Source organism: Mchenga conophoros, linkage group LG15 (assembly GCF_057382185.1).
Source record: "Mchenga conophoros isolate Kocher_MC1m ecotype Shallow Benthic linkage group LG15, M_conophoros_male_GT1.1, whole genome shotgun sequence".
Taxonomy (NCBI): Eukaryota; Metazoa; Chordata; class Actinopteri; order Cichliformes; family Cichlidae; genus Mchenga; species Mchenga conophoros.
In genome coordinates this window covers 10,550,741-10,652,228 of record NC_140540.1, presented here as the reverse complement: position 1 = coordinate 10,652,228, position 101,488 = coordinate 10,550,741, and the positions used below count along the sequence as shown (strand labels likewise).

Below are 101,488 nucleotides of genomic sequence, written 5' to 3'. Positions count from 1 at the left end.
TCCTTAAGGTTGAGATCAGGGCTCTATACTTGGACTAAAGGTCTGTTGCAGAACTGGTTGTTCTTACTGTCACTGAAGCAAAACTAATGCCACATATAACAGCAAATTCACTTCAATGAAGTTTACTGCCAGGAAAATTCTTCAATAGCAGTTATAGATGGCAATAAATGTTTTGCCATCTAACAAAAGGGTTTTTATATGGTGTAAGAAGTCATCCTTTTAACAGTCGTTTCTGCAGTTTCAGATTTTATTGACAGCTTTGTTTTGTTTTTGTTGTTGTTGGTTTTTAGGCTTTGGGATACTCTGGGATGCTGGCATGATGCAGAATAACCTGTATAAAGAGCCAGTCTTGTTGGGTATACATAATTATTAAATCATGCCCTGTTTTGAGTTAGATTAATAATAATAAAAACCTAATGCTTGCGCTTATATCTGTTTTCTCACAGCGTCCTGGTATAGTCCTTTGAACTCCTCCACCTTTTTTGGGAAATTGCCGTTTCCGTCTTTCTCCCTTTGAAGGCTGAGGGTCCATTATTGCTTCATCCATGCCAAAGCGGATAAATGTTTTCTCTGCCGATGTGTATTGAGCGTGCAGATTCCATTAAAACTCCTTTAAACAGACCTGCGGCCGGACCATCGTTCCAGGTGTGATTGCTTCACACCTCTGCTGGCCCGCAGACGTCTGAAGTCGCTGCACGGCCGCTGCAGTGCCGGTCGGCCCCGATGGCAGACCCATTCACACATCTAGACAGCTTTACCTTTGATCACAGGAGGATTTAAATCCGGCGAGCGCACGGATCTCAAGCTCAGTCAGTCAGTCACCGGGGATAAAGCGGAAAGGATGTCTGCAGTTCAGGGGAATATGCGCGTCGGGGAGGCGAACCAGTTCCACATGTATCACGAAGGGCCTCTGCAGATGAACAACGCCGTGAATCCAGGTTGGTGGCTCTGGGATCATTAACCCCAACAAAAAGTTAATTTTCAAATACCGGCCTAACAGCTGCCTCAGAGCTCAACTTACGCAATGATAACTAAATTGCGCCTGCGTCTTCTTTTCAGAATGTGGACCTCCGGACGGTGGAAACTACTTCAACCCCGCAAATCCTGTTCCCAGGGCGGACAAATGCGTGGCAATGCTGACCCACAGGAGAAAGAGGACCAATTTCACCCAACAGCAAATCAAGGTGCTGGAGAAAGTTTACAATGACACTAAATATCCCGACATCTTCCTACGGGAGAGACTGGAGGCTCTGACTGGGCTGCCGGAGTCCAGAATTCAGGTGAAGTCCGGTTTAAACGCCACACTTTGTTGAATTGGTTGATTTATTTTGCATGGTCAAAGGGCAAACAGTCACTTAAGATCACAGGAAACTCTCGCTACTCCACACTTGTGGTAAAATTGGATTTATGGAGTGGTAAGATGTGAATTAACGGATTTCCAAAATTGTAGGTGTGGTTTCAGAACAGAAGGGCCAAGTCTCGTCGCCAGGTTAGCTCATCAACGTCCACAAAGGTCAGCAGCACGCCAGCAGCTGGTCCCTTTATCCAAGTCCAGAACAGGATGGCTCCGGAAAAAGGTAGCTATTAGCTTTACTCACTAGTTTTGTGGTCACATCCTCACTCTAACATCAGGTCAAGCCTGCTCAGTGTCACTCATTGTAGTTTTAACTTCAAGTTTGTGGCTTCTTTTTTCTACATTCTAAAACATGTTGCTTAGTTTTGTTTTTTTTTTCCCCTCTCCATTGCAGTTTGTGACAATCTTCACAGTGCTGAAGTACATCAGATGGGTGGTTTTGGACTAGAGGAAAGTTTCAGGTCTACAGTGCACCTACAAGGCATCGAGGACACCCACAGGAACACTCTTCCAAGCAAACCCAGCAGCTACGCCCAAGCATCTGCCTCCCGCATCTATGACAAGGAGGGCGCCAGAATGAATCCAGAACACATGCAGCGACACAAGCAGAGTGCTGGCACTTCGAGCTGCAGCGTCCCTCTCTATCCCAGGAGAGAGCACCAGACAAACATGGACGCCAACATGACCAACAGCCAAGCTCCAAAGGTTTTGGTGGAGTATGACAATTTCCCACCAAACAAAACCATTGGACCAGAGATGAAAGTTGTGATTCCTCCCATCCCAATGCAGAACCCCTTCAGCACACCATCATCATCTAAGGACAACAGATGCCAAATGCAGTATCCGCAGGCGAGGGCCAGCGGGGACAGGTTCGATCACTTTTCCCAGATCCCCGCCAGAAAGATGCAGGACTTCTCCGACTCGGATTCTGATTGGGAAAATGAAGCAATGGCAAACTTCAGTGGCTTTATGTGATGCATTACAAAAGCTACATGTATCATAAGAGGTGTGAGAGTGTATTTATTTTAAAACTATATATAAAAAAAAAAAAAGACATTTGTTTTGTATGAATTTGTTTGTTTGTTAATAAATGAAACAAAGCCAAAACCTGCTTTTCAATATTATGTTTAATATAAAAAGAAACATTTATATACAACTGCCCGGGGGCACTCTCATATACAACTTTACAAAAACTGAAAAAAAGGAGAATCTCTAGGAAAGAACTGTTGATGGGGTTTAAAGGTCAGTGATGCAGACTTAGTGTGGGGGGTGTTCCAGCAACAGCCGATGTAAAATATGGAAACACTTAAGATCAAAACCCCAGAGTTCTCCTTTATAAAAAAATACTGAAAAAAAAAAAAAAAAAAAAAACTCTTTTCAGTGCGCACAAAATTACAAAAGCCATTTCAGAATACACAGCAGAAAGGCTGACAATATTCCTAATAATCAGATATTGTACAATTATCTACAATAACTTTTTAATTATAAAACATTCCTTCGCGTTCCCCTGTACTTATCATTAAAGGAGCAACAGAACACACAACTTAGAGGGAAACATCAGAAATAGCAAAATATTGTTGCATAACCATACACACCTACTCAAAAATAAATAAATACGGGCAATAAAAACTGTTAAAACCTTATGTTTGGCACGTGAAACCAAATAAATAACAGTTTTAATATTTTGGAAATGTGGAGCGTGGCAAAAAGCTTTAAGACTCTTTCGGGTTTGTGTTCATTCAGTTGGGTGCACAAACATTTTGATACTACAAAAGCTTGTGGGTAAAATATTCAGCATTCTTCTCTCCATTCCGATCAAAACTTGAGGAAATCTGGGAAGAACTCAAATTGAAGATCCACAGCATCGACATGAGCCTTCTTTGTAGTCTTTTAACAGTCCAGGTAAAAGCACCATTTCACAAGACAAACATGGATATACCGCACTTCCGTGTGTGTACATGCACCTGTGCGTGGGCGGGACGATGCAGGTACTCAGACTGCATTGGTGTTGTTGGCAGCGAATGCATGCAAATTGCCCAGCTGACTAAGGCCACTCTGGATGTGTGCCACATGGATCTCAACGTTATTCTGGAAGCAACTGGAAATGCAGAAAAATAACCAAAGTTATGAAGAACAGTTAACAACGGAACAACCAGGTGGTCCTGCAACATCAGCAACTTTTGCTTGTTCAGCAAATGTATGAACCACTAAACAGATTGCAGATAATTGTAATTTGTTATTTCATCATATATCTTAGAAAGGAAAAAAATATTTTAGCATCCACCAATAAGCAAATGATACAACAAACAACACCATAACACATCAAAATTATTTTGGAAATTTCAGAATACATGTTGTATTAGTTAAAATAAAGTGTGTATAAAAAGAATAGCCTCGCTTTGAAATTGACAGGTCACTGCCTACATTATAAACAAACTTTGCAGCTAGCTAAAACAAACCAATTTTAGTAAATTAATTATTGTAAAAGAACTGCAGCCCTCCTCAGTTCTGCTCTCTTACTCTGACTTTTACTTTGTAATTGCTCTGAATAGTCTCCACAGTCTAGACTCTGTGATCAGTTCAGCTAGGGTTCCCATGCTGCTCGGCACAGCCAACAACCTGCCCGGTTCTCCACATGTCCTGCCATACACTCAACATCCCACCCTGTTCAGCTCTGCTGTAAATATTTTGATCTAACCAAATGCCCTAAATAGTTATCTGTCAATCACATGCAGCTAGCTCTGGCTCATTTTACATTATCATTCACATCAAAGTGTGTAAATGTTGTGTGTTGCTCAGCAACATGCAGCAGTTTGCATAGACTTCAGTGGGAATCAAAATGACTCCAGTAAAACTAATGAGAAAGTTATTTATTTTTATACCACATAGCTGCACTATCCTATTTTAGGGAAAGCCATGAAATATGAGATTATACTGTTTTAACAGTTACACTATTTTGGGAGTTTTGAGATTCACAGATAATAAAGGAGAAAAATATTCAGTTTTGTCTTAAAAACAGTCATTCTTGCTCTTTTGTTAGAAATGGATGGAAACACTATTTGGTCCTTTACCTGAGGTTGGAGGGATCAATCGATGCTTTGATGTCATTGAGAGAGTCTGTTAGAGATTTAAACTCAAATGAATTCAGATCCCCACCATCTGCCAAACACTGAGACAAGCCAGGAGAATGAATGATTAACAGGTAATCAAATCAGAAGTCATGGATGTATTATATTATATTTACTGATTAATTGATAAAACATATATTGTATTATATACTTGAAGTTCAACATTTCTTAACAAATTACTGCTGCGAAGCTCTAAATTTTTGCATTGAATTTCAAACAAATTGTTTTCTTGCACACAGAGTGTGACATCCTAACATCCTCTCCTATCATCCTGACACACTTGTGATAAAAATACATCTTCTACCTTGATCTGTAGGAGCAGAGCAGTGAGACGGGAGATGAGGTGTGTGAGGCTGGGATTTGCCACACTCTGCTGCCCATCCTTCATGGCGTTGATGCGCATTTGCACCATCTGCTGGGCCTCTTCTTCACTACGCCTCCGCAGCTCTGTGGGATGGTCTGCTGGAACCATGCCCTGATCAGGAGCGAGCTGGAAAGATGTACACTGATGTTTAACACAAGGCTCTCTTACTCATTTGTTTCCTTACTCGTTCCTGACTAACAAGAAAAAAAAAAACATGCTAGAATTATCAGATACTGCAATAAAATATTTCAAGTTTAAGTGAAAGCGTGCCTTTTCACTTACTTCACAGCAGTACTGCTGAACTTCATGAAGAACCTTGTTCAGATCTTTATTTAGCTGCTCCAGCTCAAGCACGGTGGTAGCATATCGCTTCTGGAAGTCCAGATCAATAGGCATCGAGTATGACTTCTGAACACAAAACAAAAACATAGCTGAGGTAAGCTTGATGTGGATATTTCAGAAGCATTTAACATGTTTTAAAGTAACTTAACTATAATGACTTTACCAGCTTCTCAGCTTCTGTATTCATTTCTTTCAAGTGCTTGATGTGCTCTTTCTTGATCATGAGGATTTTGGACAGTCTTGTCTAATAATGGACAGAAAAACAAGACAAAGCATTAGAACTACATTGAAGGACGTCACCTTTTTAGTTTTCAATTTGACAGGAATTCCTTACCACTTGGACCAGGAAATTGACAGGAAATCCTCCCAGTGTATCTCCTTCAGCACCGGGCAGTTTGTTCCTCCATGGTGACTGGGTGATAAGAGGGTCATTGTCCTGTTGTTTAAAAAAAAGGCCAGTTAGATCAACAATCTTCATTTGAAATCTGTTTTTAGATGGGCAAACAGATACACAGCTGTGAAAAAGGTGTCCGGCAAAGGTTTCACTGGCTTTTTTACAGAGGAATCAGCTTCTAAGGGGGAATTAAGTGATTGCGCCACTAGCCCACCTTGGAATTCTTCAGTCTACCCACTGATTAGCATTAATGTATAAAACGTATAGTGTATAGTAGGCCAAACAAAGCAGTTATTTGAAAACAACAAAAAAAAAAGAAAAAAAAAAAGAAAAAACAAAACTCGAATATGGCCAAACGTGTCAGCAAATCAACAAATGGTAGTAAATGTAGTTTCAGAATACCATATGGACAGGAGTGGTAGCAGAGGGATAGGGCCCTCTAGGCGGAGTCATGAGGCTTTGCATATAGCGTGCTGACCGATGCTTCTGGGCAAAGGCTGAAATGGGCATGGTCTCATTAGGTTCATTGCTCTGGAAAAGAAAATTACAATAAGATGGTTAATAATATGACCTGTGAAATACAGCTATTGGCATTTCTTCTTCTCCTGTGTGGCAAAATCACACTGAGAGTGAAGCTTTTATGAGAGTTAAGTTAAAGTGTTTACCAGGACTTCATAATCAGGCACAGTGTGAGTTCCCAGGCCAGTGCGGTCAAAGGTGACACGATAGGTGGCGGCACTGGTGTCTACTGCATCAATCTGCCCTGTGAACAACCCATCATGGAGTCCTCGGAGACGAGCTGTAGAACAAAGATAAATGCACTTGATTTAAACCTGAATAAATAAATAACAAATAAATTAATTATTCACATATGGAGTCTGATACAGCCTACACCACACCATTAAAAGGATCTGACTTTTTACGAGTACAGATTCATTTGGTGTCTGAAATAGCCAAGTAGACGTTTTGCTATTTGTCCATCCAAAGATGTTATTGGCTTGATTTCTTGGTCCTTTAATTGTCCATAGTTTTGATCAAATTCAACTCCAGTACCATATTTTAAAATGATTGATTTGTTCACTGTCTTGTGCTCTTATTGTTCAACTTTCTCTTTTTTTTTTTTTTTTTTTGTGTCCCGTTTGGATCTTTAGCCATCAGAATTGTTGTTTTAAGGCCAAGAAAGATGCCAAGCGGATTTATTTTACCAAGTGGATCATCATGGCCTTGCCATATTGGTCCATTTGATTGACCTTTATTATAATTATGAATTTATTTTATTTTCAGTTGCTACAAACGGGACAGACATGACTGGGGGATAGGACAGGGAGAAAGAATGAAAGAAAGAGGGAGAGAAAGAAAACCAAAGGGGAGAAGAGACGGTGAGAAGGGGGGGGGTCACCTGTATGGAGAAAAAAAAACAGTATTTGTTAGGAAAGACTGCAGTCCTTCAACTTTGAAGGAATTTAGCAATTCCTTGTTTATGCTCGCCAATAAAGTCAACTGATAAAGCATCAGAGTGTAGACAATCCTTCAAATATGCGTTGCTATACTACAAAAGATCTGTACAATCACCACAATTTCAAGGTGGGCACCTCAAATTAGCATATGGACACACGTTTTGTTTCATAGAAAATAACGTTTCTATGAAACGTCATCTCATCACAGTCGAGCTAACCATTGATCTTTTGGATACAAAAATCATTCAACTTGACCTTTGAGGGATCCGTTTTCATTTGTGCCATAATTAGCATATTAATTCTTAAATCATGACCAAACCTGTGTTTTGTGAGGTAAATCACAGTAAAACTGCTCTAATTAGGTCATTCTTAAGTTCTCCCCAAAAATGGCTGATAGATCAGGGGACAGATAAAATAACTTCTCTATCTCTTAAGTTCAATTCCGTGAATATATCTTTTGAAAGTGCAAAGCAGAAAAATGTAAAATGCAACACTGCAGCTCATTTGAAAATCTTGCGCTCACTTCAGTCATCTTACCGGTGACTTTGGTTCCTATGATGAGAGGCAGAGGGATTTCATCAGGAAGATCTTTGCAGTTTGACACGTCAGTTAGTTTTCTTTGCTGCAGCAGCCGCATTTTCTGCCGTTTCTGCCTCAATGCTGTTCGCTCTTCAGCAAAGAATGCAGATGAACACCTTGAAGGGACAAAAGAGCACAGCAATGTAATGCCAGTTCTTTTTATCCTGACACATCAAGTCCATAAGGAAACTGTTCCATACACTTATGTAAAAATCACAGCGTACCGTCGAGGTTTCCCCATCAACCTCCTTATTGTACCCCACTCAACTCTGGTTAGCTTTCTTGTTTTCAGGTTGGGGAAAGTCTCCTTAAGACACAGGCAGAACTCATTGTCACCCTCGAAAAGAGGCCTGGAAGAAAGAGAAGCAACAGTAACAGTTTTATAATTACCAATTTGCTTTTGACTAACATGATAAGCTGAATTAAGACCAGTTATGCGTGGGTAACTTATTTTTTTATCTCATTTATTTATGTGTACTCATCAGGGAACAAAAATAAATAAATAAATAAAAATCAGACTTTACCTGTCAATATTGGAATAAAACCATTCATAGATGCACCATTTGTGAGCTTTGGGCAGTTTCAGCAGGTTTCTTAATCTCAGCCCTATTTTCTGGGAAGCCTTCTTATCTGGTGTCACGATGTTAGAAAATTTCTGTGAGGAAAACCATTAAAACAACAGTCATTTCATAAACAACAATATGGTAGGCATTTTAAAGAACTCCTTTGGAAAGGGTTACATTAGACAAATCATATTCTGTTATGCTGTAGAGATATGATGAACTTATTCAATCTCAGGCACACCAACTTGGTCAGAAAGCATAACCTTTGAAACTCACATTACCCCGCAAGGAGCCTTTTTAAAAAATTCTAGTTTAGATTTTATATATTTGTGTGTGTATATGCGTATGTTTATTCATATACACATATGGATATCCAAAGTTAAACTCTATCTTATTCTTTTGGCTATTGATTGATTTTTATGTTAAATTTAAGTTATTAGCTATAATTTGGACTCACATTTTATCTTATTTTAATGTTGACATGATGTTCAACTCTTTGAAGACACTCGTACCAAAAACAGGTCAGGTATAAACAGATAGCTTTTGGACCAAAACAAACCTCAAACAAAGTTGAACTTTTATACTACGAAAACTTTCAAACACCCAAGTGTAATATATCTCGTCACAAGTAATCCAAGTGGATGAGCACTTTTCAAAGTCAAAAGTCAAAGTCAAAGTCAACTTTATTTGTCAATTCTGCCACATGTACAGGACATACAGAGAATAGAAATTTCGTTACTCTCAAACCCTAGATGAAACAGCAAATGAACATTTAAATATAAGAGAGTGAATAAAAAATGCAAATAAAATAATTAAAAAGTAAAAATTTAAATAAATACAATACAATTTAACAAGAAAGCTATGCAATATACAATATACAATATTCAGGTAAGGGTAAATGACATTGAGTGTAAACCAGGCAGAGTAGTGCAAATAGGCAAATAGTGCACTATTTTCACACACAATTTACTTTACTTTTAATCTTGGGCCTCGTAAACTGCACAGGTGACACAATTATCTTAAAGTTTAATATGAACAGTGCTAACTGGAGCATTACCAGGAAAATGTATTAACTGCAATATATACGTGATCGTAAGGAAGAATGCAATCATTACCTGTGGTGTGGTGGTGACTCTCTGGCTCCTCCGTGGAGATCTGGACGGAAGACGCTGCTGCGGTGGCTCATCTTCATCTCGAAACAAACGGCTCCGCTTCGAGCTCCGTGTAGGCTGCAAGAACAATGTAAATTCAAAATATTACCAACAATCTATAAATAACATTGTGGCATTCTCCATATTAGGCGTCTATTAGCAGTAGAAATTCTGGCATGTTGCGTTATAAATAGCCTGGCTAACACAAATGTTACTCTGGGAACTCTCATGTATAATACACAGGTTCTGAAATAATATCTAAGTAAATGTAAAGACCCCCATTCATGCAAAATGAGATGAAATGCATTTTCCTTCCAGTTCCACATCACATTACACTGGCATGAAACAACTTAATGGAGGTAAGAAAATCAACTCCTGAGATGTAAACAGAACTGCAAAAGACTTAACTATGCTGCTAAGATGAGCAAAGGGCAGTAACTATGCATACACTAACGATATATCCATACATTACCATTTTCGGCCATAGCTCTCTCACATAAGATGAAGTGACTTTCTTTCTTTTCATTTTAAGAAGAAATAATTGTGATTTTTTTTTAAATATCAAACCCTGTATTACTGCATTGTAATAATTAACTTCTTGGTTGCTAAAAGGAAAGAAAAGATACACTGAACTGCTCCCTTATTTCCCAACGGGTCACCACAGTGGATAGTACTTGATCTGGTGCAGCTTTGACATGATTGGTATTCTTTCACTGAAAAATTCCAAAACCGTGGCAAAAAAGTAGCCGGAAATGCATCAGGAGGAATCAATGGTACTGAACAGGCCAATTACAATAGCTGCGGCTTACACTGACACCACATTTAGTTCCGTTTCAGTGGAGGTGTGCGTCATGTCATGCCTTAGGGTTTCATCATAGGGTTTTAGAGGGATTTCCTGTTATGACATAGTTATGGCACAAATTTCCCACTGAAGCATAATTATGGAGTAAGGTGACTATGTTAACCACTATACCATATTTTTCATATTAGTAATTAAAGCAACGTGTGTAACAGATTCTCTTTGTTTTCGAAGTTTTCATTGCTTTCATTGCATTAACTTACCGTGTCCATTGTGACAGAGGAATGCCGTCCCCTGGTGTTGTGAGCTCGAGGGAAGCTGTTTTTCTCATTCAGAGTGTTGGACAAACTGCCCTCTGTGAGAATACCAACATATTTATATACAAGAACACCAAAAACAGTTTTTAAATCAGTAATTATATCTTAACAACCCTATACCAACAGACAAAAATCACATGCAAACAATAACAGGACCATTATGCCATGTAAGCTTGCAATTAGAAACTATTACAGAGCTCTGACCAACGTGATCTGACACAGGTCTAATCGATATAGTGAGGAATTCGAGTCAACGTTTCAGAAGCACCCAGTATATTTGTAAACAGTAAAAAGCATAAATACAAGGGAATCCATACCTTTAAGACTGACGAGTGCCTCTGCTGAGGAACCTGAGGAAGAGAACAATTTAGGCTACATTACTGTAGAGCAGGGGTGCTCAATCCCAGTCCTCGAGAGCTACTGTCCTGCAGCTTTTAGATGCATCCTTGTTCCGACACAGCTGAATCAAATGAATGGCTTGTTATCAGGCCTTTTCCAAACTTGATGGCATGCTGAAGAGGTAATCAAACATTTGATTCAGCTGTGTTGGAGTAGGGATGCATCTAAAAGCTGCAGGACAGTAGCTCTCGAGGACTGGGATTGAGCACCCCTGCTGTAGAGCATTAAAAAGCATAAAAAAGCAACACCACATAGACGAAATCTAAAACGGTGCAACTTTGATAAATATTATTTGCCAGTGTTCTCCTTTTTAAGTTACGAAATGCTCATTTCACCTGTCGCAGAATCAGTAAGATGGTGCTTTAAACCCTGACAGCAGCCAGGCAGGTGAACAGGAATTAAAAATAAAGCTAGCGGACTCGGTTAGGCCTTTACCCCCAACTGGAGCTGTCAGACACGGGTGTAACATCAGCTGTGGGCAATTCGTATCTACACATGAGCCGGACAAGCTAAGCTATGAGCTGTAAAATAACGTTATTTACATTAGGTAAGTTCCCAGAGACCGTTTCAGGTGTAAACAGACAAATGAACTGGCAAGTTTCCCTTCACAAGATCAATAATGATACATAACGCATAACTATAACCAGGGTGAAGGAACGCTAAAAATGATGAAAGTGTCATGGAAAACTAAAATAAATCAATAAAATAGAAAATAAGTCCAGCAAAACAGATAGCTTGTTAGCAGCTAGTGGCGTAGCGGCAGCCTTTTTGTTCCTGCTATACGCGATCTAAGGTTAGCAGACGTTAGCTCGGGGCTAAGCTAACGGTATTTGTTCACCCAGTTGGGCTAGAGTAACTTGTTCAACTCCAACATTAGCCATGGTTAGCCTCTCGCGCTAACAAGCGTTAGCTGACTTAGACCCGGTGTCTGTTTGCGTCTAAAATGAGCTTATGAAGTCCGCGCAGAACCTATAATAGCCATTACATGGTCAGCGATATCGGGTTTTGGCCAGTTATTTATTTTACCACCGCGGGACTGCTGCTTGTTTACAATGCAAAACTCCTTGAATTTGTGTTGTTACTCACTCTCGTCTAACAGCTGGTCCATCTCCGCCATCTTGAATTAGCCGCGCCGCTTTTTCAAAGACCTTGTCAAAATGCATTCTGGGTCGGGACTCTCTCTGGAGGGCGATTTGAGAAATAAAAATCCCGTAATTTGCTTAAATGGTAGCTTAATAACTGCTTCCAGTAGTTTGTTTATCTAAACAAATACATCCACTTTCTACACATCCAACTTTTACATGTTAAATGTGAAGTTAAATCCTTGGGAAATCGTTTCGTATCAAAAACTTGACTCGGAATGGGAGCATAGCAACCAGCCATTGTTTCATACGCCACATCAGTTATCGTTCATTTCTCCTTTACGTTTTAGTCTTTGTTTGGAAAGTGTTGTGTTTGAAATGAAATGTTCTCTCTTGAGTAAATGTATTTATTTTTACCTGCAGTTATACCAAGAAAGATTTTGTTTATACTATACGCAACATAAAACAGCATATGGGGTACCATTTATCTATTAATTAGTAAATAACCAAATATACGTGAGATTTTTTTCTTAGCTGTGAGGAAAAAGCAGATGAAAAACTAAAAAAATAAATAAATCATTTGTGCAAATATGAGTTTCTAATCTCACAGAAAGTGTAAGTTTCTTCTTCCAATTTTTTCACTTTAGTAAGCTCATAAATTGTTACCATTAAATACAGAAAATCCTGTTGCTGGTTTTTTTTTGCATATTAACTCTTTATTTTGTTACCCTACAGTGCCAATGGGAAATGAGGCAAGACAGTTTCTACTGCTTAAATCTCCTACCAAAATGAAGCCAAAGCCTGCTTTTTCAGAATCAGAATACTTTTATTGATCCCTAGAGGAAAGTATTTGACAATGATTTTTCATCAAGGTTATACCATTCCCAGGAATGCTCCTTAGCAAATGACCTTGATTTTTGCCTTCTCCAACAAACTGAAAGAAACCCTTCTTCATGTCTAATGTTTTATTTGGGTTTGAGAGAAGCAAGAAAAAGACATTTAAAAAAAACACTTAGTATGGCCTTTTTTATCTTTTACAGGGCACCTTGCATAAACACTCATCACATTTTTTTTTCTTTTTAGTGAGGAAGACAGCTAGAGATGCGAACAAAACAAGTATATACATGTCAAAATGCTTACAGTATCTTAGTCTTCACTTTACTGTGGATTCACAGCAAATTATTGGTTTGTGTATGTTTGCAGACTGGCTCTTGAACACTCCTAAACTTGCAGGACTATACCTTATGAACTACAGGAAAATAAGATCTTTCTGCAGTGACAGATTACCAACACTTTCTGAAGTTGTCACCAGACCTCTCCAGGTACTGATGTACGCAATGTGAAGAAGCCAGTATTTAGGTACCTAATGTATTACTAAGGAAGCCTGCCACTTAATAAACCTGGTGAAAACACAATAAAGTGACAAGAGATTTCCAAGGATCCACCATGAAGGACGGTTTAGTATCACTCCTTTTTTAAACATCTTCGGTTGCAGAGAATGAAGCCCAAGCATTTTGGAGGCAACAGTGGTCTTTTTTTTCTTTCTTTATGAAGAAGCTTCGTGCGCAGCCCCTCTCACCACAGGGATGTCTGGTAGTTAAACTTGATCTTCAGAAGATACTTCAGATTTACCTGTGCTACATCATACACAATGTACCTGAGGGAGCACGGTTAAAGAAAACAGGTGGTACAGATACAAATTAAGCTGAAAACACAAATACCCTGACAATTTATTTTGTGGTGACTGCTGTTAGGACATAAACACAACCCTTCAACTGTCTCATCTTCATGTCTTCACTGCTATAAGCAGTGCAAATGAGTCGATTTATGCATGACAGCTGGGTGAGCTACACAATGAAAAGTGTAGTCCTGTATTAAAAGACAGAAAGCTATAAAACTGTTTCCATGGGTGAACTCACTGGTCTTTAATTTATTATACCTTACTTGTACTGCATGTTGAAAGTGACTTAACTTACCTTCCCTATTGTAAACCTCTCTTTGATCTTTGATGTGTAAATGCACCGAGTTGCTGCTATGTGACTGGATCATTAGATTTTGTATTAATGACAAATGAACAGATACACCTAATGAAATGGCCGGTGACTGTAAGATAGAAATGTAACAAATTTTACTCACCTTTTTAACTGCACAGGTTATGTACAGACAAGCAGGTAAAAAAAAAAATCATTACACATATAACCAAACAAACTAATATTAGAGGATACTCGTTGTACAGCAGACTTGTGTCATCAATATTAGTGTGGACTCCTTTTCCCAGAGGCACTTGCACTCCATTTAAAGTGACAGTGGCATTTGGATCGGGAGCTGTTCTACCCAAACCTGTAATAAAAAAAACCCAAAAGTGAATATTATTAAATGCACGCACATACACGCAGTTTTAAAAACTGACAGAGACAAAGGTAAATATTTCCTGCTGGGATGAATTTCATCGCGTTGTTAAGAACTACGCTGAAAAGCGTGGATCTAAATTACAGTTAGGGACACAGACTAAACAGAAATACAAAGCTTTAAGCACAATGTTTGCCATGTGAACCAAACACTTAGAAAAATAATACCAATTAAAATGCTGCAACCCATTATGTCTCTCACCTTTGACACTGTGCTTGCCCTTAGGTAATTTTGTAATATGAGAAGCCTTCTTCAGTTCATGCCTGCATTAGTTAAAAAGGAGGTTGCATTTATTTACACAGTCAGGCCAACATTTCAAAGGATGAAATATATATTTTTTTGCATTCAGACCGTCACTTACATGTTTCCTAGAGCAACCTCGCCGAGCAGAATGAGGCCCACAGGATCTGACTGGGAGGTATGGCAGTAGTTCGCACTCTTGGACACCATGTCAGCAAAGTACACACCTTTGCCAAACATGTAACCAGTCTGGAGAAAATTAAGCAGGACTGTAATGTTATGCAGGACTAAACACTAGAAACTATGGGTAAAGTTGGGGTATTTATTAGAAGGAGAGGTTTTTAATTCTTCACATCTTATCATCAACCTGGTTTCAAAACAACACTCACCACTGGGGCTTCTGGAGGGGCGATGCGGAGACCCTGAGACAGAATACCGGCGTAGTTGGTGGTTCGAGAGCCGTGCCACAATAGCTGGCGATTGTGCAGCTCCTCGAATGGACGGTATCGCTGGTGCTCTCCCTCTCTGACAATTTTAAATATCTAAAATACAGAAACACAATCAGAAGACAAACTAAGATTCCAAATCTATTAAAGCCATTAAAATGAAGCGGTTGTCCTGCTTAAACCCATTTTTACCAAGTTAATCAATCAATAAATTCAAAAAAAAAAAAAAAAAGACTTGCCTCTTGTACTTCCAGTGTGTACGTGTTGTGCGTAGCAGCGTGGGTGTTCTTAACGTATTGCACGATGATCTCAGCTTCACTTGTGGTCTTGTCAACAACCTGTAAAGCAACAGATGTGTCACATGCATTTTTTTGTTTTTACATTTCAAAACTTAAATCGATCATCAGGGCAAAAATGAAATCTTGCCCACCGTTGATGATTAAGAACAAAACTTTACTCTCTAAAGAGCTGTGCTCCTTACCTCAATCTTTGTCTTGAGTTTCTCATAGTTTATGTCGATGGGGTCTTTCTCATTGTCCTGGGCTCCTCCTCTCAGTAAGCTGTAAGCCACTTCAATATCCAACAGGTTGTCCAACATCTGAACTTTAGCCTAAAACAGTGATGCATTTACAGATCAACCTTTTTAAACTCTGCATTAGGCTTAGTGGTGACATGACAAAGAAAGGTCAAACTCTAGATTGGGCAGTTTATGAGTCCTTACTTGAATGTAGTCCAGGTTGTTGAGCAGTGGAGGCTTCTTCATGCCAAAGTCATGAGGTATTAGGGTATAAAAGCGATTGGAGAGATCCAGTATCTGCGCCTCAGACACACACTCTGACACAGCCTTTAACAAAAGTAAGTTAAAAATGTAAACGTTGCATGATCAGGAGCTGCACAGATCTCATCCAACCACTGGTACAGAAGGACTAGTTGTTATGTCCAAAATTCATTCCAAACGATAGTATTAAAATGGATTTCAAAGCATTACAGAGTTACCGTATTTTCACGACCATAAGGCGCACTTAAAAGTCTTAGATTTTCTTCAAAAAGTACGGCGCACCCTATAGCGCAGTGCGCCCTGTGTGTTGTAAGGAGGACGTAGTAGAGAACACCATGAGAACGCTAAAGGGTGAAGTGTGGGCGCAACCCTGAAAATGGCAAAGAGACACGCTTATGAAGCACAGTTTAAACTGAAGGCCATCAGCTACGCGGAGGAACATGGAAATCGAGCAGCGGCGAGAGAATTTAAGATTAACGAATCGATGGTTCGCAAATGGAGGAAGCTAGAAAACAAGCTCCGGCAGGTCAAGAAAACGCAGCTGAGTTTCCGCGGACATAAGGCGAGGTGGCCCGAGTTGGAGGAAAGACTCGAGCGGTGGATCATCGAGCAAAGAACGAGCGGGAGAAGCATTTCGACGGTCACCATTCGGCTAAAAGCAGTTTCACTTTCACTTTTTGTGAAACTGTGCCATTTTTCCATCCGGACCAGGACTACGGTAGCGCAGCAACTTCCAGCGGATTATAAGGAAAAGCTGGCCATCTTCCGCTCCTACTGCAGCAAACACATCGGCGACAAAAACATCCAGCCCAGCCACATCACAAACATGGACGAGGTCCCGCTCACTTTTGACATCCCGGTGAGTCACACTGTGGAGAAGCAGGGGACCAGCACGGTAGCGATATGCACAACGGGGCACGAAAAGTCTTCTTTTACTGTTGTGCTTGGCTGCCATGCTAATGGACAGAAACTGCCGCCTATGGTGATTTTTAAGAGAAAGACTTTGCCTAAAGAGAAGTTTCCAGCAGGAATCATCATTAAGGCAAATGAAAAGGGCTGGATGGATGAGGAAATGATGAAAGAGTGGCTGAGGGAGGTGTATGTAAGGAGACCAGGTGGTTTTTTCCACGCATCACCATCGCTCTTAATCTGTGACTCTATGCGTGCCCATCTCACAGCCGATGTGAAAAAACTAGTGAAACAAATGAACTGTGAGCTTGCTGTCATTCCGGGAGGCCTGACAAAGGAACTCCAACCGCTGGACATCGGTGTGAACCGCCCTTTCAAAGTAAGGCTGCGAGCGGCCTGGGAGCGATGGATGACCGATGGAGACCACAGTTTCACTAAGAGTAGAAGGCAGCGCCGGGCGAGTTACGCCACAATTTGCGAATGGATTGTAGATGCTTGGGCTAACATGTCTGCTGGCACTGTTGTTCGAGCTTTCGCAAAAGCCGGCATCATTTCCGAGGAGCCGCACGGCACGGAAAGTGACTCTGACGGTGAAGACAGTGAACCTGGCATGTTTGATGGAGATTTAGCGCAGCTGTTCAGTTCAGACACAGAGGATGAGGACTTCGATGGGTTTGATGATAAAAATGTGAGTACCAAACTTCGTTTTGCTCCTGCTTTATTTTTAAATACGCACACTTGTATGCTTGTGTGTTGTTGATGATGACGATTACTGGTAATAAAAATGTGAGTAAGGTACCGAACTCAGGTTTGCTCCCGCTTTATTTTTAAATACGCATACGGTACTTGTATGCGCCCTATGATCCAGTGCGCCTTATGTGTGTGTTAAATACAGTAATGGCACACATAACTGAGACTGCGCCTTTTAGTACAGTGCGTCTTATGGTCGTGAAAATACGGTATATAAAGAGGAATCCAACATAAATACCGATGCAACTCTCAGAGGAGCTGTTGACTGTCACTGACCTGCTGTACTTCAGTGAGGAGCGCATAGGCACTCTGGATTTGCCTCTTGCTCAGCTTACCGAGTGGCATCTTCTGGAGGTCAATCTGCAGACAGAAGAAGAATAAATCAGCCTGTCAAGTGCAAAAATACTGGTGGATGCCAGTGTTACCCCTCAGCATTCTAGTAGTTCCAGTATGGTATCATTTTCAAAATCCTCTGTTGCCTTGTTCTCAAGTTATGACATTCGCAACCTTGCGTTTCAAAGCCAGCTGCCCAACGCCCAGCAGGGTCAGCCTTTTACAGCTGAGGGGTAATAATAAGTAGTAATGCTCACAGAGCACTTTACATCATTATAAATTAACTTATTGTATTAGAAGAGTTATCTAATCTGCTGCTAAAATAAAAAGCACTTAAAATGTTCTTTGTGAATGAAGACGAGTATTTTCCTTAAATTGTTTAATCTCTTAAACATCAGTAAATTATTTTTATGTCTGTGACAACAGCCTAAAATGTCAAAAACTAAAGCACATTTACATTTATCCAGACGTCAATCTACAGCATCAGACACGATTTTTTGGGTTTTTTAATATACTTCTTAAAGTTGTACTTCTAAGTCAAAATATTACTGTATACTGCATATGTTTTATCCATCTGACTTGAATGAATGAACTTGCGAAAATGTGAAGTAAATACCACATCGGGCGAAATGGTAAAAATAACCCAAAGAACTGGAAGATCCTGATTTCAGTGTGTGGTAGGCAAGTCTTACCTCAAACTCGACCATGGCCTTCTTCATGCTTTCTACATCAAAGATCATCTTGATTAGCTCCTGGACAGGTTTGGCCAGCTTTGACTTGGTGCCAGCCGTGGCTGTCAGCCTCTTCACTGCCTCCTCATCCTGCACAGAAACACAAGGGGTCACTAAGAAATTAAAAATCCACAACATGTCAGACGAGATGTTGACTTATTACTGTGTATGTGTACCTGTCCGTAGTCAATCTCCAGCGGGTAGAACTTATTGGGATATTTGGTGAAGTTGGACGAGCCCCAGTCATTGCCCGTCTTCTCCTTGTACACACCCAGGAAATTATCCAGAGCAGAGTTCTTGTCATGGAATTTGTCCAACTTGTTTCCTCCGATAGTTGTACCCACTCTGCCCCATGACCTGAACACCCAGTACCTACACGCATGTCACAGAGGGAAGAGATACATGAGTTAGTGTCTGGATAGATAACATTTCCACGAATGGGGGGAAATGGTAAACGATAGGCAAAGCCTAACTGCAGCCAACACAAAGAGGTCCGATTACCGTTTCTGTACATCATCCTCAAGCAGCTGCAGTTTATAGTAAGAGTTAGTTCCTCTGACAATATCCACAAGACCGAGTGTAGCACTGTACATCTTCCCATTCTGCTCCAAGACATGGGCACTGTTCTCCAGACCTGGGAAAAAAATAATAATTAATTAAAATTGTGGGGGGAAAAAAAAAGAGAAATGAAGCATTTTCAGTCCATGGTACTAATGACTACCTGAGTCTGGATCCACAGCAGCTCCACCTTTGACTGTGAGTTTCATCTTCTTGGATTTGCTACCACCTGTAATGCCACAACTGTTTAATGTATGCACTAAATGTCACATTGTATACCGCCGCAATTGTTCTAATGCATTCATTCAGTATTTCCACATTAAGTGCCCTTTACCTTCCTCCTCTTTCACCCTCCCTGTGCTCTTAGTAGCCTGTGTTCCAGACTTGGAGGCCACAGATGGAGCCTGAGCTTCGACTTTAACCTCTGCCCCCCAGGGGGAGATGGCGTGCAGGGAGACCAGCTCCTGGAGGGCTTTGCCCGATGACTTGATGTCAGTGAGGAAATCCTCAGAGACCACACGCACGCCAGCGTCCCTTACTTCCTCCATCTTCTTACTCATCTTCTCCACCTCCTCTGTCAATACATGGCAAAGTTTGATGTTATATCATTCCTTTTCTTACTGAGAGTACTTGTGATAATTCTCTCTTTAACAAATCGTTACTCACTCTTGGTGCTTATACACAATGAGGCCTTGTTGACTGTGCCGGTAATCTTTCCACCGAGCTCTTCCACAGCAGCTTTCAGATCATCCTTGTTCTTAGTCAGCTTGCCCACAGTCAGCAGCTTCATGCCAGTAAGAGGCTTGTCTAAGGGACAAAACACACAGAATAAAACATTTTGTTAATAACAAGAAAAATGTTAAGAATTTTTTCATTGCATTTTGTCCGTGGTACCAAGAGGAAGGAAGATTTTTAATGTTTTACACAGTCTTTTAAGTTTTTCTCACCTGAAGGTGCTCCCTGTGGCAGTGGCTCGGTCGGAGCGCTGGATGCACTCGGTAGTGGTTCTGATTTGGCCGCTGTCAGGGTTTTTGTGGGAGCCTCTTTAGGGTAAACCCTGTCCTGCCGCTTGAATTTGAATTTTTTCAGAAAAGAAACTTCGTGGAATTCCTAAAATGGAAAGAGAATATTTCAGAGACACAGAGCAAACAGGTAACTACAAATTAGTTTTATATAGCAGTTAAATTTTTCTTCCTCAGTCCTGCTCATTGGCTAAGGCCACCTCATTTATTTACTTTTCATTTTCCCATTGGTGACAGTACGTATTCTAGAAAGTTTCACACGCTCCACCAGGAAAGACTGTTGTGGGTGTCAAAAAACTAAGACAGTACCACCACAGAAAACTTAGGATGATTCAGTGACTACGGGAGGGGCTACTGCAAGAAATATAATACAGACTGACACATGCAGCCCACAGATTTTGTCCAGGGCAGCTATCCAGCCATAGTAATTGCTCCAGCTTGTGCTGTGCTAACAGGAATGTGGACTAGTTCTTAAAAGGTAACAAAGACAAACTTGTTCTGCAACTGTGGAAAAGACGTCTACATATAGTTAGAGTGAGATGAGGTGACCAACCTTGGGAATGACCCAGTCTTTGCGTAAGGGTGTTGTGGTTTTGAACACACACTTTGTCCAGGCAGAAATGTTTCCTGTGCAGTAATAGGCGTCACCCTTAAACACCAGCTGGCCCTGGCACTCCTTACAGGCCTCGAGAGCACCAAAAGCCATACCATCGGCCAGGCTGTCAACTACCTGCAAGTCCAAAAACATTCGTCATCAAACAGAAGAACAGCAGCACTCCTCAGAAAATTTTAGCTTTAACTGTATTCATGAGCAGTAAATATAGAATCATCTCCTTTCCAATATGCTACGTTAGACACAAAATACAACAAGCTTCTCTTACATTGGTCTCTCCAGAGGGAACTTCCTGGCCATTTGCAATCAGCAGCTCCTTCATATCATTGGCTGAACAATATTTTCGCAGCTTGTCCTTAATTCCCCAAATAAGCTGGCTTTGATTCTGCAGAGAAGTGCAGCCAAGACACACGCACAAACAAATTAATGCAACATCGGAAAAGATCAAAGTTTAACACGTGAGAAGTAACATTAAAAAGTACCTTTAACTGTTCTTCTAGCTTTTTCTTCTCGTCGTCTTCTTCTCTCTTCTGTTTTTTTGACGCTCCATCAACATCATCAGTTTTCCGCTTTCTGTGAGGACAAACATAACATTTCTTTAAAACTTTTTTTTTCAGTTAGTTCAACAAGGACAAAAGGAAGGTGAAAAAACATCCAAATTAGCTTCCTAACTGAGCCTCAGAGGATCACAGGATAGCAGTCAAGATGAGGAACAACAAGCCTGATTCTGACACCTTCAGTCATTAAGCAGATCCAATTGGGCCTAATCAGTTAATGGACACACACAAACGCAAGTTGGTACATGTCTGCACAGCCCCAGGTGTCAGTGTTGATATCGTGCATTCTGCTCTGACGAGGAAAATGCTTTTAGCATCCTGGGAGACCAGACATGCACACGTGTTTCAGTTAATGACCATCCAAGTCTCAGACAAACCTCACTCATCAGACAACAGCTGAATCTATGGGGAGGAGGAGGATGGGGGTGGGGCTGCACATAAATCAATGTGGTAATGCGTTTCAGCAGAAGTCTGTTTGCTTTTTTTCTGAGTGAAGACGGCCAGTGAAAGAATAATACTGAAGAAGCTTTTAGATTCTCTGCTAAAATCATCGTAAACAGATGCGAGCTGCTGCAGACGGGTGAGTAATTTTCCTTCTTTAATGCATTTTATTACCACTCCAAGTTTGTTTTGCACCTTATTTCTCTTTTTAGGACAAACATGGAGGCCACCACAGCATTGTTCCAACTCTACACTTTCCAAAAAACAACAAGCAACTCCTCCCATCTGTTGCCCCCTTTTCTAAAAGCTTTCCAGAACTTTTCATCTGCTTCCATTTCTAATGCCTCCTATTCAGCGTCGCCTCCACCTGAAGACTTGGTGATTTCCCCCAACGTGACGTACATGGCGGCTGAGCTCGTCATCGCCTTTTTCTCCACTACAGGAAATCTACTGGTCTGTGTCGCTGTGGGCCTCAACCGCAAATTGCGCACCGTCACCAACTACTTCCTGGTCTCGCTCGCAGTTGCTGACATTTGTGTGGGCGCAATCGCCATTCCCTGTGCCATCCTGACCGACATTGGCATGCCGCACCACAATCTCTACCTGTGTCTTCTCATGCTCAGCGTTTTAATCATGTTCACCCAGAGCTCCATCTTCAGCTTGCTGGCAGTGGCTGTGGAGCGCTACATCGCCATCTTCATGCCTTTCCGATACCAGGTCCTGATGACGCCTCGCAACGCTGTGCTGGTGATCCTCGCCACATGGATTCTGGCGTTTCTCATCGGACTTGTGCCTCTGATGGGCTGGCACAAGACGCCGCCTGACACGGGCTACTGTTTCTTCGTCCTTGTGGTGGACATGACCTACATGGTCTATTTCAATTTCTTTGCTTGCGTGCTCACTCCTCTGGTGATCATGTTCCTCATCTACGCCCAAATCTTTGTCACAGTTAAGCAGCAAGTGCGGCGCATCACATCTGAGCAAAGCGGCAGAGGTGACGGACAAATCAGGACCGCGGCCAGCATGCGGCGAGAGATGAAGACAGCTACTTCTCTCTTTCTGGTTCTTTTCCTCTTTACGGTCTGCTGGATCCCACTTCACATAATCAACTGCTTCCTGCTTCTGTGTCCACGCTGCTATGTACCTCTTGAGCTTCTGCTCACAGCCATCATCTTGTCACACGCAAACTCTGCTGTCAACCCTTTCCTTTATGCCTACACCATGACGGCTTTCAGGGACACATTTAAAGCTATTTTTATGTGCTGCAGGACAGTGGTGGACAGAGAGGCTTTAAATGAGACCAACAGCAGGGATCAACGCTAGAGCTGATCATAACTTTAATCCCAGGCTTCAAACCGAATAAATGATTTTGGCTCACCCCTCAGATTTGACAGCAGGGAGCCTCTTCTTGAGCTCTTCTTTGTCCTCTGCCCGCAGTGCATTGAATCCCTTCAGCTGAGCGGCGCTATACTCGGGCTTGAAAACCAGCTCCTCCCTGCGGCTCACGAAACACGCCGTGTGGTACCAGCGGTCAATAAGACCCAGCTGTGGCTTCTCGGGGTCCACAGTTTTCTTGGACACACGAATCTGATCCTGGAGGTTCAAATGGATCAAATGGGAAAATGACAAAGTTAACCCACCAGATGATTAAATAATTAAATTTAAACAACAGTTTTCAGACAATAAAAGCAGTCCCAAACCTTTTCTATTTTCTGCTCACAGCCTTTGCATGTGCTGCGGTTTGACTTGGCGTATTCCACAGCAAAGTCATTCAGCGTCTTCTCGCCTTTAGCGCCACCCTTCTGGTCACCTTTCCCTACAAGATCAAAAATTGAACATGTATATCTTTTTATAGCTGGTTCAGTTATCAGTAATAAAACATATCATGATGAGTCTACAGATGTATAGATATATGTATAGGTTAAATCTGAGTTATGTCAGACCAACTACAATTGAAATAGCTGTCTGTTTTCATTCAAATGACTGACAGACTCAGTGTTCAGCTCTAAATAAGCCTACCAAAGCTTCACCTATAGTCTAGTCATCAGGAAACCATTTAAAATATATAATACAGTCTTTGATTTTCTTTCCAAAGTCAACAACTGCTATAAATCCTTGTGACTGAGCAGGTAATTATGTTCTCCTCTCATGATAAGGGCATTTACACTAAAGAGTGAAATTACTTTATGATTTGTCTTTGCTGTTGCACTGATTGATTCTTTGATATAGCAATGTTTAACCGCTGCTTAGTAACACTGTTACTCCTCCGATTGCCTATTATAACTAAAAGAAGCTTAAGATAACATTAATTAAGTCGTCCAACCATTTCCACGAGGGGTCACAGCCTAATAAAACTGAAGTACTGACCTCCTGCGGCGCCACCGCTTTCTATGGCCTTTTTCACCTTCTGTTGGTCATCCCAGCGGAGATCAGAAAACCCAGCGATATCAGCGGTGGACTGAGCTGATGCTCGCTGCCAGAAGCAGGAAAAGTGGTGCCAGTGGGGGACCTTCCCATCAAACATGGGAGACTGGAGAACAAAAAACACAGATGTTTAACTTTACAGTGTAAAGCGTCTCTAATTGCTTCTTCCAGCTCGATGGTTATATGATGCCTCAGAAGGGTAATATTTTCCTGCCAGACTTATTTAATCATCTCTTTTCTTTACCAATGCAATGTTATGTGTAGGGCATTCAATCCATTTATTACATGACACAAAGATACTTTGGAACTACTCTTAAGTTAAATCCAGGTTGTGCAAAATTTTGACAAACAGCCCATGGCTTTGAGACATTTTTATGGACATCAGTATAAAAAAATAAGATGTAAACATGCCGTTTTCTAGCATGTATAGCTATGAAAATTGAATAAATATTGTATATTTAGGACATAACACATTTTTTAAGGTTTATATACAAAGATTCAAAAACATATTTTTCTTATTTTACTAAGGCATACTTTATACAATGTGTAAACTAAAGTGGCTCAAGAATAGAGCCCTGTGTGACCCCTACATTCATAAAAAAGGTGCATGAAGTGCACAAAAAGTACTTTACACTTTGAGGATTTGTATGAATTACACAGACTGAATGTGGCAGGTCTTTAGAGAGAAAAGTTGAGTGACCTGAGAATCCTGAGCTGTTCCCATCAACCATGAGTAAACAGGCAGCCACATAAGCAGCTCTCCGACTCTTTAAGTGATTACCTCTCTGTGGGGCAGCAGCAGTTACCACGCAGTGGTATTTCTGCTTCTGTGTGCTGTGATTTTTTCCCCCCTATTATTTGTCTTCTGGGGTAGACAAACTCTGAATATCTGCAGCCTTCAAGCATAAATTAAATTAGCTCATGAAATGCAAGATGCATAATAGCCAGACAGAGACAAAAAGGCTCCGCGGCTCTTTGTGATGGACAGGAGTGCACAGACAATGTCAGCCATTTAAATGCTAACGAGGGCCTGATTCGGCGCAACTGAAACCACACCATAAGCTGTATTTTCCTACTCTCCAGTCTGCTCCTACCCATCCACTACACCCGTACAACAGCCCGCATGCTTTACTCAGATAGCAGCACCCAGATAGCAAGCCAGTTAACGGAGCGGCTTTGCCTCCACACGTCGCCACCTTACCTGCACCATGATAGCCATCCTCAGCGAGTCTTTAGCTATGTTTTCTTTGCATTTTTTGCACGACGCGCGGCCACTTTTGGCGTATTCTACCCTGTACAGCTTGTCCTCTTGTGAGTCTGCCATAGTTGATTTTTTTTTTTTTTTAAATAAAACAGAACTACACAAATTTACCACGAGCCGAACAACTTTCTTCGGGTGACGAGGAACCGCAACAATCAACGCACTGGCGGAGAGAAGCCCGCGTGCCTGCAGAGAGAAGAGTCACGTGGAGAGTTCTCACTCCGTCTCTGTTTCCCACCGCACCAGCGGCTCTCTCATCTGGGAAAACTACAGCTCTAAACTCGCAATCTCAATCCCATTCTTCCTGAGTGAGATATGAGCGAGTGAAGGTGACAGTATGCTGCACATGCATACATCTTAAAGTGTGATTTTTAAGATTTAGACATTGAAATTTGGAGTTTAGCCTCTGAAGTAGAGCCTGTGATGCATGGTGTGCTACATGTGCTGCAGATAATATCGGTAATAAAGAGGCTATATCATTTTTGTAATCACTGTGTATGCATACAAAATGTTTGCCCTGTGTCACATTAAGGCCTTCACTCCGGACCCGTGGTACCGGACCTGTGTGCTGTGGTACAATGATGTTTTCATTGTTTTCATACATGTTTTAAATCATTTATCCTGCAGTAATGTCCCTTTTGGCATTAATAAAGTACCTACCTACACTAAAGACCAGAACTGAATTAAGATCTAAAGGAAAATAATTCAAAACTTTATCAAAATGACACAAAATCCATTAACACATACCTTAAAAATTAAATGACTAAAATATGCAACTGAATTGTGTAAAACTAAAAAACAACAGCAACAACAAAAAACAACAACAACAAACCCTTTTCAGCTTTGCTTAGATTTGCATCTTGACTTAAGAAACACAGAAATTCTCTTCAGTACTATACAAAATCCAACAGATACATGAAAAACACTGTGACTATTAACATTATTATGATTAATGTATAGTATTATTATGTTTATTATATGATTATTATGATTATATTATTATTATATGATTATATTACTGTTATGCTTAAGGCTTTTATAAAGGCTTTTTATAGACCATATATTTATATTTGATTAATTTTAGAAAAAAATGTGAAAATAAATATATTTCTGTCCTATGACAACAGTGAAGCAGCATTCAGTGAGATAATGTTACAGAACCTTAATCGAAAAATTTAATGGAAAATAAAACCAGTATGTGATTGCAGTCTACAATGTTTGTCAGGAAACCTTTGTTTATGTCTAGGAAAGGAGTGTTAGATACTAGATAAGCTAACTTCTGTAGAGATTATGTTTTTTTTTTTTTTTTCTGTGAACCTTCCGGGTGAACCATCTTTCAAAATAGAGCATCAGTGAGCCGGCTGCAGAATACCCGCGCTGGCTGCAGACAAAACTAATGGAGTCACGAGCAATCGTCGTGACTATCAAAGAAAGGAAGACACACCTCCAAGAAGAATACACCTTGAAAAAAGAGTTTAATAAGAGTCTCATGTCATTAACAATTAATAATACAGAGTTAAAAAATTAAAAGCACCCAGCTTTATGGCAACAATTGATTTTATTAATAGAAACTGGACTGGTTTGAATGTTTTTGTAAAAATTATATTAAAAAATGAAGTAAAAAGTTTTGCTGATACAGACGTACTATTCGCCGTGAACATTTCTATACTGTAACAACAATTAAACGTGTCTTTGGTATCTATTTAAAAACTGCACAAAGTCCCATAGAGGAGCTTAACATTAATATTTAAAGTTAAAAGACAAACAAAATAAAGACTGGCGTGAATTTGTGTCAGTTTGAATCAGACCTACAATGTAAAACATTCCTACATCAAGAGAAACCAAGCATCTTTGTTTGATTTTGATTTTAATAAATGATCAAGGTAAAAAAGAAAAAAAAAGTACACCATTTTACATATCTGGACATAATCACTCTGGTTCTTAGTTAGGACCGAAACTTCAGCTGAACAACAAAATAACATCAACATATGACATATTACACAGTGTCGTCCACAAAAACTAAGCCAAAGTGCAGAAGCAGAGTGTGAAAAACTAAGTGCACTCTTACTGTTTCCATAGGAATTAACAGAGGAAGTAGCAGACAGGTCCTGCTAATTAAATGCACTTAATTAATTGATTGTCAGTGAGTATGAGCACCTATAAAGAAGTAGAACTTTTGGCAGTTTGATGGTCTGCTGCATTCAGGTGTGTGTTAATGCCAAGGAGCAAAGCAAAGGCTGCCTATCAGTCCGGAAAAGTTTATAAAGAAACTTCCAAACAATTTGATGTCCATCATTCTATAGTGAAAAATTCTCACTATTATATTATATATCTCACTATTATAATATCTTTTGCTATAATGCACAGCATCATATTTGGTGAAAACATAGCATATCAGCACATGCACCTCATACTAGCTCTCAAGCACGGTGGTGGAATTGTAATACTCTGGGCTTGTTTTGCAGCAACAGGAAGTTGCAGTCATTCCTCTGTATACCAAAGTATTCTAGAGTCACATGTGAATGGCCTGGTATGGTAAATGGCCTGTATTTATATAGCGCTTTTTACTAGTCCCTAAGGACCCCAAAGCGCTTTACATATCCAGTCATCCATCCACCCATTCACACACACATTCACACACTGGTGATGGCAAGCTACATTGTAGCCACAGCCACCCTGGGGCGCACTGACAGAGGCGAGGCTGCCGGACACTGGCGCCACCGGGCCCTCTGACCACCACCAGTAGGCAACGGGTGAAGTGTCTTGCCCAAGGACACAACGACCGAGACTGTCCGAGCCGGGGCTCGAACCGGCAACCTTCCAATTACAAGGCGAACTCCCAACTCTTGAGCCACGATCGCCCCGCCACCTTTGTGACAGGGAAAAATTGTAATTGACTCATTGAACAGTAAAATGATCCCAAGCACAGAAGCAAATCTGCAACAGAATGGTTGAAAAAAGAAACGAATCAAGAAGTTGCAATGGCTCGGTCAAAGACCAGACCTTAACTGACTGAAATGCTGAAAGAGAGCTGTTCATAAATGATTGGCTGCAAACAATATTACAAAATTCCTCCACAGGGATGTGAGATACTGATAACGTTTATCAGGGCTTAAACATGGGACTCTCCACCATTTGATCTTAGAAATGAAGAAGCTTCACGGATGACAGGTGAAACTTAGAGGAGTCCACTCGCTTTTCTTTCCCAGCCCCTTGGATTACCATGACCTGGATGACTGAGGACCTTCACATAGATAAAGTTTTACAGAAAACATTTACATCAATTTATTTTTGGTAAATGTGGTTCTACAAGTTACGGAGGTGGACTTAGTGTACTTTCACACACTGCTTCTACATGTGGTGTTCTACATCTGAGGTTGTATTTCAATGCATTTAAGATCTTGTAAGGATGAAATGATTTTTTTAGGTCCTAACACAAAGAACCTTAGTACTGACAGAGGTTTTGCTTTCTTTTTTACCATGACAGTAAGAGGAATACAGTGATATGTGAGGTGTTTTTGGCATTAAAACTGTTTCAGTGTTCCTCTTCTGAATCTCATAAATTCAGAACAACACTGACTCTGACAAGATAGAAAATAAGAAATAGTGGCTCAGTGGAAACTATGCAAATACAGTATTTACAAAAGTAAACCAAGCAGCAATCACTTTATAAATAAAGGGATTTTCTTTCTTTTTGGATTATGTTGCATGAGTGAAATATACTGACCAAAATCTCTTTAACACATGTGAAATTATTGGATATAAAGTAGAAATAATGCTTGACTTCACAACATAAATGTACTAATTAAGATAATACAAACAAACAAACAAACAACATTCTATATTGGCCATTTGTAGTCTATGAGAATTTGTACTAAGAGGTAGTGTTTTGCTTGGAGGTCTGGAGTCTTGCTGATGTGTTATCCCAGCAAACATAAAGACATGTTGGCTCTTTCTTTCTTTCTTTCTTTCTTTCTTTCTTTCTTTCTTTCTTTCTTTCTTTCTTTCTTTCTTTCTTTCTTTCTTTCTTTCTTTCTTTCTTTCTTTCTTTCTTTCTTTCTTTCTTTCTTTCTTTGGCTGTAGCTCAAGTGGTAGAGCAGGTCATCCACTGATCGGAAGGTTGGTGGTTCGATTCCTGGCTTCCCCTAGTCTACATGCCAAATATCCTTGGGCAAGATACTAACCCCAAAATTGCTCTCCGATGCATCCATCGGAGTATGAATGTGTGTGAGTGTTAGCTATAGCGCACTTAGAAAGATGTGCTTGTGCGAATGGGTGTGAATGGGTGAATGCACAAGTTGTGTAAAGCGCTTTGAGTGCTCAGATGAGTAGAAAAGCGCTATATAAGAACCAGTCCATTTACCATTTCTTTCTTTCTTTCTTTTTTTTACAAAAAACCTTAAAATCAGTGCTTATAGTGTATAGATATGGCAATAATAGTAATGAAAAAGCACTTTGCACTGCTTACAACATACTTGTGAAATGTAAGAGGCCAGAACTTTGATTACATAGCACAGTTAACTCCTAACCAACTAAAGTTCAGACCACATACCACTCGGTGTGTCATGCAAAGATGAACGTTTGGGTCCAGAAGTCAAGAAATATGAGCATGGATGATTTCCTATAAATTCCTCTTAACTTGTCCATTTTGCTTGAGATGCCAAAAAAGATGGGGATGATGCAGTATTGGAAGAAATAAGAATAAAGGCTTAAACAGGTTTGGGCTCCTGCCACGGGTAGCTCAGTATTTTGTCTGTGAAGCTAATTCAGTTATGGCAAAGCATTAAAGGAATATGGCTGCAGTGTGTCCTGGCCTACGTGCAGCCATTTGACCCTGACAGTCTCCTCAGCGCTGCAGTCTGGAGGGAGTCCGATTGAACCTCCTGTTGCCCTCTCTCATCTTCTCCTTGTGTCTGGCCTGGACGAGACTGAACACCACCTCTGCCAGCGTCATGCGTCCTCCTGTCTGCCCTGCCAGGTGGCCATCTGTCCCATCGTTGGCCATCTTACTGCGCATGGTCCTGATGAAATAGGTGCGGACTTTCCCCTGGTGCTCACTTACCTACAATGAAAAACATAGATTAAAAAGTGAAGATGTGTATATTGTCACAGTTAGGCTAAACACAGAGGTTATTCTACAAAATTTGTATGATAATGAAGACTTTCTGAACATAAATTTGCTGCTGGCAAGATGTTTTTATGCTTGCTGGATAACTGAGATGGTTTATCGAACAGAAACCTCTAGAGCAAGGATCCAGCCATAGCAACACATTATGAATCACCTTAAACTCTGAGGTTTTTGTATAAAATGTTTCTCCCACCCTTAAAAAATGCAACATAATAAAATCAAAGGAGATCAAATAATTCCCCCCCTTCTGGAAGTCAGAATAAAGTTCCTAATTCCGAAGATGTCATTCATTGATTTAAGAACCTTACCTTATAGACCACAATGCTGTGGCGTTTTAAAAATAAACAACACTTGTTTAAGCTTAACTACTCTTCATAGTCAGTCTCCACTCACCCCTTTGACAAATATTTCTCCACGCAGCTCCAGGACGAAGCCCCAATCTGTCAGGATCCTTCGGGTGGCTTCGGGTACTTGGATGCGTCCGCTCACACCTGTGCTGTCCATGCGGCTGGCTAAGTTCACTGTGGAGCCCCAGATATCGTACTGCGGTTTGGTGGCACCGATCACCCCAGCGACCACGGGCCCGTGAGCAATGCCTGCATGAGTCCAAACCCAGACAATAATTTCAGATATTTGCTACAACACTAGAAATCGTGCGTGTGTGCTTTTGTGGGGCTGTGGCAGGGCAGCTTCTTACCCACACGCAGCTGAAAGCGTTGAGTAGAGTTCCTAATAATCTCTTTCAAGGTCTCCTGCATCGCCAATGCAAACAAAACCAGCTCGCTCAGGTGGTTCCATTCATCCATTGATTTCTGGAGGAGACAAAGATAAACATACAGTTTCATGCAAGGAGATAATATCATAACAAGTACCACAAATCAAAGCAAAGCTAATAAGACAAAAGGAAATAAGACCACATACAGAAAAATCTCCCACCTGTTTATCTGGAGCTAAACCTGATGCCGCCATGTAGCAGCTCCCAATTGTCTTAATCTTCTCCACATGGTGAAAATACGGCTCCTCAAACAGCTTGTTAGAAGATAAGATTAAATTACACAACAAGTTTAGCAGCTGACTTATGCAATTAGAGGCTATCCTATTTATCAAAGCAGGACTTGTGTCAACCCACAGCCTGGATTGAACTACACTGTCTCTGTTTTATTTTAACCGATAAATAATTGGACCAAAAGGGATAATCCATAAATAAACCACTGTCATATGATCATTTTGAGTCCAACACTCACCTCATCAAAGCCGGAAATTATCTCATTGAGTAGCCGGAGGCATTCCACTCCTTCATGCTTGAACTCTTTCTCCTCGAAGTACTCATCGAACCCAGCGATGGAGGCAAACATGACGCCCACTTCATCATAGGATTGGGAGTAAAGATCCTAAAAGAAGAGTCATGATGGGTGATTTCTTCAAAATCCTCTTTGTTTGAGTCAGGTAAGGTACTGTGCAAAAGTCTTGAGCCGCCCAACGTTATAAAACCACATCATTTGTTCCAATTTGTTTAGTTGAATTGATGAAAAATGCAAAGTATAACACAGTTTGACAGTCATAAAATAGTATTTTTGCACCAAGAGCGCATGCATGTGCATGATGTGTCTTAAAACTGGACAAGTGGACGACAAAAGAAGAAACAGGACCTGAGAGATGCACCTGGCCCTCAGTTGATCCATCTACTGTTCACTGAAGCCTGATCAAAAATGGTGTCAGTGGAAGGGTGGCTGTCAAGAAGCCATTAATAAGTAAGGGAAACAGGGAGGAAAGTAACTGAATATCCATGGCAACGAGTCTTATAAAGTGGTGAATCCAAATGTGAAATTATGTTAAAATCACCGTCGCTATGTACTGAGGAGGTAAAGCGGTATAACATTGAGTGTCTACAGCCATGTGTAAAACATGGTGGAGGTTCTGTCATGGTTTGGGGCTGCATATCACCCAGTGGGGTTGGAGATCTTTTAAAAAATGATCGGATTATAAATAAAGGAAAGTGCCAGATTTTAAAAAGTACTACATAACGTTAATTTTAATTGTACAATTTCAATATAGGTTAAACCGTAGACAGAGGTTGCTATTCATTGGTCCAATCAGTATTTTCAAAGCACTGATGGTTACTCAGACTGATTCTGCTGTGGACCAGACTATGAGTCAAAAGAAGTGAGGCTAAAGGTTTTGGGGTGTTTCAGCTACCTCGTCATGCTTGCTCCGGTCCAAGAAATGTTGAGCTACATGAACTGGTAGGATGTTGTATAGCAAACACTCATTGTGTTCCCGCAACTCCCTCATGTCTGCCACCTCCTGCTGGGCCTGCAGACGCCACAGGAAGTCCAGTCTGGCAGTAGCCTCCCACTGGATAGAAAAGATACAGCGAGATAGAACATCATCTACCTGCAACACAGTCCTGTGTGACAGAAAACAGTTTTAGTTTCAATAACACAGACCAGAAAGTGTTGCTATAGTGACAGGATCATCTATAAGTTCAATCTGGGAAAATGAAGTGTATGAGCACCTGACGTCCATTATAGAAGACGGCAACAATAAACATGGCCATGAGAAGGAAGGAAATTCCATTTCTTCTGACATAGTGAGACCTGTAACAAAGTATATTAGGAAAATCGATACACTCTGTGGGCAAAAATATACCTACACATTACACTTAAAGGAGATGCTCAGCTTTGGAACACATGGCATGAAGCTCCCAGTGCACAGTTTTTGTGCTGATGTTAATGTAGGATGAGGTTGGCTCAATTAACTGGTGTGGCCCAAAACTTTTGATCATAAATTGTGTATAGAGGCGAATATTTAAATATAGCACTGTGTAGTAAAACTACAGCAGCTGTGCAGTTTGTATGCTGCTCGCTGCTCATACACTGACCTGTGCAGCGTATCGTGGCGCGTGAGTGAGACAAAGGCGAGGTGGCTGAGGTAGGAGTAGACAGCCACTGCTAGCAGCAGCGTTGCCAGCTTCAGCAGAGAGTTCAGACGCAGAAAAACCGCACACGTCACCATGGCAATCACCCCGCTCAACACAAAAATCTAAAGGGAACAAATTGGGAAAGCTGAAACAAGCAGTAATAACCTCATTTTACTGAAACCCAATGTGATTTATTGTTAGTATTTTTAATACAAGACAGACATTTGGATAAATCAACAGGAAATCACATAAAATCTCTATAATAATTGTCCCAAATTTAAACTACTGTTTGCTTGCCTCAGGGTAAGAGCAGACAGTGAGTGGACGTGAGCCTGTGCCAGTCTTCTCAGTTATGTCAGCCTCTCCTGTGTTCATGAGGATGCACCACACCTGCAAACAGCACAAAATGTTCCAACCTGATTCTGCATCATAGAGCATAACAAATATAAACCGGTAGTCAAACTTTCTTAAAACTGGTGATTTAAAACCTTTAATGAGGTTTTGCTTAATTTTGTGCTTTTTTCTAATAAAAAGAAGGTTTACTAAATAATTTTATCACTGCAAAAGAACCCCTTTACCTTCTTATATCTAAATGGGCTTTTTACATCACACGAAAGACCCCTGTGCTTACTTCATTTTTTACCTTCTTGCACTCCTCTGTCCTGTTTGCATGCCAAGTGTGCTATAAATATCAGCAGGGAAGTGCAACTTTCCTCTTTTTGCATATGCATTTCAGAGAGGATTATGCAAATTAATGTGCATTTGGTTTACAAGGGTCAGTTACCAGGTGCAATACTGCAGACATACAAAGGAAAAAGTCGTGTTGAAGAACATGGCAGTTTATGTAAATTACTCTTCTCTTGTGTTATTCAGACTCTCACCATGTCAGTAGAGGCCAACCCAAAGTTGATGAAGATCGCTATGAGAGTAAACAGGTTACGGGCACTGTTGTTTTCATGAATCCAGCAACAGAAGTGCTGCAGTGATGAAGGAGTCCACTTGAACTCTTCGGCAAGGGCAACAAGTAGCAGCAGCACGTGGGCAAGCAGAAAGACTGAAAACTGGAGGACAGCAGGGAACAGTCTACGATTGGGGAGGGAAGAGGGGGTTAAGAAGAAGAAGAAAGTGAGTGAAGTCATGAATGTTAATAATATTAATACAGTGTAGAACAGAAAAAAACAAGTTCAGGTGTCCAGTGTGACTGCACGGGTCAGTGCATTCTTTTAAATACCAGCAGGTGGCACCAAAGTAAAGAAAAACAAAAACTTAAGCACAGTAGCAATAAAGTCTGGTCAAAACACTACAGGGAGCTCTTTTTATAATACTGGTTATACCGATGTGGAATTGATATTTATTTAAAATGCTATAAGCTGGATTTAGGTACAAAATGACTTAATGGAATCATAATAAGTGGAATTAACAGTTGTAACATATTGGAGTTTCCTACCTGGGGGCAGGGATGAGAGCCTGGGCAGCCATGAGAAACAGAAGCAGGATGAAGGAGCAGACCAGATTGGAGTTGAACATTTCATCTCTCATCTGGGAGAACTGGATGGGCCAAAAGCGAGAAAAATAAATGTCACTTTTAGCTGCGTCTTTAAAAAACAGTTTGCATCTCTATCTTTTCTTCACAGTCTACCTTGTCCTCGATGTTTGTGTCCTTGAAGACAAGGGTCAGTGGTGTGATGTGCTCTCTGTGCATACGCTCACTACTTCGAAGCTCGATGGCATGCTTGATGCGTTTGTTAATCTCTCTCGAGTTGGACTGCCAAAGGGTGGGCATTGAGCCATTTGTAAAAGCAGCTAGAATCTAAAAGAAAAGAATAGAAATGACTGATTAGGTGAGTACAGGTGAGTCTCAGATGTGCCGAGCTCTTCAGATTCTTCAATTCAAATTCGTCACCACCTGACCAAAGGCACCAAATTCAGCACCTTCCTTTCTGTTTGGTATTTGCGCACTTACGCTGTTCATGTCAACGACAGTCTTAAAAGGTATGTCCGGACTCCAGGTTTGAATTGGTTTTTGAACTTTGGGGGGCTTGATGTGGTTAACTTTGTCTCTGTCCTGCTGAGGGCAGATGAGGAAGGTGTCAATATTGTATTTTCGTAGGAAAGCATTCCTATCACGACCATGGCCCTCTTCTGTCTTGTAAGTGCCTTCTAGACAATCGAGAGTTGCCCTTGAGATGTGGATGCGTCTGTTTCAGGGAGAAAGAAAAATTCATGCAGAAAGAAATTAAAAAATATTGTGGATGATGTAAGACAAGAGGTCATCATTAATGCATCACCAGATGAAAATATATACCCCCTCCAAATGTACCTATTACGAAATTAAATAGCACGTTTTTTATTCTTTTCTTAAATATTATCTTACAGAAAGCCTGGAAACCTGTCAGGCACATCTTTGTCAGGTAACATACTTGACAGGAGTTTCTCTAATGGTTGCTGGTGCTCACCCAGGTATGCCCCCCGCTTCCAGCATGTTGGCGATGCCCACGTCCCAGGACCAGACATCAAAGTGCCATTTCTGCAGACCCAATACCCCACAGAGGACAGAGCCCGAGTGGATGCCGATCCTCATGTCCATGTCGAAGTTCAGCTGCTTCTGTACATACCTGGTGATTTTGTGAGGTAAAGTGATCGTGTCTTACAAACAAAAATAGGATCTTACACTCTCATATGGATACCTATAGACCCATAAGAAGGTGGACCCTTTTTCAAGGTTGACGCAGAAGCATTGTGTTACACAATGTATTGATACACACCTGAATGCTGCACACCAGCAAACTGCCCAGACCTCTGCTTTTACTTAGGTGCTCACAGTTGTTGATCATCAATTAATCAAGTGCACTTAATTAGCAGGATCTGGATGCTACTTACCTGCTTAATTCATGTGGAAGCAGCAAAGGAGTACTTAAAATTTTCACACAGTGCTTCTGCATTTCAGCTTTGTTTTGTGTTAATCTTTTGTTACTTAGCTGAGGTTATATTTACATAATTTTAAAACCACGTGATTTTGGGTTTTTTTAATTAACTTGTGTTTGTGTCTTTAAATATGATGACTGACCGTATAGTGTTGATCATAGCCAGACCCATCTCAACACAATAACGGGCATGGGCACGCTGGGGCTCGGGAACCCCTGACACACAGTAGTAACAGTCTCCCAGTATCTTTATCCGCAAGCAGTGGTGTTCCTGTGATAAAAGAAGAAGAAGAAGGACATTAGAAGCTGGAAGATGTTTTACATCAACCAAAAAGGGCTCGCTCAGGCCCTCACCTCTGCCAGTCGGTCAAAACGTCCAAAGAGCTCATTGAGGGTTCGAACCAGATCCTGGGCTGACAGGTTCATAGACAACAAAGTGAAACCCTTGATGTCTGCAAAAAGGATGCTACAAGAAGGAGAGAAGGACTAAAAAGTCTGAAATGACATAGCAAACACTTACTATTGGCATTAGGTTGGCCTGCAACTTGATAATCAGAGTGAAACCCACTTGGCTTATAAATCTTACGAGTCAAGGTTACAAGGTTACAAATTTAACTACTAATATACTAACTCATGCATGTATACCTGACATCTTTGTACTGGTGGATATAGATCTTGTGAAACTCTTGAGGGTTTAGATCATCTTCCATAGCACTCATGTCAGCAATCATCTCCAAGGCAACAAAGCGAGGCAGGATCGACAAAACTAGGCGGTCCTGTGAAGAAGTGTAACAATGTGAGAGTCATGGAAGTGAGTTAATGCAACCAAAGCTTTCATCATAACACAGATAATTCTCTGGCTTTAAATTTCAGGACAGCTCCCATCTTCATTGTACCTGTCTTTGATTCTCTTGCTCTAATTTGAGGCGTCCTTCAATGCAACGACGGGTCTCCAGAAAAACCTGGCGCTGAGCGTGGTCTGTCAGGTAGTGGATGAACAAGCCAGCTGTGTTCATCCCCAGGTACAGCAGGCCTTTGGCAACCACCTGCATCGAAAAAGTGTGAATACTACATTAATTCATGGAAAAAAAGCTTTAAAAAAAGTTTGAAGGGGAAATTGGGGAAAGAGTATTGGACTGAAGCTTGGGGGGAGGGTTTCTAATTCCTTATTATTTGTTGATTAATATGTCAATAGAGACCCATGAGCTTTCAACAAGTACAATGAAATAGTTTTTTTCTCAAATTTTGTAGATTTGTGCCTAACACTGCTGTAAAGTCTAAGAAATCAAACTTTCCATAAGCCTTAACAGTGTATCACTGATTTATCGGCATGATACACATTTAAAAAATGTAACAGTAGGAAAGGAAATTCAAAGGGGACTTTTTTTTTCACCTTTCTCAGAAGCAAAGCATCAGTGTAGCAGCATACTATCTCTACCAGAATGTGCAGCATTGAGGACAGGGTGCCCGCACATATGGCCCACAGCAGAGGTAATGGCAGCAGTGTGTATGTTGCGAACAAAGTGAACAAAAGGTACCACGATGGGTCTTTTTCTAGTCCGTACACCAGACCCCCCAGCACCTGTGTGGTCTGTGACAACCAGCTGGCGAGGCCGGCGTAGTGAAGCCACTGTGGGGACACGGAGTCTTTGTGGGTTAACACTATGACGCACAGAACTGTTGCTAACACCATGAACATGCCCGTCAGGCAGCCACGCAAAGTGTCTGTGGAAGCTTCCGGCGCCAATGCCAGGTACAGAACCAACATGTGCAGCTTGGCCACCACGTCTATCACATTGGTGATGGCCAGAGAATTACGTCTTTGGGTGGAAGAGTGCTGCTGGTAGAGTTTCTCCAGGTCGTGGGACTTGAAGGTGTGCAATAGCGTGGGTATGTAGACACCACAGACAGTTCGACCCCAGTGGACGAAGAAGTCAGCGTCGCTGGAGTAGTTGTTAAAAGCACCCCCGGTGCTGGTGGAATCGCGAACCAAGGGATGGACTCTGAACGTGGAAGAACGGCGCTTTGTTACCCCACGTGAGGCTTTGCTGCGGATTTGCCTGTTGATCTCCTCTATGTAGGTATCTGTCACAAAGATTTTGCGTGCTGGTTCAACACCCAACTGTCAAAGGATAAAAACAGGATCCTTCATTCAAAAAAGTTACAAGGCTATTATATCTTATTTGGCAAATCAGGGTAGACAAGATTCAGCATGCAAAAATAACAATTACACTTACATGGATAGTCTAAAAACAGCCACATTCACACACAAAGAGGATTAATTAGTCAGCAGCCTTTAAAACCGAGGTCACTGGCATCAGGCCAATGCCAAGGTAAAGGCAGCGCTCACTTATTTAGCCAAGTCAACAAATCCTTTTGAAGCAGGAGGAACATTAATTCATCGTTGCATATCTTTCTAATACTCTTTTACTTTTACCCCTATTATGATGTAGAAATAATAATAAAACAGCAGTGCTGCTTCATGCCTTTGGGCCGCTGGTTACTAAAGTATCTGTCTGTGAAATTAAGAGGCACAGGGTTGAGACACTCCTTTCAAACCATGCACAGGTTAAAAAAAAAACAAGGCCTAAAAGGCAAAGCAAGGTTGAGTCAGAAAGCAAGGAAGCTGAATCATCCCCCACCTGGCAGCAGGACCCCGAGGTGCTTCAGCAAACAAAAAAGGCAAAAAATGCTAAAAACCTAAATCCAATCGTTTCTGAGTAGGTGTACAAAGCTGCTACACACCTGTCTCTTTTCACTTGTAACTTTCTTTATTTTGCTTTCGTCTCTTATTTGCCACATGGGGATAGAATGAGTCTGTGTGCTACCGGTTACCTTTATGGATGCTGAATGTTGAGACTTGCTTCTAGAAGGATCTTGTGAGGCTTGCTTTATTATCACATGTCTATTGTAAATGTGAATCATTTTTGAAATATAAATGCCAAAACCATTTCAACACACATTAGATATGCATAATGGTAAGAGCGCATTAGATTGTAATGGTAAGAGTAATAGCTTTATTTTGAAAAGAATCAAAAATTTCATGTGTGCTTGATAGCCATTAGTGAGGTACACTTTTGAATGCAGTATAAAAAGTGCGTCATAAGGCCAGAGCTCCACACAGACAGACACAGCCTCTTCCAGTACACAATACTAGTGTGCACAAAAAAAAAAATCAGAACACATTTACAACAATCTAAAACTCAATCACCTGGGTACTGAGATCCTGCTGCATAATGATGTGTTTTACTGCGTTCTGCCACAGCATCTTTTTCCGCCGCAGGCCAGGGGACATGGTGGGGGTTACACAGGGCAGCTCACGCAGCCCCATGGGGGAGACCTGCGTTGTGTTAGCGAAGGTCACCATGGTGGCGACCTCAGCTGACCTCAGCTGTTGGTATTGGATCAGGAGCAGGTAGGAGCCTGGAACGTGAAGGGAAAAGGGGAGTCAGTAAGGACCAGATTTGGTGTTATTGCTTAAAAAAACATTAGAGTTCATCAGTAAGTTTTATAATAATAATAATAATTACAACTTTATTTATATCACAGATTTGGAAGCTGTTTTGACAGACAAGTCAAAGTAGAATACTAAATTCAAAGAGATAACTGGACATTATGGCCAGTAATTAACATGTAAAGTAAACCCACTTTAATTCATTTCAACTTTCATCTTTCATCTACCTAATTTTGCCTAATATGAATTTGTCTTACAGAAATATTTCATTATGAATGACCTGCAGTGTGAGTATTTGTTTGAATAAATGAGGAAAAGGGAATTTGATTGATAGACTTTTATAAAGAGGAACTTTGGGTGGCTTTCTGTACCAAAGCCACTGATGCATCTACTATCATAAAATGCTAAATATAAAGGATTTTTGCAGTTTGATGCATCTGAATACCCCGCGTGAAGGATTTAATAATCAAAGGTCTTTATGCACTATATAAATTGAGTAACAAATCTGTCTGAGTTCCTTATTCTTTTAGATAAAATTTGTTATGCTGCACACGTTCAACCATGCCAGAAAGGGCCACCTGGTCGGCTCCACGTGTTTACGCAGTGTGTGCCAGAAGAAAGGCAGCTTTCCAACGAATTATCTGGCCAGATTTAGAGCTGAGCTGGTTAATGCTCAGAGTTAAACTCCTCCAGGTCCTTCTGGCTCTGGATGCTGTTGTCCCACCCACTCACAGTCTACTGCCACCGGGCTGATTCTCACCAAGATCATGTATCTGCACAGAACAGACTGGATATGCTAAAACACATCATATTAGATGAGTAATTAGGTATAGTATTAAGTGTGCATCTTTATTTGTTTTTGAACATTACAAACATTACAGTTTCTCGGATGTAGAAGAATCCCTTTGTCATTCCTCTTTCAGCAGTTTCAGCTGTCCCAAGCGGACAATAAGCTCCCCGTAACCTACAATGTGTCAAAGGACCCCCCCCCCCCCCCCCCCAAAAAAAAAAAGAAGCAAAAGGATTGTAAACCACACAACTGACCTGTAACGTTTCCCGTATAGTGCATCCACTGACAATACCTAGTTTCTGCCATTGTATACGTGCATCCAGCTCATCATAATCCATTTTTGTTGATTTCATCGGCTTTGATATTTAAGACACAACCTATAAAAGGAAAACTGAAACTTGAAGCAGCCCTCGTTGCAATGCCGTATCCAACACTGATGCGGACAGCGACATACAGGCCTGGCGAGACTCCTGGAGTCGTTCTTTCAGGACTGCAGGTCACCATCTGGACTGTTTTGAAATGATGTCAAGAACTGCCACAAAGCAGAGCTGCAGGAGTGAAGAGTGCAAAGAGGATTAATTAGTCAGCGGCCACTCTCACTGGCCTGTAAAACCGAGGTCACTGGCACCAGTATAACACCAAGGTAAAGGCAGTGTGCTCTCATTTGGTCAAGTCAACAAATCTTATTGAAGCAGGGGAAACATTAATGCATTGATACATAGCACTTTAATACACTCTTTGTTTTACTTCTGGTAATGTGCAAAAAAATAATAATAAAACAGCAGTGCTGCCTCATGCCTTTGGGCTTCTGGTTACTAAACTACCTGTCTGTGAAATTACAGACACGGGGGTGACAAATTCCTTTCATACAGTGCACAGGCAAAAACAATGCCTAAAAGGCAAAGCGAGGTTGAATGTGAGAGCAAGGAAACTGAATCATCTCCCACCTGGCAGCAGGAGCCCAAGGTGCTTCAGCAAACAAAAGGCAACGAAGCTGCCTTTGCTAAACATTTTAAAATCCAAGTGTTTCTGAGTAGGTGTACAAAGTCACTCCACATCTGTCTAAATACAAATTTCAAGGCTCTTCTTTATTTTTAACATTTTATTTGTAAGGTCCAGATTTTCATAACAAAACACAAACATACAAATTTCATGTTATTATCTTATGAATTACCAAAATTACCCATTTGAACTTAAAGAACAAGTTCTAGCTTTTAATACAAAATCATCAAATACTGTTTCCCACGATAACACAAATTCTGCTTGCTATGTGTGTGTCTGTGTGAAGAGAAGTCATTTCCACATTTAATGCCGAAGCTCAGTGTTGGAAATACAGAGCTCTCCAGTTACTGTTTGTCTTCTAACCCTGAATTACTGACAATGCTTCTATATAAATACAATATTTCTTACAAACACTCCATCTGGTAAGACTTCAGTCAGCAAATCTTCTGTTGTTTTTCTTTCTTATGAAGTAAATTGTTAAATTATATTCTGATGGATGAACACATTGCTCCAAGAGCAATACCAACATAATATTTTGCTTGGATTTCTTATATATTATCATACAGTATATGTGGTTGGTTATTGTTACACAATAGAAAGACTTGTTTTTTCACAATTCAATTCAGTTTTATTTATATAGCACCAATTCACAGCAACAGTTGCCTCAAGGTGCTTTATATTGTAAAACCTATAATATTAGAAAGAAAAAAGAAACAATTACACAACCACCTATGAAAAAGCAGTTGGCAACAGAGGGAAGGAAAAACACCTTCAGCAGAGTCAGCATTATGCCAAAAAGTGATCAACTGTCATAAGCTAATTTCCGGTATTTCTGAAAAATTGCCTGTATTTAAACTGTTGTAAATACTTGTTAGCTTATAAGTTGTCAAACATATGTCAAATGTATCTCTTATGAATAATATCGAGACATTTTGAGTCAGAAAGAACATCCCTATCGCAAATTAGAAGCTGCAAACAGTTTTTGGCAAAGTCAGTTGTAAATATCCTTTATTTACTTGGCTAAAAAGACATTAAACATGTGTTTTTTAAGAGAGAGATGCCCAAGAGGGCAGAAGAAACTGCAACATATACAACACAAAAGGACCGGATTGATAATAATGTCGATACAATAATGCAGAGTCGTATGGATATGGATGTATTTATTGCTTTTAACAGGTTTCATGGTAACATCCACACAAACTGTACAGGGTAATACTGAGTGTGCAATAGGTTAAAGAAGCAAAGAAAAGCACGAGATCTGCGATGATTGAATCCGTTACTGGGCTGATGTCTCCAGCTGGCTTATGGTCATTATTGTTGTAAGCTGGTTAAAGTTTTTCAGACTTGCTTTGCTAATTGTTTCCAGGCAACATGCAAACCCCCTAAGACTGATGTAATGAGTCTCCATCTGTCCCACTGTGACGCTGTAGCTCAGACCTTTCTTGCTGATTACGGTACAACTAAAAATAGCTGCCAGGTCTAAGGCAACTAGTACTGCTTTAACTGCTTCCTTATCAACAAAGCTCTCTGACACTTGAAATAAGGCACCTTTAAGTATGTTTACTCCTCAAATGGCACAACAAACAACAAGGGGGAAGGAGTAAAGTAAAGATGAGTGCAGATCACCTTGTAATGACCCAGCTTTTGATATTCTGTATATACAAATGTCTGTGATTGTTAATCTACTTTACCTGACAGTCTGTGGTTTTCTTTTGTGACTCTGATTGAATTGAACTGTAAACTTGTTTACACCTAACTAGGAGTTAGTCCACTATGGGCAAAACCTCAGAATATAATTAGCATTACGACTAATATTTCTGGCTACACACTAATGAGATAACTAAAGCCATACCAGCAACAGAACAGACCTAACAGCCTGACTGTGCCAAGGATCGCGCATATGTTGTACACTGAGCTATTTCTGTCCGTTGAAGTGTAGCTCTGACACGTGTGTGAAGTTCTGGCAGTTGTACAAACCTCTTTAACGTAAGGAAGTGTACAGGTCAGCAGGGGTCAAAGCATTACAGAGAGTACTCTAAAGTAGCATTTCACTGACATTTTACAATTTTCATCAACCACAGAAATCTGTTGAGAACGTAGCCTGCTTCTCAGAGTACTGTTTGTCTCCAACTAAGACGCCTCATATCCAGAAACTGAGGCATCATCATCCCAAGCCCTTAACTCAAGTCCTTCTATGGTGGTGAAAAGTTCAAATGTTTTAGTATTTTATTAGATATTTTATTTCTCAGCAGGCTGAGACCTATCCTTCACCCAATAGGCCTGGCTGCATTAGACTAATGTGATAACTATGTTGCTCTACTCTTGCATCAAAATACACTAATTACTATCAGTTACAAGTACTTACTGAAACGGCAACTTCATGAACCCATTTCGTTTTGGCATCAGGATAAGTATACCTACTGCTCACTCACAAACAGCAGCTTGAAAACAAACAGATGTTTAGCAATACTTTGAGAAGGCAGCCCCTTTTCTCAATGGATCTCCCCACCCCCAAAGATTGAGGGCCCATATGGCATAGCGAACCCAATTCCTTATTACAAGTACCTGAATGTTTCACCTATAAGGTGAAAACAGTTGTCATCAGCAGGCAGCATAGGACCTCAGCACACACACTGCTTCAGGTAAGCCACCAGTAATTGCATCGATTTCCCATGCTGTTTACAGAGGCTTCCATGCTCAGACCTCAAGGCTCGCTTCAAAAGCTGTACAAGCACCTAATCAAACTGTTTGGACTCACAACCTGCACTATGGCCATATCTTGCCGAGCATTTGAATAATTAAATGTAATTAAATTCATTTAAATGTTATTCAAAACTAACACCACATAAAACACTGATGGCACAGTAGGGCTAAAAGATCCCGAGGAGTGAATGGCAGCACCAAGTTTTGACAAGGTGCCAGATAAAGTAATGTGTTAAATGTTCACTTCCTAATATTTTTCATGCAATGTTAATCTTAAAGTGAAAGAGTGATTATGGACGATAACAAGCTTTAAAATGTCTAAAAAAATGATCTTGACTCAGTGCTTCCACCAACTGGTAGAATGAAAGACTATTGGAAAGCAGGATGCCCCATCCGCAGCTGGAAAATGCATCAAACACATAGCATCCACATTTCATTTCTTTAAAAGATTTTTCTATATGTAAACGGAAAAAAGGTAAGATTAGGGAGCCTTTATCAGTCCCACTGTTTGTAAATTGACAGAAATTTACAAGGGAATTGCACAAGAAATAAGAAAGGTAGTGTATCATCCAGTGGAGTCCAGCACTGAATAGAAAACCGTTTGAGGAGTTGATTTAAACACTGTATGGCGTTTGAATTTGTATTCAGATGATTTGTATTGGCATCTTCTCTGGAAACAAAAAGCCAATATTTGTCATGTATAATGACTACCAGTGTCCTCTTGACTTTTATAATCTTACCAGCTGCTTTGCAACATCAGTAACATCCACTAGACTAAATTAAATTAGGTTATTAGATTAAGTAACTTTACGCCTAGTACTGTATTTTTTTTTCTGTACTCCAATAAATCTGTATTATTTCTTATTATGTTTTCAGAATCTTACCCAATAAAGCTTTGTTTAAATTTATGTTTTTCCCTCTCAGTATTTATCCAGTGATTCAAAGACAGGGGCAGGTCCTGTGTGAATTGTACATGTTCTAACATGACTAAAGGCTCAATCGAGTGGTGGGCTGTCACCATATTTACGGCTAGCCAGGAGCAACTGCTCTGCTAGCCGTCTGGCTAAGTAAATGATGTCCCGGCGTAGCTAAACTTTAGTTAAGTTGTCCACCGTTACCTGTCCGCATGCCTCATACTTTTGGGATTTAACTGTTTTTTAATTCATGGTAAGCAAAAAATGTTTTCCGACATTAATAAATAACGGGGGGCTATAGATATAGTTAGCCACGTTAACGTTAGCATACTTCGCTAGGAGCTATGCCTACATTTGAATCGTAGGAGTTAGGCTTGTTACACCTAGTAGAGACAAGTTTGTGTCTAAACTTAAAAGAAATCAAGGAAATGTACTGGAGTGCTGTAGAAGAAAATGGTTGTTGAATGGGAATGCTAACGTGTTATTATTTAACCGGTAACTCTTGATTTCGCATTTCTGTCCAGATGCTGGAGGATAATTTCACCATATTCTTGTCACTGGCTAGGAAAACGATGAAGGAAAATGATCGGTTCGGATATACTCGGTGTTAGCAGTATATATTAGTGCTTCCGCTAATTTGGGCATTCCAACTTCAGCAGGCCGAAGACAATCCAGCAGCTTTCCTGATTTTCGAAGCAGTGGTGGAGACTCAGCTCAGGACTTAAGTACCACCCATCTGCCCTTCTCTTGGATCCTGGAAAAGCAACGCCTCCTTGTGACTGATATTCAGCATGTCAGGTGCGTTAACGGCAAGCTATTTTACACCTGCTCCATCACTGCCTAGAGTAATAAATCATGTCCTCCACATGAAGTTGAACCAAAAAAAGGAGCCCAAAATGCATACACCAATAAACATACACTCCACGATGAACCACTGCTATCAGATAGAAGGAAAGTTTTTGTTATAGAAGCTTCCCATTGTTGTTTCTCGGCTGGATGATCTATCTGGTCCTGCAGCCAAGTGTGTGAACTTGCACCAAAAATCCCCTGCAGACCTTTTGCCTGTGCTGGCATCCTTAGCTGACATCCATGGCTGCATTCCTTGAATCTCAAGCCCACTCACTGAATGGCTATCCCACAGTGCCCCTTTTGCCCTGCTTCTCTCCACCCTACTCTTTCTTTCTCCCTCTCTCGCCCAGCGAGCAGTCCCGGCTGGATAGTGGGGTCCATTGTGTCAGTGAGATGTTTATTAATGAGAGGGATGCACACGGAGCAGAGCTGCTATAGAAGGACTAATCACTAATCTCTTCGTTAATGCGGACAACCTGTGTATGCAGTGGCATACATTACAAGGAAGCTGTGTGACAAGGACATACAAGTTGGTGTTCAGTGGGGTGTCTTGGTGAAGTTTAGTTGTATTTTAAAGTTTTTGGAGAAGTTTTGTTTCTAGGTTTGAGTGTTTGTGTTGGGATGGAAGTTTAGCTTTTATGTGTAGGTGCAGAAACCAAGTTCTGTTAAACAAGAAACCAAGTTTTGTTTATATTATATACCTTTGGATTTAGGAAGAAAGGTTTTTGTATCTATGAAAGGAGTAGTGTTTGTCTGAGTGTGTGTGTGTGTGTGTGTGTCTGTTGCCTACCATGCCTTTGCCTCCGCCTGATGTCCCGGCCACTCAGAGGCTGGCACTGGACTGTCGTACCCTTCTGGACCATCGCGTTGGCAAGGGTAAGTGACAACATCACCTCCCCTGTGGTCTTTGGGACCCTGCTTAGTGTCACTGAATAGCTGGTTTTTACCATACTTCCCAAATTCACATTACTTAAAAATAAGTCATTGTGAAAATGGAAACTATTATTTGGGGTCTGCCTCTCTCAAAGTTGCTTGAGATTGTTCACAGTTAATAATACAAGGTGCTGCTAAACAGTGTTGCCCAGTTACCAAGGCAGATTTTATTTATTACTACAATCAATTTATTGCCAACCTCAATTAATTGTACAACTGCTGATTTCATTGGCAATCAATAGGCAATCAATAATGCACTTTTGGGAATTGCAGAACTGAGCTTGATTGATGGATCTTTGCATTCTAAAACCCTGTGAGCTGCTACTATTTCACATAAGAGAGAAACACCTAACATGTTGTTATTTTAGATGTTTAGTTCATTATAAGATCGTCTTAGAAGACTGAAAACTGTGAACCAGAGAGACTGAGCACTTAATACATAATAAGTGTGCATTTGAGTTTTTATGAGTGCACTGCAGTATTGTGAGGTTTCTGATCAAACCGCTGCAAATTTGTGCATTAGAACAAATGTGATGATCTTATCTCTTTTTAAAGGCTTTGTGGTAATAGTTATAAAAAGATAGGATTCATTTGAAAGTTCTGCTTTTGTGGCGCATTCATGTTGCTCTGGTGATGAGCTTTGCCATTCGTGAGATGGAAGCAAGCGCTGTTGCATAGAGCAGGGCGATATGACCAAAAATATTTATCACGACATACATTTGAAAATTTGCGATAACGATATAACTGACGATATAATTGACACTAGACAAATTACTTTACAACTCCACAACTTTATTAGTGCAAAAAAACCCCATCTATGTATTTTCACATAAACAAGCAGCTGTTTTTTATGTGCATTAAAGTTATATAAAAAATGTAACAGTGCAAATGCAAATTCCTTGCTGACAGTTTAATCAAAAGGCATTTCCAATGGAAATTGGCCGACATATCCTCAGCATAACCATGTATAATATCCACAAAACATTAAAAAGAGGTTATACACACACAATACGGTAATATTATGTTAAAGCACCGTACGCATCACTGCACGAGGCTCCTGCCTACGATAGCTGTAATGCTCCGACAATCCATCAAGCGGTGCAGGTTCGTAGCTTAGCAAAGTCATACTAAAACATTTGACAGATTTTCGAGCACCGTGTAACACATAAAATTGTTTTGAGGTCAGTAAACACAACCAGAATTCATACATAAGGCACACGGGATTATAAGGGGCACTGCTGATTTTCAGAAAAGGATTGATTTTAAGTGTGGCGTAGTTTCCAAAAAACACGGTAATAACGACGGCCCGCTAGCATGCTCTGCCAAAAATAGTGCTTTGGTGTGTATTTGACGGATGAAAGCTAAACCAGTTCCACACCACTGAAGTTGCAGCATTTTTACAAACCAATTCTGGTTCATCCGTTTCATTCAACGATCTGCTTTCGCCCTTCTCATTCTCTGTCGCCGCCGTGCTTTTTCCGCCATGTGCGTATGAAAACAAAGGCATTGCGCATGCGTGTTTTACCCATATTCAATATTTCATTTTCTCACCGTTGCCCAGCATGTATTACCATAAATGGTATGATATGGCCCAGCCCTACTGTTGAATTTATCTGCTGTTTTTTTTTTTTTTTTAGAAAATGAAACCTGGAAGAGAAAACGTAAACTGTCACTTCATTAAAAGGAATGGTTATTTGCTTTTGTTTATGCAAATATCAGTACACATGGTTATGTAATCGCACATTTCCTACTGTAAGGAAGTGTGGCAGAAGGTTGCATAAGTGCAGAAGGAAAAGCTGAATTTAAGTAAAGCAGAAAAGAGGGGAAGATTAATGATGAGAGGAGGGCAAGAGTGATGCTGGCAGGGGCTGGAGAGAGGGAGACGAGAGGGTTGTGTGGGAAGGAGGTATTCTCCCTTTTCATCTTTGTGGTGCACATTTCGCTCTTATTCTGTCAGTCCTTGCCTTTTTTTCCCTCTGTAATTGAAAGGTAGATTATAAGTGAGTTTGGTGTGCTTGTATGCACGCTTGCATGTCAAAATCTGCACTGCCCCCGTTAAGAAGGAGCACTGTTGCAGAAGAATGGGAAAATCCAAGGTCATCACGGCATGCTTTCCTCTGACGTTGCCTCTCAGCCCCTTTTTGTGCGCAAGTGTGTGAATGACTGTGTGTGTGCCTGCATGGCAAGGAGACTGTGCGTGTGTAACTCATAGCAGCGAGCCAGCCTCTGCACCAATCACGGTGCACATTCATATGCCTTTTAGCTCCAAGCACACGTGCAGGCATTTATCCCAGGCTGAGCGGTGCGTGTGTTTGTGTGCATTTTCAGTGCCTCTAGGCACAGCAGTGTGTCTGCATGAGGAACTGAAGCTGCATTAAGAAAACATAAACGGCCGTAGTGAGCGACTTCCACATCACGACTAATGTACGGTAAGGTTAACAATCCTTTTTCCATTGCATATTGGTCTGTGCATTCTGGGCTGTGTAAACATGTGAGTAATATCAGGCATCCGCCGTTTAGCCTGTTTTCCTACATTCTACAAAGATGTTTCCTTCTCGGCTTTCTTGCGATAAAAAGCAGTTCTGACTAGAGTGTAGCAGCTCCTGAAAGCGCCTTATGAGAACTTGGACACTTAAAAGGATACTCACTGTTACATTACAGTAATAGATTACTCGGGGACTCTGCTTTGAAGATGTTTATGTTTGGTAATAGACACTTATTTACTCCTAACTATCACTGATAATGTTTCTTTCTGTTATAGTTGGTGTTAACAGGGTGTGTTCTCTGTCAGTGTATTAAGTATTTGCTAACTCTGGTTAACTTTGGGTGTTTGCGTTATAACCTTGTGTTCATATATGTATGATTCTTCAGTATTTTAGATACTATGTGTTAAATTATGTTTCTTTAAAAACAGAAAAGCTCTGGTAAGATCATTTTTAGATTTGATGAAATCCCCCAGATGGTTTTTGACATTTATTTTGGCTCTGATGTTACTGAGGCATGTTGATATATGGTTAATTGATTAGTGTTAATTAAAAATGTAGCCAGCTTTGCTTTGAATTGCAGACTGTTGATGGAGTAAGGTTTTGGTTTGGAGTGGATTTTTAACACAGGCGCTTCAAACTGAAGGCTGTACAGTGTGCTCAGCTTATAGTGTCTGTGCAGGTTTAAGGGATTCATAGTGTGTTGGACCAGGCTTGTGTTATATAGATTTGTTGGCAGCGGGGTCTGGCCATCAGTGTGTTGGTCGGATTACACCAGCCATGTTTGCTTCCACCCACACTGATCGAATGTGTGCTGTGAATCTGGCTCTTGGCTTAATTGGCTGAAAAACTGATGTATATGATGTTTTCCTTATGAAATTCCATATTTTCCAGTACCTCAAACATACCTAAGCGATATGGTGGGCAGGTATGGTGGAGTGTTATGGTTATATATAAGCAGGACATTTGAGTAGTTTTTATGTCATCCCCAAATATTTTTATTCCCTGTCACACTTCCCAAAAGGCTGTCACCCTCTTCTCTATGATATGTACTCTGCTCCTCTCCTCATCTGCTGTACAGTATTCCCAAACTCAGTGACAGCGTCTGTGCATACTGGTTAGCTGTTGAAATGGGCTTGCTCATTATTTGTTATTTGCTTACGCGCTCCTCGTTTCTCGTTTGCTCTCCGTATTGCCAGATTCTGCTGTGTGCTTGCATTTCTTTGTGTGAGTACAACGTTTGAAGATGTTTGCTGATGTAAAAATAGCAGGACTTTGTCTCTCTCCCCCCTCCCTCTTATGTAATGACACCCCTGAAGGGCAGCTTGCTTTGTAACCCTTATGAGAAGTGATGTGTTTCTTGGGGAAGTATGTATATTTACAGCAAGGTCACTGTATGCCTGTGTGTCAGCGTTGGCCTTCAAAACCACCGCTTTGCATGACCCTAGGTGAAGGTGAGGTCTGAATGTGCACCTGCAGTTCTGTTTCCCAAGTATACGCACACCTCCATACACACAGGCAGATATTAAGTGTGTTAAATATTGTTGTTGCTGGGTGTCAGGACTGTATTTATTCTCTCTTATCCGCCATGTGACTTCAGGCACAACAGAGCAGATTTGGGACAGCAGGTGCAGATGACACTGCAAGATGCGTAAAGCGTCATGCACCACCTTGTGCATTCACATGTATGTTTTTGTAGCATCCTTTGAGATAATTTCTGTTATTTTTTTATTTTTTTATTTAGCACTAGTGTCTACAGCTGATATGTGGGAACCCACAGTGCAGTTATTAACACCTCATGGTGTTTGTGTAAGTGGGTGGAGGATTTTTTCTTTTTTTCTGTTTTTTTTTTTTCAAAAATTGTTATTATCATGCAAAAACATGTCTTCTGTAGCTATGTATTTTTGCTTGCCTTTATTTTTCTTACTTCCACGTGCAGTTTTGTCCTCCCTTCTCTCCATTTCTCTCTCACCCTAAAGTGGAAATGTTAAGCTGATATCCTGGGGGAAATGGAGAGTGTAATCTGTTAATGTACCGGCCCATTGTTAGGAGGATAAAAATAGATTGTGATTGGCTGGCTTCTTCCTGTGGCGATTTGAAGGATGGTGGCCCCCCCACCCTTACATGTGTGTATATATCCACTCATAACTTCATGCTGGAAGATTGTGTAGCTTAACATCCAATTAGTAGCGATAGATGTTCACCTTGTCGTTGTATTAGTGTTAGAGCTACAAGTGATTTATTGTTCCTGTGTTTCAAGCTCGTCAGTGTGTTGCTCACAGTGTTTGCTGTGTAGGTTTTATTCCTTATTTGAGTCTGTGTGGAGGAGCTCGGTGTCCAGCCCATAAATGTGTTGTCACCTTGCAGCACAGCGTGGGTGGATGTCGTGAGACCCCCTGCTTTGTGCTTTTCACCACTGTCGACCAAATCATTGTGCACCCACTTTGTTTTGCCTTCTAAGTTTTTTTTCTCCCTAACTAACCCATCATTAGCAGAAGCACAAAACAGCCCTCATTCCTTATAACAGAAACTGAACACAACTTTGAAACATCACAGGAATTTCTGTGCCAGCAAATCAGCTGGAGAAATTTCCTCAGAGAAGCGGCATTGCAGTACACACATTACAATTAGAGTGCAAGCAGAATATGTAAATGTTTTAAATGGCGGTAGTTTAATTTTATGTTATAAAGACCTGTGGGTGTAATCGGCCTCTTTGAGCCACTTTCATCAAGTTTGTTGAGTTGTAGAAACAAATATGCTGTTTGGTGTCAGTCAGTTGATCTAACACTGAAGTAAAGAGAACTGGTTACAATTTTTTAAAAAGGAGGGAAAAGGCAGGATATATCCAAATGCTGCACCACAGGTGTGTGAAATAAAATGCCAATATATTACATAATTTAGTTTATTTAGAAATGACTTTCCCCAAAAAATTTTATGTGCAGCTGACAGAGAGGACAGAACAGATTTGTCCTGGACAGAGCAGATGCAATAAGTAGCACTAATCTGTGACTCATTCAGCACATCTCATTTCACCTCCCCCATCACACTCCCATCTCTGTATATGTCTTTCTCTCATTCTCCTGCCCATTCTCTGTCTGTCCGGTACCCTTTCTTCTGGAGACTAGGGACCCACTGTATTTTTTTATTAATTCAGTGTTGACTCCTACACTCATGCCCTGAGCCAATACAACAAGGATGTGAACAGGAGGTGGATGGAGTTTAGGTGGGTGCAGGAAGGGAGGGAGAGTTGCAGAGGCCTCATTAGTGTTTGAAGTGATAGAGGAAAGAGAAGAAGTGCTACGAGTAGACTCACACTTCCCTGAGATGAGCACATGGATGACAACTCCTACCGAGTTCAACACAACTTAGAGAGCAGACATGAGTCTTGAAAAACGCGCTTTTAGTACTCAAAGTGATAACTTTATTAAAAGGTCTATTAGGGACATCTTATCTGTTCTTGCAGCTGCCTTGCCAGGCGTGGGTCACTGATAATGTAGCAGAAGGCTACTAAATGTTGATACACAGCCTTGTTGCTCAGTCTAAATGACGATCTCTATAGCAGCAGTGCTCAGAAGTCTAAATAGTCTCAACACTCATTTTCTTTCTTTCTTTCTTTCTTTTTTTTTTAATACTGGGAATTAATATAAAATGTTAAATGTGTTTGTTTTCAAAAGTTGGTTGGCCAAAAATGCAAGATAAGACAAAGTGTGTGAAAATATTTTGTTTTTAATTTTTCTGTTGTTATACTATGTGACTTTGATATGTTTGTGCTTTGAGAAAAAAAACCCCCTCATGCATGCACATCTCTTGGGAATAAATCATTTTCCACCCAAAGCTTTGCTTTTGTCTTGAGAAGGGACTCAGCGTTAGGGATAGCATCAGTGACTCAGGTGCATTGGCTGATGTTTGTTTCCTTGATTTTTACAGTTTGATTGTGCCAATTAAGTTCTAGATTGGATAGTCCTGTTTCTTTGGGAGTACAGGTGTCTCACATTTCAGGCTTGAAAAGTGTCCATTTATAATTAACTTTGGTAATGCATGACCTCTTCTCACACATATTTGACTTCCAACAACGTCTTGTGATGGGAAGTTTTTCAAGCAGCAACACATGTCCCAATGAAGATGATTGCTTACACAATTAGGTATAATTTCCTGTCATGATTGTACTAACAAAGACACTAGGGATGAGGGAAAGAATTGATGCAACATGGTATTGCGATATCTTGTGTGGTTATATCGTGGGTGTTACACACTCATGGTTTGATATCAGTGTTTGATATTTACCAAGTAATATTTTAATACGTTATTATACAGATATGACTCGTTATGAACAAATATTGAAGAGTGCATAAAATCTTTACATTTCCCGTCTTTGTCTTAATAGATACGTTGCTAACACCAAGGCATGGTGATTATAATCACTTATATTTATTTAACAAGGGGAAATGTTGTCACGTCCAAATAAATAGGCTTTTCTTATTTATTGGATTTCACAAAGTATTTTGCAAGTCATATTTGTCAGTTCTGGCATAGCGTGAGCAGTGTTGTTGATGGTGTTGTTTGAAGAACAGATAATAGCTTTTTTGGTAGTAGTTTAAAAAAAAATGTATTACCTTGGTGTTGAGTTGGGAGATGGTCTATAAATGGAATGGAAGCCATTATTGCAAAGGTGTAGCAAATAGACCGCTAATAATGTTGTCTTTGTGCTCAGAATGTTTTTTTTTTTTTTTTTACTGCCATTTCATGAGACGTTGCTCAGTCTGTGTAACAGCAGCAACAATAATGATTAATAAACCACTTTTTAATTTAAGTTAAGAAAAGGGAAGAAGATGACGTTGGGAGAAAGGAAGGGCAGATGAAAATCTTTCTTAGTGCACTGATTTTCTTTTCTTTTAATAAACGTTAAATACCTCCTGTCTCTATTTGTGTCAGAGAACCATTCATTACTTGCCTGCAATGCTGACTGCATTATGACCTACTTTTTTCGTCTAGCTTTATGACTCTAAAACTCACACGGTGAGTTTAAAGGAAGTAAGATGGGGGGAAAAATGCACGTATGCTTCAAAGGTAAAAGCGTAATTTGGGAATTTTGGAGGGTGTCCCTTTTTCATTTTCACAGGGTCTCCCTTATGACTCATCACTGCTGAATTCCCTCAACCAATCATGTCAGCTCTCTGCCTCTCTGCCTGGCTTGCTTTCTCCTCAGTGCAAAGTCAGAAAAAAATCACTGTTCACAGTTCGTACTTTGTGCTGCATCATTCTCTTTAAGGCTGTCTTGACTGAGAGAAAGCGAGGTGTGTGTGTGTGTGTGTGCGTGTGTGTGCCTGTTTCATCTCAGTGGCATTGCTGTCACTGTAATTGTCTGGTGACCACATTCCTTATATGTTGGTGTCCTGAAGTGTCTTTCCACAGAATCGCCTTGATTTGACATGTGTTTTGTGACATAAAGTTTCGGTTTGATAAATCTTTTTAACGCTAAAAACAAAAGTTCGAGTGATTATGTCATACCCGTACCGCATGAAGTAGGCGTATTGTGTGTATAGGAATTTCTTTAAAAGCTGACATGAAGTCACCTTCTACTGTACACATTTTTTTTTATTTGTCTCAGGCTATACGTATTTGTAAGTTCATGCGTTTATATTTATGTATGCTGCTAAATTAATGATATTACGTCCTGACTATTGTCAGTTGACAAATATGAACAAATCCATTTTGTCCATTTTCCTGGCTGCAGTTGTGTTTTTTTTTTTTTTCTTGCCGACAGGTCAGTATGACTTCTGTTAAAGTTAATGTTTATTTTCTGTAACTTATTTTTCTCCAGCTTTCAACCATTACTTCTGTTGTGAGAGCAATAATGTGAAGTCATTAGTTGCTGAACTGGAATGACTTTTTTATTGCCCATTTGTTGCAGTGTTCATTGAATCGGTACCGAAATGTGGCTGATTTGAGACTACCTCATTACTTTGGCTGACAGAGTGCAGACTAATACTACTACCAGAAAAAGAAAAAAGGAAAAAGACCTGATTTATTGTATTTCTATCAGTCATGCTGCACAAGCCTAATTGAGCACTTCTCTCTTGTTTTTGTTTTTCCTCTCCATTTTCTCCTTCCTCAGGGGTTTGTGGCTGTTGCGGGGCACTCAGGCCTCGGTACAAGAGACTGGTAGACAACATCTTCCCAGAAGATCCAGAGGTGAGAAGTGACTCTTTCTGTTTTTTTATTAATACCTCATGTTGTCAAAGTCAAATACCATTCGTCTACATAGTGTAGAGTTACATATAGAAATCATTTGGTGCTTTCGTATCTGTGGATAAAAAATAACTGGGGTCATTGTACGTTAAGGATAAAAATTGAGCTTTGCCAGGTTTAGCTGGTAGGATCCATCTGTGGTCGCTTTGCTTGCAAATATAAATAGTTATGGCAATTTATATTTAGGAGGATTTATATTGAGCTACATAACTGCCTTCTTCAAAGCTCATCTTTCCTACCATTTTTCTGATTTACTGAGATCTGATGCAGATGACTCATAAAGGGAATTAATCTGGGCTGAGATGAAGAAGCTGATTTGCTCTTCATTACTGCCTCAATGCTGCTGCAGTAACCCACTTTACCTTTTAGATCTATGGTCTGCAGTACAGCGGCATAGTTATACTTAACTCTTTTTCCCCCCCTGCTTTTTGTCTCTGTGCACCTGCTTATTGTGCTCCAAAATGAAACCTGCAGTGGCTGAGTCTGTAACTAATGGTGCTCCAGCAGATTAGGCATAATTAAGGAGTCTGATAATGTTGACTCGAAATTGTGTCACATCGTGTGAGCATGTGAATGTGTGTATATATGCATTTATTGAAATACTTGATGGTAAAGAAGTTAAATATAGCAATGTATTCTTAGGTTTGTATGTATTTGTTTTCTTTTTTACTTGTCTTTGCTAAAAAATAAATTTGGAAAAGAATTGAGGTCCTATTTAATTTGTAAATGTGCAGTGGCTGGGTAGTGAAACTGGAAAATTCTGAAATGTAGCGACCAAAAAAAGCTACTAATTTCACTGGTGCTTTTTCTGTCTTCTCTTAAAAATTGTGTTGATGGTTTGGATGAGAAGCCATGTTTGTAGGTAAACTTAACAGTCAAACTGGTTATTGCTCATTAAACTAATTTCAAGAAGATGGTAGTTGGTAGCGCATTCTTCGTACGCAGGTATGACAGCAGATGTGCTCTCTTAGATTGAATTCAGATATATAAAAACAATGACTGCATCCTGTTTTTGTGCATGCTGTGACATTACCACTTAGGCACTTACATTAAAAGGGGCATTGTTATTGTTCATCCTGCTAAAATGTGTCCCTTGGTTAGAGACACATCCCCAGCTAACATGAGTGAGTTGTTTTGAACATATTGTGATGTGCTATTTTTTTGTGCGTGTAAATGGCAAATTATATGCATAACTTATAACAATAAAAGGAACAATTATGTACAGGATGCTTGGGTTGTATAAGTAGTTCCACTGGTGCTCATGTCTTCATCACAAGATTTATCATTTTACAGAGAGTTACCCATTTTCATTTATACAGTGTCTATGAAAGTAACTTTTTTTTTCTGTTAATGTGGGTACAATATTGAGAAAAACAAATTACACCTTCTTCCAGTTCTAAGGTTTTATGTATCAAGACAATAAAAATCATGTTGTCTTAAGTTGTGGAAATTTGCTAACACAAAGCAAAGAAAGAAAGACACCAGCAATTACCTTGGAGAAGTAATGAGAATGAAGCCATTTGCCAACAGTTGGAACTTCATCATTGTACAGGAAGAAAGATTATTCGCAAGTGGAAAGCTTTCAGGGTGGTTTCCAAACTTCTCAGCAGTGGATATCGTATCATCTCAAAGTCAGACTGTCAGACACCCCTCCTGCAACCCCCCCCCCGCCATCTCAGACTCTAGCAAATTTAAATGTTAAAGTTCATGACAGCACAATTAGTAAAAGGTTGAACAAGTATGGCTTGTTTGGCAGGGTTACCAGGAAAACGCTTGGTAACCCTCTCTAAAAAGGACATGACAGAACAGCTTATGTTTGCGGAACTGAATCTGAACAAACCATGCGACTTCTGGGACATGACCTTTGGACAGATAAGACCAAAATCAAGCTCAAACACCTCATACCAACTATCAAGTGCAGTGGTGGAGGGGTGAAGATTTTGGCTTGTTTTGTGGCCAAAGGACCTCTGCAGCAGTCATTGAGTCAACCATGAACTATAGTATAGCAACTAAGTATTCTAGAGTCGAATATGAGGCCATATGTCTGACAGCTAAAGCTTGAATAAAACTGGGTCGTTCATCAGGACAATACTCTCAAGCACAGCAGCAAATCTGCAGCAGAATGGAGGAAAAGGAAAAGAATCAAGGTGTTGCAGTAGCCCAGTATAAGTTCAAAGCTCAACCTGATTGAAATGTTTTGATGGGACCATAACAGATCTGCGCTTTTATAAAGACAAGTGGGCCAAAGGTTGTCAGAGACTAAAAACAGTTGTGACTTTTAAAAGCTACAGAAATATGAGGTGTACTCTTTCTTTTTTGTAACACACCGCTCATGTCTTGTCCGGATGTGTAAAACCTTCAAATTTTATTTCATTCACTCCTTTCTTCTTTTTCTTTTTCTTTTCTTTGGTCTTGTCCGAATGTAAGTGAGATCTCAGAGGACTGTTGGTGTTTTTAGCTCTCTCTTCCCCCAGACCAAACTGAAGAGCAGTAAAGTAGGTCAAGGGGAAAAGTAGGAGTTAAAACCTGATGATCTAGTTATACTCATTGATTTGGGGTTTTTAGAAATGAATAGATTTATATTTGTCACTAAACACACACAGTTGCATTAGAGAAACATTTCTGGAACAACAATTTTATAAATTATTATCCCCATTGACACAAAAAAAGCTGTAAAAGTAAACCGAGCCAAAGCCTGTTAGTGAACATTAACCCATGTATGTAAATCCCATCGGACAATTTTTTTTTTTTTTTTTTTTTTTTTTTTTTTCTGGGTTAACTGATCCTTTGGATTATTGCAAAGTGTCCCACTTTTGCCGTCTCCCTCTGTCACCCACCTAGGATGGTCTGGTCAAGGCCAACATGGAAAAGCTGACATTCTACGCCTTGTCAGCTCCAGAGAAGCTGGACCGTATCGGAGCCTACCTGTCTGAGAGGCTGTCAAGGGATGTGGCTCGGCATAGATACGGGTGAGCTTCAACTGTAGTCTCTTAAACATTTGGTGTTTGTGCGTCTTTTGTGTTTATTCTTTGCCACATATCAGTTTATTTAAATCTAGCACAACTGAAGCTGTAACATAAAAATTCTGGGAAGATTTTGAGGTGGCTTGGCTGTTGGTAATAGGAAAAGTGGTGCTTGTAATATCCTTTCATCAAAGAGATTTGTTCTGATCTCTGCATAAGATCTGAGCTTATCTAAGCGCTTAAGACTGTGCTGTAAAAATCCTTCTTTGTATTCTGCGTGCGTGTTCTTGACCCTGTTTCCTCGTTACATTCGAAACTCACTGTCACTATCTTCGCAATATAACCAACAAGACATGGAGGAAAATGGGTCTGTTTTTAATAAAAAAGAACACGATTGGTTTGGGTTATGCGTTGTGATGTGTTTGTTCAGTCTGCACTTACTTTATATTCCAGTGAAGTTGTTTTTCTCTGAGCACCCTGCAATGATTCTCACAAATGCAAACAGCCTGTACAGATTATATTTACACTTGGCAGAGTCCAGCTGAATATGCTCAGTCTCCAGAGTTTGTCTGGGAAAGCTTATCTTATTTTGATTTCTTGCAGGCACAGACTACATTTATCTTCAGGGTTAAAGTGACTCTCTATTCTCTCTTTTGCCATTCCAGGTATGTGTGCATAGCCATGGAAGCCCTGGACCAGCTGCTGATGGCATGTCACTGCCAAAGCATCAACCTGTTTGTGGAGAGCTTTCTGAAGATGGTGCGCAAGCTTCTGGAGTCAGACAAACCCAGCCTGCAGATCCTAGGAACCAACTCAGTGAGTTTCCAGGATTTCACTATTGCATTATATCAGTTTGATGACTCCCATTGTTTATAATGAACCACCAAAAACAAACAAACAATCAAAAAAAGAAGACTGGTAGCTGCATTTCTCTGTCAATTTTGCTTTGTGGAAAAATAGGTTTGCATACTTGTCTTATATCTACAACAGAATTAAGTGCCTGTAGTATAAAATAGTAAAAGTATGGAAAACAAATCAAGGGGTGCAATGTTGCTGGATGTTAGTCCTTTCATTCAGATTATATTATTGGATTTTAAACATAGACACTTCTTTAGTTGATTTACAATTTAATAATCAAGAAAACTTGCCTAGCTATAATGTGTTCTATCTTTTCAGACACAAGTCAGCTGTTTTAGTGATATAAATTTACAGAAATGCTCTCACACCCAAGCTGTTGGATGTTAATGTGTCTTAGTTTCTAAGCTTTCCTGCTGCAGCAAATACTGCCCATTTGAGTGGATTTAGAGGTATTATCTGAAATTGACAGGGTGCATTTACTTTCCTGACGTGATGGTAAAAGGCGAGAGATGTTAACCTTGAGAGAATACTGTGTTGAGAAAGATCAGAGCTCAGGGACGGAGTGGTAGGCAGAGAGAAGTGATGAGTATCTTCTGATGTGGGAAGCAGCTATCAGCACTGTCTGCTGGGTCAGGAGAGGACACGTAAAGGAAATCAGATTAGCTTTAGACTATACGGCCGATGCTCTGCAGTCATCTGTGCAGGCTGATGAGACATGCTAGCTTGTCGCTGTCATTCTGTCTTGCACACTTTTATAAACCCAAAACACAAATACAAAGCCTGACACACTCAGCAAGTAGAAGAAATTTATATATACACACAAAATAAAATTATATAATGTGTGTGTGTGTATGTAGAGCACATGCCTATGGGACAAAATCAGGCCCTTCTTAAAATTTAATCTGGCTGCCAGGTTGTAGCTGTGACCTGCATAGCCTTGTGCACATGACAAACTAAACAGACCTCCTCCGCACCCGCAAGTTAAAAAGCTGCATATGATAGAATGCTTAATGAAATGGAAAATTGAATCTAAAGACAGTTTCAAGTGAGGCCAGAGACTGAGTAGCTTACCTCTTTACTGAGTTTAAAAAGGCCCGTGTATTAATTTACCGTGAGACAATTTCTGTTACCAAATAATATAATTTGCAATGTTATTTTATGTTTGAATTCACACACCAGCAAAGACATGAAGACACAGAACAGAACCTTCAAAAAGTCACTGAACTGAAAAGTGCTTTGAAACTCCTCCATGATATGTTTTGAGTGCAATCTCAAAGTGATGAGGCTTGAAAGGGAAGTCTAAACTGTATGGTGCAGGTAAACTGTGCAACAAAGATCTTTTCTTTGTTATTTTAATTAAACTTCCTATCCACCTGTCAAGCTGTGGTGTTCAGACCTGTGAACTAGGCTAGGTAAGACTTCCCGACATATGTGCAAAAACAAAATTAAAGTTTTATTGCATCAGGATGTATTTTGTTGTATTAAATGTGCTCAGTACTGCCAGTAGGTGTCAAATTCAGGCTTGTGAAACAGGTTGTTGTTAGTTGGCTGTATTGTACCGTTCTTATAGAGCCATAAAGCTACGTGCACACTCATCACACAAGGCTTTGTGACTAAAGGCTGGTCAATTGTGGACATTCCTGGTTCTGGTTGCCTAGGTAACTATAATTTATTTACTACGAGGTCATATGTCACTCATTGGTAGCTGCTTCAGTCACTCCTCTGGGAATAAAAATGTTTATCTCTGTGCCCCCTTCTTTTCTCACACACACGCACACACACACACACACACACACACGCTTTGCATCTCCAGAGGTTGTTTTACCTGTAGTTGCTTGAAGTCGCCAAATGCCCTTGGCTTTCTTTGACGCTCCCAGTGTGGACATTGCTTGAGATCTTCAGTTGTTCATTCAAGACTATATTTCAGTACATAAATGACGCTATACCTCTGCATGGTATACTAAGCATGAGGGCCCCGAGCATGTAAAAGTTCCTGCCCTAGTTCTGTGTGAATCACACAGAAGTGACACCATGTGTACAAACTGTAAACTACATTGAATTGACATAAATTACACAAATATTAAGACCAGCCAAAACCATGAGCAGCTGCCATACAGCTTCTGACTGTCTTTGTGTGCACAGTGTAGCTCATCAGAAGCAGGTCAGAGTCAGAGAGAAATGAATTAAAAGGAAGATTAAAGAGGTTATTACAACAGGACTCAAACTTGGCCAGATATTGTTGCACTCTGTTTCTCTGACTAAAACCTTCACTAAACCTTGTACTCCTGAGAAATCTCTAACACAGCCCTGAGCACCAGACCTATTGATTGTGTCAGCCTGCTTTTATTTCTTTGGAATCTGTGATTGAGATGATGGAGGTTTTCTCTGTTTTCTATTGCCTCTGGTTTTGGACACTATGCTAAAATTCTATAACTAACTGAAAGCAATAAGAAGAGTTTCAGCATAGTTGATACATTAATACCTGGAAGCTGCCCATCATTACTGCCAGTAACACTGGGCAGCTTCCAGGAATCAACTGTGGCAGTAAATTGCTGCAGCAGCTGAGCGGCTTCACAGGAACTGTTATCGGCTCGCTTCATTTAATTTGAAGCGAGGATACTTCAAGGATACTTCATTAAATTTCAAAAACCACTCCATGCACTCATTCTCTACACAGGAAATGATTCAGCAAGGACGTCATTAGATGCTAATTTTCTACACTTCTGTGTTACTTTGCATGGCATAATTATGATTTTCTGTATTGACTTTTTATGATGTAATTCTTGATTCACATAGTATCATGATCTGGCTTGATTCTAAAGAAATTCACTTCATAATCTATTAATTGGAGAGTCGTGTGAAGCTAAATGTCAGCCTGTTTACTTGGTGACATTTTCTTGCCCAGTGGGATAGCCTCCCTCTGCCCTGTGTTTTTCACTTTTAATCCTGTGTTAAGAGAGCTCTAGTTTGGCTTTAATTTAGCAGATATGCACCACTCAGATCTCAGGTTATTGGGCTTGGGCTTTTTAAGGAATGGGCATATTATTGTAAATCTTTTAGGCTGAAGTGTATCTGTATGCTATTAAAACTGGATGTCTTTTTTTCCCCTGTCTTACCTTCTTCTGTCGTTAGTTTGTAAAATTTGCCAACATAGAAGAAGATACGCCATCGTACCACCGCAGTTATGACTTTTTCGTGTCCCGCTTCAGTGAGATGTGCCATTCAGGCTATGAGGACCCAGACATCCGCACCAAGTACGTAACAGAGACGCTCGACTGCAGTAGAGATGGAGTTGTTAAATAAGTGCTATTCTGAGTCTACATGGGTAGTGTTTATTTTTAGTTTTTATTCCTTTTTTGGACATTTTCTTTTGTACACTTAAAAAAAAAGAAAAGAAATGTTAAGTCATTGCTTTCTATTGCTGAAAATAGACTGTAAAATCGTTTGACAAATCAAATATAGCTTTGACATGGAAAAAAAAGAAAAGAATAAAAAACAGAGCAATTCAAATAACAAAGCTAGGTGCAAATATAATTTCCTAAATATGGTTACCTATTTATAGGCCGAGTAACCAGTCAGATGGTTTCTGTGTGCGTGTGTGATTGTTGCTGTAAGGATCCGCATGGCAGGTATCAAGGGTCTTCAGGGTGTGGTGAGAAAGACAGTCAATGATGAACTGCAGGCCAATATCTGGGACCCTCAGCACATGGACAAGATTGTCCCCTCTCTGCTTTTCAACCTGCAGAGTGGAGAGCGTACCGAGAGGTGAGTGAGTGCAAACAATAAAATGCAAATGTGGATTACATATGCAGCAGAGTAGATGTGCTCCATTAGCTTTTCAGTGTAACGTATTATATTAAACATTAACCATTAACCTCCTAGTACCTGGCGTCCACACATGTGGACATCACATTTTGGGTTATTTAGACCAAAATACTCAATTTTGCTCTAAAGGGCCTGATATCCACTTACGACGACATTATACTGCTATTGTTCTATCAAAATTTTAAACGAATATGTGGCTCTCATTTTTCTTAGAAACAAAAATTAGGTAAAAAAAATATCTGATAATTCTTTGGGTCCTGATGAATGTAAAAACAATCAGCCCAAATATCAAAGAGAAATTAAAAATACATGCTGTGGTATAATAACTAAGATGAGGCTTTTCATAGTGCTTAACTGGACATGTGAACTTCAGTGTAAGCGTTTCATAAAAATCATCTGGTCCATACCACTTCTGAAAATTGAGTATATGCAACCTCAGATGAACAATAATATATGACATATTACAGTGTGCTATTGTTTATTTAATACAAATTAAGCCAAAATGCAGAAGCATTGTGTGAAAAGCACCCTTATTGCTTTCATAACAGTTAAGAGGGTAAGTAGCAACTAGCTCCTGCTAATAAATTTGATTATTTGCTCATCAGTGAATTTGAGAACCTCTATAAAGGCAGTGGTTTTGGCAGTCTGCAGGACTGAAGCGTTTGGCCGAGAGGGGAAGTTTTTAGCAGTGATCTTAGGTAAGTAATTGCTGCCACCCATCAATAAGGCCATATCCAATCAATTTGAAGTCCATCCTTCCACAGTGAGAAAGATTATTCACAAGTGGAAAACATTGAGGACAGTGGCCAATCGTCCCAGCAGTGGACCTCCCACCAATTTATTCAGCCAAGCTCAGAAAATCTGCAAAAAAACCTAAAGCTTAAATGTTGAAGTTTATGACAGTGCAAGGGTTACCAGGAGAAAGTCTTTTCTGTCTAAGTTGCTCACAAAGGAGCTTAAACACACCATTTAACGTGTGGAGAGAAATTTGTTGAGTTAACAGCAGCTAGTGTTGACCTGCCTGCCTTAGATAACACAATCCAGATACACGATAGCCAACTGGTGTTGTTTGTCTCACATTAGGCCATATTTGTCCTGGCTGTCTAGCCAGCGATCACCCATGTCATTCATCATCACTGTCATCACCGACAGCTCTGTTTCCCCTTTTGGACATCTGGTAACCCACCCAGAGCAGCCAAGAACAAGGAAACCAAGACACGTGGTTCAGATTCCAAAGAGAAAAGGAGTGAATGTGAAAGGAGGAAAAAGCATGCACAGAAATATTGCAATGGGTGAAGAATTAGAGCTCACAAACACAGAGGTAGAGGATGCCAGCAGCAGTCTGGAGTTTCTCTCTCTTGGCTGTATTACACATACTCAAATTCACTTTGACGTCAATGCCGAGATCTGAAAGTTAGGAAAGCAAAGAGGGAGGGCAGCAAAAAGAACATTGGGAGATCTGGTGAAGGATAGATAATGGAAATTAGAGTGATAGAAATGGGAGAGTTATTCAAAGACGGAGACAGACAGATTTATTGCAACAGGGAGTCACATTTCATTCTCAGCTTCTCTCTGCTCTGTGTGTTATCCCCCTGCTGTGCATCCTCATTTCCTCTCACTCTGGGTCTAGCTTGTCATTACCCACAGCAATCAGTACAGAGCCTAATTACCTTACAGATGGTGGATTTTCAAATCACGTAAAGATCAGCTTTAGTCAACCTTCTGACAGCTGGGACTGGGAAAGTTTATTGATGCAGATGACAGAAGCTCTCTGGACTTTGTTTTGTGTTTAAACTTCAAGAACACATGAGGATTGTTTGTAATGTATGTAGTTGCCTAAAAAAAACAGAAGCTTGTTGTTCATCTGAGGTATTTTTCACATAGACTCATAAACAGCACATCTGAGATCAGGTAGCTATAGCTAAGTTCGCTTTTTCAAATACTGGTGATGCAAATTTGTCCTCACAGCAGATGTTTACTTGAGAGAGATTGCGCGGGATGAAACAACCTTTTTCTGCCACAATGCTTTGTAACCACTGAACAAATAAAGAAACTTTAAACAGCATGATATTTTTTTTTCTGCAGCTGACAGAAAATATCACTGAAAAACCTCACTGACATCAGCTTGTGTGCTCTTGCTAGTTTAGTGTGTTTTACTTTATTTCATTTTTTTTAATTTTTGCGTATTTTAGTTTTGAATACAAAAGATGGGGCAGGAACTCACATTTGCTCCACGGAAACAGCAGGCAAGATGAAAGAGTTAGGCTTTGAATAAATAATGTCATCATTGGTGGACTACCCGAGGCTAGTCAAGACCAAGATGGAGCTATGGCGGATGTTTTTAACTATACATGAGAATGAAAAAGGGCTGGACACGAGAGCGAGAGACCACACGATTGACATGAAACGTTTGCGTGTACAAATTTGGACACAGTACGTAAATGCGTCAAACTGCAGACAAACTGCAGAGGGTAAAGTCAGCTCAGAAGCACAGCTGCAGAGATTCAGCCGTACAGACTGTGTTTGTGTAAGAAATAGAGCATTTGTTGAAATGTCATTATATTAAGTTAATTTCAGTGCCTTGCCTGTTCTCTGTTCTCTCTCTCTCTGTCTGCACCCTCCCAATTTGCCTTCCTCTGCCTCTCTCTGCTCGTCTCCTCCCTGTCCCCCCCCCCCCCCTCTCCTTTTCTGCTTCCTCACCCTCATCGCTCCCTGCCAGCCGCTCTCCCTCTCCGCTGCAGGCATCAGAGAAGGAGAAGGAAAGCCCGGTGGAGCTGACGGAGCGCTGCTTCAGGGAGCTGCTTGGACGAGCCGCCTATGGCAACATCAAGAATGCCGTCACGCCCGTGCTGATGTGAGACAACCAAACAGTCGTATTCATAAGAAATAGCCTCTGTTTGTGATGTGTTCCTGCATGCGGTCGTGTGGTTTGTTTGTTTTTTTGTTTTTTTTAAACATAGTGAGTAAACTTGAAGACAACGCTGCATGTCAGGCGCATCTTAATCTTTACACTAATGGGCACGTGGGGCTGTGACAAGGTCAATGCAAGGTTATGGAGTTGTTCTTGAATTGTGACTGCATGGTTTGCAGATGGGACATTTAAATTCTATATTACTGCATTTATTTTTGCAAGATGTGATCTTATTTAAGTTTTTCTTTTTTGTTCTACCAATACATTTCTGATTTTTTTTTTTTTTTGTATTTGAATTTATCCATCTTGGTTGTTCCTCCTGAAATTAAGTATTTTATCTGTCTTAGCCTTTTCCTGTCCCCACATTTGCCCATGTGCGGGGGCTGTGCAGGGGTGTTTTGGAAGTTGTGGCTGACCTTTTAGTTGGCAGGTACATAAGTTAATAGATTGGATATAACAGTATGAATATTTCAGGCCCTTGCAAATAGAGGTAAATGTTGACTACATTATGGGTTTTAAAAATGCCCAGTTTTAGGTACTTTGTAGTGCCTCAATGCCTTTTTCTTCATTTCTGTTCCCATGTCCTACACACATTTTCCTTGCACACTTATATTTTACATTTATATTGTTAAGCAAATCCGTTTTAAATTATCTGTCAATTTTAGTCTCAGCAGTCGTGTGCTCAGCTTAATTGCACATTTTCCACGTTCTATCAATGTCAGATTGAGAGAATGTTTTTAAGTATTTAATTACTTACTGTAAAGCAAACCGTATGTCATAGTAAGTATTTATCTGTGCACTACTAACTCCTATTTTCAGTTTTACATTCATTCTTAAACCCAGACATGATGTATGCTGTCTGGACTAAATGCGGTCTTTATGCCTTACTGCTCTCCATCATCCCTACTGCTGTGTTATTACATCCTGTGTATCCAACCTGTTTCTCTTCCTCTGTTCATAACCCCACAGGCACTTAGATAACCACTCTCTATGGGAGGGAAAGACCTTTGCAGTGCGTTGCTTCAAGATCATAATGTACTCCATTCAGGTGAGTGATACACTGCCATGATATCCTTCACAGCCTTACCCTTGCCTCTTTTCTCTGTCTCACACTCTGCTGACTTCATTACTAGGTTGAAATGGAATATGGAAAACTTTTGTATGAATTTTTGACCACCATGTTTTTTTTTTTTATCTTTGCAAGTGGTTATTGCACATTTTAGTGGTGCAAAGAAGAAATGTGCTTCAATATTCATGAAGTTCTCACTGATTTCAATTTGGGCTTCAGCCTATTTGCTCACAGCTGTGGTTCATTTTGGGCCTGAATGAAAAATGCAAAAGGAGTAATGCACTTTATCACCAATATCCAGTTTTTAGTTTGCCATTTAATTAAGCGTATTACTTCAATACAACAGTTTTCTGTCACTTTCTCTCTCACTCTTTTTTTCTTTTCTGTATTTTTCTTTTTTTCAAGACAGGTCAATAATTTCCTCGGTTTTTTGTTGTTTTTCTTTCAGTCCCAGCACTCACACTTGGTAATCCAGCAACTTCTCGGTCACCTGGATGCGAACAGCAAGAATTCAGCCACGGTGCGAGCTGGGATAGTGGAAGTCTTGCTGGAAGCAGCTGCCATTGCAGCCAGTGGTTCTGTAGGTAAGTTGCAATCCTCCAAGGTCATGTAAAGTCATAAACACATAGAGATGTGAATGTTTTTTTTTTTAACTATAAACTGTGTATTTGCAGGTCCCACAGTGCTAGAGGTGTTCAACACCCTGCTGCGGCAACTTCGTCTGAGTGTAGACTACGAGCTAACCGGCTCATATGACGGCAGCACCAACATCGGCACTAAGATCATCAAAGCTCATGAGGAGAGGCAGCTGCAGGAGGCTGTAATCAGGACCATTGGTGAGTCTGAGTGCTTTGTATTTGTTAGTGAGGGAGTGTTTAGTAGATGTATGTGCAAGTAGTAATTGTTATTACTAGGTATGTGTGTGACTATATGTGTGTGGATTGCTGCAGATGCTATTTGGCAACAGAATATTAGTTGGTTATATTATTATTCAACTAGTATGTTCCCATGCTCCAGCATGGTTTGGCCTGTTTTTGCTGTTAGTAAATGATAGGATGCTTTTATAATGCGTTGTGTGTAGGTGCATTAAAGCAAAAAAACAAAAAAATCACAGCTCATTTTAGCCTGTGGTTGCATGGTTGCCAGGCAACCTTATAGCGTCATAATATATCACGCATAGTTTCTGGATATAAACTACATGTTACTGCTGTAAAATAAAAATGATGTAATACTTTTAAAAGTTGTTACAGGAGCATAAATGCTAAGAATTGGTAGGTGGTTGGTTGGTAGGTAGAAAATATCTGGTACACATAAGAACCTTCAGGGGCCTGAAATATATCTGTAAGCTGACCCTAGCACTGCTGACATTAGCAAACAATCAATCAACAATCAAAATACTTTAATAATCCCTAAGAAAAGTATGTAAAGATATCCACATGATTGAAAAGAAAGCTATTAAAACAGGCGAACACTCTTAAGTACAAAGTAAAGGACAAAGAAATAAGTAAGAAAAAAATTAAAGTAAAGAGAACAAACAGGAGCAACTGAAACAGGCTGGTTGATGCATGCTCACTGAGTTTCAAATAATCTGATATTGTGTGCATGGATTGTTCTGGTTGGCTACCCGTTTCAGTGACATGTAGAGTGCTTCTCAATTATTGGAGTGACTAACAGTTTCAAATGGTGTTTAAATTACCTACGTAATATTTGTGTAGGCAGTGTTTAATGTCGCCTATTTAATTAAACTCACTTTGATCTCTTCTGAGTGTTTTCCTATATCCAGGCTACTCCACTAGTCTTGTTCTTTTTCTCCTGTTTAAACAAATAGTAAATGAGTCCCTTGGAGGATTCCTAATTACTAATATAGATTTTTTTCCTTTTCTTTTTTCTTTTGTTGAACATTTTATTTCATTTGGTACAAACTGTCTGGTTCTGTCCCTTTCAGGTTCATTTGCCAACACTCTACCAACTTACCAGAGATCAGAGGTCATGCTCTTCATTATGGGAAAGATCCCTGTTCCTGGACTTCACCTTACTTTGCCCTCCTCGGACTCTGGGTAAGTTGACTCAAACAGTATTCACCTGTATGTTGGTAAACTTAAGGGCACAGTCTTTATTTGCTGTTTGTAATTCCAGGCCTGAGGGTACCAGGATGATTCAGGTTATGTTACTCAAGTCCTTGGTCCAGGTAAGTTATCATTTCTCAATGATTTAATTTTTAAGAAACTTGTGGATCTTCATGAATTTATAAAGACTGACACGAAATGCGTATTCCTATCAAACCGCATGATTGTAAAATCAGTGGCCTTGTTAGGCTTTATGGGCAAGTTCTTGATCTTTGCTAATGAAAGTCTCAGAAGTGTCACTTAAACTAAGATAGTTTGCGACACTGTCGCAGCATAAGAGTCTCTCAAGTTATTGCTAACTTGGGAAATTATAACCACACTGCAGTTACCTTGATGTTCCAGTGCATGTTCAGTTTTGTAAACTATGTGTGGGATTTGATCATCCCCCTCGTAGGTAACTGCAGGTTTCCAGACTACCAACATGCTGACAGCGCTGCCCAGCTCTTTCTTGGAGCCCCTGCTGTCCTTCTCTCTAACCGAGGATCCAGAAGTCCGTCTGTTGGTGCTGCAAATCCTCCTCAGTCTCATTGACAGGCATGAAAACAGGCCCAAGTTTGCCAATATGAGGTGTGTGATTGTTTTTGCAGGAAGATTGAAGGGCTGAAGTGTTTTTATACTTCCCTTATAAACCCATACTTCAGTTACAGTTTGTGTCTCTTTGGTCTTCTTTCTGTGTAGCAGCATCTCGGACATCTCTGTGCTGAAGCTCAAAGTTGACAAGTGCTCCAGGCAGGACAATTTATTCATGAAGAAGGTAATTTTTTAAATTTATTTAGTTGACAACCTGTTCCGCCTGCTGAACAACATCCCTGTGAATTATGTAAATTCACATAAACATTAAATATTTATTTTAAAATAATTTTGACAATAAATCTTTACACCAATGTATCTGCACTAGACATTTCGAGTTCCATTTACCCTGCGCTTCATCCATTCACAGCATGCCCAGCAGCTATATCGCCACATCTACCTGGGCTGCAAGGAGGAGAGCAGTGGCCGGGAGCACTACGAGACCCTCTTTGCCCTGTTAGGTCTTCTCAGTGTAGAGCTGGCCAATGAAGAGGTGGTGGTGGACCTGATTCGCCTCGCACTTGCCTTGCAGGTATAAATGTAGAGTTTTAAGTAGCCTGTTTATTCCCCGAGCTGCATTTATCTACTACATTTGAACTACAAGATGAAAAATATCCTAATCGCAGCTTAGAAAGCGTCAGTTTCACATGTATCATTTCACAAATGACACTGACCATCAGCTGTAACACTGGGACAGTGTCATAGCTGATGGTTTAAAATCAAAAACAAATAAAACGACCAAACATTACAAGATGAGAACAAATCCTTCTGAGGTAGGGTGTTTCACAGTGCGGTGTCTCTGTTTCCTTTCCAGGATCTGGCTCTGTCCACCGACGAGGCTCTGCCTGTTTATAACCGCTGTGCTGTTCATGCCCTTGTCGCCGCCTACCTCAACCTCATTTGCCAGCTCACCACCGTCCCAGCCTTCTGCCAGCACATTCACGAGGTGTGTGTCTGAGCCTCTTTGCGTGTCTGTGTTTTAATGCTACTGTAACTGTTTGTTTATCCCCTGACTCTCTGCCTTTCAGGTAATTGAGGTGAGACAGAAAGAGAGTCCTTACCTTTTGCCCGAGGCCGTCTTTGTTGACAGTCCAAAGTATGTATCAGCTGCAACCCACAAGTGTTTAATTTGATATTCAGATACACAGTAATAATTTTAAATTCCTGCTTTTGAATGCAGTTTATTTTTCTTCCTAGATTGCATTCTTCACTGGACAAAGTAGAAGGAAGTGTTTTGTTCCTCCAGTCAAAGATCACAGAGAGCCTTGGAGGAAGTGGTTATAATACAGAGAGACTCGCCACACCTTATGTCCCTCAGTATACTGGTAAGGAGTCTAAAACTAGTCGTTCGGATGCAAAGGTCTTAATTTCTCTGGGGGTTTTTTTTGTTTATATTTCCTCTTTTTTTCATGTCACTGTGCCAGCAGCAGCTGAGATTGTGAGCATTTTGTTTTCAGGTTGATGATGAATTATCTTTCCATTTGTTCATCCCTTCTATTCTTGAGAAAATTGCTTTAAAATTTGGTTGTCAAAGTTATCCGCTTGGAGTTGAAGATGGACCCAATACATTCTGGTGGTTCCTGAGGATCACTGTGACCTCACAAAAAGAGGTTTTTAGCCATAACTCATGAATTCATATAACAATTATTAGAAACATTCACAAAGATGTCTTGTAGGAAAAGTGACATTTTTTATTCTAAAGGTCAGCCTTACTATAATATAATACTCTTCTATTATTTAAGAAAAGGGGAGATTGTTACCATATTTCATATTTGGTCAGATGGTCTGAGTTGGTGCCATCAATCCTTTGTACCCACCTTGAAGCTGTATTAACACTGTATGGACAGCATGACTCAGGTGGTTTGCAGAGGCATATGAACATGTGGTGAAAAAAGTTATTGAAAAAACTCAATAAATTTTCTGCACTCTGCTTCCAGATGAGGACCGTCTGTCCAAGAGAAAGAGCATCGGTGAGACCATCTCACTTCAGGTGGAGGTTGAGTCCCGAAATAGCCCAGAGAAGGAAGAGGTGAAAAAAAAGACTTCACAACCTTGTACCCTGTACCCTCAAATGTACCCTGTACAAAGATATTTAACATAGATTCTTGTTCTGGTCTGCAGAGGACTCCAGCAGAGGAGATCACATTTGAAACCCTGAAAAATGCCATTGGTAAATCCACTCTCTTCATTTGCAAAGCCCTTTTTATTAGTTTACAATGATGGATTGATGTTCTAAATGTTGACGTAATTTACCAAAGCATGACAGCAGGGAACAAATACAAACTACTTTTGTATAAAGTGTCCGTGAACTTTGTCTTGATGTTTTACACTTTGAGGCACACGCTACATTATATTGCTTTTTGTCTCCCTCTAGTGGACAGTGTGGGTATGGAGGAGCAGGAGAGGGAGCGGAGGAGACAAGTGGTGGAGAAGTTCCAGAAGGCCCCCTTTGAGGAGATAGCTGCCCACTGTGGTGCCAGGGTATAGACCCCCTACCCTGTTGAAAAATAAAAAAAAAACTGCTTATGTGTGTGTGTGTGTGGGGTGTTTTTTAGTTTTTTTTTTAAAGGTCTTAAATGTATTGTTTTTGATGTCTTCTGTCCCTTATAGGCCACACAACTGCAGAGCAAACTAAATCAAATCTTTGAGATCACAATCAGGTAAGGGACAGAGCTTTGGGATGGGAGTAGTCAATAATAATATGGATGGCAGTCATTCTGACTAACAGGAGAATACCTGCATTTTTATGTTTTGGAACTAACAGCTTTATTTTCTTCCTCTTTCTGTTCAGACCCCCTCCCAGCCCATCTGGAACCATTTCATCAGGTTACGGCCAAAGCCAGAGTCGATCTGTACCCATTTACGAGATGAAGTTTCCTGACCTATGTGTTTACTAAACCACAAAGTCTTCAGCAACGTAAGCGTACAGTAGAGCCTTCAAGGACAGAGAAAAGATTTGAAAGGGCAACCGATCCTCACTGTAAAATCGTCTTGACCGTGGAATCAAACAGCCACAGTGCACGTGGGACAAACTCAGCTGTAACTAAAGAACACCTCTTAGCTGTCTGAGATTTTATTTTAGCCTCTGATTGCAACAAAAACAAGCTCACCAGTGTCTATATTGAGCAGGAAAACAAACGTATTTCACTCACTTCTACTGCATCAGTTACTCATTCCTAGAGACTGGTTAGGGACCCCTGGCAGCCAGCGGCCTATTGGGAATGATATGCAATCCCCGATCAGTTGGCGAGTGGTTGCTGGAAATTGATGGCACTTGCCTGGTGAAATTGGTTGCAAAGTTCACCTTCAAATAAAAGTTGTGCCTAATTGCTGAAGCCAACATGTCTCAAAAGGTGCAGCTTTTACTTTGAAGACAATTTCATAGCTGCTCAGTAAGTAGTTGGCGAGTGTTTGCAGATAAGCTGGTGTCTTCTGTGCAAACTAAAGACAACCTCCTGCATCTGCCACCAACTACTTGCTGGCAGTTTGCTGGCATATTCATGTCTCCAGGTGGTCTCAAGATGGTCTCCAGGTGGTCTCCAACCAGTCTCTAGGCCTGTGTGACTGGGGACTGGGATGTCTGTAGAAACTCCACTGGTTGGATTTTCAAATTAGAAATTGTCAAGAACTGTGAGGGGAAAACTTGACCGACTGGATGTTATTTATTGTTTTGAGAATGAGTTGAGTAGTCGCATGCCTGCGACTGGAAACTTTTTGATAGCACTATTATTCTTGTGCATTTTTTTAAACTTGTTTGTCCCTTCCAGGGTGCCATACTACCTTTGATCACAAAATTAGATTGCTAGACTGCTTATTAATATTATTATTATTTTTTATTTTTTTTAATTGTTTTGATGACCAGAAAGAGTGTTTGTGGAAACTGAAACATTTTAATTTACTTGATTGTATTTGTGTGTATGTCTGATTGTTGTATAGACATAAAGGTAATTATCCTCATCTCCCATGCCACTTAGCTGCTGAGCATCCATCTTTTAGGCTTTATTGTAGCTTGGTTTTGCCTTCTTAGTGTTACCCAGAAGTGCTTTTTCGCCTCTTTCTGTTTCTTTTACCTAAATATTAATCTATTTAGTTAAAACACATTGCACCAGTCATGACCACACTAAAGGATTTACAGCAATGTTTACCAGATCAAATGCTAAAAAAACATTTATTTTTCTCCCCTTTCCATATAAATGTGTACATACAGAGGAATATATAAATCTTTAAGCTGATGTACAGCATAAGGATGTTAATGTGCGTGTGTATATATACTGTATATTCTAATTTTAGACTGCCTCTGCACTGGTTGTGTTCATAGATAAAAGAGAAATCCACTTAGTATTCAGATAGACAATGTTAAAATCTCCAATAAGTAACCAGCAGCACGTGAAATCCTAACATCTGAGCAGCCCACAGGAGAAATTTGCATCATCTCAAGGCCAGTATGTCACAGCGACTAATAAAGGGTTACCGAGGCAATGCTGGAAAAAGATCATTTTCAGCTTTACTCAAACAGGTTTCATTACCATAACCCTGACCTGCATTGTTTCCATTTACATTCTCAGTCCTGCTGGAATGAGTTTGCACTATGATTTTTTTACTATACCGCAGCTTTTTCAGCTGCATGTCTCAGCAAGATTCAAAAACATCTAAAAGCCCAGTGTGTGCACAAACACACACACAGGTATAACAACAAGTATGATGGCAATAATTTGTCAAGAGTCTGGCTAACACGGTCCAACTGTAGGTAGCAGATCATGTTTGTGCGTTTCTAAATTGTGCCTGCTGTTGTTGTGGTGCTGTGATGGTTCAGTTTTGTGACATTTTTAAGAGACCACCCCTCACTCTCTCTCCCTCTGTGCTGCTTCTGTGAGTGAACCGCACCCGTTCCAGCCGTTTTGCAACCATCTTGTTCAGAACAGAAGACGGTGTCTAGTTCATCCCTGTCATGAGCATTTCCACTGGCTCTTCTTTTGTTTTTTCTGTTTTTGAATGTCATGTCCTGTGTATATCCGTGTCAGCACATGCCAGTGTATGTGATCGTCTGTTCACGTTTACCCCTTTTTGATCAGTGCGCGAGTGAGCGTATTTATGTGTCTGTGCTAACGCTCGTACAGGTGTGTGCGTGTCTGTGTCATCATTACCGAAGACCAAGCTCTCCAGACGTAGTTTACAGTTCTGTCCAGTGACTCTTTCCACCACGTTAATGCAGAAAAAGCTACTTAAGAGCCGTGTGCAGCTGTCTAAACCTTCCAGTTACACCTTGTAAAATTGTGTTTTCAGCATCTTGAACTTGGCAGTGAAGACCTGTAAATCTATCAGTCCGCGTGTCGTCATTGCATCACGTAATGTAATATTAACTGACGGTAATCCAAACTTACTTTTTGTCATTACATGTCTGGTTAATAGCTCTGTTTTACAATTTAGTGCTGTAGGTCAAATCTGTTCTGTGAACTTTGCACTTTAAAAACTGGAATACCTAGTGAGAAAGGCAGCTTTTACATGGAGAAAATGCCTTATGCGTGTCATACCTGACTTTGCATGCTAGTGGATGTTACCGTGTTGTAGAATAAATTTATCTCTAACCATGAAAAGTCTGTCTTCGTTTTAATTTGCCTGCTAATGGAAACTCTCTGAGACGAAGAAGGGGATCATCGTTTGGTAAAAACCACGTCGACTCATTAAATCCGGCACCACTGTTCGGTAGTCGCAGTGTTCAAAGTAATGTTTAATTCAATTACCTCCTGTTGAGGTCATCTGAGTACGTGATCCATCTCCCAGCACATGAGTAGCACATTTTTCCTATAGTGTAGCATTTTCAAGGATCTGAACTCACAACCTCAAATTCACGTCACACTATTATGTATTCTGAGCCTGGTGTCACAGTCGGCTATGAAATTAAACGATCTGAGAATTAAGAATTAATTAAGCAGCTGAAGCTCAGAGTAGTGCTGATTTTCTGTGGTTATGCTTCAGGTCCAGTGGGTGGCAGTCTAAGTCTGGCTGCATTTTCATTAAACTTATGCACAATCATTCATGGACTCTGTAAGTCCTAAAAAATAAGAAATTATTTATCTCATTCTATTATAATGGTTTAATGAAAATGGTATGAAGGATTTCATGCATCCATACTGGTGACAGTGGAGCTGAATGAGTCTGGTAGAGAAGGTGCTCCACTGCTGTCCAGTAAAAGATACTCAAATCATTACCTCTGAATAAAGGATACTCCACCATACCCACAAGTTTAAAAGAAACTCAAACTCACCTTGTTGTTAAAAACGTTTAAATCCTTTTTCTTGTATTTTATCAGTCTTAATATTCAGAATTTTGTCCATTCCCCTTCCCCTAAATCCTCAGATTTGTCTAAAGACACAGTCCTGGGTAAAAGTATTGAGTCACCCCTCGTGTCTTCATAGTTTATTTGTTTGTTTTTAAGTGACCTTGTGCAACATTTCTCCAGGCGTTCAGATCTTATTTATTTATTATGTTTTCCTTGTTAGATTGGGTTCCAGTTAGTTCAATGCATTAAAAATGCCCTATAACGCAGTTTGACAGACATAACAACTCACACTTGATGAGAGCTCACAACTTGTCAGCTCTCATCAAGGTTTTGCTTAATAAATGACCTTAGGCAAAAGATTCCATGTATTATTTGCCACAAACAGGATCTTTAATATTATTTTTTATTTACATAAAGACATGACTTTTTAAAAACTGTCTCAATAATTTATTTCCTTACAGTCACCTTTGACCTCGCTGTGACGGTCACTGTTCAGCTTGATTCTTCATAAAGTTAAGATGAGTATGCTCTCAGAATGCTTTGGATTCGAGGCCAAGAAGTTGAAGGCAGTCAGTGGGTGCGTCGGTGAAAGACATTCAATAACATGCTAAAAGATAGCAACGAGTTTGTGTAATTTAAAATTAAGACATGTGGTTACTAACATGCAATGGCTATTTGACTCTCTGAGCTATCCGCCTCCCCTGCTGAATCTTCCATTTATCCCATTATTCTCTTCACATCTTTAAAATGTTCCTGAAGAACTTGGCCAGCTGCCCCTGAGGTTTCTCCTCCCACGGCTTCATAAAGCCGCCGTTACGTTTGGATGCAGGTGGGCTGCCCCATCTGAAGTGACTCATCTTATAGGTCCTATCTTTCCTCTCCTGCAAGCTCAAGGGGCTTTGTGATTTGGAGCTGTCCCTGGCCCTCAGCAATCCCTGATTTTCATTACTTCCTCCATCAATGTCCCCCTCCGCTTCATCTTCGCTACTGCTCAGCTGTCTGCGAGCCTGAAAGGGAAAACGGCCCTCAGAGGAGCTTCCTCCTTCCAGAGAAGAGGCAAAGACTTTAACAGGTCGGCGTTTACGGCCCGAGGGCTTCCCCCAGCGGAAGTGCTCCATTGAATAGGAGCGTCTCTCGTCTCTGCGGGCCTTAAGCTTTGGCTCTCGCATCTTAAGTCCTGCTGGTTTGCCCCAGCGGAAGTGCTCCATTCTGTAGGAGCGCCGCTCGTCGCTGCGGGCTTTCAGATCTGACTCGGATATTTTGTCATGGGAAGCCAGTGTGGCTAGAATAACTCTGAGTAAGAGGTCATCACCACCACCATCACCAGCATCAGCATCACTGTCAACTTTCAGGGCCAATGCACTCAGCTCTGGGATTTCAGTCTGGATCACAGACATGCAGAGTTGAACACAGTCCTGTGTGGAAGAAATGGCAAAGATAATGTCATACAGAGCAGGAAGACTTGAAGTTCCCTGACAGCTGCTGGTGAAGTCATAAGACTTGGCATGATAGGAAAAAATCCCCAAAACCAACAACAAACAAACAAAAATCCCCTTTATTGCTTATGGGTGTTAAAAATTACAGATGGCTTTTCTAGGTTTTAAATTTAGTGTTGCATTGATAAAATAACTGCAGCTTGTTCTGTATCCAAACACACCCACTTAAGGCTACTATCACATGGACAACTCAAGAAACAAGAAATTACATTTAAGGACTGTGTTGACTCATCTTTTCAGCTTTCACATCAACTTATTTGTCAAAGAATGAAATTGTTCACTATCACCACAGATCTCCTGGCTTTGCCGGGGGAAAAGGAAGTAATGTTATATGCTCTGAGTTTTAAGTTTCCATTTTCTAAGTACTTCTAAGTACTCATCACCTTGACACTAACAAAAAAAAAGATTAGTGGAAGCGATAATTTTGATTAAAATGTAAGGTTTACTTACATTTAATTTGACCAGATTCCATTAAATATGTTTTACATTGCGCTTACGGATGAGATGAAAATGTGCAACATAGGGCTCCGATAAGTTTTCTTGGCCAGTGATGACGATCTAAAAGAAGTGGCAGGGCTGTTCGACCTACCAGTATCCTCGCCTTGTTGCTCAGGTCCTTGCAGATGGAGTTGTCCCAGCATACTGACTCAAACCCGGGGATGCACACAAATGCCATCACCGCCACCAACAACCAGCACTGGCACACCATCTTCAGCCCGGTGCACAGGACACCAACTCGACTGGGGTGGAGCTGCAGAAGTGAAGCCACAGTGGGGAAAGCTTTGAGTCTCAGCAGACAAAAATCTTCATTAGTCATCTTGAAATGTTATTTTGTGAAGAAATACAGTAGGTGTCTCTTAATAATTGCGCTTGCGTAACACTTTCCGCCCGTCCTTATGTAACGTGATGTGTTTGAACACTACCTTCGAAATAGCCAGAGAGCCGAGCTTTTGTAGCTGGTGTGTCATGAACTTAAACACGTGAACTTAAACAACTATGTTCTCTTTTTGGTGTTTGTTTATCAGGAGCACATGTATTTTATTTTGAAGGTGTCAAACATGTGGCAGTATTTTTATTTTTCAAAGGATGAACCTTCAGCACCGAGGACTGTGTCAAAACGATCAGCAGGACTGATGAGGTTCAAAACAGAGGAGGGACAGGGCAGGGTCTTCTGTTCCCTTGATGGGTTAATTTCATGTGAGATTTAGACTGAAAATATATGAAGATAATAGATTTGAAGATTTTTTTTTTAAATGATGATTTAATTTACCTACACCTAAGGCCCTGTATGAAAAAGTAATTGCTCCTAATCTTACTAACTGGTGGAACACCCTTGGCAGCAAGCGAAGCATGAACTAGCAACGAGCCTTTCACGTCACTGTGGAGGAATTTTGGTCCACTCTTCTTTGCAGAATTGTTTTAAATCAGACACATTAGAGGGTTTGCCTGAACAGTCTTTTTAAAGTCATGCCAAAGCATCTTAGTCTGATTTAAGTCCAGGCGCCGACTAGGCCACCCCCAAACCCTTCCTTTAGGTTTTTTTCAGAGGTGGACTTGCTTGTGTGTTAAACTCAAGTGTGGTTGGGCTTCAAGACATGAACTGATGGCCTGACATTCACCTTCAGGATTTTATGTTCGGGAAGCAGAATTCATGGTTCTATCAATTTTCCAGATCCCGAAGCAGCAAAAACCATCACGCTACCACCACCATGTTTGTCTGTTGATATGATTTTCTTTTTATTTAATGTTGTGTTAGTTTTACATTGCACACAACGGGACTCTAACCTTCCAAAAAAAAAAAAAAAGTCTTTTCAGTCCACAAAATATTTTCCCAGAATTCTTTGGGATCACAATGCATTTTTATATTAATGTGGGTTATATTTGTCCAATTTTAAAAAAAATATGTGATGTTGTGAAAGTGTGACAAATATGCAAAAACAAAAAACTGAATGAAAACAAAATCAGGCAGGGGGGCAAATACTTTTTCACAGCACTGTTCTCTGTGTGCAGAGAGCAACCAGCTGGGATCCTGATGTCACTGTCTACCGCTGCAAGGCTGTGTTATTCTACTGCCAATAAATTTAAGCTTCCTTTTTTGAAAACGCAAGGAGCTATGAAGCAACTTTTGTCTTTCAGCAGCAGGACTGCAATGTTTTTTTTCAGTCTTGACTAATTGAAGACAGATGTAGCTACTTTGACATCACCCAATGGGTTGTGGAGTTCTGCTTTGAAGCTTTCAGATGAACATTTTTTCTGTCATCATCTTAGTTTTGAAATCCGACTCAATAAATAAAAGTGGATTTGACCAAACTGCATGCTAAGACATTAGGGAGCTGTTTGTCTTTCTTTCTTTCTCTCAGACTATAACTAGGTTGGGAGAATAGAGAGAACAGTATTGCTGCTTGTGTTCAGGGACAGCCAAAGGAACTGTTAATAATTCTGATAAAGGACTTCCTTTCAGACATAAATTTCTAGCAGGGATTTCACAATAGACCCTAAAATACTTTCATTTTCTGAGCTCAGAGTTGTTTTCTTGCCTGGAAACCAAGCAGGAAAAAATGAATCTAATTGTCTCAATAAAACTTAACAGAAATACACAACAATGACAACAATAAGTACATTTTGAAGTGTGCTACTTAATTGAATATGAACAATTTGGTTGTTGAAGTCATGAGGATGAATATTCTCTCATGCTTCTTATTGCGTTTTCTCTTTTCTATACTCTCCTATTTCCAATCAGTCTCGAGGACAGCTTTCTTATTATAAAAAGGTAATATCTATAATATGAAACCGAAGTGCAGTATATAAACCCCATGTTCACTGCTTTTGGTTAAATCCGACACACTGCCAGTCATCTGATGCTTCACAGATGTTGAGAAAAATCCTGTCTCACTTGTCAAACTTTTCCCTGGGCGTGTTAACCGTTTAAAGATGTAAACAATCTTTTTTCTTTTCTTTGCCGGGGTATTGGATTTTTCTCACTTCCTCCTTCACTATTCTAAAGAGTGAGTCCTCGGTGAGCCATTGTCTTTGCGAGTCTGGCAGAGACTCGTCTTCCTACTGAATGACTCACAGCTGAGCTGTGCTCTCCACAGACAGACTCCAATAAAAGAGGCATGAGCGCTGCAATCAAAATAAATGCAAAATTGTACGTGTGAAATGATTTCTACTGTTTTGTAAGTTAGATCACCTTTTGTTTACATTAAAGGAAAGCTGAATTCATCATAACTGTGTATCCTTTGCTGCAAGCACATCATATAAAATAGTAGAAATTCCCAAATCCATGAATAAGGGAGTTTAGCAAATAAGTTAATTTGAGCTCATCCAACAAGTCACGCCAAACAAGCAAGTTTAAAAAAACAAATCATATAAATATATTTGTTACCTTTTTCAGATGCTTTCTCTCCTCTTGCTTTTGTCACTCCTTTTGTCCACAGATCCTCCAGACTGGTGACTCTAAACTGTGGTCCCTCTCCTCCTCTCCTGCTTTCTCTCTGCTCTTTGAGAAATGCTCAGTAGGAGAGGGTCTGCTGTTGCTTCCTTAAGGGAGGAAAGCTCTTTTTATAGACATGTGAAGTAAAGCGTCTCAAGGCCTCGGGGTGTGATTGAGGTAAAGGGTCTCCTGCTCCTTCTCTTGATGGGGAGGAGTCGTGCATTCGTGGAGTTTTGCGTATGGTATGTTTAAACGCTTCCCACACACTTTTTAATCAATAGCGAGGCTGGCTTCATCAGCCGGGTGATGAGGCTGTGGTTAACTGGTTAACTTCCCCCCCCTCTTTGTAATCCTCCTCTGATTGCGACACAGTCTTGAAACCCTATAAGTACCCTGCATTTCTTGAAAGCATGTTTACGTTATCGTATACTGATTAAAAAGAAACACAACTGCTGTTCATTAGCGGACCCATGTCCACGCTTTAAATCCCTCAAAGGTCAGCTCTAATCACTGACATCATTATCCTCTGAGCAACAGTGAAGGGTGCCAATCGATTTGACTGATTGGATCGTTTCTCTGTGGTTCTCGTTTTGACAAGGTGTGCATGTATCCCTGCGTGAAAACTTCATTATAAGGACCTGACTCACTGTTTGGACGTCATGAGTGGACCTCAAGTGCGGATGATACACACAAATAAAGAAATAAACACACGTGGTGCTTTTAAAACGGAAATATTGTGCAGCTGAAGCTTTAGTGCCAGTGCCAAACACATTCTGCCGCTCGTTTGCTGCAGGGTTAGGTGCACAAGGACAAGTCACACAGAACAGCACAAGTGGAGAACAAGCACCCATTGTAAGAGATATAGAACACTTTCCTTTCATAAACCGGCCTATCTCCAGCTATTTGTTATCATTTTATAGCTGAAAGGACACAGTGAGTGAAAAATGAGACAGAAGATGCTCATATGATTTTTAAAAAAGGTCTATTATATTGAATTACAGATGCATGTGGGTCAGGTTGCTGTGCTCAAAGTCAGAGATATGTGCCTGAATTGACCGTATTGAGGATACCTCCTCTGACTGCCATTATACAAAGCAAGAGTAGAAAAAAATGCACATATCGTGACCTAATTATGTCTTTGGCTATTCTTAATATAAGCATCCACAGTCTGCCCCCTTCAACTACTCATCAATAAGCAACAGTCTTTTCTGACTACCTGCAAACATGTGAACTATTACTTTATGATACAGTTAAAACAGAAAAATCAGCCCAAATGACCTTAAAATGATACGTTATTGTCTTATGTTGACTACCTAGTAAGTTTTGCCACCTTTTCATTGGAGGTTCATCAGATATACCTGTTCACCTTCTCATTGACACAAATATCTAATGAGCGATGCACATACAAAGATGTGTTGTGTTACGTGTCATGCATTCATGTCAGACACCACCAGTCTGAACTGATTCCGGGCAGGATGGATCCATGTGTTCATGTTGTTTACACCGATTTGTGACCAAAACTTTCAAATGTTGCAGCAGAAGCTGAGACTCATGACACCAGAAAACATTTTTCCTATTTACTATTGTTCAGTTTTAGTGAGCACGTGTGAGTTGTAGCCTTAATTCCCGCTGTTAGCTAACAGGAGAGGAGAGGTATGGCCATTCTCCTCTTACCTCTGGCATCATTTTCACCCAAAGAACCACAGCTCGCTGGATATTTTCTCTTTTTTGGCCATTCTCTGTAAACCCTAGCAGCCTGCCCATCACCAAAAACCATGCCACATTCAAAGTCACTTAAATCCCCTTTTATGCAGATTCTTAGTTTGCTTAGTTTGAACTTCAGTAGCTCGTCTTGATCATCTCTGCATGCATAAATGCAAAGATTTGCTGCCATGTGACTGGTAGATTAGATATATGCATGAACAAACTGCTAATAACGTGGTTGGTAAACGTATATACCAACTAAACCCAAAATTGTGAGACTGCTTGTGAAGAAATTTTAGCATCTGTTTTGAATTTAATCTTTTTTTTTCACGGAGAATAGTTCATTCTCTCCCTGCCCCTCACTTTCTGAAAATCATCCAAAGAGCTTCGTGTCATGTCAGGAATTCCTGGCTTTCTCTGTTGTTACATGTTAAATAGGGCTGAAGTGACTGTGTAGAAAAGTCATTCAGAGTCAGCGCTTCTTGGTCTGCTTTGTTTTTCTCATATTGCCAGTAAAGCTTTGAAGCTTCTAATGATGCAGTTGATCCGGTGGAGTTTTCCAACTCTGGAGAAGCAAAACACCCCCAGACATGAATCTTCCCACCTCGGTGCTTCACTGTGGGTTTGATACACTGTGGTGTCATTATTTCTCCTGCTCATCTCCTTTACATACTATTTTCTGATACTCCCACTAATCTCCTAATGGATTGATCAGCAAATAGCTAAATTTTCCATCCTTTACTGTGAAATACGAGGACACACCGACACTGAAACTGCAGCCTTCTTGTGAAAGAACCTCTGCTGATTGCAGTCTTGCTTTCTTTATTTAGAAAATTTTGTAGCTTCAGTCTCTAGGACCACAGTGTATTGATCTTCCCTTTGGGTCCGCCTGGACGTGCTTTGACCACAGCTTATCCCGTTTTCACAAAGTGTTTTAGCGAGCCATGCACTGCCACACTTGGAAAATAGAAAATTTGATCAGTAACAAATAGAAAAACAAAGAAATTATTACAGTAATCATATTAAAGCTTTGGGTGAATTGTGAATTAAGCATAAAATTAAAAATGCTGATTATTTAACCACTTATACAAGAATCAATCTTTAAAATATCTTAGCCCCCTCAGATAAACCTTTAAATACTCTAATATTGCATTAATACGCCTAAATGTAAAATCAATATCTCTACTTTATATACAGCATTTTCACACAAAATATTACCTCTGTTTTTAGGTAATGATGCTTAGTTTCTATGAATATCACCAATACACACCAAAGGCTAAAAGGCTACTAGTTACTTAGATGAATGTGTTTCCTGGCAGCCCTTTAGTTACATCACAAATCCCGGTCATCACTGTCGGCAGGAAGAGAAAAAGATAAAACCTTCCAGATCACAACTCTCCTGAACCGCCTAAGGCTCGGATAATCATCAGTGATAAGGAAGTATAACTCTTTGGTTATATTTAGGGGTATGATGTTTGTAGCTTGAAGGCGAGACAGGAAGTGGCATTCTGAAGTGGGAGCTATTCTCTCCTCTCTCCGCAGTTTTAACCTGCTTAACCTCCATGTGGCCCTGCTCTGCAGGTGGTGTTTGTTCTGGACAGCGCCTGCTTGTGAATTTGAGTCATTACTGGATGCGAATGCTAAAACAAAAAGGACATGCTTGCTAAGCCTCCTCTTCAGTGGAGAAATAAAGGTTATAACAAACAGAGATGATGCATTCCTACAGCACTTAGGAGTGTAATTCAGCTCCCCGCTGATGTTGATTGCTTCCACTATTTAATAACACTGCAACCCCAAGGCAGGTCTGTGCAGGATGTGAATCACCACCAAATAATAACTCTGTCTAAACACCTACCATTTAAGTATTATCATCTCATTAATCCGTTTTAGGTTTTAGAAGTGTTACAGATGATGGTGGAGAAGAAACATGACTTGTTCCTTCATTAAACTGTACAGCTTCACAGTGAATGAGTGTTCATAACCAGCATATATGAGTGATGTCATGCACATTATTTAAAGTGTCCACACACTAATTCAGTATATGTGTAGTATTTCAGCTATTTTTAGGAATGTACTCTAGTCAGTCTCCCACTCATGATATAGCATCAGCAGCATCTGTCTCCTCCTGTGGCCCCTGCTTATTGCCGTTGGGTTTCTAATGGCTAGTGGGCATTAGTTACATGGATCTGATTTTTACCATTGAGTTGGTTTCTAAGCACCTGTCCTTTGCAATGTAGGATCATTTTATTGCAATGAGAATAGTTATTGCTTTAGTGGATTCCTAAATATAATTACAGTCATCGTGAGTACTATAAGGATATAGGTTTATTATTTTGACAGAAAACCTGACCCTGTTTGTAAGATACGGTACTGCATCTTAAACTACCCATCATTTCTTTGTATTTTTGCAAGGAAAATGGGAGGCTGGTGTGAAAGTTTAGGCTTCATTTTTGGATCAAGGCTTTCTGTTTAGACAAATTCTAGCCACTTCAGTAATGATGAGGTCCAGATTCTGAGGAGGCTACTCCACAATTTACTTCTTATTCTGTCTTCCACCTGCAGAGTTTCCTCTGTTATTTTAAGGACATGCTGCACACCATGTCATGGTCCGGTTGAGTGGCTGTGTGTTTCCTCCAGGCTCTGGTCTCTGCCCTTGAGTGGAGCCTCTTCAGCCTTTTCATTGCCTACACCTGCTACTAATCTCCGTGGTTGGGAGATTACAGGGACGTAATTTCCAGGGAGGTTAGGGGGGTTATGACCATCCCCAATAATCAGACCCAACCAATATAACCCCCCCAATAAAATTAGGAATTATCTTGCATAATTAGGCTGTTGATTTTCTTTACTCATTTCAGGTATTAACAGCAAAATAGTTGCCTGTTTAATAATCTGGGAATTTACCCGGATTTATTTATTTAGACAGAGATCTTGAGCCCCCAATGTTGAGCACAAAGTTGCGCCGATGGCTGTATATAAGACCAGTGCTCTTCGCCAGATTGTCTGCTAACCTTCGTTAGTCCCGGTGGCTAACTAATGTCTAATCTAGTGTCTAGTCAAGTCTTGTATTAGGGCTGTTCGACATAACGATATATATCCAGTGTTGGGAAGGTTACTTTTAAAATGTATTCCATTACAGAATACATGCCCCAAAATGTATTCTGTAACGTATTCCGTTACGTTACTCAATGACAGTAACGTATTCTGAATACTTTGGATTACTTAATATATTATCATACTTTTTACAACTACGTGAATGTACTATTGCTGTGTGATTTATTACTATTACTGAAGGTCCGCGACTCCGAACTGTAGTAAAGGGACCTCTGGCTAATACGGCAGGGTCCCTGTCGGCTTGTAGCCGAAAAATAGCTTTACTTTGTTGTGTGGGTCAACTTTTCTTGCGAGAGACAGAGAGAGGCGTTGAAAGACTGCTCCAACGGAACTTATTGTTTTCGGAGGAAAACATGAACACGGTGTACAGTCGAGTTTTAATAGCTTACTTACAACTGGGCTCGTCAGGCACTCTTCTTGGCTGAAGTGGTTATTATTATATTTACATGCTTCCAGCTCCCGTTTTTCCTCGATGACATCTCGTACCTTTCCACTCGCCTTTTTCTCCCTCCTCGCGCTCACACACCCATAACGTGTATGGCAGTCCATTCTCCCTGCAACACGGACTACACTGCTACATTCTTTAGAGCTATGCTTGTAGCATTCTGCCTGTTAGCTTAGCACAACAACAACAACGAAAAGGCGCTCTCTCACCCAGGAAACACACAGTCGCAGAGAGAGAGAGAGAGCGTCGCCCTGTAACCATGGCAACCGTAACGCTGCCGCCTGGAACGACAGAACGTAGCTGTCAAACAAAACCCAAACAGTCCTGACCCGTGACAAAATGAAACAGGAAAGTACCGCAGTGTAATCCATTTATTTCAACAAAGTAACTGTATTCTGAATACCACCTTTTTAAACGGTAACTGTAACGGAATACAGTTACTCATATTTTGTATTTTAAATACGTAACGGCGGTACATGTATTCCGTTACTCCCCAACACTGTATATATCAGATGACGATATAAAAACATCTATCGTTTCATTTTACGCTATCATTTGTTTCGTGGTGTCGCAAAATAAACTGTTTAAGGCAATATTTTTTATCGTTTTGATGGTCACTGTAGTGGCTATATTAATTTCTTAAAGTTCTCTCTTTCTCTTATATTTAATATAACCACACTACAGACGGACAAGCGCCTGTTCTCATGCGTTGTCCGCTTGTTTATTTTCCACATAAACCTTTCACAATAAAGCTCAAGATCCTGTTGAGACTTTTCAAAATAAACTGAATCACGTGAAAGAATATGCAGAGTATTTACGGATGAGAAGCAAAAAAAGAGCTGTCAGGTGCTAAAAAATAAACCTTAGACTCAAACGTTAGAACAGGCTTCGGTGCCCCGGAGGCGTCCTCGTCAACCGACCAACCGGTGCGATGAGCCTGGCCACGTGGCGCGTGACTGCCCAGCACCAGCCCCGAAGACCAGAACTACGCAGCCTCAGGGAAACGAGGAGGGAGCGGTGTAGCGAGGGGACCACCGCTCCAGCTTCCTGCCCCCCTCCAAGGACGATGCACGGTGGTGGGCCGAGTTGGGAACCTCAAGGGACTCTACCTGAGCTGCTGTGTTGAGGACCAGCCATGCCAGGCCCTGGTGGACACGGGGTCTACCATTTCCCTGATACGACCTGGCATGCTCCCTGGAACATCCGGGCCACTGGTGAAGGGTTGGTTGCCCATAGACACCCAGCTGATGACAGTGACGGGGGAGAAAACTGTTATGCGGGGGAAGAAACCGTTGGGAATCCAAGTGAAGGATCTGGAGCTGGTGCACGACTTCTGGCTCGCCGACATTCAAGACCGGTGCATCATTGACCTGGATCTGCTGAGCCGCTGGGGGGCCTGCGTCGACATCGCGAAGCTGGCTATCACTCTTGGCGCAGAGACTTTTGCCCTCCAGCGCGGCCAAAAGCAGGGAGCGGAGGGGACCAGACAAGACAGGCGTCGGGCAGCTGCCGCTCAGCTGGATGGCAGCCCGAGGTTCTGTGTGGACTATCGCCGTCTCAATGCAGTCACCAAGAAGGACTCGTACCCGCTTCCGCGGATCGACGAGGCCCTAGATTACGTTACCGGCTCCTGCTGGTTCAGCTCCCTCGACCTACGCAGTGGTTACTGGCAGGTGGAGCTAGCCCCCGAAGCAAGGCCTAAGACTGCATTCACCATTGGACAGGGCCTGTGGTAGTTCAGGGTCATGCCATTTGGGCTCTGCAATGCGCCAGCGACGTTTGAGAGGCTGATGGAGAGGGTGCTCGTGGATATCCCTCGTAGCCGCTGCGTTGTGTACCTGGATGACCTGTTGGTGCACGGTGGCGACTTCGACAGTGTACTGTCTCACCTGAGCGAGGTCTTGAGTGCCATCCAACGAGTTGGGCTGCGGCTCAACCCCGCGAAATGCCAGCTGTTGGTGAGAGAGACCCCGTTCTTGGGCCATGTGATCAGCGCTCGAGGTGTCGCCACTGACCCCGCAAAAGTGGCTGCAGTCCGGGACTGGCGGACTCCCTCGAATGTCCAAGAACTGCGGAGCTTCCTGGGCCTAGCCTCCTACTACCATCGGTTCATCAAGGGGTTCACGACGATGGCCAGCCCCCTCCACCGCCTGACTGACAAGGGACAGCTGTTTGGCTGGGGGGATGCCTGTGCTGGGGCTTTTGCACAGCTGAAGGAGGCCCTCACCAGAGTCCCAGGCCTGGCCTACCCCCACGCCCGGCAACCTTTCATTGTGGACACTGATGCTAGCAATGTAGGAGTCGGGGCGGTCCTTTCCCAGCAGGACGAGGCTGGAGAATGGGTGGTGCGTACTTCAGTCGTGCCTTGGGGCGAGCCGAGAGGAACTACTGCGTGACCCGGCGGGAGCTGCTGGCCGTAGTGCTAGCGGTGCGGCACTTCCAGCCATATCTGCACGACTGCCGGTTCCTCCTGCGCACTGACCATGCGTCTCTGACTTGGCTCCTGAACTTCAAACACCGAGAAGGGCAGGTGGCCCGCTGGCTGGAGGTCCTTCAGGGCTACGACTTCGAGATCCAGCATCGGGCAGGTCAACAGCATGGCAACGCTGATGCGCTCTCCAGACGGCCCTGCGTAGCCGTCGAGTGCCGCTACTGCCTGCGACAGGGGGAGCGGGCTCAGGAGGTGCTGGGGGTGGCTACTGCTCAGGCCACAGCTGGCGGAGGGGGGTGGCTCCCATTGACAACGCAGCAGCTGAAGCGGGAGCAGGAGGCCGACGCGACGTTGGTTCAGGTGGGGGCCTGGCTGAGGCGGCGCAACGCCCCCCCTGGACGGGGGTGTCGGGACAGGAGCCCGAGGTGAAGGCCTACTACTCCCAGCACAACAATCTTGAGACCCATGACGGCCTCCTGTACTGGAGATGGCGGGCTCCCGGTCAGGGTAGAGATCTCCTGCAGCTGTTGGTGCCTTGGTCGCTGCGGTCACAGGTGCTTGAGCTGGTCCACGACTCGGTGGGGGCAGGACACTATGGGAACGCCAAAACTCTCCGCCGCCTCAGGGGATGGTTCTACTGGCCTGGCTGTCGACGGGATGTGGAACTTCATGTGCACTGCTGTGACACCTGCACGGCACAGAAGGGCCCAACTCAACGCTCCACTGCCCCCCTTCAGCAGTACCTGGTGGGGGCCCCAATGGAAAGAGTGGGAGTGGACGTCCTAGGGCCTTTTCCCATCACAGAGTCAGGGAACCAGTATGTGTTGGTGGCTATGGACTATTTCACGAAGTGGCCAGAGGCCTATGCGGTGCCGGACCAGAGCGCAACGACGACGGCCGAGAAGCTGGTGGAGGAGATGTTCACCCGTTTTGGGGTCCCGGCTGAGTTCCACAGTGACCAGGGGCGTAACTTCGAATCAAAGGTCTTCGGGGAGATCCGCCGGCGGCTGGGGGTGGAGAAGACAAGAACCACACCGCTCCACCCTCAAAGCGATGGCTTGGTTGAGCGCTTCAACCGCACGCTGGCCACCCAGCTCGCCATTCTCACCAGCCGCCACCAGCGGGATTGGGACTGACATCTGCCCCTGGTCCTTTGGTCGTATCGGACTGCGGTTCAGGAGTCCAGCCAGTGCACACCTACCGCTCTGATGTTTGAACGGGAGCTCCGGACGCTGATGGTGGGCCAGAGATGGACTACTACAGGAGGCTGAGGGAGCGGCTGCAGGTGGTTCATGACTACACCCGCCAGGCCCTGGCCAGCGCTGGAGTATGACAGAGAAGAGCCTACGACACCAAGTGCTGAGGGGGGGTTTTCATGCCAGGCGACAAGGTTTGGGTATACTGCCCAGTCCACAAGAGAGGAGTGTCCCCCAAACTGTGCAGTCACTGGCAAGGGCCCGTCCTCTCGCTTCGCCTGCTTGCCTCCCTGCCTCCCTTCCTTCGTCAGTCCGGACTCACTGGGCCTCTGGAGTTCGTTTACCTTCACTAAATGGACACTCACCCTGATTTCAGCACCTCCCCCATCAGCGTAACTTTGTGCTGAACATTTGTGTGTGTGTGTGTGGGAGGGGGGGTATATCAAGATCTCTGTCTAAATAAATAAATCTGGGTAAATTCCCAGATGATTAAACATGCAACTATTTTGCTGGTAATACCTGAAATGAGTAAAGAAAATCAACAGCAGTGAAGTGAAGATGAGTGAAAAAGCAACCAACGAACCATTGGATATAAACAGAGAGTAGCAGGTTTACTATGTTCAGCAAAGACTTCCCAGCCCCACAGAACTTAGTGTGCTGGACATGTTGGAGTGACTCCCTTATGTTTGACTGACACTTGCATCAGCAATGCTCAGTACAGAGAGGCCTCAAAGGAAACAATAATAAGAACAGCACACAGGACCTGATTAGATGAACTCCACAAGGTGGGAATGCCATATTCCTGTCTGTATTATAGTTGCTGATGTCCATGAGCTATAGATGTCTGGATTTGTATTAATGTGTTTAAATGTTTCGTTTTTTTGATACAAACAAGTATAAAAAGTACACCTTTTGCTTTTTTTTAGGAGTACATTTTCCATTATAGTACCTATAACAGTTATAATAGAATGATTCATTTCCGGTTATGAAGCCAGTCGGAGGAAGAGGATGTTATGAAGCAGAAACTAACCGTTCATGGAAAAGGTTGACGTTAACAAGTTTAACACAGCTGACAAAACACACTCAGCCCACGGTAACTTTGAGCTGTCACCTGTATCATAGGGGCTGTAGGGGCTTTTCTACACGGTGCAATATCTGCAATATTTGTTTTTTGTTTTTTGTCTCTTTCTTATATTTGACTGTGCAATAATCACTGTGCATTAAACTCACTCAAATGAGCAATCCTATTTATCCATATTGTATATTCTGTATCTATATATGTGTATATGTGTATATATGGTGCATTTATGCTTATATCCCTACTCTCATTCCCCTTAATGTATCTGTAACATGCAACTTCTTTCGGTGCTTTGCTACTGGAAACTGAATTTCCCGGAGGAACCCACCCGAGGGATTAATAAAGTTTCATCTAATCTAATCTAATCTAATCTAATCTAATCTAATCTAATGAGTGGATTGTCAAATGTTATGGCAAAATGAATTAACACAGGGAACATAAACTTCTGCACACAAGGACACTTTATTGCTTAAAGACTTTGTGGATCTTCTGTTTGGCTGGTTTTCTGAGTTAACAGTAATTCCTGTGCTACTGCGCTGTAAACTAATCCCACAGGAGTCCTGGCAATTAGGTAATAATGTTTCCTCGTGCCCTCTCTCCTGCATAACAGTAGGTCCATCCCTGGAGCTTTTCTCCAGTTATTTAAATCCTCATTGACTGTCTGCAAACCTCTAACCCAGATATTGATTGTTGGCCAGCATCACTTTGAATGTGTCAGCTGTTTGAATGCATTTTAAATCAAAGCCAACGTTTGCTCTTGCAGACTTCAACTGACATTTTCAAAAAAAAGGTTCACGGGGTCTCTGATGAGAAAGCTCTTCCACTGATGTTTTCCATCCTACAAAGAATCACTGATCTGCAGTGGGTCTGTGTTAAGTACAGGGATACAGAAATCCAATACAAAGGGTGCTTGAATGCCCGATTTATAAATTGAATTGGAGGGTAAGGGGATACAACACCTTACCCGTCTCCTTATAAGGTGTCATTTGAGTCATTATTGCATTCTTATATATTAACTAGAGATAAGTTTCTCATGTTTTTTTCATGTTGAGAAGGTATCTCTAAAAACCAGAGAATATATTTTGAATTTTGTGACAACGCTTAATGGTTAGGGATTCTAGTGGATCATCCTACAAAGTATTTATTTCCTTCAAAGTAGTCTTTAGTTTCTTTACAGCAGGACTCCTTATATATTCAATTCAGTTCAATTCAGCTGTATTTATATAGTGCTAAATCACAATGAGTTGCCTCAAGGCCCTTTATTGTAAGGTAAATACCCTACAATTATACAGAAAACAGCAAAAACCCCAGATGACCCTCTATGCGCAACTGCTTCGGTGACAGTGGGAAGGAAAAACTCCCTTTTAACAGGAAGAAACTTCAGGCAGAACCAGGGAGGGGCAGCCATCTGCTGCGACCAGCTGGGGGTCAAAAAACCAAACATAAAGGTTTTCATAGGACTGTGCACTCCTGTGAAATATGAAGTACATGCTTATTGCTTCCATAGGAGCCAAGTCGTGCTAATCAAATGCACTTGATTAACTGATCCTCAGCAAGTGTGAGCATCTCTATAAAAAAAATAACTTCGCTGGTCTGAAGCATTCAGGTCTACATTAACACAATGCCACTATCCAAGAGGGGTCATCCCAGCAAATGTACAACAAGGTCGGAGCATGCAATGCGCTGAGAAACTGGAAAAACAAACCAAGAGTTAGATGTTTAGACTCTTATTTAGTGTGTTAAATGTTAAAGCTCATGACAGTACAAATAGAAAAACACTGACTATGGTTATACTATGGTTTACTTTGAAGGATTGCCACAGAGAAAGCTTCTCTCTAAAAATAACATGGCAGGATGGTTTAGGTTTGAAGAGATGAATCTGAACCAATGACAAAACATCTGGAAAAATGTCTTTCAGACACATGAGATGTTTGGCCATAGTGCACAACACCACATTAGGTGAAAATCAAACACAGCTTATCAGTACAAACTGTGAAGCACGGTGGTGGAGGGGTGACCCACCACCTTGTGGAAACCTTGTGCACTAAAGTAAGGTTAAGACAATGAGCACAGCCGTGAATCTACACCAGAATGGCTGAAAAAGAAAAGAATCAAGGTGTTACAATGATCCAGCCTGAATGAAATACTGTGGTGGGACCTTAAAATAGCTGTGCATAAAGAAATGCTCGCAATCCTTGAGGGCAATATGGTTAAGAGGAGTAGCCAAATTCCTCCACAATGACGTGAGAGACTGATAAAACCAGCCAGAAAGCAATTACGTCAAGTTATTTTAAATTATTGCTTTTAAAGGTTGTGCAAGGGGCCTATGGGAGTCCTGAAACCTTCCTTTTTTATATAGGACTACATTATTTCTGATACCACATTAGGGATTTTCACACGGTGAGAGCAAAGCTTCTCACAGGTTCTCAGTCGGTGACATTAAAAACAAACCAACAAACAAAAAATCTATTTGACATTTTGTGTTTGATTTTGTTTAACGTGTCCTTTCTTTTGTCCTCACCGGTTCCCGTGTAGGAAGTAGAAAGCATGTGGTCACTCTAAGTTTGATTGTGGATGGTGAAAGAAAAACGAAACCCATGTCTACACAAAGGATGTGACCATATTTTTACACCTTGGAGTTATTTGGAGGGTGTGATTTATATAATAAGTGAATCATAAAAAATGTCATGCCACCTTTTTATTAGTCAGCTAGGCATCTTGTTCCTTTCCAAGCATCTCAGCTCAGCCATGGTTACTTATTTATTTCCCCACCAAACAGCAGAGTAGGCTATTACATCAAATATTAAGGCTACCTATTCTAGAGCCGAATAGATTGACTGTGCCTGTAAACTTTTACAAACTAATTATAGACTTTAGGTGAAATATTTGCCACTTTTCTGACTGTCCAGAGCAATTCATGAAAGCCGAATGTCAGGCTGTGCAGCTGTGCGTCATGACCAGGCGGATGTCACTTCAAGGTATAAAAAAGATTAAGGAGGGATGTCCCATATGGAAAATGCAACTCGCTTTCATTCCTTCCTTGCGTCACGGGGGAAGGAAGCTGAGGTTAGAGAAAACAGACTCAAGTAAAGGAAAGTGAGAAGCCCTGTTTACATGCAGCAAAAGGTTAGAAAGGTCAGATTTTTCAAAAGCTACATTTTCTATAACTACTGTGGAGATGTTTTTAAAGTTATCCCCTTTCAAGGTGGGTCTTTTCTGGGTGGGAAACGCACATCTCTGAAAAAACAAGACAGAGCGATCGAACGTGCGTTTTCAAAAGTATTCATTTATGTGGCCATGGCCTCAGCAAGTAAATAAAATATACCTCTTGTCATGGATCAGGGCTTTAAAGGCCATAAGCTACAGGTTAAAGAAAGTTTAACAAAACGCCTACAAGGTTCTTTATCCCAGGATGAACTTTTTTCACACCATCAAATCCCATAGCATAAGCTTCAGAGAAAAACTGCTCTGGCTTTAAGCCAGGCATGAGCTTGCCTCAGGCAAAGCGATGGACCCTGGTTCATCACACAGCAGGCGAGCACAGCTCGAGAGTGGTGTAGACGTGTGCATTAGAATTTAGCTTATAAAGATATAAACATGCTGTCTGCGAGTCCCAGACCTTTAGAGAGTTTTCTTTTTATTATAGCTTAGTTGACACATTTATTACTCAGATGATTATCATGATTTGACTCATAAATGACTGCTATGCTTTTCTGGCATTCGCTAATTCTTTGTCATGTCTCCAGCTGTTCAGCTAATTCTTTTCACATTTGTTTTTGTGAGGGGGCTTCTTTTTTTCTGCCGCGAATTCTTTGTTCTCAAACTGTGAGTAATATGTATTTTCATTTGAAGAATTTTATATCTCATAAAAACAGCAGATGCATAAAGTTAGGATATTTGGATTGGGTTGATGAGTGGATGTTTATGTATACTCATCAAGGAAATACATTTCATGGTAAATGTGGGAATTGTTCTTTTTCCAGGGGTCAGTGGTTGTGCAGCATACATCTTTAATGACTTTTAAAAACAAGAATTAGGTGCACAAGTTTAAACTTGTTTTGGATTTTCCTGTAACTCACACTCGGTGAAAGTTAACACAAACTTGCGGCAGAGGTAGCACAGTATTGCCCCATCATCAGAAGGTTGGAAAGTCGGGAGTTCAAATCCATCGAACAGCTACCCTTGAGCAACACACTGCTCACCGGGCACTGGATTGGTAGCTGCCCACTGCTTCACTGAATGAATGCGTTAAATGCAGAGGACTAAGCCATTTCCTACGGTATTAATAAAGTATGCATTATTATTATTAAACTGTCCGCAGTGAAGCGAGTTTTACATTACCATGAAGGTGAAGGTGCCAATCAAAAAGAAGCTCCTACTCCAAAATCAACATCTTTATCCTTGACTGAAATATGCAGCTGCCAACATGAACCAGCCTAATGCCTTCTGAAGAAAGGTTTTATGATCAGATGTGACACAAATGGAGTTATTTGGCCGCAATCAATCCAGAAGCATGTTTGGAGGAGTAGATGTAACGCTAAAAAGAAAGATTCTTTAAAATACAAGGGGGAGCAAGCGAGTCAGATACCACGGGCACAGAGGGGAAGCAGGTCTGATCAGAAACAGTTTATTACTAGGCCAGGGAGCACAAATAAAACACCCTTAAAATGTACGTAATAAAATGTTTGCTCTCTACTAAAAACAATTCTAAAACCCGTAAAACTACCATTTTCTACATTCACTAACCCCCCCCCCCCCCCTTGCTATAATTAGGCCACATGTTCATTATGGGTCCATCAGCAGGCCAGGAATTCCTCCTTTAGAGCAGAGTCCACGCCAGCCCCGTCTTCAGCAGACAAGAAAGAGCCACCCATCTTCTTGTCCTTCCGCTGGCCCATCACTTCCCAGCCCGGCTTGCGTTCTGCACCCGAATCCATGATGCGACCACCGCCACAGCTCCCCTTGCGTCGGTGTCCTGCAACATAACAAATAGGGGCCAGAACAATGGTCCCAGAAGCGGCCCTGGCTCATGGCCATGGTGACTGAAGGAAATTGCCGTCCCGGGTTTCCTCCGTGGCGTGAGCGATAAGCAGAGTTTTGTCCTTTCCTTCTAAGATTCCTAATTATTTAAAGTAACACTCAGGTATGCCGTTCAGCTGGGTTAGTTACAGCGCCGGGAGCAGCTTGGGAGAACAAGGAAACACAGACTGCTTCAGGTTGCCTTCCCAAATCGACTCAAAGGTTTATTTGATACACAGCAGTTTATATAGATGAAAAAAAAAGGTTCGTGTGTCAGCTTTCCCAGTTCAAACCGGTACAGACTAAATAAGGAAACGTCTTCCTGCCTTGTGAGCAAAGAAGTATCCTGTGTGTAGTTTATCAGTTCAGCTATAATTTATGATCATCCCAGCAAAATACACTCCTAGACATAAAATACAGAGTTCTTTCATCAGTGAATTCTGAAACAAACCACCTAGCCTTTAACGAGCCTTTTCCAGGAGATAAAGAAAAAGGGAGGATGGGAGTAAGGAAGTGGTCTCATCTCTGTGGTATTTTCGACCTTGGGGTACCAGCTTGTGAGTCCTACACATTAATTCTTGGGTCACAGAGAAAGAGAAAAACAACTAGTAGATTGGCCTTATTGAGTAACAGTTTTCCTGTATAAAACAATATCCTGTAAATGCTACTATGGTATCAAAATACCTAACAGTGACCCTCTCCCAATCCAGCTGCACCCAGTAAACAACAGTAGAGACCCTACTCACAAATGCAGGCAGAGGTAAACCTCTGCCCTGCTGCCAATCACACGCGTTGTCTCTTACTGTTGCCGTTCCATGAGGTCAGGACTTGGTCACCGCATCACACTGGCCATCTCGCATTAACCTTCCAGTCTGGGGCCTCTCTCTTTCAGTGCCCAGCTAGCCTGTTTTTAAAAGGTCTTTACACAGCTGATAGGCCACCTCTGGACACACCCCTGCCTCAGCAGGTGGTCCCTATCAGCTAATTTGTCCCATATGCAGCCAGTCCACAGTGGATAAAAACCATGTCACATAAAACACTAAAAACCATGCAATAGAAACAGAATAAAACCATGCAAATAAAACACTCATAAATAAACACTAAAAATCAGAATAAAAACAATATACAAGATAAATACAAATTTCCACTGTGTGACATAGAGGTGAGGCTTTCAAAACTCAGAACACTGTACCAAATGTCAAGCATACTGGTGGGTTCTCTCTGGGTACTCCGGTTTCTTCCCACAGTCCAAAGACATGCAGTTAGTGGGGTTGGTGGGGTTCGGTTAATTGGTGATTCTAAATTGCCGATAGGTGTGAATGTGAGTGCGAATGGTTGTCTGTCTCTATGTGTTGGCCCTGGCGACCTACCCAAGGTGTACCCTGCCTCTCTCCAGCTGGGATAGGCTTTGTTTGATGTGTGTAGCGGCAATTTTCTGACCTTTTGCCGCTTCTGCATGAAGTTTCTGACTCCTGCTTTTTAGGATGAACCTAGATCAAGATCAAACATGACGAATAACACAAATTAGAGATTAAATTAAACATGGCTCAACATATTCAAGTGAAATATTGGCCTGAGTTCTCCACGGCTCTAATAGAGTAAAAAAACACACTGATGTCCAGTCCATTTATGGGTTTCTCGATCCAACATGGCAAGGGTGCAGTCTTGAAAGGTCACATAAGATTGGGACCTGTCTGTGTTTTGGGGTCAGGTGTTCCTCATTTTCCTATACCTCACAGCTTCCAAGTCCTTCTGGAAAAAGAAATCTACATTGCGAACAAGCTTGTCTGCTGATGGGAGCATGAAGTGCTGAGAAATCCCCTGGTAGCTGCGTTGACTTTAGATTTGATCAAACGTGGCTTCCCAAATCATCACAGAGAGTGTGAACACACTGGACTTCTGCTTGTCTCTGCTTTTCCTTCAGACTCTAGGACCTTTAATTTCTTTTTTTTCCTTCTTTTTTAATTTAAAAAGAGGTTTTGGACCACACTGTCAAGTCAGCCATCTTCCTCGTGACTGTGGTTGCCGGTACAGAATTAGACCAAGAGAGGCTGGATTACTGAAATTCTTTCTTTCTTTTTTATATGTATTTTGTTTTTTGCATTTATTTGATTGTACAGTGGAGAGAATACAGGTTAGCTGGAAAGAAAAACATGGGGACCAGGTGCAGGAAATTGCCTCAGAGTAAATTCAAACCCAGGCCTATGTGTTATCCTGGTTGCATATGGGCCACCTGCTTGATTCAGTGACCTAAACTAGTCCCCCGGGTATTACTGGGCTTTAAATGGATTGGCACCTTCATACCTCTCCGACCTTTTCCACCTTTATGTTCCATCCTGTGCTCTACAATCTCAGGATTCTGGCCTTCTAAAGGTTCCTAGAACCAGAAAAAAGACAGTTGGGGAGCGTGCTTTTTCTTTTCGTGCCCCATTCTTGTGGAACAACCTCCCTCAAGATATTAGGCAGGCATGCTCTGTGGAGGTTTTTAAAACTAAGTTGAAGACACATTTGTTCACCCTATCTTACATGTCTTAATTCTATGGCTTTTAGTTTAAATTTAAATTTTTATTGTTTTTAACTTCTATTGTGCTTTTACTTGTACTGCTTTTTATCGCTTTTATTCATTCATCTTTGTAGTTTCAAATAGCTGTACAGCACTTTGTTTGAAAGCGCTTTATAAATAAAGTTATTATTATTATTATTATTATTATTACTGAATTCTGATTTTCATGAGCTGTGAGCCATAATTTAAAAAAAGGCTACACATGTTTTAGTTTACATGTAATGAATATAGGAAATACACAATCTATATTTTCTATCTTTTCAAATTAAATTATGAACCAAAATATACTTTCACAATAAAACTTTGGTTTCAGACCTCATCTCTTCCATTAAGTTGCATTTTGAGTTTATTTGAAAGAAAAATAAACTGGTAGTAATCAGAATTACACATTTCTTGACTATTTTCCACATTGTACACGTGGTTCTGATTTTCTTTGATTCTGATCTCGTTCTCTGGCTCAACATTTTTCTGAACTTAAGACAGATTGAACCCAGCAAGGAATTTAATTTTCTGCATTTAACTAACACCTAGAACCACAGCAGTGGGAAGCCTGTGCAGTGAATTAACATGGCATGTTTTGATGGCAACCAGTGTTTCCAGAGTAAACTACAGATCACTTCCACCAAGCCGGGTTCAAACCCAGAACCTCCTGTCGGTTAACAGGAACGTGGACTCAAATACTGGACTCAGACACTGGCAGCAGTTTACAGATTTTATTCATAGATAATACTGAAACAGAAATAATTAACTCAGGTAAGGGCAGCTCAACAGGAACATGACAGGGGATTCTTTTTGCAGGAGAGGGGTACAAGAAGGGATCCTGGTAAGTTAAATGGCAAAAGTTAAATCAAGTTAAATGGGTGGAACAGAATTTTAGAAACGTAACTCCACAATTGCGTTATACATGTACAATGATAATGAAAGATTCATTTTCCAAACCAAGGATTCCAGCCAGTGTGAAGAAAGCAGTCCTTCTTGATGAGATCTTCCAGGAGAGATCTTACTGAATAAACCAGCTTCAGTTAACTAAAGGGCAAACAAGAGAATCAGATTACTGATAGCATATTCTAAACAGGACAAATGAGTTCAGCACAGGGCCTGATTACCCCCATTGGTGACAATGATTTGATGAAGAATGTATGTACCAGCCAGTCCTTAAATGATGCCTTAAAATCCAACAGAAAATCCAACCCACCACTAACACTGAGACTGAGACAGAAGAAAAAAGGAGCAAACTCTCCAGGGCCAGCTGGGACCATGACACTTCCCCGCTGTAGGGCAACAGCGCTGACCTAAGAGTAGCAGTTGAGGAGCATCAGACATAAATAGAAATAGAAAAAAATCTAGGAAAGACTTGACACAGGACCTGAGAGATACACCTAACCCTTCAGTTGATCCATTTAATGTTCTCTGAAGCCTCATCAGAAATACTACAACAATTCTGCTGAATTCAGGAGTGTTTCAAAGTGTAGCATGGAATGAAGTAGTGATAGTATTTCGCGCTCCCAAGGCATCTCCCAAAGGAAATCTCAGGAAGTAAAAGGCAAGGCCTTTCTCCAAAAATGCCTTAAATTGAAAATAAAGAATATCTATAAAGTTTGAGAAGTTGGCAGTGTGATATTTCATCTGTCGTTCCAAAAGCAAAATGCATCTGCTGCTAATAATTACTCCCCCATGATACCATAGTTTATGATTATTGCTTGGAAGAATAGATGTTTAATATATATAATATATATAAAGCAGGAGAAGGATGGAGGGTGGAATTTGGACCTCAAGGCAACAGCTTACCCCTCCTGTTATGTTGGTTTCCAGGAACACCAATTATGCTCCTGGGTTAATTTGACCCGGGGCAAATTTACTCATCCAAAAGTGTCAGAAACACTGGCATTGATTATTTTACAATTTTCTTTTACAATTTAGATTTTTTTCGTTTTCTGTAGTGATGCAGATGACATGTGACATCTCTTCTGTTCTGGGTCAATCTGACCCGCAACATAACAGGAGGGTTAAACTGTCAGTTTTCTCAGTAGAAATATTTCCTACATAATTCTTAAATGCAGGGGTTTTGCTACGCTGCACATTCAAAGCTGTCCATCCCACAAAACTGCAGTTGCTGCACGCATAAAGTGTAGGGGTGCAACGATACACAAAATTCACGGTTCGGTTCGGTTCGATACTTTGGTGTCACGGTTCGATATTTTTTTGATACAAAAAAAAATGTTCATGCCTTTTTAATTTGTCATTTATTAAATTTATAAATATACATTTTAACTCAAAAGTACAGTTTTTAAATTTAACCCTAACCCTTGTGCATGTTTTTTATTTTGACAGCGAATGCGCACCTGCGGACCACTTATGTGCACCCCTGGTTATTTAGCTCGTCATATTGTAGCCACAGAAATTCTTTTGTCCATGAAACCATAAAGCTGCACTTTCTTTTTGCCTTATAGTCTGATTTGTCATAACTTTTCCGTTTTGTGGTAAGCTTTTCTTTGGCTGTCACTTCTTCACCCTGACCTGTCTTATTTGGCTCAGCAGAACTAAAATATATATCCTGCTGCTTTTACACACACACTCACATAAGCTCAGCGATTCTCTGCGCGATCAACCTCTCACATGTTTAAGCTGCGGGAGATTTCACTTGTCATGTTTGCATAGTA

At 41.0% G+C, this 101,488-nt stretch overlaps 6 protein-coding genes and 1 pseudogene across 9 annotated transcripts; 3 read left to right on the top strand and 4 right to left on the bottom strand.

Annotated features, from left to right (window-relative positions):
• Positions 1–605: 605 nt before the first annotated feature.
• mixl1 (Mix paired-like homeobox) lies at positions 606–2,514 on the top strand. Its single transcript, XM_085246202.1, has 4 exons — positions 606–938; positions 1,060–1,280; positions 1,451–1,577; positions 1,749–2,514. The coding sequence occupies exons 1-4, from the start codon at positions 842–844 to the stop codon at positions 2,327–2,329; spliced, it is 1,026 nt and encodes a 341-aa protein (XP_085102328.1). The 5' UTR covers positions 606–841; the 3' UTR covers positions 2,330–2,514.
• Positions 2,355–12,217, bottom strand: lin9 (lin-9 DREAM MuvB core complex component). 2 transcript variants are annotated; one of them, XM_085246198.1, is made up of 15 exons: positions 11,934–12,217; positions 10,766–10,798; positions 10,395–10,486; positions 9,297–9,410; positions 8,143–8,273; positions 7,843–7,968; positions 7,577–7,734; positions 6,248–6,381; positions 5,985–6,113; positions 5,523–5,624; positions 5,352–5,432; positions 5,129–5,254; positions 4,787–4,972; positions 4,426–4,523; positions 2,355–3,452 (listed from the first exon to the last, which is right to left on the bottom strand). In XM_085246198.1, exons 1-15 carry the CDS (start codon positions 11,962–11,964, stop codon positions 3,347–3,349), a joined length of 1,647 nt encoding a protein of 548 aa, XP_085102324.1. In that variant the 5' UTR covers positions 11,965–12,217; the 3' UTR covers positions 2,355–3,346. The 2 variants fall into 2 exon arrangements, with proteins under 2 accessions (XP_085102324.1, XP_085102325.1); XM_085246199.1 differs by lacking the exon at positions 11,934–12,217 and adding an exon at positions 11,183–11,916 and having other exon boundaries at positions 2,356–3,452.
• Positions 12,218–12,876: 659 nt separating this feature from the next.
• parp1 (poly (ADP-ribose) polymerase 1) lies at positions 12,877–25,604 on the bottom strand. The gene is made up of 23 exons (XM_085246197.1): positions 25,342–25,604; positions 24,084–24,246; positions 23,417–23,532; positions 23,095–23,309; positions 21,201–21,291; positions 20,987–21,103; positions 20,659–20,835; positions 20,031–20,193; positions 19,750–19,890; positions 19,418–19,657; positions 19,247–19,312; positions 19,027–19,159; positions 18,702–18,897; positions 18,487–18,615; positions 17,738–17,821; positions 15,746–15,868; positions 15,506–15,634; positions 15,264–15,362; positions 14,968–15,120; positions 14,700–14,827; positions 14,540–14,601; positions 14,155–14,269; positions 12,877–13,586 (listed from the first exon to the last, which is right to left on the bottom strand). Exons 1-23 carry the CDS (start codon positions 25,462–25,464, stop codon positions 13,505–13,507), a joined length of 3,045 nt encoding a protein of 1,014 aa, XP_085102323.1. The 5' UTR covers positions 25,465–25,604; the 3' UTR covers positions 12,877–13,504.
• Positions 21,715–23,101, top strand: adorb1a (adenosine receptor B1a). Its single transcript, XM_085246201.1, has 2 exons — positions 21,715–21,855; positions 21,929–23,101. Exons 1-2 carry the CDS (start codon positions 21,836–21,838, stop codon positions 23,037–23,039), a joined length of 1,131 nt encoding a protein of 376 aa, XP_085102327.1. The 5' UTR covers positions 21,715–21,835; the 3' UTR covers positions 23,040–23,101.
• A 1,255-nt stretch (positions 25,605–26,859) lies between the features above and the next one.
• On the bottom strand, positions 26,860–41,117 carry LOC146557804 (adenylate cyclase type 8). The gene is made up of 21 exons (XM_085247098.1): positions 40,872–41,117; positions 39,585–39,796; positions 37,767–38,495; positions 37,270–37,419; positions 37,019–37,149; positions 36,728–36,839; positions 36,517–36,644; positions 35,906–36,064; positions 35,413–35,647; positions 35,089–35,259; positions 34,897–34,997; positions 34,331–34,532; positions 33,747–33,839; positions 33,411–33,571; positions 33,045–33,126; positions 32,726–32,884; positions 31,774–31,920; positions 31,466–31,558; positions 31,227–31,341; positions 30,923–31,125; positions 26,860–30,463 (listed from the first exon to the last, which is right to left on the bottom strand). Exons 1-21 carry the CDS (start codon positions 40,921–40,923, stop codon positions 30,248–30,250), a joined length of 3,651 nt encoding a protein of 1,216 aa, XP_085103224.1. The 5' UTR covers positions 40,924–41,117; the 3' UTR covers positions 26,860–30,247.
• A 5,375-nt stretch (positions 41,118–46,492) lies between these two features.
• LOC146557803 (protein EFR3 homolog B) lies at positions 46,493–75,666 on the top strand. 2 transcript variants are annotated; one of them, XM_085246399.1, is made up of 23 exons: positions 46,493–46,961; positions 55,617–55,693; positions 58,592–58,719; positions 59,379–59,529; positions 62,704–62,825; positions 63,187–63,336; positions 66,116–66,250; positions 67,277–67,355; positions 67,825–67,960; positions 68,051–68,212; positions 69,322–69,433; positions 69,513–69,564; positions 69,897–70,069; positions 70,184–70,256; positions 70,443–70,604; positions 70,887–71,018; positions 71,101–71,168; positions 71,270–71,397; positions 72,010–72,101; positions 72,194–72,242; positions 72,447–72,553; positions 72,683–72,732; positions 72,864–75,666. In XM_085246399.1, the coding sequence occupies exons 1-23, from the start codon at positions 46,877–46,879 to the stop codon at positions 72,967–72,969; spliced, it is 2,529 nt and encodes an 842-aa protein (XP_085102525.1). In that variant the 5' UTR covers positions 46,493–46,876; the 3' UTR covers positions 72,970–75,666. The 2 variants fall into 2 exon arrangements, with proteins under 2 accessions (XP_085102525.1, XP_085102524.1); XM_085246398.1 differs by having other exon boundaries at positions 46,495–46,961; positions 70,181–70,256.
• A 724-nt stretch (positions 75,667–76,390) lies between these two features.
• On the bottom strand, positions 76,391–78,595 carry LOC146557802 (pro-opiomelanocortin-like; annotated as a pseudogene). The gene is made up of 2 exons (XR_014888624.1): positions 78,438–78,595; positions 76,391–77,767 (listed from the first exon to the last, which is right to left on the bottom strand). The product of XR_014888624.1 is annotated as a pro-opiomelanocortin-like (transcript).
• Positions 78,596–101,488: the final 22,893 nt, after the last annotated feature.

What these genes read in the sequence shown, in the direction of transcription:
- parp1 (XM_085246197.1), bottom strand. Translation starts at nt 25,464, where the DNA reads ATGGCAGACTCACAAGAGGACAAGCTGTACAGGGTAGAATACGCCAAA. An exon ending in AAGACTGGGTCATTCCCAAG is followed by an intron (nt 20,194 to 20,658) that starts GTTGGTCACCTC and finishes TTTCCATTTTAG; the next exon opens with GAATTCCACGAAGTTTCTTT. An exon ending in GGGCAAGCACAGTGTCAAAG is followed by an intron (nt 14,270 to 14,539) that starts GTGAGAGACATA and finishes TTTTTATTACAG; the next exon opens with GTTTGGGTAGAACAGCTCCC.
- LOC146557804 (XM_085247098.1), bottom strand. Translation starts at nt 40,923, where the DNA reads ATGGCAGAAACTAGGTATTGTCAGTGGATGCACTATACGGGAAACGTT. An exon ending in AGCAAGAGAATCAAAGACAG is followed by an intron (nt 37,150 to 37,269) that starts GTACAATGAAGA and finishes ACTTCTTCACAG; the next exon opens with GACCGCCTAGTTTTGTCGAT. An exon ending in GTTTAGCTCCAGATAAACAG is followed by an intron (nt 31,342 to 31,465) that starts GTGGGAGATTTT and finishes TGTCTCCTCCAG; the next exon opens with AAATCAATGGATGAATGGAA.
- lin9 (XM_085246198.1), bottom strand. Translation starts at nt 11,964, where the DNA reads ATGGCGGAGATGGACCAGCTGTTAGACGAGA. An exon ending in CCTCTGTCACAATGGACACG is followed by an intron (nt 9,411 to 10,394) that starts GTAAGTTAATGC and finishes TTGTTCTTGCAG; the next exon opens with CCTACACGGAGCTCGAAGCG. An exon ending in ATACAGAAGCTGAGAAGCTG is followed by an intron (nt 5,255 to 5,351) that starts GTAAAGTCATTA and finishes TTTTGTGTTCAG; the next exon opens with AAGTCATACTCGATGCCTAT.
- LOC146557803 (XM_085246398.1), top strand. Translation starts at nt 46,877, where the DNA reads ATGCCTTTGCCTCCGCCTGATGTCCCGGCCACTCAGAGGCTGGCACTG. An exon ending in GCCGTCACGCCCGTGCTGAT is followed by an intron (nt 66,251 to 67,276) that starts GTGAGACAACCA and finishes ATAACCCCACAG; the next exon opens with GCACTTAGATAACCACTCTC. An exon ending in CCCAAGTTTGCCAATATGAG is followed by an intron (nt 70,070 to 70,180) that starts GTGTGTGATTGT and finishes CTTTCTGTGTAG; the next exon opens with CAGCATCTCGGACATCTCTG.
- mixl1 (XM_085246202.1), top strand. Translation starts at nt 842, where the DNA reads ATGTCTGCAGTTCAGGGGAATATGCGCGTCGGGGAGGCGAACCAGTTC. An exon ending in GAACAACGCCGTGAATCCAG is followed by an intron (nt 939 to 1,059) that starts GTTGGTGGCTCT and finishes TCTTCTTTTCAG; the next exon opens with AATGTGGACCTCCGGACGGT. An exon ending in TGCCGGAGTCCAGAATTCAG is followed by an intron (nt 1,281 to 1,450) that starts GTGAAGTCCGGT and finishes CCAAAATTGTAG; the next exon opens with GTGTGGTTTCAGAACAGAAG.
- adorb1a (XM_085246201.1), top strand. Translation starts at nt 21,836, where the DNA reads ATGCGAGCTGCTGCAGACGG. An exon ending in ATGCGAGCTGCTGCAGACGG is followed by an intron (nt 21,856 to 21,928) that starts GTGAGTAATTTT and finishes TTCTCTTTTTAG; the next exon opens with GACAAACATGGAGGCCACCA.